The sequence below is a fragment of the Tamandua tetradactyla genome, chromosome 11, assembly GCF_023851605.1.
Source record: "Tamandua tetradactyla isolate mTamTet1 chromosome 11, mTamTet1.pri, whole genome shotgun sequence".
Classification (NCBI taxonomy): domain Eukaryota; kingdom Metazoa; phylum Chordata; class Mammalia; order Pilosa; family Myrmecophagidae; genus Tamandua; species Tamandua tetradactyla.
This window is the reverse complement of record NC_135337.1, coordinates 57,498,634-57,642,812: the sequence shown is the minus strand read 5'-3', so window position 1 is coordinate 57,642,812 and position 144,179 is coordinate 57,498,634. Positions and strand designations below refer to the sequence as shown.

Genomic DNA, 144,179 nt, shown 5'->3' with positions numbered 1-144,179 from the left:
GAGCAAATGTGGCACTCCTGGCTGATTATGAAAATAAAGTTTTATTGGAACTCAGCAATACCCATGCATCTGTATATTGTCTATGACTTCTTTTCTGCTACAACAGCAGGATGGCATAGTAAAAATAGAGGCATAGTAAAAAAACATATGCCCTACAAATCTTTACTGAATATTACTAAATACTAAGATATTTATTATGGGGCCTTTACAGAAAAAAAGTTGCCAACCCCACCCCAGAGATTGGGCCAAAGAAGTTTAAAAGGCCTTAAAAGATTCTGAATTTTAAAATCCCCTTCCCTGGATTGGAGGAAGGGGCTGCATTTGTCAGGCCATACAAGGGACCTCTGTGGAAGAGCTTGGAATTCATGAGATTCATCATGGACTAAGCCTTTTCTAGGCCTTAACGCACCTTGACAATCGAGTCCTCTACATCTGACCCCCATTTCTTGCTCCTAACCAGGGATGCCTTGAGTACTGAAGTGTCACACGTCACAAATCAGTTAAAGACAACAAAATAATTGAGACAGGAAGTAAGGTTTATACCTTTTAATTTGGTTCATCAAGAACATTTTTCATTTTATAAAGAAAGGACATTTGAATGCCAGTGACAATTCCCATATAGGGTAAACTGAGCATTAAGAAACACTTATGAGAGTTACCTTATTTTTCTCTTTTCACTGCAGATCAGTCCCCACTTTGCCCACTGAAGTTTGGGAATCACTTTTCCATGTGTTCCTTAAAGCTCCTGGTCCATTTCCTTCTGGAACTTCTGACCCTTTGGTTCAGAGTCTGACTCTAAACTTGCTGTGCTCCCTAGCTTAAATCCTCCTAATTCACCCTCCACAAGACCCTTTACAGCCACGTCAGTAATACTCATTAGACTATTGACAATTGTCTATATGAGTATAGACATATAGACATGAATATTTGTCTATATGTCTATACCCATATATGGTATGAGAGAGAGAACTCATATATGAGTTCTCATGAGGAGTATCTTGATCACTGTCACATGCAGAGGAGATGCCAGGTACCTTAAATATTTATTGAATTGATTTCATTTGAGTTTTGGGCTCACGTTTCTTTGGAAATTTTCTCATAATAAGTGCTCCCTAATCAGGAGGCTGTGGCCTTCTTGACCTACTGCATTCCTTTATCTTCTCTGGACTCAGGGACTAAAAGTTGGGAGTCCGTCTTTAAGAGTTGTTCATCCCAAGTCTTTTCAAACAAACTGTTCTCCAAAGCATCCCCATGATGGAGAAAAATGAATGAAGATTCCTGGGGGTCTGGGAGTATAGATCTAAGCTAACCTATCATGTGTAAAATTTCTTTGAAGTCCAATGGTTTAGCTTGGAATTTGTACAAATGTTCTATTTTATAACATCTACATCTATGTGGTAGAAAAATAATTTACAAGTTATTTACCATTGTGGTGGTTTGAAATTATATGTACCCAAGAAAAGCATGACATTAAAGTTAATCCATTCCTGTGGGTATAAACCCATTGTAAGTAGGACTTTTTGATAAGGCTACTTCAGTTAAGGTGTGACCCACCTCATTTAGGATGGGTCTCAATTCTATTACTGTAGTCCTTTACAAATGGAATAAATGCAGAGAATGAGAGACAGAGAGAGAAAGGAGTAAGAAGCTGAAAGCAATGAAATCTGGAATATATGGGAGAGATCTGCAGATGCCACCAAGCGCCTTGTCATGTGGCAGAAGAGCCAAGGACCAAGGATCTCCATCCAGTAGCCACTCTTCAGGAAGAAAGTAACACCTTGATGATGCCTTGATTTGGACATTTCCCTTGGCTCTAGCCATGACTGAATAAATTCCTATTGTTTAAGCTGAACTTTTCATAGCATTTACTTTAAGCAGCCCAGGAAACTAAAACAACCATAGAGCAAAATAAAGACCCTAAATGTATGGCTTATAGATGTTGCTTCTAATTCTCTTAGACACACTGCTCTATGATACACTTACTCTTGTTGAAGACGCATGACCTGCTGGGTCTCTGTCTTACACCCCCTTGAGGTGTGTGAAGTCTGAAGTGTATCAGTCCTGGCAAGTTTTTCTGTAGCAAGGGCTAAAGAGTAGCCAGGTGAGCACAGGGATGAAAGCTGGTGGCCTGGAGCCTTGCCAAGCAAAATGTGACCCCAGGAAAAGCATCATCCACATCACCCAGGAGCTTCTGAGACGTGGAGAATCTAGGCTGTACCCCAGACCTACTGAATGAGAATCTGTGTTTGAATAAGATCTGTAGGTAACTTCACATGCACGTTCAAGCTTGAGAAATGCTGGCCTAGAAAAATAATCGTTTAAGACATAGAATTTTAAAAAGAAACCACAGTAATAAGTGTTCAGTTTAGAAAATTTAGGTAGTCCAGAGTGGTATGAAGAAGAAAATATTAATCACTTGAATTCTCATCATCTAGGGATAAACACTATTGACAGTTCGATATATATATTTATCTTATATTTTTATGCATATACGCAAAGTTTTAATGACTATGGAATCAAGCTGTTTTGTATTTTTATAATCAGACAAAGGAATTAACATTACTGACCACTTCTATGTGCCACTTTCAACATATTCTGTTTAATTTCATTCGCAGGAAACACCTATGGAATTGCTTTTTTTTTTTGCTGATGAATAAACTTAGAAAAGAGAGTTTAAGTAACATTTGGGGGATCTTATAAGAGGCAAGAACAGGATTTAAAACATCTCTGTTGTGATCTCAGAGCCCATATTCTTTCCATGATTTCACACTTCCTGTCGCATTGGGAGGCTGCTCAAAGAGCCCAGACGCTCATTTTACAAAGGTGGAAACTGAGGATCAGAAAGATTACAATGACTCACCTAGAGCAGGGCAACAATGGGTCAGTGGCAGGATTTTTGTCTGCCATGCCAGGGACCTGGGCTTGATTCTCGGACCCTGCCCATGCCCCTCCACCCCCAACCCCAAATAAATAAAAAATGAAAAAGACCTCACCTGAACATTACAAGTCCAAACTCCATATTTTGTTGCCGGTGTCTTATGAGGCTTGAAGTGTAATTTCTAGCAGAGAGGCAGGGTCAGATCCTCCCTGGGACATAGTAGTGTTGGCCTGGGTCACCTGAAGCTCTTTGCTGGGGCACGGTAGATGGGCTGGAGTGGCATCAGTTGTCCCTTAGAATCCTAGTCCATCCTCCAGGTTTAAAGCAAATCAAAGCAACTTCTTTTCACAAAAGTGCTAGGGAGTCTTGCTTCTCCCTCTCCTACATCCTGAAAAGACCCTGCTCTGAAGTCCTGGTTGCTGAGAGGCTGGAATGTTCTATCTGTTTTGGTCCAGAGTCTGCAGGAAGGCACGTTGGCCTGGAGAGATGTTGAGTGGCCAAGTACACCATATGGCAATCCTGCCAGCTAGTGGCCATGCAAGGTACGGGCTCACATCGGCACAGGACACTGCAGCCAAGGGACCAACTACCCAGGCTGACTCAGTCAAGTGGGCACAACCATCTCACTGTACATTGACGGGAGGGAAGGAGGCCTGGAGAGGCAAAATGATGTGTGAAAGGCATTGAGAGAGTCAGGGTTAGAATGCAGTCTCTTGGATCCCAACTCATCTGAGACATTTATTGAACACTTGTTCAGCGACAATGACAAGCCCGGCCTACCAAGTGCAAGATTATTTCTATTTCTCACAGCAATTCTCCAAAGAAGATGCTTTTTAAGCCCCATTTTATTGATGATAAACTGAGGTCAGAGAGGTCACACAGCTGTGGCCAAGGTCACACAGCAATTCAGTAATGAAATTGGGATTGACCAATGAGTTGGGTTCCGAGGCCAAAGTATAAAGTCCCTGAACTACATTAGTAGATGTAAGTTATTTTGGCCCCTGTTGAGACTGTATTCCAAACATCAGTCAATAAATGTTTTTTATGTACACATATAGAAAGACCTTATTGTTTTTAACCATAACTCCAACCAGCTTAAGTTAACTAAAAAAGCCATCATGGAAGAGGTGGCATTGGAGATGGAACTTGAGGGATTGAAAGGGTTTCAAAAGGCAAGTGAGCTGATACAAAAGACATTCTTGGTAGAGCAGTCCACATGAGTAAAGGTGAGAGAGCAGTTTGGGGGAAAAAAAAGGAATAATTTGTTTTGGTCCGACTCAGAATACAAGTTACCAATTGGAGAATTGTGAGATGTGAGCTACTTTGAGACCTGTTGCAAAGGGCTTAAGAGAAATTTGTTCCTTTTCCTTGAGCAATTGGAAATGATCCATGGTGCCTGTAAAGCTACACTTTAGGAAGAGTATTCTATTAGCAGCATATGGGAGGGATTACAAAGGCACACAATCCAAAAGGAAAAATGGAGAAGGTTTGAACTAAGGAAATGGCAATGGGAGAGGAAGGGATGGGTGATATGTCATGGGAAGAGGAGATGCTGATAGATACGCATGGTGTTGGAGTGGGGGGCAGGACATGAGGACTATCTGTCACAAATAGTAAAAATAGAAAAGTTTTTAAAATTGCCTCTATTTACAATAAAATGCAATTGATGAAATATCAATAGTCTTTATCAAACAAGCTTATTTTTTAATTAAATTTAGATGTGGTAGGTGTACTGATGGAGATCACAGGGAAATTTAGAAGCCCTACCCTAAACTATTTTTCTGGTACTTCCAAAGACTGCATTTGACCACCTTCAAATGAGGTTAATTTTTTATCTTCACTCATTAGAACTATCATCCAGTGTAGTTTCCTATGATTTGTCCAATTCAATCCTAGTCATTAGAGACGGATTGAGAAAGAAAAGACTCTGGAGCTCCCTCGAGAAGCCAATTTATGGAAGAGTATTAGATTGGCCACCCAAATTGTGCGAAGTGGCTGAAATGGGGGATTAACTTTTACTGAGTTCCATGTGCTAAAGCTGAACACTTTGCAGAGCCTGATCATTTAATCTTCATGGCAGTCTTGTGACTATGTCCTTTTCCCCCATAGTTTACTGAGATTCAGAGAGTTTAAGTAATCTTTCTGAGCTCACAAATATGTAGAAGAGCCAAATTTGAATTCAAATTTGGCAAGCCCTGAACCCTGTGTCTTCCTTCTTTACTTGAGAGATAAGGACTGAAGAGGTGAGGGAAAAGAAGGGAGATGAAGATAAATCTAAATTTTTAAGATTGAGTAAGGGATTAAAAAAAAATGGGACTAAGGCTGAAGATGAACTGTCTTGTTGAAGAAAAATTCTGCTTTGGAAATGAGCTTGAGTTGATATTATGATACCCAAAAGGGAATATCAACTAGGTAGATGCTAATGTGAAAGTGGGATTTGGAGTGCTGAGAAGTGAGAAAGGTAGACTGGGGAGTTATCTAAGATACTGAGGGAAGGGGCATAGAACAATGTTTCTCAACCAACACTGAAGTTGTGCTTATGGTATAACTCATCCAGTGAAAAGTATGTCTCCTTCTTACACACAGCTGCAAGGCACACTGTGTATAAGCTGGTGGGGGATGGGGAAAAGAAGGGTGCACTGGCTCAGCAGAAAGGGATGAATTTTCTAATTCATTTGCCTAGGAGGAGTAAATTTTTATATGTGCTCCCATGAGCCGATATCTGCTGATAGAAGCCCTGTTTCTACATGGAAGCAATCCATTGCTACCAGTTTAATGTATATTTTCCCAGAGAGGTTCCCAGGCATTTAGAAACATATGCATATATCTCACTCCTCTCTACCCCATGCCATCAAACTATGCATAGTGTTCTGCCCTTTGCTTTTGTCTGATAGCTATTTCTTTTGGAGATTCTTTTCATGTTAGTACAGTTAAAACTTCCTCCTCTTCACACTTATCCACTGTTGGTGGGAATGTCAAAGGGTGCAACCACTGTGGAAGGCAGTTTGGCGGTTCCTCAAAAAGCTGAATATAGAATTGCCATACGACCCAGCAATACCATTGCTGGGTATCTACTCAAAGGACTTAAGGGCGAAGACACAAACGGACATTTGCACACCAATGTTTATAGCAGCATTATTTACAATTGCAAAGAGATGGAAACAGCCAAAATCTCCATCAACAGAAGAGTGGCTAAACAAACTGTGGTATATACATACGATGGAATATTATGCAGCTTTAAGACAAGATAAACTTATGAACCATGTAATAACATGGATGGACCTAGAGAATATTATGCTGAGTGAATCCAGCCAAAAACTAAAGGACAAATACTGTATGGTCCCACTGATGTGAACGGACATTCGAGAATAAACTTGAAATATGTCATTGGTAACAGAGTTCAGCAGGAGTTAGAAACAGGGTAAGACAATGGGTAATTGAAGCTGAAGGGATACAGACTGTGCAACAGAACTAGATACAAAAACTCAAAAATGGACAGCACAATACTACCTAATTGTAAAGTAATCATGTTAAAACACTGAATGAAGCTGCATCTGAGCTATAGGTTTTTGTTTTGTTTTGTGTTGTTTTGTTTTGATTTTACTATTATTACTTTTATTTTTTTCTCTATATTAACATTCTATATCTTTTTCGGTTATGTTGCTAGTTCTTCTAAACCAATGCAAATGTACTAAGAAATGATGATCATGCAGCTATGTGATGATCTTAAGAATTAATGATTGCATGTGTAGAATGGTATGATCTCTAAATGTTGGGTTAATTTCTTTTTTTCCGTTAATTAAAAAAAAAAAAAAAGAGAAGGGATAATTGGAGATGAAGGGATACAGACTGTGCAACGGGACTGGATGTGGAGACTCAGAAATGGACAGCACAATACTACCCAATTGTAATGCAATTATGTTGGAACAATGAATGAAGCTGCATGTGAGGTATAGGTTTTTTGTTTTTGTTTTTTTTGTTTTTTTTTTCTTTCTATTATTGTTTTAATTCTTATTCTGTTGTCTTTTTGTTTCTTTTTCTGAATCGATGCAAATGTACTAAGAAATGATGAATATACAACTATGTGATGTTATTAAGAATTACTGATTGTACATGTAGATTGGAATGATTTCTAATTGTTTTGTTAATTCTTTTTTTAATTAATAAAAAAAAAAAAAACTTCCTCCTCTTAAAAGACTGTCTAGAATTTCACTGTTCACAAGGTATACTGTAATTTAATGATATTTCTTGAAAAGTATTTAGCTCTTACAAACAATATTGAAGTGACTCTTCTTTTATCAGCAAGTTTAAATATGTACAAGTATGTATTGTGCAATAAATATTTAGAAGTTTATTTGCTGGGTCAAAGATTATGTGCCTTTTAATTTATAAAGAAGTTGCCCAATTGCCCTTGTTATACCAAAACTCTTCACTTATAAGATACAGAACTATATCTTATGCTAGGTACAGCAAAATATACAGGTGTTGAAATTTTTTATCTCTTTCATTTGGTAGATGCAAAATTATATTTTGTAGTTTCAATTTGATGTTGACTCTTTTTTTGGTTTGTGGGGTTGTAGCTCTGTTGTCTGTGAATCTCCTGTTCAATTACCTCTATCTGTCTTACCCCTTGACAAGGAGAGAAGTTATGTTAACTCCTTCATTTGTTTAAAAAAAATCTTAAAAATATCAGATGCCTACTAAGTCAGATTCCACGTTGGGGAAGTCAATGCTATGACACTTCCTGTGTATTACAATTCAGCATCTTTGTTCATTGTAGCAACCCAGTGGTTTGATAACGTAACCATATTATGCCCAGTGCCCATGTGAGCAAATTTATTCCACATCTGGTTGTATATGATGTAAGAATATTCTCATTATCTTCATATATCCTTTCTTCCTTCTGAAAAACTACACAGACTATGCATGAAAAGCCATAAAAATTATGGCGGTAGCACATTACACTATGTAGTGAACAGTTGCTTCTTTGGGCTGATGAGCATCAATTTTCCCTCTCTGACTTTTTAAAAATGTATATTTTATTAGAGAAGTTGTAGTTTCACAGAAAAATCATGCAAAAAATACAGTGTTACCATATTACCCCCAATTATTAACACCTAGTATTAGTGTTCTATCTTTGTTACAATTGATGAAAGAATATGATCATAATTGTCCTATTAGCTATAGTCTGTAATTTACAGTAGGGCTCATTGTTTTGAATAATCCTAAGGTTTTTTGAAAAATTTTATTCTATTAACATACATACAATCTAAAATTTTTGCGTTAAAACACATTCGAATATATAGTTCAGTGCTGTTAACTGTATTCATAGTGTTGTGCTACCATCACCATGATGGCGACTCTCTTAAAAAAAATCTAACGCCAGAGTTACACCTTTGCAGATTCTGACCAAATAGGTCTGGTGTGTGGTCTAGGCATCTGTACTAAAAAAAATAAATAATTCTACCAATATTGAGAATCTTTGGCACAGAGAGGTGACAAGAGGAAAGAGTTAATAACTTTAGGATACACCCAGATTTAGAAGTTGAGAGGAATAAAGTGAGCCACAAAAGAGAGAGAGAGAGAGAGAAGATGAGATTGGTGAAGTATAAATAAAGCCAAGACTGCCCTCCCCCTCCCCCCAGTTCTGTGCATGTGTACATGAGTATTTGGTGTCCCAGACCCATGCACGTGCATGTGTCCACTCATGTCACACTGCACTGCCCTATGCACCCAGACCACACCAGCCCCCAACCCAAACAGGCACAATCTTACCTTGCTGTCCCTGAGCTCTGTGCATGCACACTCTAGGGCCCCACCCCCCAGACACGGTCACAGCCACATTCTCCCTGCCAGATACCAACGTATCCGTGCACTGACCTCTTGACCTCTGCATCCCTCTCCTCCATAGATGGACCAACTAGACAGAGGATCAACAAGGAAATAGAAAATTTAAACAATTAGTAAATGAATTGGACCTAACAGACATATATAAGTTGTTGCCCCTAAAGCACCAAGATATATATTCTTCTCTAGTGCTCATGGAACATTCTCCAAGATAGATCATATTTTTGGGCACAAATCAAGTCTTTATAGATTTAAAAACATCGAAATTATTCAAAGCACCTCCTGTGATCACAGTGTAATGAAGCTGGATATCAATAACCACCAAAGAATGAGAACTTTCACAAATATATGGAGATAAATCAACACACTCTTAAACAACAAGTGGGTTAAAGAAGAAATTGCTAGAGAAATCATAGCTATCAAATATATGCATGAAAATGAAAACACAACATATCACAACTTATGAGATGAGGCAAAGGCTGTGCTGAGAGGAAAAATTATTGCCATAAATGCCTACATTAAAAAAGAAGAAAGAGCAAAAATCAAGGATTTAACTGTTCACCTGGAGGAAATTGAAAAAGAACAGCAATCTAACCCCAAAGTAAAAAGAAGAAGGGAAATAACAAAGAATAGAGCCGAGTTAAATGAAAGGGAGAACAATAGAATAATAGAAAGAATCAAAATAAAACCACAAGTTGGGTCTTTGAGCAAATTGATGGGCAATTAGCAAAAATGACAAAAAAAGAAAGAGAATGTAAATAAAGTCAGAAATAAGAAGGGTGTCATTATCACAGATTCTGAAGAAATAAAAGAAATCATAAAAGGATACTATGAACAACTATATGCCAACTAACTAAACAACTTAGATGAAATGGACAAATTCCTGGGAATACACAAACAAGCTACACTGACTCAGGAAGAAATAGAAGAGCTCAACAGACTTCCGGAGAAGATGGCGGCTTAGTAAGACGCGCGGGTCTTAGTTCCTCCTCCAGAAAAGCAACTAAAGAAACAGAAACAATACGAAACAGCTCCCGGAGTCACAACAGAGACCAAAAAGACAGCGTACCCCATTCTGGAACGGCTGAACGGGCAGGGAGAATCTGCTGCGGTGAGATACCCGAGGGGCGCGCGTTTTCCCGGCTGGGGCGGCTGGCGACTGGGGTCCCCTCCACGCACGTGGCTCCCCGGTCTGACTGGGAACGTTGGATAGCAGGGCCCTCCCGTCACACTTGGCGTTTCGGGCCAGCTGGGCAATTAGGACCGGCACTCTCCCAAGCCGCGGCGGCCAGCGACCCCCGCCTCCACGCGCGGTTTCCCGGGCCGACTGCCGTGTGCAGACAGACGAGCGCCACGAGCCCCACCTACTGGGCAGGAAAAGAAAAACAGAGCCCAGAGATTTCACAGAAAAACCTTTCAACCAGCTGGGTCCCACACCCAGGGAAATCTGATCAAATGCCCAGACACCAGCAGAAAATAATGGATGACGCTCGGAAAATTGAAGATATGGCCCAGTCAAAGGAACAAACCAATAGTTCAAATGAGATACAGGAGCTGAGACAACTAATGCTGAATATATGAACAGAAATGGAAAAACTCTTCAAAAACCAAATCAATAAATTGAGGGAGGACATGAAGAAGACATGGGCTGAACAAAAAGAAGAAATAGAATATCTGAAAAAACAAATCACAGAACTTATGGGAGTGAAGGACAAAGAAGAAAAAATGGAAAAAACAATGGATACCTACAATGGTAGATCTAAAGAGACAGAAGCTACAATTAGTGAACTGGAGGATGGAACATCTGAATTCCAAAAAGAAACAGAAACTATAGGGAAAAGAATGGAAAAACTTGAGCAGGGGATCAGGGAACTGAATGACAATATGAAGCGCACAAATATACGTGTTGTGGGTGTCCCAGAAGGAGAAGAGAAGGGAAAAGGAGGAGAAAAACTAATGGAAGAAATTATCACTGAAAATTTCCCAACTCTTATGAAAGACCTAAATTTGCAGATCCAAGAAGTGCAGCGCACCCCAAAGAGAATAGACCCAAATAGGCGTTCTCCAAGACACTTACTAGTTAGAATGTCAGAGGTCAAAGAGAAAGAGAGGATCTTGAAAGCAGCAAGAGAAAAACAATCTGTCACATACAAGGGAAACCCAATAAGACTATGTGTAGATTTCTCAGCAGAAACCATGGAAGCTAGAAGACAGTGGGATGATATATTTAAATTACTAAAAGAGAAAAACTGCCAACCAAGACTCCTATATCCAGCAAAACTGTCCTTCAAAAATGAAGGAGAAATTAAAACATTTATAGACAAAAAGTCACTGAGAGAATTTGTGACCAAGAGACCAGCTCTGCAAGAAATACTAAAGGGAGCACTAGAGTCAGAACCGAAAAGACAGAAGAGAGAGGTATGGAGTAAAGTGTAGAAAGAAGAAAAATCAGATATGATATATATAATACAAAAGCCAAAATGGTAGAGGAAAATATTATCCAAACAGTAATAATACTAAAAGTTAATGGACTGAATTTCCCAATCAAAAGATATAGAATGGCAGAATGGATTACGACCCAGCAATACCACTGCTAGGTATCTACTCAAAGGACTTAAGGGCAAAGACACAGATGGACATTTGCACACCAGTGTTTATAGCAGCATTATCTACAATTGCAAAGAGATGGAAACAGCCAAAATGTTCATCAACAGACGAGTGGCTAAACAAACTGTGGCGTATACCTACGATGGAATATTATGCAGCTTTAAGACAGACTAAACTTATGAAGCATGTAATAACATGGATGGACCTAGAGAACATTATGCTGAGTGAGTCTAGCCCAAAACTAAACGACAAATACTGTAAGGTCCCACTGATGTGAACCGACATTCAAGAATCAGCTTGGAATATACCATTGGTAACAGAGACCAGCAGGAGTTAGAAACAGGGTAAGATAATGGGTAATTGGAGCTGAAGGGATACAGACTGTGCAACAGGACTAGATACAAAAACTCAAAAATGGACACCACAATAATACCTAAGTGTAATGTAACTAGGTTGGAACACTGAATGAAGCTGCACCTGAAATATGTTTTTTTGTTTGTTTGTGTGTTTGTATCTTTTGTTTTTGTTTTTTTTCTTTTTCCTTTTTATATATATATATTATTAGTATTATTATTTTAATTCTCTTCTCTATATTAACATTCTATATCTTTTTCTGCTGTTTTGCTAGTTCTTTTCCTAAATCGATGCAAATGTACTAAGAAATGATGATCATACATCTATGTGATGATACTAATAATTACTGAGTGCATTTGTAGAATGGAATGATTTCTAAATGTTGTGTTAATTTCTTTTCTTTTTTTGATTAATAAAAAAAAATTGAAAAAAAAAAAAAAAAAAAAAGAAGAGCTCAACAAAGCAATCCCAAGTAAAGAGATTCAATCAGTTATGAAAAATCTTCCTACAAAGAAAAGCCTGGGCCCAGAAGGCTTCACAGGGGAGTTTTATCAAATATTCCCCAAAGAGTTAATACAAATCCTGTTCAAACTTTTCCAGAAAATTGAGGAAAAAGGAATACTACCTAACTCATTTTATGATGCTAATATTACTTTAATACCAAAACTGGGTAAAGATGCTACAAGAAAGGAAAACTACAGACTAATCTCCCTAATGAACATAGATGCAAAGATTCTCAACAAAATATTAGCGTATAGCAAATCCAACAGCACATTAAAAGAATTATACATTATAACCAAGTGGGGCTTAAACCAGGAATGCAAAAATGGTTCAACACAAGAAAATCAATTAATGTAATATAGCACATCAACAAATCAAATAGGAAAAAGCATATGATCATCTCAATTGATGCTGAAAAATCATTAGACAAAATTCAGCATCCTTTTCTGATGAAAACACTTCAAAAGGTAGGAATCAAAGGTAACATCCTCAATATGGTAAATAGCATATATGAAAAATGCATAGCCAGCATCATACACAATGGAGAGAAAGTGAAATCTTTCCCCCTAAGATCAGGAACAAGACAAGGATGCCCTCTGTCATTAGTGTTATTCAACATTGTACCAGAAGTTCTAGCTAGAGCAATCAGACAGGAAAAAGAAATAAAAGGCATCCAAAGATGAAAGAAAGAAGTAAAACTTTCGTTATTTGCAGATGACATGATTCTATACTTGGAAAATCCTGAGAAATCTACAACAAAGTTATTTGAGTTAATAGATTCAGCAAGATGGCGGGATATAAAATTAATGTACAAACATCAGTAATGTTTCTATACACAAGAAATGACCTAATCAAGGAGTCAATTAAGGAAAACATTCCATTCAAAATAGCAACTAAAAGAATCAAATATCTAGGAATGAACTTAACTTGGGATATAAAGGACTTGCACACAGAGAGCTACATAACATTGCTAAAAGAAATAAAAGTTCTAAATAGGTGGAAAGACAATCCATGCTCATGGATAGGAAGGTTAAATGTGAAGGTTAGATGTGAATTCTACCCAAATTGATCTACAGATTCAATGCAGTACCAATAAAAATTCCAGCAACCTACTTTGAAGACTTGGAAAACTAGTTACCAAATTCATCTGGAAGGGAAAGAGATGGGAAATAGATTGCAAATAGCTGAAAGTATCCTAAAAAAGAAGAACAAAGTGGGAAAATTAACACTCTCTGATTTTAAAACTTATTAGAAAGCCACATTGGTCAAAACAGCATGATACTGGCTTAAAGATAGAAGTATTGACCAATGGAATTGAATCGAGAGCACAGAAATAGAGCATCAAAGTTATGGTAAACTGATCTTCAGCAAAGCCCCCAAATCCCCTGAACCGGGACAAAATAGTCTTTTCAGTAAATGGGCATGGAAGAACTGGATATTAATAGCCAAAAGAATGAAAGTGGACCTTTACCTTATACCCTGTACAAAAATTAAGTCAAATTGGATCAAACACCAAAATATAAGAACCAGTACCATAAAGCTCCCGGAAAAAAATGTAGGGAAACAGCCTCAAGACCTGGTAATAGGCGGTAGCTTCTTAAACTTTAAACCTGAAGCCCAAGAAACAAAAGAAAAAATAGATAAATGAGAACTCCTCAAAATCAAATGCTTTTTTGCCTCAAAAAACTTTGCCAAAAAGGTGAAGAGGCAGCCAACTCAATGGAAGAAAATATTTGGAAATCACACCTTGGTAAAAGACTTGATATCCTGTATACATAAAGAAATTATACAATTCAACAACAAAAGAACAAACAACCCAATTATAAAATGAGCTAAATATATGAATAGACATTTTTTTTCTGAAGAACAACTACAGATGACTAAAAAACAAATGAAGAGATTCATTCTCATTAGCTATAAGGGAAATGAAGATGAAGACTACAATGAGATACCATCTCACACCTATAAGAATGGCTGATTAACAAACAAGAAGTTACAAATGTTGGAGAGGATGTGGAGAAATCGGGATATTTATGCATTGCTGGTGGGAATGTATAATGGTACAGCCACTGTGGAAGACAACCTGGTGGTTCCTCAGAAAACTAAATATCGATGTTGCCCTATGACCATCAATACCACTACTCGGTATATACCTAGAAGACCTGAAAGCTGTGACATGAACAGAGATTTGCAAACCGATATTCATTAAGGCATTATAAATTACAAACATTATAAATGTTCATTATAATGGCATTATAATGCTGCTGCAAACAATCCAAGTGCCCATCAACAGAAGAGTGGATTAATAAAATGTGGTACATATATAAGATGGAATATTATACAGCAGTAAGACTAAATGATGTCCTGGAGCACAAGACAAAATGGTTGAGTCTTGAGGACATAATGCTGAGTGAAATAAGCCAGGCATAAAAGGATAGATACTGTATGATTCCACTTTTCTGACCATGGTAAAGGTAAAATCAGAGGCTCATAATACAGAATATAGCGGATCTAGAGATACTTGGAAGCTTGAGATGGGTGAACACTAAGCTAATGAGGTTGAACTTAATTGTAAGGGAACAGATAGAGGTGAAGGTGGTTCACCAGTGGGGCCATAAGTAATGTTACCATATTGAAGGTGAACATGATTGAAAGGGGTTATACAGACTCATGTGTCCCATCAATCAATACTATAAATTTAAATAAGTTCTTACATGAACTACTTGCAAAGGTATGAATCTTGTACAGAGTGCATAATTTTGGTATGGGGGAATATTCCATTGCATGCTATGGGCTATGTTTAACAGGAAAACATCAACAGTGCTGTAGCAATTTTAAAGGCACATAATGGGGGAGGGACAAATATTAGGGGGTGATTTAAACAATGGGCATTTAATTAGCTCACAGTTTTGAGGCTGAGAGAAAGTCCAATTCAAGACATCTTCAAGGAAATGCATTCTTCTTGAAGACTGGAGTTCTGGGGCTGGCTGCCGACCGTCTCTGGTCCTTGGCTCCTCTGTCATATAGTTAGGCACATGACAGCCTCTTCAGTTCTCTTTTTTCATTCTGTTAAATTTCAGCTTCTTTCGTCCAATGACTTTCTCTCTCTGTCTGAATTCATTCCTCCTCTAAAGGACTCCAGAAATAGAATTAGAACCCAACCTAATAGAGGCGGATCATACCACAACTGAGGTAACCTAATCAAAAAGTTCTGACAATGGGTTTACTCCCACAGGTATGGGTGGCATTTAAGAACACTTGTTCTTCTGGGACACATACATGCCACCACAGGTAGTACATCAAAATCTGGGGCAAAGACAGTCTTTTTTATTAAATAGTGTTGGGAAAATTGGATAGCTTTGGAAAAAGATAAAATTAGAGCCATTCTTCACAGTATACAAGAATAAATCCCAAATCATTTGCAGGTCTAAGTGTCATGTGCCTTCAAATGCAACACTCTGAGAGGAACATAATGCTTGCCATGCGGTATTCTGGCTGTGAATGAATCTAATCTCATGAAAACATCAGGCTATCATAAAACGAGGAACTTCCTGTTTAAGAAAAGCAGGCACTGTGTTCTTCAAAAATGTTAATGTCATAAAAGTTGGGAAAAAAAACAATACATGGAGCTATTCCAAACTAAAGGAGGCTAAAGATATGGTACCATTAAATACAGTGCCTGACTCTGACTAGATCCCAGATTTGGGCAGAGGTGGGAGTGTGGGGAGTGCTATAAAGGACATTATGAGATCGACAACATTGGAATCCAGACAGCAGATTATATAAATTGTACTGATAGTTGCTGAGAAGTTGATGATTGTACTGTAATTATTGAAGAGACTATCTCTATTCTTAGGAAATGCACTCTGAGGTATTTAGGGGTAAAGAGCCATGATGTATGGCCACATATGAGGGAATAGAATGTTAGCAGTGGGTGAGTCTGTGTAAAGTGTATGGGGATATTAACTTGTAGTATTTTTATTTTTGAAATTTTTTGTAAATTTGAAATTATTTCCAAAGAAAAAGTTAATTTAAAAATGACATTTTAAAAGAGTATTAAAAATAATACAAGAGGTTCTTAAGTATAATATTATTTAGGAGATGGAAAAATGCATGCAAATTATCAGGAACTGTAGACAGTCTTATACAAAATATTTACTTCATTTGCTAAATAGACAAACCAACAGAAAGCCAACTTGTAACATAGTACAATAGACAGCTTAAATGTCTTCTCTTCCCAGTATATCTGTTTTTCTTTATTTTTTTTTACTGAGAAATCTTTACTCACATACTTTCCATACAAATTGCAACAATCAATGGCTCACAAATATCATCTCATCACAAGGTTGTGTATTCATTACCATGATCATTTTTTAGAACATTTACATCATTCCGGAGAGAGAAATAAAAAGAAAAAAGAAAAAACTCATACATACCATACACCTTACCCTTTCTTTTCGTTTACCACTAGTGTTTCCATCTACCCTATTTTACCCTTTGAACCCCCATTATTTATTTATTTAGCTTTACCCATATTTTTTACTCATCTGTCCATACGCTGGATATAAGAAGCATCAGACACAAGGTTCTCACAATCACATGGTCACATTGTAAATGTTATATCTTTATACGATCATCTTCAAGAATCTACTGGAACACAGTGCAACAGTTTCAGATACTTCCTTCTAGCCACTCCAAAACACCATAATCTAAAAAGGGATATCTATATATTGCATAAGAATAATCTCCAGGATAACCTCACAACTGTGTTTGAAAAATCTCAGCCACTGAAACTTTATTTTGTCTCATTTCTCTCTTCCCCCTTTTGGTCAAGAAGTCTTTCTCAATCTCTTGATACCAGGTCCTGGCTTAGCCCAGGCTTTCTGTTCCACACTGCCAGGGAGATTTACATCCCTGGGAGTCATACCCCATGTGGGAGGGAGGGCAGTGAGTTCACATGCTGAGTTGGCTTAGAGAGAGGCCACACCTGAGCAACAAAAGAGGTTCTCTGGGGGTAACTCTTAGGCCTAAGTTTAAGTAGGTTTAGCCTATCCTTTGTAGGAATAAGTTTCACAGGGGCAAACCCCAAGATTGAGGGCTCAAACTATTGCTTTGGTTGTCCCCACTTCTTGTGAGAGTACTGGAAAGTCTCCAAATGGGGAAGTTGAATATTTCCTCCTTTCTTCCCACTTCTCCTAGGGGACTTTGCACAACCCAAATCACTCTGAGATTTATTGGGGCATCACACTAACCTGGACAAACCAATAAAACCTCACTCCCTATTAAAGATTTCATGTACTTATGGTATTTCAACTAAACTGACCATAAAAGTTAAATTAGAAAATGTCCTATCCAAAACTTAAATTTTGCACCAAATAAACATTTCTCCCTTTAATCTCGACCAGAGTTGAGGTTTTAAAATATGGATGATATCATCTTTTACCCAGTCTTCTAAAATACCTTAGTCTTATCCAGATCTGCTTCACTGATATCTCTAGTTAAGTTTGATCCATTTTTCAACCTTTTTAACAGTTCCTGTATAGGGTACTACTCACTTTCATAGCTTCAGAACTCTAACTCTGAGTCTCAGGTATCACATAAGTACCCAAAGACCATGTTAGTATATCTGTTTTTAATGGCACAGGAAAAGTTATATTTCAAAATGAATCAGTTTGAAAAACAATGAAAAATGCCTCATTCTTAAAAACAACAAAATGATTTATTCAATTATAAAGCGACTTTCATTTGGCAAAAGTAAATAAGATTAATTTAGAGAGAAACAGAAAAGCTAATTTCTAAGATGATTAATGGAATATATTTTCTACTAAGAAATACAAAAGACACCCTGAAATAATCGTCTTATTAAATGGGAAGTGATAATAAATGGTCAGAGTCAAAACATAGCACAACTGCTGCCTTTATGGTCTTATATTTCTGATGGTTATTTTTCTCTCTTTCGGTTGTGTACCCTTGAGCATGGTTTTTTGTATCAGATACCTTTTGTGTGCTCCTCATCTGTCTTTGGGGTCATTGCCCACTTATTCCAGTCCCAGCCACTGAGCAGCCAGCTGTGGACAAAATGGACCAACCGCACAGGAGAATAAGCTCACAGTGTTTTGTCGAATGCAAAGCATGTCTCTCACCTTCTGTTCTGTAGACGCCGAGGCATGAGAACTCAAGAACGTGCTCAGTGCCTAATTATGTACAATTCAGGCATGTGGAGTCAATACCCCACTTGGTGAAACGGACCAGTTGAAGATTGAGCAATTCTGGATGGGCTGTTTTGTAAGGCAGTTCTTTATTTGGCCTCTCAGTGGAAGTTCTTGTAAAATCCAGAAATCCATTGTGTTTAATATCAAGAGGTGGCATGCACAGTAAGGCACCTTCTTATATTTCCTCTCATTTTTTCCCTGCCTCCGTTTTCCCTCTCTCTTGCTCCCTGGCATTTCACGCAATAATAAAGTAATAGCACAAAACCTTTGCCTCAGGCTATGCTTACCGGGAAATCTAGGCTAAGGCAGTTATTGCTCAATGAATATTGAAGAGAATGGGAAAGTCAAGAGTACTTAGTTTGTATTTTTATTTTGAAGCTTAGCACCCTCTAGTGGAAACTATTTTTCATGTTCAGTCACCAAACCGGACCCAAAAGATAATTTGAGTACCATGTAGAAATCGGTCCCAGGCAGAAATCAGTCTGGCTCATACAGTAAGAAACAAAGAGGGGTATATATCTGCTTTTGCCTACTCTAGGTACCAGAGTCTGTATTGATACTTGTAGGATTACTCATCAAAATGGAAAATCTAAGACTAACTGAGTCTATATCCTGTTACGTGAATTCAACATAAATAGAAAAAATCAATTCTAAATGTTTTACAGTGGGACATCTGAGACATCTTCCAGAGACTCATCAAATAATTGAGATTTTCTTGTATGTGTCTCATGCTGCATTTTGCCCAATGGAGCCCATATTCTTCTATCAAGTCAGTTTTTACTAATAGCCTGTAGTATTGACCTCTGAAAATGTTCAGAACTAATTTTAAGTACCCCATTTTAAACAATGAGGCTTTGCCTTCTTTAAATGTCCACCACATTACTTGTTAGTCTCAGAAATCAAGTTCAGCTACAAGAGATGGTTATGTTCTGTTTTTATTACCCCATATACTCTTATCCTTATTGTGGCAATGGTACCTGACTTTATTTGGGATATCTAACCTTCCTCCACTTTCAGCCATGACCTTCTTGAAGGTAACTTTACCCTCAGATTCTAGGGTCCTATTAAAATATTTCATTACCTTTGTCACAGGGATTAGTTCAGGGTTGGCATATGCCTACATCAAGACTATAAAGGCAAAGGAATTCCTATTTTGAACATTTATTCAAAGTTTTGGGAGAGAATTCCCTTTTCCACTGAATTAGGTTTTATGATAATGTGAACCTGAAGCTGTTAGGAGCCGGTTTGCCAAGCCTGAGGGTGCAACCAATCCAGAGGAAGCAGAACTGAGGGATGGATTCTGGTGACATCATCCGGCACTCGATTGAGGCCATTGGTGAAACCAGCTCTTCTTGGGGATTTCCAAATTATATGAGCCCCTCTCATCTTTGTTTAAGCTAAATTGAATTGGGCTTTTTAATCACTTGCAACTAAAAGCTTCTTAACTGGTGCACAATGAGTCTTGGCAATTTTATTATGTAAATATTTCTTGAATATCTCTATTTAACTTAATTTCCATACCTAGTTTTCTCATCCAAGATACCTCTGGTCTCACCTTGGTTACTAAGAAAAATAACTCCTAAATATGAGCATCCCCTCATGCATCCTCCAACTTGTTCTCCATTCTTCAGCAGGAATAATTATTTCAAAATAAAAATATGATCATATCACCCCACCCCAGCCACCCCAATCCCCTGATTAAACCTTACAAGTACCCTTAGAACAACTAAAACGCATATGCCCTAATGATCTGGCTCCCATCTACATACCCAGTTGTATCTTATGCCTCTACTCCAGTCATTCAGGGTCCCTGCCCGTGTTGTTTCTTCTGCCTGGAGTTTTCTTCCTTTCACTTTTTAGATCTCTACTCTGAGCCATGTCTTCAAATAAGCCTCTTCCAGCCCCCCAATCAGGTCCAATCATACTGTTATAGCTTATTATATCACCTTGTGCTTGGTTTGGATTTATCCCACATTAAGGATAATTCTTCATGATGGCATTTAAATTCTTTTAATAATAATGAATTAGCAAGGCAGAAACCAGTCAAAAGAACTCATCTTTTTCAACCATTAAAAAGAACTACCCTTGGATATTATCTCTACTGCCATTTTGTCTGAGCATGTATCCTATTATATAACCTGCTGAATGGAAAACATTATCAGAGATATCATTAACCCTGGCTTGGAGTAAAATCTCTATAATTTCATTCTACTCATGTTCAAATTTGAAGGCCATCCCACAATCCCAGACATTAACAGACATTGTGGCAGCTATGGGAGTGTGCTGCTCATATCTCCCTTGGAGAAAACATGGTGCAAAGAGTATAGTTAGGTGATGGCCTCAAGATGCTGCATCTTTGGGATCCATTGAGTTGTCCATGATGAATACACATCTCCCTGAGTTGCTCCTAGCTAATAACTTAGCAGGGGTATTATAGCTGGGCCATTCCTGCCCAACATGGGACTTCTCTAATGAGGTACTACTCTGGGTACCCTACTGGCCTTTTCAAAATTTTCTCCAAGCAGCATTGTAGTCTGGGGCTCTTCCTACCCAATTTTCTCTTTCACAGCTTTCAGACATGCATCATGATTTGAAAACCCTTGACATTTACTCCTGCTTCTTCCTCTTGATTCTTCATTGTTGTTTCCTCTAATAAATCTTTCGCACATCTAACTCTGTCTTGGCATCTGCTTCCTTGGAGGCTGCTTGTGGAAGAGAGCAGTGAGGAATGGTCTCCTCCATTCTCTTGCTATGCTTGGAGGAAAGGGAGTAGAAAATGGGTTGGGGGAATAGAGACTTTCTTGACTACCTGAATGTTGGTGATGACTAGTTGACTGCACACTCCTGAGTTCATCATTGCTGTTGATCAACTTCATTCCAAATCCCCTGATAGGGGAGATCTACAAGTCTGGATGGTATTGGATTTGTCTTAGAGCAGTTGTCTGTCTGTGGTTTCCACAAAGTATTTGTCTGCATTTTCCATATTACAGTTGTCTAACCTATAGATGCACATAACTCTGATACACATAGACCATTTGGTGAAAGCCTGCAGCCATCTATTCCCTTACATATTTTTGTTTGTTCATTTCTTGTTTTCACTTTTTTAAAATGCTTTTTATTGTGGTAACATAGGTACAACTAAAAATTCCCCATTTTCACCACTTTCAAGTGTACGATTCAGTAGTATTAATTACATTCACAATATTTTGCTATGATCACCAATATCCATTATCTCAATGTTTTCATCTTCTCAAACAAAAATTTTGTGCTCATTGAATAGTAATTCCTTTTTCTTCCTGCAACCCTTCGTAACTTAGAATCTACTATCTGTCTCTATGAAATTTGGTTCTTCTAAGTATCTCATATAAGTGAGCTCATACAATATTTGTTGTTTTGTTTCTGCTTTATTTTACTCCACATGATGTTTCCATTCATATTATAGCATGCCTCAGAACTTTGTTCCTTTTTACAGTTGAATAATATTCCATTATGTGTATATGTTACATGTTGTTTATCCACTTATCTGTTGATAGATACTTGGGTCGCTTCCACCTTTTGGCTGCTGTACATATGCTGCTATAAAGATTGGTGTGCAAATATCTGTTCAAGTCCCTGCTTCCAATTCTTTTGGTATATACCAAGAAGTGGGATTGCCAGGTCATAAGATAGTTTTATTTTCAACTTTTTGGGGAACCACCTGTGATGGGTTGAATTAGATACTCCAGAAAAAACATGTTCTTAATCTTAATCCCATTCCTGTGAGCATAACCAATTGTAAATAAGACCATTTGAAGATGTTATTTTAGGTAACTGAATCAGTAGTGGTTTTATTCCTGTTACTTTAGGCCTCTTAGTAGGGAAGGCATGGAGAGGAAATGAAACCAGAAGTCCATTGAACACAAGAAGAGAAGAAGAAGGAGAGGACATCACCATGAGATGGAAAAGCCAAGGAACCCAAGGATTGCCAGCCATCTAGAATGCTACTAACCCTGGAAGGAAGCAAGCCTTCTAACCTCTGAAACCATGAGCCAATAAATTCCTGTTGTTTAAGTCAGAGCAGTCTGGAAACTAAGACATTGCTAAACTGATTTCCACAATGGCTGCATCATTTTATAATGCCACTAGCAATGTACAAGGATTCCTATCTCTCTCCATCCTTGCTAATACTTATTATTTTCTGCCTTTTAAATAATAGTCATCCTAGTGGGTGTGAAGTAGTGTTTCATTATGGTTTTGATTTGAATTTCCTTGTTGACAATATTGAACATCTGTTCATGTGCTTATTGGGTATTTGTGTATCTTTTTTGGAGAAATATCTATTCAAGCCCTTGCCCATTTTAAGTTGGGTTATTTTCATTTTGCTGTTGGGATGATGAAGTTCTTTATATGTTCTCGATATTAAACTCTTACCAGATAAAAAGAATTATTTTCTCCCATTCTTTTTGTTGTGCATCCATCTTTTGATGTACCTGTCTTTTCTATCTTGAAATCACTGGGTGTGACTGTAATGCAATTGTTCATGTCTCTGGCTTTGCTTATCCATCCTTCCAAAAATTCCTTTCCCCAAGTTCTGGTAGCAAGCCCTGAATCTCAGAGGCCAGGAAATTGTCAAGCAAAGTGCCAGTCACCCCTTCCTATAGTAAGACTTTCTGTTGAATGGAGCTCTCCAACAAAGAATAAGGTTCATACATCAAATAATAACATCTAAGAACTTGACTCCGAACCCAGAAGAAAAGACCTCTTCCTATTTTTCATCTTATTTTTAGTTTTAATTTCTCTTTCCCTAATAAAGGGACAGAGATTGGAAAGACAAACTGTTTTAGTTTGCTCAGTTTTTTAAAAAAATGTTTTCTGTCTCACCCTGGTAAGTTCTTCATTGAGCTCAATCTAAGAAATTTTGGAGTAGGTGCAGTGGAAGCCAGGAAAAGAAAGCAAATTGGTGTCCCAAGTGGCTGCCACTGATTAAATATATACATTGCAAATCAATGACAATGCCAACCTATTGAGTTACAAGGATTAAATAGGATAAGTGTAGAACACTTAAAATAGTGTCTGGAAATAGTACACAATCAATAATATTAGCTGTTATTTAGCATTGATTAAAAGTTTACCTGAAAATAGCAAAATAATTTTTATGTCAGAATATTACACTATATTTCTTGATTCCCCCAGAAAAAGTCAGAATTTGTAAGGTAAACCCATTTTGGTACAAACAGCAAAAGAAATCACTATGTTATAGTTATAATTTGAAAATCATGAAATTCTGATCTACTGGCAAATCCTTGCTAATTTACAGCTAGGGTTGTGCTAACATCAGGCATATGACTTTTTGTTGTAGCAGCTTCAGAATCAAAATGAGAGGGCTTTATGGAAAACTTCCTTCTGTGTCAACTGTTTTCTCAGGCTATATTTCACCCTGGGATTGCTCCTCAGTCTGTGCATTCATACGTCTTGGGTTCAGGAGTAAGTAGTCTTCACGGTGTGAAATTAATAAAGTTCTGTTACACATGGTGCCTTCTGGGAGAGTCATTTTCACTCTGTCTGTCATGATCTGTGCCCTCATAAGAACCAGGCCACTGTGAGTCACTGGGTCAGATTTCCCAGGCCTTCTCACCATTTCAATGCTCAAGTACTGTTGTACCTTATTTCTCAATGATCACAAAGGTGTGAATTTAAAAAATAAGTTTTTAAAATATCATTTTAGAGCAGCTCCAATTCTTGAATGCTGCCAGGATTGGGGCCTTTGGATAAATCATCTCCTATATTAAGAGTCAGCAAACTGCAGCCTAGAGGTCAAATCCAGCTCTCTGCTGTTTTTGCAAGTAAAAACTTACCGGAACATAGCCATGTTCATTTGTTTATGACTTGTCTATTGCTACGTTAGTCATTGCAGTAGATATGACCCTCAAAGCCTAAAATATTTGCCATCTGGCCCTTTACAGAAAAAGTTTTCAGACTGCTACTCTAGAGTGTGACCATTTGTAAAGAAGAATGGCTATACCCAGGACAGACAGCGTGGGTTCTCAGGGCTTCTCTCAGAGGCAGATTTTAAAGAGGAAGATGGTGGCATATAATTGTTTTCCAGATTATTTTTATTGAATTATATGATCCAGAAAAATGAGCAACAATCCCTGTGCCTGTAAGAAGACCTATACACCCTGCCCCTAAGGCTACATTACAGCTCATTCTCAGACATGGCAGCCTTCAGGTCCCCCATTCCTTACTTCCTCCTTCCTTTGAGGTTGTATGAAAATGACACTCTCAATTTGAATGGGAAGGCAGGAAAAGGTGGTCAGATCTTCGCTTTTATCTGTATCTTGCCTGAAGTTGACAGCCTTTCCTTTCAGCTTTGGGACTGAGCAATTATCTGTGCTCTTTTAATATTAACAGTCTGCCACAGCAGGAGGCAGCTTTTGAAGTCCTACTTACCTGAATTTTGCAGTTGATATAGCTTTTATTTCCTCCAGAGGTTCTTTACCAATCAGTTGAGATTGGTGTACACTCTCACTGTCTCCTTCATATCTCCTAGCTTCTATTCTATATTTTACCTTTGTCTCTCTGCAGTGTTTTGTAAACAAATTTGTTTTGTCTTTATTTTCCAGTTCACTAAATCTCTCCACTGCTGAATCTAATCTGCTGCTTTTTAATTTTGATTTTTTTCTCTTATGATTTTAAAATCTCTATTTGGTTCTGTTTTATGTCTAGCTTAGTCAATTCTAATAGTCTTGTGTAACTTTGCCAAAATTTTCAGTACTCTGTTTTATTTTTTTAAATATGTTAAACATTCTTATTTTGAGTCTGATAATTCCAATATCTAATCTTTATGTCTGATTCTGCTATTTGTTCTGTCTGCCAACTCTCATTCATTGTGGTCTGTTTATGTTTGCATTTGATAATTTTTTTATTGTGAATTTATATATCTTAGAACTTTATCTGACAATTCTTTGAGCCCATGTTTAAAGTACATTCTGTAGAGTGAAATTGATTTTTCTGCCAGGTTTCTGTTAGCAATACCAATAAAGGATCATTTCTATTACTCTTTGCTTAGGGTTTACAAATAAATGGGCAAGTGGATATTTTCTTCTAAACATGAGAATGCAAATTTGTGTTAGGAATTCTTAGGGGAGACTTCTTTTTCCTTTTTCATACTTTTCCTTTTCTTTCAAATCTAAGGCTGAGAGAGGCAAGTATCTCTAAATAGGGAGAGGTTGTTTCTAAATCACCCATTGAGAGTACAGCTTTTTTTGTGGTCCTGACGTTATGGAAGGGGACTTTGATCCAACTTCTCGCTCTGCTTAGGCTTCTGGCTTTGTCTCTTGCCTCCAGTGAGTAGGCCATTAAAACCAGATTTCGCCATCAGGGATCAGCAAGTATCTCCAAGGAAAAGGCTGGCTCTGGCACTAACTTATTTTTATCCATTCTTGGACTCCTCTGAGTAATTTCCTTTTCTTTCCACCATCTCAGTTACATTTAAAAAATGTGTTGATTTAAAAAATTTTATTTTTTCTTAGCATATTCAGTTGTGCTATACCAGATGGGTTCCACTTAATATTTATATTGCCATTATGCCAGAAGTGCCCATTTATTTTAAAATTCTCTTTTTACCTACCCTTATATACCTAAATCTTTCCCTCTTTCTTCTTCCTCTACATTTCTTGCATGTTCCCATTCCCAATTTTCATTCAAGTCCTCTATACCTTGTATTTGAACTGTTGCAAAGACCTACCATATGGATCCCTACTTCACTTTCCAGTTCATCCTGAATGGCATAGCCAGATCCTGCTTCCTGAAGACCTACCTAGACAAGTGTAATGCAAACAGTCAGCAATGGCATATTGTTACCAGTCCCTTGGAAAAGAAACCAGAAAAGTCATTAGCAATCTAAGGGAGGGAAATTATACTGTTGGAGGAAGCAAGGAAGTATACATGCACACACACACAAGCATATACAATAAATTTGTGTAATACATAAAAATTTACATGAGGTTACAACTGGGATCACAGAGAAAAGAGAGATCAAAGGTAACAGGATATTGGAGTGAGATTCTGGTTAAGTTTACAGAGAAGGAGGAAATTCAGTCAAGTCTTGAAGTATTTGTTATCTAGGTAAAAAAAAGAAAGAAAATATTCTGGGAAAGGAACAGAATATGCAGATACTACTGCTTATGCTTTATTTGGAGACAAGAAAGTAGTTGAGTGAATTTATAGCACAGAATGTAGGTAATCTTAATGGTGGGAGATATAGTTGCAATTTGGATTTCTGCTCTGCAGAAATTTATGACAAGAATAACACCTTTTTAATTCTTTCCTGAATTTTATCATAGTTTGTTATCCCAACAGGTTGACAGACAAGTTGTGGCTTTATTAGTCAACTAGCCCAAGCCCTATCTCAGGTTTAAATCTTCTCCACTAGTGGTTTTTGAGTCTCTTCTTGAAGTCCTGTTTGGGTGAGAAGTGTGGGGCAATAGTTAAGACCAAGCTCTGGAGTCAGATCACCTAGGTTCAAATCCCAGCTCCACTATTATGGTAGATCATGGATCAACCTGTTGCACTGAAGCCACAAATAGATCCCAATGGCTAAGCACAAAATAAAATAAGGAAATAATTAGATTAGGTAACAGTGGCTCAACCAGAAGTTATGAATCTGGACCTCAATACTGTTATCCAAATGATGTGGCAAAACCTAAAAAGAAATAAAGGGCAAGTAGTATTGCAGATTCTTTCAACCTGGAGCATCCACACACCACATAAGCTGCTGAGATTACTCCACTTAAGGCATGCTTCCTTGAGGAAAAAAGTTCTCATTAGAGAGACTTATCTTCTTCCCATCTAGTGTATTTTTTGCATTGCTTACTAGTTGGAGCAAATAGTAAACCTAAACTGACTTAGAGTTATCACTTTGAACAATCTGAACCTGGGCCAACTTTTGCATAGTCTAACCATTTACAAACTGATTTCCTCATCTGTAAAATGGGATGGAATGAGATAATTATTGCAGTTCTTGACGGGAAGGAGTCATAGGAAGTATGAGCTAAAGTCGACACTATTGCCCTTATCAGCATGGTGGCCCATTCCTTTTGTGCCACTTCTTTCTTATCCAGAATCAGATTTCATACCCACATCCTCTACTTTTTGTTTTTGGTTCTAAAGTTTATAAAATGAGCCAAATCCCCCCTTCACAGCTATTCATTTCTTTTTGTGTGCTCTTTAGATCATTCAACTTGCCTGTCTACCCTAAATCTGCTCATTCAGTCTTCCCCATCTCAATTCATGGTTTAAAAATCTTTTTGTTTGCTTAGACCAAAAGTTTTACAGCCAATATGGACTCTTCTCTTCCTCTCAATCCCAAACCTGTTTAGCTCACTGCTGTATGTTCAGAAGCTAAAACAATATCTTAATCATAATGGACATTCAGTACATACTGCTTGAATGAACGAAGAGCTACCACAAGGTATACAAACTATTTTGATTGCTCTCCTCTGGAAGCCTCATGGTATAATAAGTGTCCCCCTTAAAGGGTTATGCCTCAAACTGGATACTGTACTCCTAATTTAGTTATCAATCCAGAGTATATAGGGAACATCACCTCATTTTATAGATGCAGTAATTCTTTTAAAACAAATTAGTCAATTAAGACTAAGGAACTTAATTGACTTATTAAGAGTCTGGAGATGCTTAGTCTTCTCCATGCAATGGCTTTTTGCCAAAGTCTCCCAGTCTGGTATTTGTGCTATGGTGTGAATTTCTGAGTCCCAGTGCATGACTCTACCTTTATTTATATGCAAAAATATGTTTAGATGTGGCTTTCAAGACCATTTTAAATTTTGGTGCTCTCATCCAACTAATGATCATGGTGTGTTTTAATTTGATTAATAATGTCAACTCTGTCCTCATTCATGTGATCATTAATAAAATGTTCAGTATATCAGGTGGGAGAACAAAGATCTTTGGTTCACCAGTAGAAACCTTCAGATAAGATCACTCATCCAGTTGCAAATACATATATAACTGATCATTCTACTTTCTCTAAAAACTTGTTCGTTGGTAATATGAAGAAACGCAGAAAGGTAAAAGAATTGCCCCAGGATACATGGCTAGTAAGCAGATGTGGGTCTAGAAAACTGGTCCAAGGCCATTACCAATATTGCACAATGCTTTTAGCAGTTTTATATGCTCCATTGTACCAAGCACAGTGCTTTACAAGTCATCAGTAAGCATATGCTTACTGTTGATTAATATGCCTTTCTTTGACCTTCCTGCAACTAAGTCCTTTTTTAAACCTATGGTTCTCAACTTGGGTGATTTGGTCTTCCAGGGGACATTAGCTTGTCAAGAATGGGTGATGCTACTGGCATCTAGTGGATTGAGACCAGGGATGCTACTAAATATCATACAAAGAATTATCTGGTTCAAAATGTGCTGAGACTGAAAAATTCCGATTTAGATATTAGATTATTGATTTATAAGCAGTTAAGAGAAAGTCTAAAATTATGCCAGAGCAAGCTAATTATTTTTCCACCCTGATTTCCCTTTTAATGGACCCAGTTTTAAGTAAAAAAAGAAAAAAGAAAAACCAATTGAGCTTAAAAAAATAAAAAAGAGAGAGAACAAACAGATGCACAAATAAAACCTTGCCAACCTGGCTTATTTTAGTACCTGAGGTCCTTGTGTTTGCGCTGAGAGGTGATAGCCAAACAGCCACACTCAGCTCAGATAAAGAAAGTTGTACTCATTACATATTCATGCTTTCAATGTCATTCTTCACATAGGAGATTCAGGGCACATCATTAATTAAAACACTGAATTCCCCAGAAACAACACTAATTAAACCTCAAAATCAAAACAGCATAAAAAGGAAGTCCTCATTTTTCCATCCCATCAGAGCAGCTGAGAAAGATCACACAGCTTCATCAGGCCAAGTGGGGAATGGTGAGATTTACCAAGAAGTCAAAACAGCCACTGCCTCCCACTCTTTGTTCCTCTCATTTCTTGCTGCTGGTTCCAAAAATGAGTTATAGACAAGGGTTTCCAAGGAGCGAAGAGCGGGTTGGTAGTGGCAGTGCCTATCATTGATTTGGTATATATTTCTAAATGGGACATAAAGAAGCAGTGGAATTCTGGAGCAGTGGGAACGTTAAAGGAGCCAGAGATCTGCTCCCTTGATCTAGAAATGATGAGGAGACAACCTGGGTCCTCTCCTCTTTTCACTCCATACTTGATGCTTATTTATACAATCTCGTATTTTAACTCCCATGTAACAGCTCTCATGCTGGACGCTATGGTGAACACTTTGAATGCCTGATCTTTTTGAATCCTTCCACAACCTTGTGTGCTACTGTTCACATTTGCTAGATTATGAAATTAAGGTTTAGATAAATTAAGTAACTTGTCCAAGGTCACATGCATAGAAACTGGAGAAGTTGGTATTCCACCCTAAATTTATCTCCCCCTTCTTTCCCACTTCCATTCTCTGGTTCAGGTTCTCATTTCTTACCCAGATTGTTGCTGCAGTTTTCTAACTGGACTCCCTTCTTCTCGTCTTGCTTCCTTTCCTTCTATCTGCTGCTCCGCAACTAGAATAATATCTCTATAATGCAAAGCCAATAGCTCCCCTTCTTGGTCTCACCAAGGAGGAATCACATTTTAGTTCCTTGGATTCCTTAGGTTCCATGTTCTCACAGATGCTAATTGACATTTATTTAGCCTTAAAAATTCAGCTGAAGGATCAGCCATATTGAGTAGAAAGTTAACCATATTTCTCTTAAAATAAGACTGTTATTTGCTTTATTAATGTCTGCCAAAGGAAAAAAAGTATAAACTTTTTGAATAATTTTAACATGTTTGTGAAACGATTTCCCACCCACAATATTGGAATGTTTCCTTTTCTTTTGCCAATGGTGCCACTTGAATGGATTTCATTAGGTCTGACCATCTTACCTTGGGGCCTTTGTTCAGTTCACCATTTCTTCTCTTATCAAAAAAATGTCTAAATTTTAAATTTTTGGTGTTCTGCAGATAAGTCAATTCATATCTCACTTATGTCCTTCATACCCTGAAATTAAACACATAGTCAGAGCGTACATATTTATGGGTATATCAGTATGTACCTTTCTCTGTCTTCCCATTAGTTGATATCATTCCACTGATGCTTTGACCCATTTGGACCCATTCTTCAAGAGGTGGGATTACGGGAAGCACAGTCTTTCTTAATTCCAATTTTTAGTCACCTGTTTTGAAGGTCATAATGAGGACTGAGCTTACAACCCACAGCAACTTATGAAAATCCTTAGCTATTTCCTACAATGCCCAATAACCTTTCACCAATGTATGCTGTTCCATTTTTATCCTCTCTTCAATCTCTCCTCTCAGTTATGCTCCTTACTCCCTCTCCCTTTCTCTCTACCCACTTTCCATGGCAGTTTGTAACTCTCTCTGCTCTTCTCTAGATAAATCAACCATTTATCTTGATTCTTTCTACACTTCCCACACTCTGGGGATTCCATTCTGCAAATTTAATAGTGTCATACTTGCAATATCACAAGGGCAGAGAAAGAGGAGGGACAAAGTATGCAAAGCCAGGGGAACTTATACATTAATGGTTTAGTCCCATCACTGTGACAATTTGGGAGTTTAGGGGCCATGCTTCTACTCATAATTATATTTTGGCGATGGAAAAAACATTAGAGATCACATCATCTACTCTCTAATTATGCAGATGAAGAAACAACAGATGCTCAAATAGTTTCACACTGCTGGTCAACAACTACAGAATGTGTGACTCTGAGGTCAGTGTACTTTCTACTACTCTCCGTTATTTAGATTCCCTACTTAGTGCTTAGTTCAATTCTTCATGCAACATATATACTAGATGAATGTGAGGACCAAAATAAACCTAATAAAAGTGATTTAATGATGAAATTAACTTAGGGGTTACTTCTTTCCACCATACAGTGATGGGGCAGGGGAGGATAGATGAAGTAGCAAAATAAAGTCTCTCTGCTTATGCTATTGGGTTATGATGTTTCATTACGGATTACCTAGGGGATTGGTGTTCTATTTTAATGATACAATGGGTCATTCAAATGAAGGTGAACACTTCTTCACTCCTCCTCAAATGGCCTTTGTAGTTTTTATTGTCTGCACTTTAATGGTAATAAAAAGAGAAACAATACTAATAGCTAGCATTACTGATTGCATACTACATGATAGCCTTCTGCTAGATACTTATATTCTCTCATTTAATTCAATCCTCACAATAACTCTGAAATTCCAGTTAGGAAATGGTGGCTTAGAACAATGAGATAACTTGGTTTCATTCAGTAAATAGGAGATCTGGAGTTCCAATCTTAGACCTCCAAGAGCCTATGCTTTTACTCACTGCCATATTATACAAGGCAGGCGTGATGGCACTTACCTTATTTTGTAAATAGCACATTCAAGGAATTTATACCATTACATGCAGGGACAGTGATAGGAATACAAAGTCAAGCAAAACCTTTCTCTGCTTTCAAGGAGACTCTGCTCTAGTGGGGGAAGCAAACAAACAAGTCAATCATTATAGTGCAGAGTGGGAAAATGTTTTCGTAGAGGTGTGAATGTGGTACTCAGTGTGATGGACGCGTCAGAAGCAGACTGAGTGGAGGATGGTCAGGGAACGATTCCAGGACGAGCTGGTCTTTGAGCTGAATGTTTAAGAAGGACTAGATGTCAATTAGGGAAACAGCATGTGTGAAGACATGGAACATGACGAACTCAAGGAACTGTGAGTAATTTAGTTAGACTGGAGGAAAGGGGGCCCTGTGGGGAAGCTGGCTCAGGGGAAGCTGGAGCGGCAGTTTGGGGCCATATCCTGCAGGGCTTTTGAATCGTGTTGAGTGATTTGGAATTTATCCTGAAGGTGATGAGAAGCCACTGCTGAGTTTTTATCAGAGAAATTACATAGCACTACAGAGCTGGTTTAGGGAGTGTATGTGTGTTGTGATGTGGAGTTGATGAGAGGATTGGAGGGATGAGAAATGACAGATAGGGACAGAGAGAAGCTGCTGTAATCCAGGTGTAGTAGTTAGGTTCAGGCATGAACCTGGCCAGTTGATGGTGCCCAGTTGTTCTGTTGCTGTGGACTTAAATCATCAGCATGTGAAATTCTTCTATGGCTGATTACATCTGTGGTAAGCTAAGGGAAGTGCCTTCTGCAATAAGTGACGTTTAATTTAATTAGCTGGAGGCTTAAAAGAGAGAGGTCAGAAGAGAGCTCAGCAGTTCAGACCCAGATGTTTGGAGATCCAGAAGGGAATTACCCTGGGGAAAGGTGTTGGAACCCAGAAGCCAGGAGAGAAGCCAGCGGACGTCACCATGTGCCTTTGCATGTGACAGAGAACCCCAGATGAAAGCAAGCTGCCTTTCCTCTGAGGAACTGTAAATTTGTAACTAAATAACTCCCCTTATTAAAAGCCAATCCATCTCTTGTGCGTTGCTATGCAGTAGTTTTAGCAAACTAAAACACTGCGTAAAAAGAGAAGTGAGACAAAATTGAGACCCCCAGAAGGGAAAATGGAAAGTTGGAAATGGGTTCAGAATATTTGAAGCATGTTCCTTTGACTGTTGTGGGAACATTTTAGATGTCAGATGTTCTTTGCTCCACTGACATTTGACTCTGTCTCTTGCTCAGGGAGAATTATCACATATACTGTCTATTAAAAACAACAACAAAACAACAACAAATGTGAAACAGAATGTACAAAAAAAAAAACAAAAACAAACCCATGGCCAAGAAAAAATCAATCAAGGGACCTGACGGAGACCAAGAAAGTAAAGACACATTCTTGTCATTTCCTTTTCACCTTAAGCTTTGCATCATCCCTTTCCCTCTCTAATCTTTCCCTCTGCCTTCTCACTGACTCATCCTTTCTCTGCTAATGTGACTTCAGCAAACATTACACTGTAGCTAAAGGTCTCAGGGAGTTAAATATTAAACAGTGCTGAAACTACGGTGCAGTTTAACTTTAGAATGTGGTCATTATTAAGCTGGGGCCTTTCATGAAAGAACCACTCCTTAACCGCAACAAACCGGGTGGGCCCAGGGGAAGCTCAGCTTTTGCTTCCACTATATGCCTTGAAAAAGTCTAAGAATTGCTTTAGAGCAGCATCTATGTTTTTCTATTGATATGTCACCATTAGTTTGAATCCGGGCCTGTTAAGTTGTTGTGATGCTAATGAATTTTTGTTTATAATAGATCTAAAAGAAGATTTTCAAATTATGCACTCCCCATTGTCAAAAGCTTTCAGGTTGCCTTTTGAGCAAAATGAAGAAAAGAGCATATACATTCATATCCATTTCCCAATGTAAATCACCATTTTATTAAAAGCAAGCTTATTTTAGGGTAATTATAATTTAAATTTATGAATCCTCAAATAATATTTGTTATTGCTAGTTATTTTTTAATATAATATAAAATCTCTGGATTCATAAATAATATTTCCTTGCTCAGGAAAAGCCATGCTCAGCAATGTGTTATTCATGGCTTAATTATTCTATAGATGCTTCATTCATATGCATGCAGATATATCTGGCAGCACTGCATTTTAATGAAGATGCTGAAAGGCAGCAGGCTGTAATTTCTAACAGAGAATTCTGTCAGGACTGAACAATGGCAGCTCGTGAAGAGGACTAGGAAATAGCCTAGCCCAGGAAGAAAATTAAAAACCCATTTAAATATTTTAATTATAATCTTCATTAGGGAAAAATTGAAATCCTTTTGTACATCCAAAGCATCTATAGTTTAAGAGCTATTTTCTCTGGAAGAGAATAATTTTAAGGCAGAGTATTTTCAAGATTTCATGGGTTGAAGTATAGTCTCTTCCTAGGGGAGCAGTACCCCATTCCCTGCCCTTTCTTAGCCAGAATAGTTTTTATTGAAAAAGTGGGGTTATAATATCCCATTAGATCAACCCCGCAAGGGACAATGAGAAGGGGTAGAGAGGAAGATTCAGATTTAGTTTTGTAGCACTGGCCACATGTCAATCTTCCATCCCTTGACTCTCTAGAAAGTTCAGTTTGACTAGATACACAGTAATTTACAATTGAGACCTATTTAGACCATAGGAATTGCCACAATTTTTTACTACTTTTTTTTCTCTTTCTCACCTTCCTAGAGAAGGAAAAATGTCAGACCTGTGATAGAATTGTCAAAAGCACATGAAATCTGTTAAGTAAATAGTGAAACAGGTCATAATTCTACTTGTTCTGTAACAGAATGAAATCAAAATAGAAACCTGCCACTGCTGTGCTCAACTATTTTAGTAGACCTATAATTATGAAATGACTATTCTCTTTTGAAATTTTTGGAAGATGTAGCATTTCATGAAAGAATGACAGGCAAGAGGAGCAGCTGTCCATGCACTATTCTGGATTTCCTTCCTTGCACCAACAATCTGCAAAGCCAGCTCTGTCATTTATCAAATATCTATCTAAGCATAGGTCTGAGTGTTAGTTTCTATTGCTGCCTAGCAAATTACCACAAATTTAGTGTCCTAAAATAACATCCATTTGTTATCTTCACATTCTGCAGATCAGAAGTCCAATAGACTGGCTGGATCCTCTCTGTTCAGTGTCTCACAAGAGTGAAATCAAGTCATTGCCTGGGCTTTCCTCTTATTTGTAGGTTCTAAGAAAGAATGCACTTGCCAGCTTGTTCAGGTTGTTAGCAAAATTCAGTGTCTTTAGGATTGAGATCTGTTTCCTTGCTGGCTGTGAGCTGAGGACCAGTCTCAGCAACTAAAAGCTATTTGAATTCCTAGGCACATGGCCCCTCCATTTCAAAGCCAGCACTGGTGCATCAAACTCCCCTCATGCCTCAAATCTCTGAGTTCCTCTTCTGTTAATCTTCTTTTTGCCAGATAATGTAACATAGCTGTAGGAGAGATATTTCATCATATTCCACCAAGACTCAAAGTGGAGGGCACTACGTAATGGGTGAGAATCATTCGGGGTCATTATTAGAATTCTGCCTACTGCAGTCTGTTTGTGGGACTGCTAACCTCCCCGATTAGCTTCTCCTAAAGAGGATGTACCAAGAATCCCACTGCTGTTTTAATTGGAATTGCACTGAATTTATAGTTATATTTTTAATAGTGAATACTTATATTAAATTATGGTGTCTGGGCAGTACAATGGTGGCTTAGTGGCAGAATTCTCACCTGCCATGCTGGAGACCTGGGTTCAATTTCCAGAGCCTGCCCCTGCCAAAAATAAATAAATAAATAAATAAAAATATGGTAGCTTTCCCTATCATTTATTTTCCACATCTTTTGCTTTTTCAGATTAAAAAAAAAATTGTTACAATGACTTCTGGCCGAAAACAAAAATTTTGACTTAGAAGCAGGACTTCTGGAATGCTCAGTAAGAAGGTAGGTGAATCCTCTCCCTCCAAAACAAATATAAAACTATACAAAACAATAAAAAACAAACACTTCAGGATTTCAGGAAATGACCAGAAGCATTTATTTAAGAACCACTACTGGTCCTCAGCAAGAGCAGTGGTAGTCTGTGGTGTTTTATCCTGAGACTTCCGCCATCCCCCATCCCTGCTCTGTCGTGCATTGTCTTTTCCAAGGCAGGTTAAGCTGTAGGGACCATCAGTCTTCTTAATGGAGGAGGCTGATTTTCTTTGAAGTGGAGCAGAATGCCCAGGGGCATTGCCAAAAATGATAGTGAGAAAATCCTAGGAATAACAGGAAACAATTTGAGAAGGTTCATGTTGCAGCTAGCCTGAACTCATGATACTGAGTGGGCAAGCAACAGACTGCAGACCAATCAAATTTGAAAGGGAAGTTCAGGGATCAAGATGGGTGATACTGAGTTTCAATAAGCATTCATATAGTCCCAGTGATTTGGAAGGCTGCATGCATGCTCAAGGATGTGCATATGTACAGAAAAGATCAGGTAAGTGCCCTGGCTCTCCACTTGTCCTGATAAATGTAAGGCCTTGAGTATGCAGAATGTATAAAGGAAGGCAGAGTTGTAGAATGCCTGAACTTAAAAAAAAAAATTTGTCATTTTTATTGACAAATCTTCACATACATATACTCCATGTATGGTGTACAATCAGTGGCTCACAGTATCATCACACAGTTGTGTATTCATCACCATGATAATTTCTTAGAATCTTTTCATCACTCCAGAAAAAGAAACATGATAAAAAATCTCATATACCACATACCCTACCCCTCCCTCTCATTGGCCACCAGCATTTTCATCTACCCAATTAATTCTACTCCCTAACCCCCCCCTACTATTTATTTACTTTTTCCCCATATTTTTGACTCATCTGTGCATACCCTGGATAAAAGGAGCATTAGACACAAGGTTTTCACAATCACAAAATCACATTGTAAAAGTTATATCTTTATACAATCACTTTAAAGAATCAAGGCTACTGAACACATCTCAACAGTTTCAGGTACTTCCCTGCAGTCACTCCAATACACCATAAAGTAAGAAGGGATATCTATACAGTGCATAAGAATAACCTCCAGAGTAACCTCTCAACTCTGTTTGAAATCTCTCAGCCACCAAAATTTTGTTTTGTCTCAATTTTCTCTTTTCCCTTTTGGTCAAGGAGACTTTCTCAATCCCATGATGCTAAGTCCTAGCTCATCCTGGGAGTCCTGTCCCATGTTGCCTGGGAGATTTAAGCCCCTGGGATTTAAGTCATGCCCCACATAGCAGGGAGGGCGGTGAGTTCACCTGCTGAATTGGCTTAGAGATAGGCCACATCTGAGCAACAAAGAGGTTCTCTGTGGGTGAATCTTAGGTCTAATTGTAAGTAGGCGCAGCCTATCCTTTCTAGGAATAAGTTTCACAGGGACAATGTCCAAGATTAAGGGCTCATCCCATTGATTTGGTTGCCCCTACTACTTGTGAAAATATCAGAAATTTTTCAAATGGGGAAGTTGATTATTTACTCCTTTCTCCCCAGTCCACCAAAGGGGACTTTGCAAATACTTCTCTATTCACTGCCTAAATTACTCTGGGATATGTTGGAGTATCACACTATCCTGGACAAACTAACAAAATCTCATGCCCTATTCAAGTCTCCATTTATTTATGGTGTGTTCAATTAAACTGACCAAACAAATTAAATGACATAATGTGCTACCCAAAATACAAGTTTTTCACCAAATAAACATTTCTCCCTTTGGTTTCACACAGAAGTTGAATTTTTAGAATACGGACCATATCATCCTTCATCTTGTAGTCTGCTCTATATTAGTCCTATTCAGATCAGCTTCATTTATATCTCTACTTGAAGTCCGATCCCTTTTCCAACTTTTTGAACAGTTCCTGTATGGGATAGTGCTGCCTTTCGTAGCTTCAGAGCTCTAACTCTGAGTCTCAGGTGTTGTATAAATACTCAAAGTTTCTGGGAATGACCGGGTTATATACAAACAGCTAAGTATCTCTGAATTAGGAATAACAGTTACAACTCCTGAATGTACATGAGTACTGTAAGAGCTTACAATATAGGACCCTTTACAATAGGCCCCCATTTCATTCAACATACAATTCTTAAGGTTCATTTACCTAGCTGCATACCTAACAACTTTATTTCTTCTTGCAGCTCAGTAGTCTATTGTGTGTATACACTATAGTTCCCCCTTCCATTCCTCTGTCATTGTACCCTTAGGCCACCTCCATTGTGGCTCTGGAACACTGCTGTCATAAACCTCAGTGAGCAAATGTCCATTCATGTCTCCATACTCAGTTTGTCCAGCTCTATACTGAGCAACAGGGTTTCAGGGTCATGTGGCAACCCCACCCTGAGCCTCCAGTGGAACCACCACCACACTGCGCGCCAAGGGGTTGCACCTCTCAATTTCCCTACCGACAGTGAATAGGTACATCTCTGTTTCAGCATTTCCTCCGGAACTTATTTTTCTGTGTTCATTTTCAAACAGTTGTATTTGTACAACATACAACCCAACCTAAGTATATAGACATGCCTTTGCCTTTTATTTTTTTCTTGTGAGAATATCAAGAATTCTCCACTTGGGGAGGTTGAATTTTTACCCCTTCTCATATTCCCCTAAGGGGACTTTGCAAATACTTTTTTATTCACTGTTCAAATCACTCTGGGGTTTATTAGGGCATCGCTCTGGACAAGCTTACAAAATTTCATGCCCTATTCAAGGTTCCAAGTACTATTAAGCTGCCCACATAAATTGTATTAGGAAATGCACTAGTCGAAATATAAATTTGTACCAAATAAACATTTTTTGCTTTAACTCATGCATAAGTTAAAGTTTTAAAATATTAATTACCATCTATTTTCAACACCCTGCAGTATTGACATTCTTTTGTTCTTCCTCATGCAAAAACATTTTTAAATTTGTACATTTAGTCACTATCATTATACACTCTAAGCATTCCTAGACTGTAACATCTCAGTCTTTATCATCTATCTTTCCTTCTGATTTCATTTGTGCCCCCAAGGCCTCCTCCCTCTATCATTCTCACATTCAGCTTCATTCAGTGTTCTAACATTGTTGTATTATGGTTAGGTAGTATTGTGCTATTTCTGAATTTTTACAATCAGTCCCATTGCATAATCTGTATCCCTTCAGCTCCAATTACCCAATATCTACCCTATTTCTACCTCCTGATGGTCTCTGTTACCAACATGCCTTTGCCACCATAATCTATATGAAGACATTTCATTTTCTTCCACAAAGAATCCATACCACTTTCCCAATTTCCCCTGCCTGCTGACATTTAGTTTTGGCATAATGCCTTTGTTACCTTCAGTGGAAGCATGTTACAATGTTACTGTTGACTATGGACCCTAGCTTGCATTGATTGCATTGTACTTTATCCCATATACCATCCATTTTCAACACCTTGTATTGTTGACATTCATTTTTTCTCCCTCTTGCAAAAATGCTTTATTATTTGTACATTTAATCACCAATATTTCCACTCTAGGGAGTGCCTGAACTTTGACTACCTTTCTTAAATGCACACAGATTCATTGGCAAAGGGTATGGCATGTTTATGCAAAACTACTATTCGATCATTGGATACCCACGAAGCATGCTGATCCACTGGCAACCCTTAAGGAAACAGGCCTAAAAATAAAAACAAGAATAAATTAACAAACAAAAAGCCAATGACATAATGGCCACACACCACTGGGGAGACAGACTGTACAGGATTAGTTCAAGACAATCATTAAGCAAACAAATAAAAGTAGCAGAAACTACCTTAGAAGGGACAGAAATCCAGAGTCACTGCAAAATATTACCTAAAATGTCCAATTAAAAATTATATGCAAAGCCCCAGGAGCTTGTGACAACATTCAGAAAGAAAAGCAATCAATAAAACCTGTCTCTGAGGTGGGACAGATATTGGACTTGGCAGAGGAAGACTTCAAAGCAGCTATTATAAATATGTTTAGAGAAAGAAAGCAAATCCCATTTAAATAATTATTATTAAGTGGTCATTCTGGAGTTTGAACAGAGGACGGAGCAATGCGGAGAAGAGCAAGTGCTGCAGCAGGCGGGGGCTGGCACGTGCAGCCACACCTCGGGCCTGGGCGAGAAGATGGGGGCTCTCTAGCCGCACAGGGCTCTCGGGGCTCTTTCTCTCATAAGCCGGATGCTCTGGGGATTACTGGTGGGCACCGGGCAGGTGCTGTGATCCCAGGCCCTCCCCCCGGGGGGTGGGGACAGACAGGCATAGAGTGCAGGAGGACACAGTCAGAGTTGGGAGCCGTTAGTGAGGTTGCACACGGGCTTGCGCCACGGAGACTGGCAGCGGGGAGGTGGGCGTGGCCCCGAAGGGTAGTGGGGCTGAAGGCTGAGAAAGTATGCATTTAATGAAGGCAATAAAGGAGGAAAAGAGAAAGGAAAAAAATGCACGAGACAGGATACCAATTTCCCGGTGAGGATGCTGAGCTATAGAAACTCTCATTTACCTATTACCCATGGGAATACAAAATGGTTCAAACACTTCATAAGATACTTTGGCCGTTTCTTACAGATCTAAACATAGTCTTATCATATGATCCGGCAATTGCGCTCTTAGATATTTACTCAGCTGATTTGAAAGCTTAGTCCCCACTAAAAGCTGCACATGAATGGTTTATGGAAGTTTTATTTGAAATCACCAAAACCTGGAAGCGACAAAGGTTTCCATCTATAGGTGACTGGATTAAAAAATCTGGAGCACATTCATAAAATGGAATACTATTCAGTGATAAAAGGAATTGAGCTATCAAGCCATTCAAAAACATGTATGAATGCTAAATGCATATTGCTAAGTGCAAGAAGTCAGTCTGAAGAAGCTACACACTCTATAATTACAATTATATGACATTTTTGGGAAAGGTAAAACTATAGAGGAAGCAAAAAGGTTGTTGGGGTTTAGCAGTTAGTTCACCTATAGTTGAAAAGGTGAAGTGCAGGGGATTTGGGGGGTGGTGAAATGATTCTATATGATATTGTATTGTAGACACATGAATTGTGCACTTATCAAAACAAAAACAAAAAGTGAAACAATTATGAAAATGTAAAAAACAAAAGTCGTTTAGGAAGTTAAGGGAATCTCGGGGTTGAATGCAAAATGTGACAAAGCAATCTAACTGTATTACAAATGTATGTAAACAACCTTATTGAAGGTGGGGGAGTAAAAGGTGCTGATTTAAATAACTTTGGAAATGAGTAGTCTGTAAAACTAAAGGCAAAAGAACCTATGCATAAGCACTGTTGATAAAGTTGTGTCCATTGAGGCTACCGGTTAACAATTCTGCTGCTACTATATGTGTATTCTGGAATTGAACAATCAATATAAATATATATCAGAAAGTGGGCGCCGGATTTCCCACTGTTGGATTTCTCAGTATAGCTTACACATAAGCAAGGTGAGTTAGCTGCAGTGATCCACGTAGTAATGGATTAGAGTTGGAGACAACAGTATGAACTCATGGTTAGCTTAATATAGATACAGAATTTTACATATAGAAATATTTATACAAATGCGTATTTACATAAATTAGTATCCACACATATTCTCTTTCTCTGTCAAGGAGTCAGGAACCAGGAATCTTTGGGGAAATGACTGATTCTAGATCTTTGGCAGGAAATATTCAAGATGATCCTGGAGCACCTAGTAGTGCCAGAAAGTAAGGGGGTATTCAAAACAAAACAAAATAAAACCCCACAATGTTGAGTGTATGTCAAAGGACACACGAGACAAATGAAAGAGCTCCCAATGGCCAAAACCGGGGCAATTTGAGAAGCAAAATATGTAAAGTAATAGGATTATAACCTAAATTAAAAAATAAATATCCATGAGTCCATACTGATAGAAATGATTGAATAAATAATAAATGAGGGAGAACAGACAAATCTCTCATGCAGAATCATCCCAAATGATTTATCTAGGTTTTCCACCCTCAAAAAGAAGGCCCATGACTCCCTCTTCCTTAAGTGTGAGCTGTGCGGTGACTTCCTTCCTAATAGTACAGTGTGGAAAGGGGAAAATTGATTAACTTTACAGTGGAGAAACTCAACAAACTCTACCTCAGTCAAGTTATCCAAGTCAACCTCAACAGTGGTACGTCACGTGCTAGTATGTACCCTTGATATGCTATAATGAAAATGATATTTATCTCTGTGATTTTCCTTCACAAGATTTATAACTCCAGAACAATTATGAGAAAAACATAAGACAAATCCCAGTAGAGACTACAAACTCCAAATGGGTCCGTGATCCATATATAGTTCTGAATCTTCGCCCAGCCTCTCCAGAACATCAGATAGTTCCATCTCCCTACCCCATATTGGTGACATACCCTTCCAATATGAAAAATTTAGAATTACCACAGCACAAATACCTTTAAAGAGAGGGATGGAAAGATCAAAGGTGATGGTGGAGTTATACAGAGAAGATAGGATTTAATAAAAGAATGTGAATGCTGAATCATTAAATTGATATCTCTTTTAGTTTCCAGTAGTTTAGAGCAGCAGAAGTAAAAACCTAAAATGTGGAATTGTAAACCATGTCAAACTCTGAAATATGTTCTACAACTAATTGTAGCGCTGTGCTTTGAAATTTATAGCTTCTTTGTATATATGTTATTTTTCCCAAAAAAGGAAAAAAAGTCAATTGTGATGGTAAAAAAAATATTTAAGCCCTCTAGCCTTCTATATTATGGAGTGGCTGGAAGGAAAAATATGAGAGGATCGTATGGTAGCCCGTGATAAACTCTGGGATCTGTCCTGTAGCTACTTGTTGAAGAGTGTCTTGAAAACTATTGGTTTTTTATATCTTTGCTTGTATATATTTTATACTATACAATAAAAAAAAAGTTAAAAAAAAATCCCAGTAGAGGGACATTCTACAAAGTACCTGGCCAGTACTCAAATCTTCAAGGTGACTGAATGAAACAGCCAGGAACAAAAGAAAAAACATGAGCTAACATTAATGAGCAAATCTGAGAGTTAAAGTTGAGAGCACAGGTTATCAGAAGATAGAAAGAGGATAGAGATTGGGCATTTTGTGCTAAATGAATACAGACTGTGCAACAGGACTGATTTTAAAAATTCAAAAATGGATAGCACAATACTACCTGATTGTAGCACAATAATATAAGTACACTGAATGAAGGTGAATGTGAGTATGATAGAGGAAGAAGGGCTGGGGTGTGTATGAAACCAGAAGGAAAGATAGAGGATAAAGACTGAGATAGTATAACTTAGGAATGCCTAAAGTAGACAATGATGGTGATTAAATGTACAAATAAAAAACCACACTTTTCCATGAGGAAGAACAAATGAATGTCAACACTACAAGATGTTGAAAATGGATGGTATACAAGCAAAAGTACAATCAATGCAAGTTAGGGTCTATAATCAACAGTAACATTGTAGTATGCTTCCACTGAATGTATCAAAGGTGTTATGCTAAAACTAAATGTAACAGGCAGTGGTGGAGGGGGCCTGGGGGAAAGGTATGGATTCTTAGTGAAAGAAAAGGAAATGTCTTCATACGGTTTATGGTGGTGAAGACATGTCTGTGTACTTAGGCTGGATTGTATGATGTGTGAATAAAACTGTTTAAAAATGAGCAGAGAGAAACAAGTGCTAGAGAAAATGTGAAGAAAGAGATGAACCTATTTACTGTTGATGCGAAACTGAGAGGTACAACTCTTTGGAGGACAGCATGGTGGTTCTACTGGACACTCGGGGTGCGGTTGCCATATGATCCTGGAATCCTGTTGCTCAGTATATACCTGGAAGAACTGAGTGTGGGGACATGAATGGACATTTGCACACTGGTGCTTATAGCAGCAGTGTTCGATATTCACAAAGGATGGAGGTAGCCTAAGGGTACAACGACAGAGGAATGGAAGAGAGAAACATGGTGTATACACTCAAGGGACTACTGAGCAGCTGCAAGAAGGAATGAAGTTGTGAGGCATGCAACTAGGTGAATGAACCTGTTCTAGTTTGCTAGCTGCTGGAATGCAACACACCAGAGATGGATTGGCTTTTAATAAAAGGGGATTTATTTTGTTCTTCAGAGGAAAGGCAATTAACTTTCAAGTGAGGTTCTTTCTTACGTGGAAGGCACAGGGTGATCTCTGCTGGCCTTCTCTCCAGGACTCTGGGTTCCAGCAACTTTCCCCAGGGTGATTTCTTTCTGCATCTCCAAAGACGTGGGCTGAGCTGCGAGTGCTGAGATGAGGTATGCTGAGCTGCTTGGGCTGTGCTATGTTGAGCTCTCTCATTTAAGCACCAGCCAATTAAGTCAAACATCATTCGTTGCAGCAGGCATGCCTCCTAGCCAACTGCAGAGTAATCAGTGACAGATGAGGTTCACATACCATTGGCTCATGTCCGCAACAACAGAACTAGATGCCTTCACCTGGCCAAGTTGACAACTGAATCTAACTACCACAGAACCTTAAGGACTGTATGTTGAATGAAATGTCAGGAACAAAAAGACAAATATTATCATGCCCCACTCATATGGTCTAACTATAATATAGAAACTCAGTGAACTGAAGTCGAGAGCAGGGGTTATCAGGTTTGGGCCTATTGTAAAGGGTCCTAGACTGTAAGCTCTTACAGCAGTCACATATGTGCAGGAGTTGTAACTGTTATTTTTAAATTCTGAGATACTGAGCTGTTTGTATATAACCTGGTCATTCCCAGAAACGTCGGGTATTTATGTGATACCTGAAACTCAAGGTTAGAGCTATGAAAGTGAGTACTACCTCATACAGGAACTGTTTAAAAAGTTGAAAGGATCAGATTTTGACTAGAGATATGAATGAAACTGATTTGGAGTGGACTGGAGTAGATCAGAATTCAGGATAAAGGATAATATGATCCATATTTTAAAACTTCAACTCCTGTGTGAGACCAAAGGAAGAGATGTTTATTTGGTGCAAAATTTATATTTTGGGTAGCACATTACCTAATTTAACTTGCATCGTCAGTTTACTTGAACACCATAAGTACATGGAATCTTGAATAAGGTGTGAGATCTTATTGGTTTGTCATGGTTAGTGTGATGCCATTTATTTGAACAATGGATAAAGAAGCATTTTCAAAGTCCCTTGGGGGACAGGGGAGAAAGGAGGAAATATTCAACTTCTTGCAAGCAGTGGGGACAATCAAATCAATAGGCTGAGCCCAGGATCTTGGGGTTCACCCCTAGGAAACTTATTCCTGCAAAGGATAGGCTAAGCCTACTTAAAATTATGCCTAAGAGTCACCTCCAGAGAACCTCTTTTGTTGCTCACATGTGGCCTCTCTCTCTAAGCCAACTCAGCAGGTGAACTCACTGCCCTCCCCTCTACATGGGACATGACTCCCAAGGGTATAAATCTCCCTGCAACATGGGACAGGACTCCCAAAAGTCACAAGCACCCAGCATCATGGGATTGAGAAAGTCTTCTTGACCAAAAGGGGGAAGAGAGAAATGAGACAAAATAGTTTCTGTGGCTGAGAAATTTCAAACAGAGTTGAGATGTTATCCTGGAAGTTATTCTTATGTATTATATAGATATCCCTTTTTAGTTTATGCTGTGTTGGAGTAGCTGGAAACAAGTACCTGAAACTGTCGAGCTATGTCCCAGTAGCCTTGATTCCTGAAGATGATTATGTAATGACAGCTTTTACAATATAATTGTATGATTGTGAAAACCTTGTGTTTGATGCTCCTTTTATCCAAGGTATGGATGAATGAGTAAAAAAAAATGGATAAAAAATAAATAAATAATAGGAATAATAAGGGGTAAAATAAATTGGGTAGATTGATATAGTAGTGGTCAATGTGAGGGAGGGGGTAAGGGGTGTGAGATGTATGAATTTTTCTATTTATTTCTTTTTCTGTAGTGATGCTAATGTTCTAAAAATGATCATGGTGATGAGCACACAGCTATGTGATGATGTTTTGAGCCATTGTTTGTATACCATGTATGGACTATATGTGTGTGAAGACTTGTCAACAAAACATTTAAAAGAAATCTTTAAGGTGATCACAAGAAGGAAAGTGAGAAACTGTCACAGTCAAGAGGAGCCTAAGAATATATGACAATTAAATGTAATTGGGCATCTTAGATAGGATTGTGGAACAGAAAAAGGACATTAGAGAAAAACAGGAAATGTTATGAAATTATGGGCTCTGAGGACCCTGGTCTTGGGCCCTGCCCCCTCCTCCATTATGAGAAAAGTCACTGCATGCAGCTATCTACATGCTTGGGGCAGACATTAAAGGTCAACAGACACCCTCAGTGGGGAAAGCTGTCATTAAAATCCCTCTCCCCTTATCAAATCTCATTAGACCCGGATGAAACTCCATTGTCACACCCTATGGACCTAAATCTCTGTAAGCTGCTCTCATGATACTCCTCTCTCCTTCTTTCACATAGAACACTGAATTCATTTTCCTGACTGGCCACCATCGGGAAGACTCCTCCAGTTTGTAAGCTCCTAAATAAACTCATTGGTAACTCTGTGCCAGTGTGTTCTTTGGTCTTGGGGCTAAGGTGTGTTGGAACACAGACTTTAGTTAATACTATGTGTTCTGGTTTGCAAGCTGCTGGAATGCAATATACCAGAAACAGAATGGCTTTTAAAAAGGGGAGTTTGTTAAGGTGCAAGTTACAATTCTAAGGCCATGGACATGTCCAAATTAAGGCAAGACTATGAAAATGTCCAAATTAAGGCACCAACAAGAGGTTACCTTCACTGAAGAAAGGCTGATGATGTTCACGTTTTCTCTTTCCTAACTGGAAAGGCACGTGGTACACATGGCAATATCTGCTAGCTTTCTTTCCAGGCTTCTTGTTTCATGAAGCTCCCTGAGGGATGTTTTCATCCTTCATCTCCAAAGCTCTCTGGCTGTGTGGGCTCTCATGGCTCTAAAGCTTTTTCCAAAATGGTTTCCTCTCAAAGGGCTCCAGTATGCAACCCCACCTTGAATGGGTGGAGATACATCTCCATGGAAACCATCTAATAAAAAGTTACCAGCCACAGTTAGATGGATCACATCTCCATATAAATAATCAAAAAGCTCCCACCCAGCAATCCTGAATGAAGATTAAAGAATTTGGCTTTTTTGGGGTTCACAACAAATTCAAACTGGCACACTATGTATCGATATTGGTTTATGAATTGAAACAAATATACCATACTAATTAAGATGTGAATAATAGCAGAAACTGGGTGTAGTGTACATGGGAACTTTATTATTGTCAATGTTTTCCCATAATTCTAAAAGTCAGTTTATTTTAAAAACATATGTGTGTGTGTGTGTGTGTGTGTGTGTACGTGTGTGTACATGTGCAGGTGCATGATGCAAGCTGTAACCATAAGAAAGCTGGACAAGCTATGTAATATGAAGCAAAACAGAATAGAATTTAAGACAACAGTTATAATAGAAAAACAAATGTGACATATTCATATAACTACTTACGGAACACTATTCAGCCATAAAAAAATAAAAAACTACTGCTACATATTACAACATAGATGAATCTCAAAAACATGTTATGTGAAGGAAGTCAGATGTAAATGATTTCATATTATATGATCCCATTTATATGGAAAGTACAGAAAATGCAAATTTATAGAGACAATAAAAATAGATTAGTTTTTGACTACAGCTAGGAGAGGAAAATATTGGCTACAAATATGCATGAGGGATTTCCTTGGCATGAAGAAAATTTTCTAAAATGGGATTGTAGTTGATGACTGTGCAACTCTGCAAATATATAAAAATGAATTTTACATTTAAAATTGGCATTATTTTAGTTTCCTAGCTGCTAAGTCAAATAAGATGCAATGGCTTGGCTTAAACAATGTCAGTTTATTGATTCACAGTTTTGAGGCTAGGAGAATTCCAAAATTAAGGTGTCATCAAGTCAGTCTTTTCTCTCAGAAGAATGTAGTGTTTTGTGGTTGACTGCCAGGAATTCTTAGTCCTTGACTTTTCTGTCATGTAGCAATGCACATGGCACCTCTCCTGGCTTCTCCCTTTTCTTCTGGATTCCATTAACATTCAGCTTCTGGCTGCTTCATCTGGCTTTCTTTCACTCTGCAGTCTTCCCTATAAGACCTGCAGTAATAGGATTAAGACTGTCTGGGTTCAGTTGGTCCATACCTTAACTGAAGTAACCTCATCAGAAGGTCCTATTTACAATGGGCTCACACCCACAGCAATGGATTAAGTTTCAGAACATGTTTTTCTGGGGTCTATGGTTTCAAACTACCACAGGCACTTTTTGGGGGGTGAATTTTAAAAATCTGTACATTATACTTGAAAAAGCTACTCAAAACATTTTTATTTATTTATTTATTACTCTCTCAATAAGCTAATGATTAAAAAATTGCCAGTAACCAAATATTCTAGTTAGTGATTTAAAAAAATATATTATCTCTAATGAATAGCCTCATGTGAATATTTCAAGGTGAAGGCAACAACTTACAGAAAACAGGTGAAAAAGGGTATTCAACTTAAATAAATGAAATAAGGCTACTTCTTGACTTTACCTCTTTATTGTTTGCTCTTCAATGACAGGATTATCCATTTTAAATGAATAAATAAAATAAAATTATGCATATGATAGCCCCCCAATGAACTAATGTTTTTTTAATGTCAAAGAATTATCCAACACTTGATCAAGGACCAAATGCTAGAGTTTTGGAGGTTAAATCAGGGTAGCCCAGGGTGAAATTGCACTGTTTCAGATGCCCTCTAAAAGGAAGTGTTACAGGTTATACTATCGCTCAAAAATATTTATTTCCTACTCACAACCTCATAGGAAATCCTTCTCACTCAGTTGATGTTGGGCTTGACCTTCTATGACTTGCCTTGACTTCAGCTGAGCAGTGTATATCCCATGCACTTTGACTTTGGGTCCAGCTTTGTGATTTGCTGTGGCTAATGGGAGTTAACAGACACGATAAAAGCAGAAACTTAAAATATGCCTACAAGTTTGAACTTGCCATCTTGTGCTTCTGCTTTTGCCATGAAAACTTCCCTGGGGAGCTATTTCTCCTTTAGCTGGGTCCCCAAATGCTCATGGAGAGAACCTCCCAGCTCAGCTCAGCCAAGAACGGTAGAACTCCCAGCCAACCTGCAGACTATGTAATGTGCCACTGAGACTTGGTGGTTGGTGCTGTTCATCAAGTGCTGGCTGATACAGAAAACATCTTTACTGTAATTCATCTATATACAATTTTATTTCAGTGCCTTAACAACATGAAACACCTGTATACATTCGATGCCTATCATGCTACAATTTTCTAATAATTTTTGAATAAAATGCTCAAAGAGATGAGAGTAATGTTTTGTATATTACTAAAGGAATATCCAAATAAGAATGTCATGCTATTTAAACAGGCTTTAGAAGACCTAGCTGTGGTGCTCCCTCAGTAACAGGATATCCATCTCCTTGATTTGTCCACATAGAGGAAAACTAGAGGGGTGAGAAAAGGACCAAAGGATTTTATGTTCTTCAAGAAAGTTGTTTTATACTGGCTAATATCTCTATAAGAACTCTCTGGATGTGGGGTTCCTATGCCCCTATGGTGGTTTGGAGATTTGTACCCCAGAAAAACATGTCCTGAAACTTAATCCATTCCTGTGGGTGTTAGCCCGTTATAGATAGGATCCTTTGGATGAGGTTACTTTAGTTAAGGTGTGGACCAACTGAACCCAGATAGGTCTTAAACCTATTACTAATGGTCTTATAGGGAAGAACAAAGAGGAAAGAAAGCCAGAGGAAGTGGCCAGAAGCTGAATGTCAATGGAACCTGGAAGAGAAGGGGAAAGCCAGAACAGGCTACCATGTGCACTGCCATGAGTTGGAAAAGCCAAGGACCAAGGATAACCTGCAGCCAGCCCCAGAAAGCCACTGGGGAGAAAGCACTGACTTGATGAAAACTTGATTTTGGAGTTCTCCTAGCCTTAAAACAGTGAGTCAATAAATTCCCATTGTTTAAGCCAACCCATTGTTCTCATCCAGTCTTCTTAATGTCTGGTGAGGTAGAACATAACATCTGCCATGGCAAAGTCTTAACTGGCCCTTCCAATGTGCCAGTCACAGATATATAGGGGTAACCTGGCATTCTAAGTTATCCCTGACCTTCTGGGCATTTCCTTTACCAGAATGAGCAACTAAATTCAGTCCTTTTTAGGACAGTGCCTGGTGCAAAACAGACTTTCAATGAATCTTTGTTGAGTGATTGAAATTTTATAATTATTATAAAAAATAGTAATAGTATCAGCCCTAGTAGTATTGGGCATGATATGTCCATGCTTATTCAAAACCAATTCAGCATTATCTACACTTATAAAGGGACTTTTCAAAGTTCCTTATCATCTGGTCTAAGATGGCTGAAAGCAACAGGCAGGAGGGCCATGGTGGCTCAGCAGGCAAGAATGCTTGCCTGCCATGCCAGAGGACCCAGGTTCGGTTCCTGGTGCCCGCCCATGTAAAAAAAATGAATAAATAAATAAATAAAAAAGAAATAAAAACTCAAATGGTCCTGTAACCATTAAAGAAAAAAAAACAGGCAGGAGAAAATGGAAAAGTAGGGGTGAAGGTGAAGGTGGTGGAAAGCCAAGAGAGGAGAAGCTTGGGGAATGGGGATTCTGGACCAGCAAGCTTCCTGCCAAGGAGCTACTAGGATAGAGGAGGGTGCAATGAGTGGGTGTCCCCTGCTGCATCTTTGCGCTGGGCTCTTGGCAAGGGGGCACAGTGCTAGAACTGGGGCAAACACAGGGCACACAGCCCCCAAGAGCTGTGTGTGTGTGTGAGACAGAGAGAGACCAAGAGGAGGGGAGAGAACTGGGGTGGGGGAAATGAGAGAGTAGGAGGGGGCACAGCATGAGTGACACTGACTGAGTGAGACTGACTGGTTGAGGCTTTAGTGAGTTATTAACTTCTGAGAACCTCATTGCTCCATTAGTATAAAGGGAGTTATAAAAGTACTGCAGGAGATGATGTAAGGATAATGTAACACATTTTTTCAATTTAATATGAAAGTGCCGATTTTGGGGGTCAGTAAAAAAGTTACCATAATGCATGTGAAAGCCCCTAGCACAAGAGCAGGCTGAAGAATCTGTTTGCTCATAAGCCACACAGCATTGAGTTTGTGCAAGATTATTTATTTAATAATAATGCTGTAGTGAATGGCATAGTTCTAAGTAATGACAGAAGTACAGTGATAAAGGAGAGATGTGGGAGTATGGATAATGCGAGATGGGTGATGAAGGTCATTGGCACTAAGGAGATCGTAGAAGTCTCTGGAGAATTGCACAGGTCATCCACATGGCTGGAGCACTGCACAGGTCATCCACATGACGAGGCAGCTCTCCCGGGATGGCAGCAGGATTTGGATTAAAGGAGGCAATTCTTAGTAGGTGCTAACCCCTCAATAAAAGAATAGAAGGGAGTACCAGAAGCTCTGTTGGTAGGATTCCCATGCCACAGAGCATGTCTGTACTCTGTGGTTTTAGCAGAGCTATTATGTGCGCTATTAACCCATGGCAGATTTCTTCCTACACTCCAGCTTCAGGAAATGACTCTATTGGGCCAATTTCCAGAGAGCTGCTGGGTTAGTGCATTTAGGCCTGAATTGGCTGTTTGGGGTACATATGATGTACTGTACCCATTCTTCTAGCCCAGGCAAGCTGCCCTGTTCCAGGAAGAAAGACCCCTTAAGAGCTACTTGATGAAACATCATGAAATCTGTTGTCATTGTAATTTAGAATGCAGAGACTTGTGTGGTGAGTCATACATCTGAAAAGCTCAAATTAAGTAGTGGTGATCTCAACCGTGATTCACGGATGAAAACTGCAAAGTGATTCATCTTTATGTGCTCGTCCTTGGGAGCACTGAGGTCTTTCTTCCGAAGAACATGCCGCACTTAAGGAAAGATGCCGGGCCCTCCTGTGCTGGTATTTTAGTAATTATAAGGAGTCATTCAGTACTTTGTTTTTACAAGGTCATTTCTTTAGTTTATTTTATGCCCATTTAAAACCCTGTAAAATGCTCTTTGTGCTGTAATGACTCACTGCTAATAAATTAGAGAACATGATGATGCTTTTAGGCCAAAGGCTGGGATACCTTTAGTAAACCTTTGATGCAGAGTCACAACTCTGTGATTTATAGGGACTATTGAATCTTTCTTAGTACACATCTGTTATTTCGGTATAGTTCTTGTCGTGAAGAATAACTGGATTTAAATAAGTTTATAAAATGCTAAGATTAAATACTGATAAACACTACGTAAAAGTGAAGTGGCTTCTGTAACAAAGAAACCCACAGATTAAGGACTCTTTCTATTCTACTAAGAAAAAGCCCAAAGTTCTATGAGGCCCTACACAGTCTTGTCATTGCGTTTGCAACAACCTCTTCTCTACTCTAGCCTGCCTTGCCGTTCCATTTCAGCTGTATCATCCTTCCTGCTGCTCTTAGAATAATTCCTACTGGCCTAGGGGCTGGGAAATTGCTGTTCCCTTTCCACTGAGATCCTTTACTTGGCATTTCTTTCACTTCATTGATGTTTCTTTGCAAATGTCATCTTTTCAAAGGGGGCTTTTCTGACTACTCCATGTACTATTTCATCCTTACCTCACTTCATAGCACTTACCACTATCTGAAATTACACTGCAATGTAATCTGTATGATGAAAGACAGTTTGCTGTCTGGTTCACTCATATCTTTAGTACTGAGAACAAATGTTTAACAGGCATTCAATAAATATTTGTCGAATTAATGAATGATTGATTGATTGAATGCCTGTCTAATAATAGATACACCATATTTTTGAACGAGTGAGTAAATGCATGCATGCTTGTGAGTGGAACACAGAAAATTTTAATAAAATGTAAAAAAGCTCAAGGGTACACAGAAGAGTGGTGCTGAGCTGAGTCTTGACAAATCAGTAAGAGATACTTAGACTGAGAATGGTGGAAAGGGCCTTCCAAGGAACAAGATGAGCAAAGATTTGGACCGTGTGAAACAAATATTACAGACAGGGAATTAAAAGTAGTTAGGTATTTCTGGAGCTTTAAAATGCAAATTATAAATTGACAGAAAACAAATGTGGAAATATAAGTAGGGGCCACTCCATGTCTTTTCAGCATTTAAATAAAAATGTAGAAAACCACAATCAATCAAACAAAATCATAACACACTTACAAGTTAACGGGATGTATTAATTTTAAAAACTTTTATCACTTGTTCTCAATCATCCTTTAAAACAAGATATGCAGAATTACAGATAACATCCAAAGAAAGGTGGGAAAAACATTTTGAGACGCAAGGGCAAGAATTGCCAGCTGTTAGTGCAAAAGTGACTCAGGTTGCTCCTGGATGATGAAGAATTTCTGGAGCTTTCACCCTTACCAGACCTTACCTTACCCTAAGGCACTGTCCAGATTGCAGTCTTCACTGTGAGAAGTGCGGTCATCTCCTATCCCAATTTTTATTCCACTGAGAAAGGAGAAGTGATAATTTTCTTATTCGTTGTTGATTTGCCTACTAGAATAGAAGCTTCTTGAGGGTAGGGACTTTGTGTATTTTGTTTATCACTCTGTCCTTTTTCTTTCTTTCTTTTTTTTTGGGAAATTCAGGGGCCAGAAATCGAAATCTCCCACATGGCAGGTAAGAATTCTACCTCTGAACTACCCTTGCACCCCCATCATTATGTTCTTAACACCTAGATTTCAATGGATATTTGTTGAATGAACAGCAGATATCCAAGTGGAGATGTCTGTTAGGCCTTTGCAAGTGTGGGTTCAGAGATGGTTCACTGGACTAGATGCAAAGTTGCAGGTTGCTTTGTGGATAAATTGTACATGCAGATATTGAAATCATCCATAACAGAAGCAGAAGTTAAATGAAAAAGAAGACCTGAACCAAATGTCATAGTGCTCAGTTAATGAGTAAGAGTAGTTAGGGTGTCTGCAGGGTATAGCAATAATTTTAGATAGACAATAGTATAGACAGATATGAAAGTGGTAAGTGATTTAGCCTGTATATGGAATAGTAACAATATACAAAAAGATATAAAAGAACCATCTTTCTCTCTATCTGGACCCTATGGTATATGGAGTTCAGGAAAATGGGCGGCCTTCACTTGAGAGGATTTAGAAGAAGACAGGTTCTTTTGGGGGGGGGTGTCAAGGTTTCTGAGTAGGAAGATAAAGGAATATTCTATGACTGTGTTGTAGTTACAGAGGGGATTGTTGCAATGAAATCAGGAGTTATGAAGAACACTGAAAAGGAGTACAATAATGGAAATAAGAATCAGAGGTGAGGGTAGATCACAGGGTAGCATGGAAAGGATAGCATATGAAGGAATGGGGGATTAGAGATTCTTGCATTTGGCCAATTACCAAAGAAAGCAGAGATGAGGAGCACAGATACTTTGACTTTCCTTGAAGGAGCAACCATACTTAATCTGCACCTACTCCCCACAGATTCATTTGGAAGGTATTTACTGGCATTTGCCAACCATGTTCAAGTCAATGTGAATGCAGAGGAGAATAAAATGGTTCTGACCTCTCTTCTGGTGGAGCTTATAGTCTAGCAGAAGAGGCAGATTTAAATAGAGATATTTATGTAATTGCAAACATAATATGTCCAATGAAGGAGATAAGTTGAATGCAATGAAATTGTATAATCTACCTTGATCTAGCTATCTAAGGAAACTGATTCCTAAAAGATGAGTAGTGATGGATCAGATTACAAGAGTTAAAAAAGAGCAAAGTTTCTGAAACAAGAAGGAGAAATTACTTGCTACAGTAATCCACAGCTGGTGTTCAGTAAAATTTGGTACTCAGTAAAACTTCAGAACTCTGGCATGTTTCATAACATGTAAAGTGTTCTATGTCAAATGTAGGCATTAAGTTAAATCTTTAGCACAAGCATTTAAATAAATGCATGTTCAAACTTCAATTAAGTTGAGATATATAAAATACAGTATTGCTGCAGGTGCTGTTATTGTATATACTTTCTCAATAGGTTGCTTTGACATTTTACTTCAACAATGTAGATCTGTCTGTCAATTGATATAAAAAAGTGAAACAATTGTTTACCTTTTAATTTAATTCATTTAGCAATTTACTCATGGCAAAATGTTGAAGACACAAGATGGTCATTGAGCTCACTGGGATTATAATGTAGTTGAGAACGTAACACACAAAAATGAAACAATAGTAATGTTGCAATATAGTAATTACAAAGCAATATACAACAAACAACAGGTATAAAGAAGAGGTGCTCTGGAGATGTCACAGTCTTCTGGAGCTAAGAGTTTTATGAGGGCATTGGGGCTTGAGATAATTCTTGAAATATCTCAGAAGAGAGGCTGTAGCCTGCTATTTTGATTTTGAAGTAATTATCTTAGGGTTTATATTAGTTCCTATGCTCTTAGTTGTAAGTAACAGGAAATGTAAGTGAAAACTGGCTTAAATGATAAAGGAACTGGATTGGCTCACATTCAACAGTAATGTAGCTATCAACCACTGCGTGATTAAGAACCTGGTTATATTTCTCTTCAATTATATTGGCTCTGACCTTTAATCTTTCTATCCTACTCTTTAGGGTTATTTGGGCTATGGCCCTTCTAACTTTTTCATGTTGGAAGGGGCTATCAATAATATGAGATAGGGGGATGGAACTAGCTGATGTTCTAGAGAGGCTGGGCCCTCTGCATTTCAGGACTTATGGGGTCCAGGGATCCATCTGGAGATTGAGGTTTCTGGAAAGTTACCCTAGTGCATGGAACCTTTGTAGAATCTTACATATTGCCATAGGTGTTCTTTACAATTGGCTGTAATGATTTTGGTTGGGGGTTGGCAAGTTATGGTAGGTAGCAATGTCTAACTGAAGCCTGTGTAAGAGTGACCTCCAGAGTAGCCTCTCAACTTTATTTGACCTATCTCAGCTACTGATACTAACAAAGTTACACTTCTTTTCCCCCTTTTGGTCAGGATGGAATTGTTGATCCCACAGGATCACATGGGATGAGCTGGGGGTGAGGTGTACGGTTGGGGAATCAAAACTGGGACTCCTGCCTGGCAGGCAAGAATTCTACAGCTGAACTATCTGGCCATTTTTATGATCTACCACATACCTTCCAAATGTGTCTCTGATCCTTTTTTAAGAGCCTAGTGTAAAATTGTGCTTACTTTAATTAAAGTAAAAACCACCAATGCCAGCTTTTGTGCAACAGGGTTTAACGACTGAGCCAATTTTATAATATTTTGAGGTATATGAGATGAACACAGAGGGAGAGGCTAGATGGGAGCACTTGTGTCTAAACCACACATATTTTTCTTATTTTATGTTCCAATTAACTATCCTATAGGAATTGGAAAGATGTGTAGAGCCTGGTTTTTAAAAGCAAATGATGGAGCAGTGAAGGGTTGGCCACTGCACCCAATTACAGTAAGGAGACGACTGTTGCGCACAAGACACTGCAATCAAGAACCACCTTGATAGTGGAGGAGCATTCTTGAAACTACAGGTAATAATAAAAATGATGAATTCATAATCACTCCATTCCTTATAGATTCGTATTCTTATAATTGGACAACATTGATAACCTTCATTCTTGGCACAAGGCTTCTTTGGTCTCTGGAACGTTGATGACATTCTCTATCAGTTATGCTAATTCCTACTATGGAACTAATTAAAGGGATTGATTTCTCTAATTCTAGGATTTTTTTTTCCTTCAAGAATGTCTCTGAGCTCGTGTGTGGTAATGAATGCTAATATAGTAACATTTCACCTATTTGGAATTCTGCAATCAGTTAAATTTAGTTCAACAAATGTTGAGCACTTGATTGACAGGCATTGTGCTGGGGGTTGGAGATATATTGTGAATAAGGTAAGCATGGTTAGGGCCCCCATGGAGCCTATATTCTGTCAGAGAAGATGGAGATTAAATAAGTAATTGTAAATATGCTAAGTTTTCTGTCTAAGTTAGTTATGGGACCATGTGCTATGGTAGCTTTTTATAAAGATTTTTAAAATGTTTTTAATTAGAGATCTTGTAGTTCTGCAGAAAAATCACCCATAAAATACAGAGTTCCCACATACTACCCTATTATTAGCACCTTGCATTGGTGGGGTATATTTGTTACAATTCATGAAAGGACATTTTTATAATTGTACTATTAACTATAATCCATCATTTACAATAGGGTTCATGGTTTTTGTTGTACCATTCTATGCCTTTTTACAATTTTTATTCTATAACATATATACAACCTAAAATTTCCCCTTTTAACCACTTTCATATATATATAATTTAGTGCTGTTAATTGCATTCACAGTGTTATACTACCATCACCACCATCATTACCAAAACTTTATGACCAACCCAAATAGAAAGGCTGTACAATTTGAGTTTTAACTCCTCATTCCCTACCTGCACCCCATCCCCTCTAGATTCTGCAGGGTATATCTTTGTCTAGAAGTCAGGGTGTACTTCCTGCAGAAGTGATGTTTTAGCTAAACTTGAAGGATGGATCGGAATTAGCTAGGTGGAGAGGAGGACAAGGTATGGGGTACGGAGATGAGCTGCACAGGTAGATGGAAATGTATGTGGACAGGCCAGAAGGTACAAGAGAGCATATATGTTTGATATATGTGAGTAGTATGGATTAAGGAGCATAAAGGGAGATGATGGGAGATGAATCCGGAGGGTTAGGCAGCAACCAGTCTGTGAGCCTTATTAAAGATTTTGGACATTTTCCTATGTCTGACCATAAACAACTGAAGAGTTTTAAGAAAGAAATGATGATCAGATGTCTTTTTAAAATATTGTTCTACAACAGCCTCTTTTGAAACACCACGTTCGAAAACCAGGAGATAAGCAACGAGTGCTTCTAGGCAGTCTAAATCTATGAAGTTTCATTCTAAAATTTATGGATTTAATTTATGAAAGAACCCCTGGGTTCCTAATTTAGCTTACCTTTTGTTTCAAGACTTTCAACAGTTTTCTTGTTTCTCTCATTTTTTTTTTTTTTTGGTTGTTATCTCTTGTTCCTTTTTTGGTTTTGTTTTGGCAAAGGTAAAAAATAGAAAATATGTAACAGATGGGCATGTTTTACTTGAAACTTGGAAGACAGTAGGAATTAGTCAAATGAATAATATTTAATTGTTTGAATGAGTTAATGAATCTATACAAAAGGTAAAGGGTAAAGAAAAAGCTGATTGATGGTCATAATTACCTACTTAAGAAAATGATATGGGCGGTGTGATCGGGGCTCAGCAGCAGAGTTCTCGCCTGCCATGACGGACATCCCGGTTCGTTTCCTGGTGCCTGTCCATGCAAAAAAAAAAAAAAAAAAAAAAAGATATATGCAGTATATTTTAAAGAGATTTTCATAAAATATTTAAAGATTGCAATAGAGAGTGGTAGACCTCTAAGTAGAATTTCTCCTGTCTGCTAGAAGATTTTCTGGTTCTGCTTTATATTTCGGTAAGGACATCAAAAGTGTTCAAATTGTGTTTTTTTTTTTTTTTCATGGATTTGTATTAGTATACAGACAGCTGCCTAATTCCTTATAATATTTCCCTTAACAAGAACATGTGAATTGTTTCCAATGTTTTGGTATTATAAACCATGCTCCAATGTACTTTTTTTTAATTGTGTGACCACTTTTGTAGAATAGATTTCTACAAGTGGAAGTGCTGGGTTAAGGTGTATTTCAAGTTAAATACGCATTTCATTTTATTAGAAACAGGTTTTTCACGAAGAGGGCTATTCAGATGTCTGCTACACAGATGAAAAGATACTCAATATGAATTACCTGGGAAATGTAAATTAAAACCATAAGAATGGTTTTCTTTGTCGCTGTGGGAAGGTGGCTCAGTGGCAGAGTTCTTGCCTGCCATGCCGGAGACACGGATTTGGTTCTCAGTGCCTGCCCATGCAACAACAAACAAACACACAAAAACCATGAGAATGGCTTAAATGAACTCCACCAGAATGGTTAAATTAAAATGGTTAGCTATATCAAATGGTGGGAAAGTTGTGGAGCAACTGGAACTCTCATACATTGTTCGTGGGAGTGCAAATTGATTCAGCTAATTCGGAAAAATTTGGAAGTTGTCTATTAAAGCTAATGAGTCCCAATCCCAAAAGCGTTGGATGTATGTGCCCAACAAAAGACACGTGGAAGAATGTTCAAAAAATAACTTCATTCCTAATAACCCCCAATTAGAAAATACCCAAATGTCTACCAATAGGAAATGGGTAAAGAATGTGGTGTACGTGCATACATTGGAATGCTCCACAGCAAAAAAAATGAACTTCTGATAAACTCAACTATACGGGCAAAGCTCACAGACTTGGTGGTGAAAGAAACTGGATACAAAGGAATACTGATGGACTGATTTCTTCTGCGTGATGTTCAAGAACAGGAAAAACTAAACTGTGTGGCCAGGATCAACACATCTTGATCTTGTAACCACATAAATATTTAACTTGGGCAAAAATTACACAATTTAACATGTGTAATTCAGATTTGTGCATTTTCTATGCTTTAGAATATTTATGTATATAAAACATTTCAATAAAAAATAAAATTTAATGAAAAATAAATTTAAAAAGAAAGCAAATTTTACTAGATAAGGTAAAGCTGTTTTCCAAAACATTGTACAAATAAACAGCCCTATCGAAAATAAATAAGTGTCAACTTCCTCGCATCTCATCAATACTAAACATTTTTAGTCCTTTTATTTTCCCAACTTTTAAGTGAAAAAGGAATCCTGCTGGTAATTAATTAGTGTTTTTAAAAATTATTACTGTTGTTTTTTCCCACATACATACTAGACATCTAAATATCTTATCCTGTGAAGTATTTTTATTTTTTTGCCTATTTTATGTATTAGGTTGTTTTCTATATATTGATTCATGGGAGCTTTTTATGTATTAGAGATATTAACCCCTGGTTTGCTATATTCTAAAAATATTTTCTACATTTCTGTCATTTTTGTATTTTAACTTTTTTATAGTGTCTTTATATGGAGTGTTATTTTTTAATGTAGGCAATTCTTCGTTTTTTCTTGATTTTGGGGGTTTGTCATGTGTAGGAAGACCCACATTCCAATATTGTAAAAATAAATTTTCCTTTCCTTTGGAATCTGTAGTCTACCTGGAATTAATTTTCAGGTATTGTTGGAGGTAGGAATTCAATTTAAACCTTTTTCCCAAAAGATAGGCAATTTCCCACTGATTTGAAGTACCGCTTTTTATATCAGCCCTTTTCCCTCTCCTCTCCCCTTATTTTTCTTCTCCTCTGCCTCCTCCTTTCTTCTTTCTGTTTTGGATATTCTTTGACATTTCTTCATCCAGATGAACTCTAGAATCATTTTTTCAAGTGAGTCTTCCTATCTAGAGTGCTGTATGCCTCTCTAATTACTTAGGTTTTATTTTATGTCTTCCATAAAATTCTAGAGTTGACTTGAGAGGTGTTGGACTTTTTCTTTTTTACTTTATACTGAGATATAAAGTTCCCTTTAAATGGGCTCTTTTATCATTACATTCTCTAAATAATTTTTGGTGGTTTACAGAAAAAAAATCTCTCTCACTTCCTTTCTCTCCTTACTAATCTTGTGCCCACAATTTTTCTTATTCGTTCTAAAATTTTCAATTCATTCTCTTGGGCATGCAAAATAGACTATCATGTGCCCTGTATTTAGAAATAAAACTTTCTTTTCTCTTGCAACATTTTGTGCTATTTATTTCTTTTATCTACTTGATTGCATTGCATAGCCAAACAATATTGACCTCTAAAAATAACAGTATTCCTTTCTTAGATTCTATTAGAAGGCTTCCACTCTTTAAGAGCTAAATCAAATACATGCTGGTAATTTGTAATAGATGCCTTTTATTAATTTAAGGATGTTCCCATCTATTCTTTATTTACTAGATTTCATCACAGTTGTTTAAAAATGCATATATGTATATTTTAATTCTAAAATTATTTTTAAGCAAAGAAAAAGATGTAAATACTTAGCTTTCCTTATATTTATTACTGTTCCAATTTTAGAGCCCTGTTTTAGTAATTGTGACATATTTTTTAAAGAACAACCCAGTAATAGTTTTAGAATGCTTAGTAGCAATTGTGTGATGAATAACATATGACTAATATTATGTGTTTCAATTTGTGAATTATTTATAGAACTAACTATTACTTTAATAGTCATAACTGAAGATTTCTGTGAAACTTGTTAGTTTATGTCTATTTGATTTTTTTTCCCAGGCAGACACTTTTTCAGGTGAAAAACACAGTGGTAGAATATTATGCAACATATCATTAATGTCATTTAAAAAACTGCAAAATCTTTGACTTCAGGTTCTTTAAAATTATATATTTAATAAGTAATTAATTTTAATAACATGTTGGTTTTTATTTATAGAACTGTTAATTAAAATCATTTAAAATTTACATTTTTCTTTCCTTTTAAAACTTAGGCATTTTTTCATTATAAAATTATCACAGTAACTGAAAAAAGCTGGAATTTGAAAGAAAGAAAAATCACTCATAATCCTGAAAAACATTATACTGACACATTTCTTTCCAACCTTTTCTTCATATGGATATGTTTGCACAATTGTAATCAGGATATGTATGTGATCTCTGTAAGTTGCCTTTTAAATCTTATATCAATATTAATTTTATTTTCCTAATTTGCTACATTATCTTAATAGTCATCATTAATGGCTATAGAATATTAAATTCTATGGATGCATAATAATTTGGTCAGTCATTTATCTTACATTGGAGATTTAGGTCATTTCTAATATTTCGCTATGATAAAGTCATCTGATAAATTTTTTAAAGGCTAGATTACTTAGCAGTGAAATCATTGAATAAAAGCGTTATCAATTTTATTTCTATTGATACAATTTACAAATTATTTCAAGAGGATTTATACCAATTTACATTCTCACTTGAAATAAATGATTTCATTTATTTCATTACATTGTATACCTTTGCCAGCATTACTTATCTTCTTCTAAAAAATTATTCAAGGAGAGGATAAATGGAGATGACAATTCACTAATTCATTTATTTAGCAAAAATGTACTGAGGTTTACTCTATATATGAGGCATCATGTAAGGTGTTGTGGATTAAAGCACCAGTTCCTGTCCTAGAGGAGTTTACAGACCAGGTAATGGAGTCTAGGTCAGGAGTCAGCACACTTTTTCTGTAAAAGAAAAGTTAGTAAATATTTTAGACTTTGCAAGCAATATTGTCTCTTGCAAATCCTCTGTTCTATAGTGGTAGCCTGAAAGCAACCATAGATAATAAGTAAACAAATGAGCATGGCTGTGTTCCAATAAAACCTTATGACATCATGACATTGAAATTTGCATGTGCCACAAAATATCCTTTTCAGATTTTGCATCAACCCTTTGAAAATATAAAGCATTCTTAGCTTGTGTCCTGAATGAAAACAGGTGACAGGTTGGATTTGGCCTATTGGCTTAATTTGCTGACCCCTGGTGTGCTTTGTTCTCTAGTTTATAACCTAGGCCAGAATTTGTCAATCTCAGTGCTATTATTTTGAGCTGGATACTTTTTGTTGGTGGTGGGCTACTCTGTGCATTGCAGAATATTTAGAAGGCATTCCTGATCTATACCACTAGATGTCAGTCACCCTGCTCCCCTGCTTGTGACAATCAAAAATGTCTCCTGACATTGCAAAACTGCTCTATGACCCACTGTTGGTATATCCAGGAGACTCTTCTAATCTAGTCCTGGAAAGTCCTGGAAAAATTTTGAGAGACTTTCTTTTTTTTAATTATTTTATTTTATTTTTTTAAATACCAAAAAACATGAAACACATGCAAATATTCCTATTTTGATTATTCCATTCTATATATATAATCAGTAATTCACAATATCATCACATAGTTGCATACTCATCATCATGATCATTTCTTGGAATATTTGCATCTATTCAGAAAATGAAATAAAAAGAAAACAGAAAAAAAATTTATACATACCATACCCCTTACCCCTCCCTTTCATTGATCACTAGCATTTCAAACTAAATTTATTTTAACATTTGTTCCCCCTATTATTTATTTTTATTCCATGTGTTATACTCGTCTGTTGACAAGGTAGATAAAAGGAGCATCAGACACAAGGTTTTCACAATCACACAGTCACATTGTGAAAGCTATATCATTATACAATCATCTTCAAGAAACATGGCTACTGAAACACAGCCTGAGAGACTTTCTTGATGAACGATTTTTAACCAAACAAATTGTGTGTGTGTCTGTGTATCTGCATGCACGTATATTTGACTTTGTTTGGGGGGTGAGATAGCAAGTTCTCAGGCAGAGGAAACAATTACCAAAAGCTTGCTGTAAGATAGAACATGTTCAAGCATTTGGAAGAGAGTCAGTCGACTGGTATGTTGACTACGAGGGTAATATGATAAGAAACGGGCTGGATAGGTAATGGGTGTCAGTTCACAGAGAATCTTATAACCCATGTTAAAGAGTTTGGACTTTATCTTGAATGCAGTGTAGAGTCAAAGCATCTTTTTTTCTATGTATTATTTTTTATTAGAGTCATTGTAGGTTTATAGAAAAATTATGTAGAAACTACACAGATTCCATATATCCTATCTCACACATGCAGTTTTCCCTATCATTAACTGTTTCGGTGTGCCAAAGCTGCTGGAATACAATATAGCAGAAATGGGTTGGCTTTTACAATGGGGATTTATTAAGCTTACACATTTACAATTCTAATGCCATGAAAATATTCCAATTAAAGCATCAAGAGGCAAATACCTTCTCTGAAGAAAGGCTGCTGGCATGTGGGGTTCTTCTATCAGATAGCAAGGCACATGACTGGTATCTGCTGGTCCTTCATTCCCGGGTTTTGTTGCTTTCAGGTGGCTCTGAGCTTCTGTGTGTCCTCTGTAGCATCTCTGGGGCTTTTCGCTCTCTGCTATCTCTGGGTATTGCACTCTTTGAGCTCTATAAACTTTTCCTGCGGCCTTTATCCTCTCATAAAGAACTCCAGTAAAAGACCCATCTTAAATTGGGTGGTCACATCTCCATTGAAACAACCTAATCAAAAGATCTGCACCCACAGGAATGGAAGAAAAGAATAGAGCATTTTCTGGTGTACATAACAGCTTCAAACCAGCACATTACCATTTTGCATTGATGTAATACCTTAGTTACAACTGATGTAACAATATTATTATATTATACTATGACCTATAGCTCATGGTTTACATTGGGGTTTCACTCTTCGTGTTGCACAGCTGCTTTTTTTTTGTCTTGGTAACTTATATACAACACAAAATTTCCCATTTATCCACTTGCAGAAAACACCACAATTCAATGGCATTAAATATACTCCAAATTTGTACTTCTGTCATCACCGTCCATTGCCAAAACTTTTCCATCAACCCAAACAGAAATTTTGTACCAATTCAACATTAATTCCCCATTCCCCACCTCCACCCAGCCCCTGGTAAACTCTAGTCTAGAGTCTGGCTTTATGAATTTGCATGTTCTGCCTATTTCATATAAGTGAGGTATAAAGTATTTGTCCTTTTGTGTCTGGCTTATTTCATTCTACTTGATGACTCTAAGTTTTATCCCTGTTTTTGCATGCATCCAAACTTCATTCCCTTTTATGGCTATTTTGTTTATCATTCACCTGCTGATGGATACTTAGTGTTCTTCCACCTTTTTGCAATTGTGGATAATGCCAATATGAACATCAAGGTGCAAATATCTGTTTGAAACATTTTGGGGGGTATACACCAAGAATTAAGATTGCTGGGTTATATAATGTTTTAGTTTGCTAAAGTTGCCAGAATACAGCACACCAGATGCGGTTTGGCGTTTATAAAGGGGATTTATTTAGTTACAAATTTAGTTCCTTGGAGGAAAGATAGCTAGCTTTCCTCTGGGTTTCTCTGTTACATGAGAAGGCACACCTAGGTCTCAGCTCCTTCTCTCCCTTCTGACTTTTCTTTTTAAGCCTCCAGCTGATTAAATTAAAACTTTGCTGATTGCCGTAGGCACTCTCCTTAGCTGACTGCAGATGTCATCAGCTATAGATGAATTTTGCATGCTGATGTAAGACCACAGCAACAGTACAAGAGGGCACCATCATTTGGCCAAGTTGACACCTGAACCTAACTACTACATATGGTAATTCTGTACTTAACTTTCTAAAAAGTCACCAAACTGTTTTCCACCCCAGCTGCACCATTTCACATTCTCAATAACAATGTATGAGGGTTCCTATTTTTCTCCAATATTTATTTTCTGTTTCTTTAAAATAGTAGCCATTCTAGTTGGTGCGAAATGATATCTCGTGGTAGTTTTATTTGTATTTCCATAATGGCTAATGATGTTGAGCATTTTCTTATGTGTTTATCGATCATTTGTATATGTCCTTTAAAGAAATGTCTATTCAAGTCTTTTGCCCTTTTTTAAATTGGATTCTTTGTTTTTGTTGTTATTGTAGTTGAATTGTAGGAGTTATTTATTCTGTGCATTAAACCTTATCAGATATATGATTTCCAAATATTTTCTCTGATAGGTTTTTCAACCAGGAGGGAGGAGAAGAGATCAAAACTCGATCAAAGGAGTTTTATTGCAAGGTTGTGAACTGGCGGGCTAATGCCTAAGATGGTGACAGCCCCCAGCAGGGGAAGAGGTACAGCTTATATAAGATGATTGGTGGGGGTAGGGAAAAGGAGGTGGTGGATATTCATTGTTTAGCTTGGGAGTGAAAAAATTGGCAGGCTAAGCAGGGAGTTTCAGCAAGTTTGTACCTGCCTGGCTGTAACAGCCGGAGGGTAGAGGTTAGATAAGGGGAGTTATAGCAGGAACACAAGTGCCGGCAGGCAGATGCAAGGACAGTCATGGGATTGCCTTGTGAGCTGGCGCAAGTTTGGTTTTGCAAGGGACCTCATGGAAGTTATGGGTTGGGGGAGTTTCTTGGAATGTTTGCTAAGGGTCGGTTACATCAATGGGATTTAGCCCAACATTCTCACATTCTATAGGTTGTGATTTTACTTTCTTGATAAAGTGTGATGTAAAGCAGTTTTAAATTTTGATGAAGTCCCATTGATCTATGTTTTTGGTTGTTGTTGCTTGTGCTTTTGGTATAAAGTCTAAGAAGCCATTGCCTAACACAAGGTACTAAAGGTGTTTCCCGATTTCTTACTTTAGGAATTTTATAGTTTCTATTCTTATGTTTGGAAATTTGAGTCATTTTGGGTTAATTTTTGTATATGGTGTGAGGTATGGGTCCATCTTCATTCTTTTGCATAGGATTATCCAGTTCTCCCAGCCCAACTTTTTAGAGACACTATTTTTTCTCCACTAAGTGGACTGTACATCCTTGTCAAAAATCAATTGATGCATAGGTGTGAGGGTTTATTTCTGAATTCTCATTTCAATTCCATTGGCCTATGTGTTTGCTCTTGTGCCAGTACCATGCTATTTTGATAACAGTAGCTTTGTAAGGATTTTAAATCAAGGACTAACAAGATAAAAATTTTATTTTAGGATGGCTACCCTAGAGAGAGAGAGAGAGAGAGAGAGATGAATGGATTGGAGGGATAAGATTGAAGTCAGAGAAACCAGTTAGGGTGCTCTTGTAGTTATCTATTTGAATAATTCTGACTGTATGGAATTATTGTGCATGGAATGTCAGTGGATATGGAAGGAAATAGAGCTATTTAGGAGGGCAAATTGATAAGGTTTCATGATTCATATAATCTCAAGTGACATAGAAGAAGTTTAAAATGTAGTTCTTGGATTTACTTCAATATAGCTAGAATATCTGCTGTCTTAGAACTATAACTTTAACTTTTGATACATGGTGCTAAATTATTTTATAGTAGGGTATGTATATTTATAACTCTATCAAAAATATGTGAAAGAAGCAGTTCTACCACATCTTCACTGGTACAGGCTATTATCATGTTTTGTTGTTTCTTTTATTGTTTATGAGGCCCATTTTTTTAGACCCTATGATGGAAGATAACTATAATGATACAATCTTAAGCCTGAAAATAATAATTTTGATTTCTCACATTAATTTTAGTCAGCAGTGATGTGTGTGGTTCTTGTATAAAAGGAGTTACCTACATTTCTAGCCTACCTGAAAAATATATAATTGGAAACAAAATTGGCTCCATGTTTCTAGTTGGACCAACTTCAGTAAAAGTTACTACAACAGAAAATATCACTACTGAAGACCTGGGAGGAGCTATTCTGCATTCTCAGTAGGAAAAGGGATGAAGAAAATCAGTTGTTCTCAAAGGGTTGCGTACAGAACATAGATATACTGTGGGCTAGCCTCATGGAGACTGAATTGTTATAGTTTAAACATTGGAAAGAAGGATAAATTCTGGTGACCAATTCATGCTGAGTGTTCTGCAATGATCACAACTTGGGGCCTCATCCTGACTTAAGCATGGGACTCTAGGTTACCAAACAAATCCAAAGACTGAAATCATACAAAGGTCAATGATCTAAGTAGTCATCTCAAGATGTTAGAAAAGAACAGCAAGTATGAAATGCATAAAGTGTAAAGAAGAAAATATTAAATAGCAAAATGACAAATTATCAAAATGAAAAACAAATGTATAACAGAAAAACTCAACAGAACAAAAGATGGGTTCTTTGTAAAGCCCAATAAATTTGATAAATCTCTGGTGAAAATGATCCAGACAAAAAGAGAGAATTTATAAAAGATGATAAAAAATGAAAAAAAGGGGAAAAAACCACATGAAAAGAGGCTCAACATAATTAGTCATTAGGGAAATATAAACCAAAACTACAATGTGAATCTTTTCGCACCTACAAGAATGGCTATTTTTTTAAGTGGAAAATAGCAAGTATTGGAGAGGTTGCAGAGAAATTGGAACCTTCATGTGTTGTTGATAGGAATAGGGCAGCTACTGTGGAAAGCAGTATGGTAGTTCCTCAAAAAGTTAAATATAATATTACCATGTAATCTGGCAATTCCACTCCTAGATATATACCCAAAGCAATAGGAAAAGGGATTCAAACAGACACTTACACACCAATGTTCATAGAGGATTATTCACATTAGCCAAAAGGTGGAAACAACCCAAGTGTCCATCAACGGATGAATGGATAAGCAAAATGTGGTACATGTACACAATGGAATATTCAGCCATAGGAAGGAGTGAATTTATGAGATATGCTGCAACATGGATGACCCTTGAAAATATTATGCTGAGTGAAAGAAGCCAAAAGCATAAGGGCACATACTGTCTCTGTAAGAAATGTCTAGAAATAGCAAATCTGTAGACCCAGAAAGTAGATTGGAGGTTGCCAGGTTATGAAAGTAGGGGGGAAGAGAGAGTTCTTGCTTAGTTGATACAGAGTATCTGTAAATTTTGGAAATTTTAAATTAAGAACGTAAAAATATATTATGAACAATTTATGTCAGTAAACTTGAAAATATAAATGAAATAGAAAATTTCTGGGCAAAATAAACTTACAAAAGTGACAGGAGAAATACTAGATCTGTGTAATTCTAGAACTGTAGAAGAAATTTTCTCTGTAATTAAACATAATTGTACCGAGAAAATTTCAAGTCCAGATAGCATTATCAGTGAGTTTTTCAAAACACATAAAGGAAGAAATAATGCATCTTACACAAATTTTATTAGAAAATCTGGGAAAAAAGAGAACACCTCACAGTGTTTTTTATGAGACCTGACAAGATTAAAAAAAAAAAAAAGTAGAGAGGGGCCTTTCAGCCAATATTTCTTAATGAACCTACATGTAAATATCCTAAATAATTTATTGACACAACAAATCCAGGAATTTATAATTCTAATTTCTAATTATTGATTTATTTCTAATAATGCGAATTTGGTTTGTCATTTGAAAAATCAATAGAATTCATCATAGCAATAGAATATAGAAATTTTATCTCTTTGACACAAAAGATCATTTGATAATAGTCAACTTCCACTCTTTATAAAAACTATTAGAAACATAAAACAGAAAAGAAAAACCCTTAACATGGTAAAGAGTATTAACAACAACAAAAACACCTGTTGAAAGCCAACTCTCTAATATTGTGTATAAGACAAGAATGCTATTATCACTTCAGCCTTATATGGTGAGTCCTAGCCAATGTAATATGACAAGAAAAATATAAGGATTGGTATGGAAGAAATAGTTGTCATTATTTGCAGAGGACATGTACATATAAACTATAGAAAAGAATCTACAGGTGACTTATTAGGACTAATAAGTGAATTTAGTAAGGTTACTGGATTCTAGATCAATATACAAAAATTAATCATATTTTTATATACCACTATAGGCAGAATATGAAAATGAAAAAATGATGCCATTTAAAACAAAAATTCAAATATTTCAGGAATAAATCTAATTTAAAAATATGTGTGATATCTAAACAAAAACTATAAAAGGGAAATGAGAGAAATGAAAGAAAAAAAACCTAAGTAAATGGAGGGGAACACCGTGCTTATGGATTAGAAGTCTTCATAGTTTAATGATATCAATTCTTTCAAAGTTGATCTATAGATTTAATGTAATACCAATTATAATCACAGATGGTTTATCTTTTAGAATTGAAAAGACAGAATCTAGAAGACAAAGTTATCTATAACCAAGACAAACTTAAAAATGAATAAGGTGAGAAGGCTTTGCATGCTCAATATCATTATTATAAAGCTAAAGTGATTGCGCCAGTCTGATCTTTATTAGTTTAATGATAGATGAACAGGGCAAGGAAGAGAGAAGCAAATCTATGAACATACAGACACAAATTCACATATGAGAAAGAGTATGCTGAACAATGGGGAAGATTAAAATTTTCAATAATGGGTGCTGGGTTGATATACATGGGGGAAAAAATCAGAACTGATGGAAGGAAGCTATCAGATGATAGATTTCTAGCCTCAGATAAAAGTCAAATAATAGGAGCTATCCAAAAACTGAATGCCCAGGTAGCCTTGTCAGGTAGTGGGCTACGTGTTAATGAATGTAACCATAGGTCAGAGGAGCTGTAGAGGTATTTCCTGCCTCTCTACATTAACATCCTGTGCTTCTTTATGAGAGATTCTTCGTTTATCTGTGCTGAAAACTGTCTATAAATCTCACTACTGGTGTCAACCAATTGATCGGTAGTGGCTTTCTGATGGTCTGTGTTACAGAAGGCATCTGGAACTTCTTCCCAGTTCACTGGAAAGAATTCCATTATCAACTATTGATATCTTCCGTGGGTGCTGGAGAGGTGAGTAGGGAAATGACTGCCATTTATTTGACCCACTTTATGATACATCACATTAGAGCATATTTCTAATTAAGTAGCATAATTTTTAATATTTCACGTGTTGTATCTCTACTGGAATCTGAAGAAATTTTAGAAGAATCTGAAAAAATATGCACTGTTTAAGTAATTAATCTACCTCCTCTTGGTGTATTTTAAGGCAGTTGAATAAGTTATATGAAGTATAAAAAGGAAACTATAATTAAAATAAGTGAAAAAGAATATTGAAGAATTAGGGTAAGGGTATAAAATAGAACCATGGATGAGGTTAACATAAAAAGATGTGTTTTGCAGAGTTTACATACTTTCAATCAATGGCCTTATGAAACTTTTTCTAACTTTTTAACAATCAGCAGGAAGGGTAATCTCAATCAATTTTACAGGGCACAAAGAATAAAAATGGTCCATTTGTTCAAGAAAATTACAATTCTTACTGATACCAAGACTGGGTAGGAGATTTTTTTCTTGATGGAATATGTGCAAAATATGTACTGGGTATGTGTGGGTTTAACATTTCATCTGTAATTAGATATTTTTTTTTTCTTTCTACTTTCTTGTTGAAGTTCTTTGATGCACAAAAGTGTTTAATTTTGAGGAGCTCCCATTTATTTATTTCTTTCTTCAGTGCTCTTGCTTTAGGTTTAAGGTCCATAAAACCGCCTCCAATTGTAAGTTTCATAAGATATCTCCCTACATTTTCCTCTAACTGTTTTATGGTCTTAGACCTAATGTTTAGATCTTTGATCCATTTTGAGTTAACTTTTGTATAGGGTGTGAGATACGGGTCTTCTTTCATTCTTTTGCATATGGATATCCAGTTCTCTAGGCACCATTTATTGAAGAGACTGTTCTGTCCCAGGTGAGTTGGCTTGACTGCCTTATCAAAGATCAAATGTCCATTGATGAGAGGGTCTATATCTGAGCACTCTATTCGATTCCATTGGTCGATATATCTATCTTTATGCCAATACCATGCTGTTTTGACCACTGTGGCTTCATAATATGCCTTAAAGTCCGGCAGCGTGAGACCTCAAGCTTCGTTTTTTTTTCCTCAAGATACTTTTAGCAATTCGGGGCACCCTGCCCTTCCAGATAAATTTGCTTATTGGTTTTTCTATTTCTGAAAAATAAGTTGTTGGGATTTTGATTAGTATTGCATTGAATCTGTAAATCAATTTAGGTAGGATTGACATCTTAACTATATTTAGTCTTCCAATCCATGAACACGGTATGCCCTTCCATCTATTTAGGTCTTCTGTGATTTCTTTTAACAGTTTTTTGTAGTTTTCTTTGTATAGGTTTTTTGTCTCTTTAGTTAAATTTATTCCTAGGTATTTTATTCTTTTAGTTGCAATTGTAAATGGGATTCGTTTCTTGATTTCCCCCTCAGCTTGTTCATTACTAGTGTATAGAAATGTTACAGATTTTTTTTTTTTTTTTATACATGGGCAGGCACTGGGAATCGAACCCGGGTCCTTGGGCATGGCAGGCAAGCACTCTTACCTACTGAGCCACCATGGCCCACCCATGTTACAGATTTTTGAATGTTGATCTTGTAATCTGCTACTTTGCTGTTCTCATTTATTAGCTCTAGTAGTTTTGTTGTGGATTTTTCCGGGTTTTCGACGTATAGTATCATATCGTCTGCAAACAGTGATAGTTTTACTTCTTCCTTTCCAATTTTGATGCCTTGTATTTCTTTTTCTTGTCTAATTGCTCTGGCTAGAACCTCCAACATGATGTTGAATAATAGTGGTGATAATGGACATCTTTGTCTTGTTCCTGATCTTAGGGGAAAATTTTTCAATTTTTCCCCATTGAGGATGATATTAGGTGTGGGTTTTTCATATATTCCCTCTATCATTTTAAGGAAGTTCCCTTGTATTCCTATCTTTTGAAGTGTTTTCGACAGGAAAGGATGTTGAATCTTGTCAAATGCCTTCTCTGCATCAATTGAGATGATCATGTGATTTTTCTGCTTTGATTTGTTGATATGGTGTATTACATTAACTGATTTTCTTATGTTGAACCATCCTTGCATACCTGGGATGAATCCTACTTGGTCATGATGTATAATTCTTTTAATGTGTTGTTGGATTCGATTTGCTAGAATTTTGTTGAGGATTTTTGCATCTATATTCATTAGAGAGATTGGCCTTTAGTTTTCTTTTTTTGTAATATCTTTGCCTGGTTTTGGTATGAGGGTGATGTTGGCTTCATAGAATGAATTAGGTAGCTTTCCCTCCACTTTGATTTTTTTGAAGAATTTGAGGAGAGTTGGTACTAATTCTTTCTGGAATGTTTGATAAAATTCGCATGTGAAGCCATCTGGTCCTGGACTTTTCTTTTTAGGAAGCTTTTGAATGACTGATTCAATTTCTTTACTTGTGATTGGTTTGTTGAGGTCATCTATTTCTTCTTGAGTCAAAGTTGGTTGTTCATGTCTTTCCAGGAACCCTTCCATTTAATCTAAATTGTTGTATTTATTAGCGTAAAGTTGTTCATAGTATCCTGTTATTACCTCCTTTATTTCTGTGAGGTCAGTGGTTATGTCTCCTCTTCCATTTCTGATCTTATTTATTTGCATCCTCTCTCTTCTTCTTTTTGTCAATCTTGCTAAGGGCCCATCAATCTTATTGATTTTCTCATAGAACCAACTTCTGGTCTTATTGATTTTCTCTATTGTTTTCATGTTTTCAATTTCATTTATTTCTGCTCTAATCTTTGTTATTTCTTTCCTTTTGCTTGCTTTGGGGTTAGTTTGCTGTTCTTTCTCCAGTTCTTCCAAGTGGACAGTTAATTCCTGAATTTTTGTCTTTTCTTCTTTTCTGATATAGGCATTTAGGGCAATAAATTTCCCTCTTAGCACTGCCTTTGCTGCGTCCCATAGGTTTTGATATGTTGTGTTTTCATTTTCATTCGCCTCAAGAAATTTACTAATTTCTCTTGCAATTTCTTCTTTGACCCACTCATTGTTTAAGAGTGTGTTGTTGAGCCTCCACGTATTTGTGAATTTTCTGGCACTCTGCCTACTATTGATTTCCAACTTCATTCCTTTATGATCTGAGAAAGTGTTGTGCATGATTTCAATCTTTTTAAATTTGTTAAGACTTGCTTTGTGACCCAGCCTATGGTCTATCTTTGAGAATGATCCATGAGCACTTGAAAAAAAGGTGTATCCTGCTGTTGTGGGATGTAATGTCCTATAAATGTCTGTTAAGTCTAGCTTATTTATAGTAATATTCAGATTCTCTATTTCTTTATTGATCCTCTGTCTAGATGTTCTGTCCATTGATGAGAGTGGTGAATTGAAGTCTCCAACTATTATGGTATATGTGTCTATTTCCCTTTTCAGTGTTTGCAGTGTATTCCTCACGTATTTTGGGGCATTCTGGTTCAGTGCATAAATATTTATGATTGTTATGTCTTCTTGTTTAATTGTTCCTTTTATTAGTATATAGTGTCCTTCTTTGTCTCTTTTAACTGTTTTACATTTGAAGTCTAATTTGTTGGATATTAGTATGGCTACTCCTGCTCTTTTTTGGTTGTTATTTGCATGAAATCTCTTTTCCCAACCTTTCACTTTCAACCTATGTTTATCTTTGGGTCTAAGATGTGTTTCCTGTAGACAGCATATAGAAGGATCCTGTTTTTTAATCCATTCTGCCAGTCTATGTCTTTTGATTGGGGAATTCAGTCCATTAACATTTAGTGTTATTACTGTTTGGATAATATTTTCCTCTACCATTTTGCCTTTTGTATTATATATATCACATCTGACTTTCCTTCTTTCTACACTCTTCTCCAGTCCTCTCTCTTCTGTCTTTTCATATCTGACTCTAGTGCTCCCTTTAGTATTTCTTGCAGAGCTGGTCTCTTGGTCACAAATTCTCTCAGTGACTTTTTGTCTGAGAATGTTTTAAGTTCTCCCTCATTTTTTTTTTTTTTTTTTTTTTTTTTTTTTATTAATTAAAAAAAGAATTAACAAAACAATTAGAAATCATTCCAATCTACATGTACAATCAGTAATTCTTAATAACATCACATAGTTGCATATTCATCATTTCTTAGTACATTTGCATCGATTTAGAAAAAGAAATAAAAAGACAACAGAATAAGAATTAAAACAATAATAGAAAGAAAAAAACAAAAAAAACAAAAACAAAAAACCTATACCTCACATGCAGCTTCATTCAGTGTTTTAACATAATTGCATTACAATTGGGTAGTATTGTGCTGTCCATTTCTGAGTTTTTATATCCAGTCCCGTTGTACAGTCTGTATCCCTTCATCTCCAATTATCCCTTCTCTTTTTTTTTTTTTTTTAATTAACGGAAAAAAAGAAATTAACCCAACATTTAGAGATCATACCATTCTACACATGCAATCATTAATTCTTAACATCATCACATAGATGCATGATCATCATTTCTTAGTACATTTGCATTGGTTTAGAAGAACTAGCAACATAACCGAAAAAGATATAGAATGTTAATATAGAGAAAAAAATAAAAGTAATAATAGTAAAATCAAAACAAAACAACACAAAACAAAACAAAAACCTATAGCTCAGATGCAGCTTCATTCAGTGTTTTAACATGATTACTTTACAATTAGGTATTATTGTGCTGTCCATTTTTGAGTTTTTGTATCTAGTCCTGTTGCACAGTCTGTATCCCTTCAGCTTCAATTACCCATTGTCTTACCCTGTTTCTAACTCCTGCTGAACTCTGTTACCAATGACATATTTCAAGTTTATTCTCGAATGTCCGTTCACATCAGTGGGACCATACAGTATTTGTCCTTTAGTTTTTGGCTGGATTCACTCAGCATAATATTCTCTAGGTCCATCCATGTTATTACATGGTTCATAAGTTTATCTTGTCTTAAAGCTGCATAATATTCCATCGTATGTATATACCACAGTTTGTTTAGCCACTCTTCTGTTGATGGAGATTTTGGCTGTTTCCATCTCTTTGCAATTGTAAATAATGCTGCTATAAACATTGGTGTGCAAATGTCCGTTTGTGTCTTTGCCCTTAAGTCCTTTGAGTAGATACCTAGCAATGGTATTGCTGGGTCGTATGGCAATTCTATATTCAGCTTTTTGAGGAACCGCCAAACTGCCTTCCACAGTGGTTGCACCCTTTGACATTCCCACCAACAGTGGATAAGTGTGCCTCTTTCTCCGCATCCTCTCCAGCACTTGTCATTTTCTGTTTTGTTGATAATGGCCATTCTGGTGGGTGTGAGATGATATCTCATTGTGGTTTTGATTTGCATTTCTCTAATGGCCAGGGACATTGAGCATCTCTTCATGTGCCTCTTGGCCATCCGTATTTCCTCTTCTGAGAGGTGTCTGTTCAAGTCTTTTTCCCATTTTGTAATTGGGTTGGCTGTCTTTTTGTTGTTGAGTTGGACAATCTCTTTATAAATTCTGGATACTAGACCTTTATCTGATATATCATTTCCAAATATTGTCTCCCATTGTGAAGGCTGTCTTTCTACTTTCTTGATGAAGTTCTTTGATGCACAAAAGTGTTTAATTTTGAGCAGCTCCCATTTATTTATTTCCTTCTTCAGTGCTCTTGCTCTAGGTTTAAGGTCCATAAAACCGCCTCCAGTTGTAAGATCCATAAGATATCTCCCAACATTTTCCTCTAACTGTTTTATGGTCTTAGACCTAATGTTTAGATCTTTGATCCATTTTGAGTTAACTTTTGTATAGGGTGTGAGAGATGGGTCTTCTTTCATTCTTTTGCATATGGATATCCAGTTCTCTAGGCACCATTTATTGAAGAGACTGCTCTGTCCCAGGTGAGTTGGCTTGACTGCCTTATCAAAGATCAAATGTCCATAGATGAGAGGGTCTATATCTGAGCACTCTATTCGATTCCATTGGTCGATATATCTATCTTTATGCCAATACCATGCTGTTTTGACCACTGTGGCTTCATAATATGCCTTAAAGTCAGGCAGCGCGAGACCTCCAGCTTCGTTTTTTTTCCTCAAGATGTTTTTAGCAATTCGGGGCACCCTGCCCTTCCAGATAAATTTGCTTATTGGTTTTTCTATTTCTGAAAAATAAGTTGTTGGGATTTTGATTGGTATTGCATTGAATCTGTAAATCAATTTAGGTAGGATTGACATCTTAACTATATTTAGTCTTCCAATCCATGAACACGGTATGCCCTTCCATCTATTTAGGTCTTCTGTGATTTCTTTTAGCAGTTTTTTGTAGTTTTCTTTATATAGGTTTTTTGTCTCTTTAGTTAAATTTATTCCTAGGTATTTTATTCTTTTAGTTGCAATTGTAAATGGGATTCGTTTCTTGATTTCCCCCTCCACTTGTTCATTGCTAGTGTATAGAAATGCTACAGATTTTTGAATGTTGATCTTGTAACCTGCTACTTTGCTGTACTCATTTATTAGCTCTAGTAGTTTTGTTGTGGATTTTTCCGGGTTTTCGACGTATAGTATCATATCGTCTGCAAACAGTGATAGTTTTACTTCTTCCTTTCCAATTTTGATGCCTTGTATTTCTTTTTCTTGTCTAATTGCTCTGGCTAGAACCTCCAACACAATGTTGAATAATAGTGGTGATAGTGGACATCCTTGTCTTGTTCCTGATCTTAGGGGGAAAGTTTTCAATTTTTCCCCATTGAGGATGATATTAGCTGTGGGTTTTTCATATATTCCCTCTATCATTTTAAGGAAGTTCCCTTGTATTCCTATCTTTTGAAGTGTTTTCAACAGGAAAGGATGTTGGATCTTGTCGAATGCCTTCTCTGCATCAATTGAGATGATCATGTGATTTTTCTGCTTTGATTTGTTGATATGGTGTATTACATTAATTGATTTTCTTATGTTGAACCATCCTTGCATACCTGGGATGAATCCTACTTGGTCATGATGTATAATTCTTTTAATGTGCTGTTGGATACGATTTGCTAGAATTTTATTGAGGATTTTTGCATCTGTATTCATTAGAGAGATTGGTCTGTAGTTTTCTTTTTTTGTAATATCTTTGCCTGGTTTTGGTATGAGGGTGATGTTGGCTTCATAGAATGAATTAGGTAGTTTTCCCTCCACTTCGATTTTTTTGAAGAGTTTGAAGAGAATTGGTACTAATTCTTTCTGGAACGTTTGGTAGAATTCACATGTGAAGCCATCTGGTCCTGGACTTTTCTTTTTAGGAAGCTTTTGAATGACTAATTCAATTTCTTTACTTGTGATTGGTTTGTTGAGGTCATCTATGTCTTCTTGAGTCAAAGTTGGTTGTTCATGTCTTTCCAGGAACCTGTCCATTTCTTCTAAATTGTTGTATTTATTAGCGTAAAGTTGTTCATAGTATCCTGTTATTACCTCCTTTATTTCTGTGAGGTCAGTAGTTATGTCTCCTCTTCCATTTCTGATCTTATTTATTTGCATCCTCTCTCTTCTTCTTTTTGTCAATCTTGCTAAGGGCCCATCAATCTTATTGATTTTCTCATAGAACCAACTTCTGGCCTTATTGATATTCTCTATTGTTTTCATGTTTTCAATTTCATTTATTTGTGCTCTAATCTTTGTTATTTCTTTCCTTTTGCTTGCTTTGGGGTTAGCTTGCTGTTCTTTCTCCAGTTCTTCCAAATGGATAGTTAATTCCTGAATTTTTGCCTTTTCTTCTTTTCTGATATAGGCATTTAGAGCAATAAATTTCCCTCTTAGCACTGCCTTTGCTGCGTCCCATAAGTTTTGATATGTTGTGTTTTCATTTTCATTCGCCTCGAGGTATTTGCTAATTTCCCTTGCAATTTCTTCTTTGACCCAGTCGTTGTTTAGGAGTGTGTTGTTGAGCCTCCACGTATTTGTGAATTTTCTGGCACTCTGCCTATTATTGATTTCCAACATCATTCCTTTATGGTCCGAGAAAGTGTTGTGTAAGATTTCAATCTTTTTAAATTTGTTAAGACTTGCTTTGTGACCCAGCATATGGTCTATCTTTGAGAATGATCCATGAGCACTTGAGAAAAAGGTGAATCCTGCTGTTGTGGGATGTAATGTCCTATAAATGTCTATTAAGTCTAGTTCATTTATAGTAATATTCAGATTCTCTATTTCTTTGTTGATCCTCTGTCTAGATGTTCTGTCCCTTGATGAGAGTGGTGAGTTGAAGTCTCCAACTATTATGGTATATGATTCTATTTCCCTTTTCAGTGTTTGCAGTATATTCCTCACGTATTTTGGGGCATTCTGATTCGGTGCGTAAATATTTATGATTGTTATGTCTTCTTGTTTAATTGTTCCTTTTATTAGTATATAGTGTCCTTCTTTGTCTCTTTTAACTGTTTTACATTTGAAGTCTAATTTGTTGGATATTAGTATGGCCACTCCTGCTCTTTTCTGGTTGTTATTTGCATGAAATATCTTTTCCCAACCTTTCACTTTCAACCTATGTTTATCTTTGGGTCTAAGATGTGTTTCCTGTAGACAGCATATAGAAGGATCCTGTTTTTTAATCCATTCTGCCAATCTATGTCTTTTGATTGGGGAATTCAGTCCATTGACATTTAGTGTTATTACTGTTTGGATAATATTTTCCTCTACCATTTTGCCTTTTGTATTATATATATTATATCTGATTTTCCTTCTTTCTACACTCTTTTCCATATGTCTCTCTTCTGTCTTTTTGTATCTGACTCTAGTGCTCCCTTTAGTATTTCTTGCAGAGCTGGTCTCTTCGTCACAAATTCTTTCAGTGACTTTTTGTCTGAGAATGTTTTAATTTCTCCCTCATTTTTGAAGGATAATTTTGCTGGATATAGGAGTCTTGGTTGGCAGTTTTTCTCTTTTAGTATTTTAAATATATCATCCCACTGTCTTCTAGCTTCCATGGTTTCTGCTGAGAAATCTACACAAAGTCTTATTGGGTTTCCCTTGTATGTAATGGATTGTTTTTCTCTTGCTGCTTTCAAGATCTTCTCTTTCTCTTTGACCTCTGACATTCTAACTAGTAAGTGTCTTGGAGAACGCCTATTTGGGTCTAATCTCTTTGGGGTGCGCTGCACTTCTTGGATCTGTAATTTTAGGTCTTTCATAAGAGTTGGGAAATTTTCAGTGAAAATTTCTTCCATTAGTTTTTCTCCTCCTTTTCCCTTCTCTTCTCCTTCTGGGACACCCACAACACGTATATTTGTGCGGTTCATGTTGTCCTTGAGTTCCCTGATACCCTGTTCAAATTTTTCCATTCGTTTCCCGATAGTTTCTGTTTCTTTTTGGGATTCAGATGTTCCATCCTCCAAATCACTAATTCTATCTTCTGTCTCTTTAAATCTATCATTGTAGCTATCCATTATTTTTTCTATGTTTGCTACTTTATCCTTCACTTCCATAAGTTCTGCGATTTGTTTTTTCAGTTTTTCTATTTCTTCTTTATGTTCAGCCCATGTCCTCTTCATGTCCTCCCTCAATTTATCGATTTCATTTTTGAAGAGGTTTTCCATTTCTGTTCGTATATTCAGGATTAGTTGTCTCAGCTCTTGTGTCTCATTTGAACTATTGGTTTGTTCCTTTGACTGGGCCATATTCTCAATCTTTTGAGCGTGGACAGTTATCTTCTGCTGCTGGCGTCTGGGCATTTATTCAGATTTCTCTTGGTGTTGGACCCAGCAAGGTTGTAATATTTTTTCTGTGAAATCTCTGGGTTCTGTTTTTCTTATCCTGCCCAGTAGGTGGCGCTCGTGGCACACGTTTGTCTGCGGGTCCCACCAGTAAAAGGTGCTGTGGGACCTTAAACTTTGGAAAACTCTCGCCGTCCTGGGGGTTCGCTAGCCGAAACGGCTTGAGCCGGCCCGGGGTCCGAACGCAGGGAGGGTTGCTGGTTGCCGCAGCCAGGGAAAGAGCCCGTTCGAATTTCCTAGTCGGCCCTGGGCAACAAGCGTGGCGGGAGGGCGCCAGCGGCAGCGGCCCGCCCGAGAGAGTGCACGTTCCCCGGGAGTCACGGGTTTGGAAGGGGCCTCCCCCACCCGTCACCGTTCTCCGCGGCCTGGGGGTTTCCGATCCAATTCTCTCAGTTGGTCCGGGGGCTGCGCGTGGTGTGGGCGCCAGTCGCCTTGGTTTCAGGGGACCACCTCTCCAATTCTCCCAGCCGGCCCGGGAAGGGGGAAGGGAGTAACTCCGGCCGCTTGCCACCCCGCCCGGTAAGGCCCGCGCGCCTCGGCGATCTCACCCGAGCTGCTTCTCTCAGCCAGCCAGCCGTTCCAGGATGGGGTACGCTGTCTTTTTTATCTCTGTTGTGGCTTTGGGCGCTTTCTGTATCGTTTCTACTCCCCTAGTAGGTGTCCTGGAGAAGAAACTAAGATCCGCGCGTCTTACTAAGCCGCCATCTTCCAGGAAGTCCCTCTCCCTCATTTTTTGAAGGACAATTTTGCTGGATATAGGAGTCTTGGTTGGCAGTTTTTCTGTTTTAGTAATTTAAATATATTATCCCACTGTCTTCTAGTTTCCATGGTTTCTGCTGAGAAATCTACACATAGTCTTATTGGGTTTCCCTTGTATGTGATGGATTGTTTTTCTCTTGCTGCTTTCAAGATCCTGTCTTTCTTTTGACCTCTGACATTCTAACTAGTAAGTGTCTTGGAGAATGCCTATTTGGGTCTATTCTCTTTGGGGTGTGCTGCACTTCTTGGATCTGTAATTTTAGGTCTTTCATAAGAGTTGGGAAATTTTCAGTGATAATTTCTTCCATTAGTTTTTCTCCTCCTTTTCCCTTCTCTTCTCCTTCTGGGACACCCACGACACATATATTTGTGCCCTTCATATTGTCATTCAGTTCCCTGATCCTCTGTTCAAAATTTTCCATTCTTTTCCCTATAGTTTCTGTTTCTTTTTGGAATTCAGATGTTCCATCCTCCAATTCACTAATTCTAGCTTCTGTCTCTTTAAATCTACCATTGTAGGTATCCATTGTTTTTTCCAGCTTTTCTACTTTGTCCTTCACTCCCATAAGTTCTGTGATTTGTTTTTTCAGTTTTTCTATTTCTTCTTTTTGTTCAGCCCATGTCTTCTTCATGTCCTCCCTCAATTTATCGATTTGGTTTTTGAAGAGGTTTTCCATTTCTGTTCATATATTCAGCATTAGTTGTCTCAGCTCCTGTATCTCATTTGACCTATTGGTTTGTTCCTTTGACTGGGCCATATTTTCAATTTTCTGAGCGTGATCCGTTATCTTCTTCTGGCGTCTGGGCATTTAATCAGATTTCCCTGGGTGTGCGACCCCACAGGTTGAAAGATTTTTCTGTGAAATCTCTGGGCTCTGTTTTTCTTATCCTGCCCAGTAGGTGGCACTCATGGCGCTCATCTGTCTGTGGGTCCCACCAGTAAAAGATGCTGTGGCTCCTTTAACTTTGGAAAACTCTCGCTGTAGGAGGGGGTCACCAGCCGAAGCGGCTTGGGCGAGTGCCAATCCGAATCTCCCAGCCGGCCCGGGGATCTGCGTGCGGGGAGGGTCACTGGCCTCCGCGGCTTGGGGGATCGCCTGTCCAAATTTCCCAGCTGGCCCGGGGCGCCAAGCATGGCATGGGGGGGGGCACCAGCTGCCGCGGCTTGGGGAAATGTCTATCCACCATTCCCAGCCGGACCGGGAAGCCACGTGTTTGGAAGGGATCCCAGTCGCCGTTCTCCGCAGCTTGGGGATCTCCGATCCAATTCTCCCAGCTGGTCAGGGGGGCTGTGCATGGGGGGGGGGGTGCCAGCCGCCATGGCTTGAGGGGACCGCCTGTCCAGTTCTCCTAGCCGGCCCGGGAAGGAGGGAGGGAGGGACTCTGGCCACCTGCCGCCCCGGCCCGGGGAAACCCGCACCCCTCAGCGATCTCACCAGAGCAGGTTTTCCCAGCCAGTCAGCTGTTCCAGAATGGGGTACGCTTTCTTCTTGGTCCCTGTCGTGGCTCTGGGAGCTGTTCTGAATCATTTCTACTTCTCTAGTAGCTGTTCTGGAGGAGGAACTAAGACCCACGTGTCTTACTAAGCCGCCATCTTCTCCGGAAGTGTGTAATTAGATATTTTGAATTGTGATTTTTCATGTTTACACCCTAATTTGTTTACATTTGGAGTCAGTGGCAGTGTAGACTATTTTATATCTACTGAAGAGGAAGCCTTCAATCAGGCTAACTATGTTTCTCTCACCTTAACTTGTGGACTTCTGTTTGAGGAGCCTGTAGAATATGATGATTCTTTTTTTAGTCAAGAAGAGCTGAATGAACTGGTCCCTCAAGATACTGAGAGTCATCTAGATGTTAGACTGATAGGAAAAAAAGTGATCTTGTTTCTAAATGACTTGGTTGAACACATGACTAATAATTTTCACTAGAAATTATAACGGACTTGTAAGTATTTACATGAGTTATAAAATGTGGCCACAGAAGCTAAGCTTAATGATAAGGAATAATCATTCCTTTTATCAATAAATAGGATAAAAATAATATTTTGAATTTTCTTAATTGGATAAACACTAATTAGATTCATATTATAAATTTGATACATTCTCAAGCTGATGCCAATTTCATATGATTTGATGATGTCTCTTGAAATGTGATTTGTGGCCTCAAGCTGTTAGTATATTTCATATGCCTAAACAAAAGACAATGTTGAATAAAAAAGTTTGAGAAACCATAACTGCCTAGCCCCAGGATCCTGTGCTATTAGAGAAGTAATTAATGGAAGGAAAGATATCTTTGAATTATAGAAGCTCTGAAAGGATGGTCACGTAAGGGTGAGTTCTTATGAAACAGAAAAATCATGGTAGCCATGAAACTATGGGATTTGGTTATCCTGATTTTGAATCTCCATTCAGTCACTTATAGTCTTTTACCTTAAACAAGTTATTTGCTCTTTAGTACTCTGTTTCTTTAACTATAAAATGAGGACAGTAATAATATCTATTTCATAGTATTCTAAGAATTTAACCAAAAATTGTCTGGCATGTGAAGAAAATTGATGGCTATTAATATTAGCTATTACATAGGTACCAAAACTTCTAGCAGGCAGAGAATTGTTATTATTTGACAAAGCAAGAAATCATAGTCTGTCCAGTATCTTAGTGCATTCTTTACCAAGAGTTGCATCCTTTGGAGTGACTGACATACATTTGTTCAGTGAATAAATAAATGAACATCTGGATACAATCAATTTTCAAGCTCTTCATTCATTTACTAATTTATTCAGCAAATAATCGTTGAGTGCATAGTATATGTCAGATAAATTTATGAGGCAGTGAAAGAGAAACAAACATTAACTAAATGAATGAATGCATGCATCTAAAATTATAACATAAGTATCTGCTAAACATATCATAAGAACATTTGAATTAGTTGAGGTCATTTTTTTTTTTTTTGTAGATTTTGAACCAGTTGGCAGATGGAAGTTGATTTCATGAATTCAAAGCTGGATATGGAACAACAGTTGTGACAGCTTTTGTTCATATGGGAGGGGAAGGTTTATTTTGCAGGAAGACTTATCTTTCTTGTCAAGCTGAGCTATGGGAGGATAAAGCATTCTTCCTTCAGGCCGAGGCTAATCCTTTTACTTGTAACTTAGATCTAATCCTTCTAGCCCCTATTTCTATCAAGAACATGAAAAACCAAGATTTTCCTTGTGAAGCAGAACTTGAAGTTAAGTTGCATTAGAAAGAATAATTCACTGTGAATATTAATCCCATTCCCAGTGGCTGAGATAGATCTGCAGTGGGTAACTTGTTTTAGCATCCAATTCTTCAATAGCTTAAAGCAAAAATTAGGCTGCACAGAGTGCTATGCCAGTTGCTTTAAAATTACTTTTACTTTGCTGATGTCAGGCAAATTCATTTTCTCCAGAGAAAGCTCATTGTTTAGTGCTTGAGTTAAAATTTTTCATGGTAATTAAGAGGCAAATTATACTGTAGCATTCATCATCACAGATATTTAATGAATATCTACTGGGTATGTTTAAATGTGCTGGGCACAGTCATGAATTTTGAGTTTCTAGAGAGTTGTGAGAGCAGCTGGCTTAATAAGTCCAGTGTTATTATCTAAATGTTTCATTGTTTTTATTGTTTTGGAAAGATACTCACAGCCTGTCAGATGAAGAGTTAATGGTTTGCCCTGAATGGGTATTCTAGGGAATAGTTGAAACAGATGTCAGAAAAATAAACTACAAACAAACCTTCAGAATACTATATGAACTTCCCTGACTAAGCTCAGATGGAAACAATATGCCATATATTGAGCTCTTAGTATATGTCAGGACCTGTTCTAAATGCTATTACTTTGTTTAATAATCAGAATAATCCAGTGAAGTAGGTAACATAGTCACCTTAATTTTATGGTTGAGTTTAAGGCACAGAGTAGTTAAATAACTTGCCTAATCACCATTAGTGTCAACATTTTAAACCTGGACAATCTGACTTCAGAAATTGTGCTCTAAATCAGTGTGATATGGTAGAGGTAGTAGTAGAAGGGAAAGGAAGAGAAAGAGAAAGGGAAAAAGAAGTGGAAGAATTAGTAGTAGAATTACCAGTAGCAATAGAAGCAGCAGCTTTTTGTTGCGGAGCAGCAGAACTAGTGGTTAAGAGGGAACACTCTGGAGCCAGACTGCCTTGGTCCAAATCCTAGCCCTGATCCTAACAAGAATTGTGACCTTGGGCAAGTTACATAACCTCTTTGTTCCTCAGCTTTCTCATCCGCCAGTTAGGGGTTGGGGAAGGGTTAAAAGAGGTGACGCATATGAAATGGTTAGAATAGAACATGACACATGGCAAGTGTTCAGTAAGCATTAGCTATTAGTCCTTATATCATTACTATCTGTGCCATACCCTTAAAATATTAGGAAAGATGTGAATAAGAATCTTTTTTGTTTTCTCTGCTCATCTATGAATCCTCATCCCCATACTTAGCTTGGCATCTTCTCCTTCATCTCATGGATGTCTTTTTGAAGGATGTAGACTTTTTTGGCTCCTGCAGATTTATGCCTCACCTGCCCAGTGTATAAACTTCTCTAGAAGAGGGCTAGCAACACAGTACAAACATTGATCTTGGTAGGTGATGAAACAAGCCAGACTTTGTGGAACCAGAATATGGAAACTGGACATTTAACCCAGGGATGGCGTCAGACCCACCTGGGGAATAAGGTAGTTATGGTAGTTAAAGCAAGCTGCCCACCTAAAGGGATGCTCAAGAAAACTGGGGCAAGGATAAGGCACAGATTGGCTTAGGGGCAGTGTTTGGATCCCTGAGGAAGGGTGGGGATGGGGAGAGGAGATATTGGTGAACGCAGGTAATACTCATGTAGAAACTTTGTTCCCTTGCTTACAAAAATGCCAATTAAAAATTAAGCCAATGATTGCAGCATTGGGCAGCACAGATAAAGACCATTTCCATCATCACAGAAAGGACTGGTTTAGATAGCACCTGGAAATAGTGATTGTAAATATACTTTGAATGAAAGGACTGGATGGACAGAGAATACTTGCCTTGCCTACCCCACAGAGTTTTCTGAAAATCAAAAGCTCTTTGCCAATGGTAGGTTGTAGAGCTTTTGTTTCAATCGTGGCTTCCAACCAAACTTCAGTGGAAGACCTTTTTTTTACTATATAATACATTTTTGCTTTCAGTCCTGTTTTAGGACCAGTTTTCCTCATGGTCACTGCTTCTGCAGATAAATCTTCCACATTGACCCAGGAAACAGAAATAAATGTTTGATCCTGTGTGTTGTTTCTCCTTTTCCCAGGAGGCCCCTCAACCTTCTGATTCTCTGTGTCAAAGCTCTTTGGGCCTGCTCCTAGGAACATTTTGTGAAGTGAGTCTGTGTTAAGGAAACAGTGCGAACTGTGTGTGTGTGGATGGGGTGAGGGAGGTGTGGACAGAGCTGGTAGTCAAGGGATTTGTACTCCACTAGCAATCATTTCCTAAGCAACCTGGGTTCATGACAAGAAGCTGCTTTCAATAACAGGAGTTAAAAGTGAGCTTACTTCTTCTTTGGTATATGCCTCTAATTTGTTTCTTAAGTTTGTTTTTTAAATTTTGTCCCTAATTCATCCATTTGTTATTGTTGTGACTAACATTCATATTATCTGAATCAGTACCTTGCATTTGGAGACTTCTCTTCAATATACCAAGGATATGTTGGTATCCTCACATCTCTTACAACAATTTTGGGAGGCTGATAGGGCAGATGTAATTATTCTGACTTTGAAGATAACTTGTGGATAACAGCAATTTATAAAAGTGGCTCACTTTATATTACAGAGCTTAAAAGAAGCAAAATGGGGCTAGAAACTAGGATTTCTGACTCCTACTTCTTTATAATCTGCTGCCTAATTTACTTTGAAGGGAGATAAAATGCTTGGCAGATAGAAACAAATATGGACATTAATGTGAAATTTGAGACTATTTTATCTTCTTCTTATACCTTTTTAACTGGATCATGCTTTTACCTTTCCTTTATCTTTGCTTAATTTACATGCAGTGAAGATTAGTAAAATTGGCTGGACTTTGAAGTCAGACATGCTTGAGTTCTGAACTCTCCTCCACTATTACTATTTACTAGATGATATATTTGGGCAAGTTTTTCATAGCTTCTGGACTTTGGTTTATGTATCAGAAAAACAAACAAAGAAGTAAACTATCAAAACAGAATATTATCTACCTCACCAGTATACTGTGAAAATTAGTTATATCTTGAAAGACAGAAAGCTATCAACAATATAGTAGGTGCTTTCTCCCTTTAGAACCAAATAATGAATGAGAGAAATAATTCAGGTAAAGATTAGGCCATCCACATGCTCTCCTCGGTCTCTAAAGTTCTTACAACATGAACATTTATATGAATAAAATTCCATTGAAATCAAGAAGTATTTATTAAGCATCTTACCATGTGCCCTGAGCTTTGCTATGCAAGGCTCTTTAGAACCCTGCTCTCCTGTCCTTTGAGGCGCCAAGTATAATCTATCAATTAGTTACTAGGTCTTATTTATTGAGCCTCTAACTATCCGGCAGCATGTCCAGAGGATATAAAGGATAAGATGTGTCCCTTATCTTTCAGGTACTTACCTTCTAGAGGCAGAAAGAAGGTATTCACCATTGCTTTTCCCATTTTACAGATGAAGAAATTACATAAACCATCAAAGTACACAGAGTTGATAAGTAGATGGTGGATTCTGTTCCATTTGCCTCCAAAGCCCTTTCTGCTACTTGAGTGAAAATTCTATGTGACCCCAAAACAACCATCACCACCATGCCCACTGTCACCGCCACAACCAGCAGTTTAATCAGCACTCATCTAGTTTCAGATACCATGCTGTGCACGTCAGGCTTCCTCTCATAGCATCCCCACGGTAACCGTGACTGCAGGTGCTCTCACTGGCCTGCTTCTAGCAAGGAAGACTCTGGAGCTAGCTCAGAAATTGCAGAGCCAAGATTCAAATGCTGGTCTATCTCCAAATGAGTCTCCACTATTCACTATAGGGGAAACCATCCAGTCTTCCCACCACCATCCACATGTGGTGAGATAGCTTCCTCACACTCCAGTTTATTACAACTTTGTAAGGAACAAATCATCTCATTCATATATCAAAGTATCATTCCTTGGGAAAACCAATCAAAGCTACTTGGATTTACTATGCAGGGGATTTAAATTATGTAGCTGAGCAAAGCATTAAATGCAAAGCCAATATGTTTTTTTATAGATGATCAAAATCCTAATCACCAGCAAGTGAGGTAAGTTTTATTTCTTACACATTTCAATTTATGTGTGTATATTCTACTTTGGTCAGTGGAAACAGAAATTTTTAATGATGATTCATGGTTATGGGATGGATTCCATTATAAAATTTCATCTATTATTTTGCTGCTAAAAAATCAACTATCTGGGGCAGTGCAACAGTGGTTCAGTGACAGAATTCTTGCCTGCCATGCTGGAGACCAGGGTTCGACTCCCAGAACCTGCCCATGCCAAAAACAAAAACAAATATACAGGGCGGGCCATGATGGCTCAGCAGGCAGAATTCTCGCCTGCCATGCCGGAGACCCGGGTTTGATTCCTGATGCCTGTGCATGCAAAAACAAACATACAAACAAAAATCAGCTCTTTGGTGACAGTTCTGACCAAGATGGATAGGAGAATAGTCTGAACTCGGTTTGATATTATTTAACTAACTTAATTCCTCTGTGGAAGAAGCTGCCATAGTCCCCACATCCTTGCAGATCAAACCCCAAATCTTCACCCAGGACCCTGTGAATTGGTTCAAACATATCTGCTACGACTTTTCTACATCATGAATACCATGTATCTTTCTCAGTATCAAAAGCCTTCTACCACACGTCAGTTTTTATTCATTCTCCTGGCATACTCTTCCCTTTTCCTCAGAAATTCTATGCTTGGCTTCTTCAAAGCCAGTGCAAAATTATCGACCTCTAACATGCATTTCCCCAAAGCTTCAGCCCCTACTAACCTTTCCTTTCTCTGAACAATTACACCATTTACTGCCACCAGATAGACATGGATTTGAATTCCTATTCTGCAACTGATTAACTTGATGGGCTTTATAGATATCATCTTCTGTGAAATGGGAATGCTATTACCTACCTTGAATTGTTTATCAAGACTTAAAGAAGAAACTATATTTAAATACTGAGTGAAGTGCTATCAGGAAACCGATAGCAATGGCCACAGTGAGAAGTTTATCTTACAGTGATATCTTACTGACAGTTAATTTGCCTCCGAGGACTTTTAGCCCCTAATGTTTTATTTTCTTAGATGCTGCAGCTTAGCAATCTAATGCCGCTTTCTTAGAACCTGGGATTTCTTCAGACATTAAAAATGCATCGAAATATTGATTATTAGCAACTCTCAACTCTCATGACAAGAGAATATCAGATGGTGACTAGATTTATGTTTAGAAACTGATGTGGACAATTTAGCACATCTTAAACATTTGGTCTTTGTAGTTAGCCAAATGGATATTTAAAGTCCAGGAACTTACATATAAAATTTCATGTGCACTACAAATATAAATAAGTTCTTGCATGAACTACTTCAAAAGTATGACACATGTGCTAAGAGTTAATAATAGAAGGATATATGGGGAAAAAACTACTTATTACATGCTATGGTCTATATTTAACTGTAATATAGCACTAGTACCATATTGATACTAGGGATAAATAATTGGGGGAGGGCAAGAGTTAAGGGGAATTTTGGATTTTCTCTATTGTGTCTACTGCTATTTTTCTCTTTGGGGCAATGAAAATTGTCTAAAATTAAGAGTTTTCTTTAAAATCTAAAAGTAACAAACTTCATGTGAAATTTGACTTCATAGATACAAAAAGAAATTTGTTATTCACTTATTCATCCTCTCATTCAATTAATTAAATCCTTGTTAAATACTAGGCACTGTGCTAGCTATTGTGAAACAAAAATGAATAAAACATGGATCCTACCTGCATATTATAGTCTGGTGGAAAAGACAGACAGAGAAACAATTAATTATGAAACAGTGGGTAAGTGCATTAGCAGAAAGATGCAAGGGTCAAATGGGAACAAAGAGCTATCTAAAGAAAGAATTTGTGTATTTTTGTGTGTATATATATATATATTATGGATGGCTTGTTAGGAAATTCACAAATGACTTGTTGGAGAAGGCAATGCTTATGCTGAGTTTTAACGGGAATGTATAGGGATGTGTAGGATTGGGAAGGCTTCTTAGGCAGAGGAGTTAGTGATGTAAAAACAAAGGGGCATGAAACAGTGTGGTCAATAAGGGGAACTGTGTGAATTACAGTGTCAATGAAAAATCAATTTTGAGAAATGAGACTACAGAGTCTGTGGGCGAGCTTCTGAATGTATGGTATTCTTAGACCTGATCCTGAGTGCCGTGAGGAAACAAAGCATTTAAGTGTGGAATGACATGACTAGACTCAACATTTCATTGTGGAGACAGAGAAAAAGACTAACCTCCATCTGCCAGTTCCTATTTAATGATAGTGATTTCTAGTCTAGCTTTCCAGAGTTTAATTGTAAACATGCAAATATCAATGCATTTCACTCTCTTTTCTAAACCAAAAAATCATACTAATTGTTATGGTATGAATATTTCCTCCTTGTTTTGTTATAAGTATGTTTGTATTTGTACATAAAGCAAATATCTTGTTTTCTTCTTGTCATATGATAGGTTGTATTATTCATGTTTTAGTATTTAAGTCATAGGATATGAAGTTTAAGAATGAATGTCACCTAAGGACTTGTGCCCTATTCAGGAGAGATTCAATGCATTTCTGGTTGTACAAAGGACAGTTGAGTTAGATTAGAGATATGCCTGTTATTCTGTTTAGAGATTAAGTATGATTTAAGGTGATGTGTATAGCTGCCAAATTGCTGAGGGGTGGACTGTGATGGTTAGGTTCAGATGTCGACTTGCTAGGTGATGGTGACCAGTTGTCTGGTCAGCCAAGCACTGTCCTGTTACTGCCAGGATATTTCATGGCTAGTTGATAAACCAGAAGGCTGGTTTATTACATCATCATTGGGATGATTGCATCTGTGACTGATTACGTCTGCGATCAACAAAGGGTGTGACTTCCACAAGTGGGAGAATCCAATTCATTGGATTTGATCCAATCAATTGAAGACTTTTAAGGGAGAAGAGGGAATTTTCACTTCTTCAGTCAGCCAGCCAATCCTGTGGAATTTGTTGAGACTGTTCATTGGAGCTGCCAGCCTCACAGCCTGCCCTATGGATTTTGGACTCTTGGATCCCCATGGTTGTGTGAGATACTTTTATAAATCTCATATTTACAGATCTCTCCTCTAGGTTCTGTTTCTCTACAGAACCCTGACTAATACAGTAGTATATATATGAATATATATATATATATATATATATATATATATATATATATTCTTATGTACCTTCCTTTTTTCATTTAATATATTTTGGAGAACTTTCTATATATTTTAATTGCTATATAGTATTCCGAGGTATGGATCTACCCCAATTTATTTAACCAGTTCCATATTTATGTATATTTAAATAATTTCCAATTGGTATATTTAGTTATTTCCAATTTGTATATATGGTTATGTCCATATTATGTGTATTTAAGTTATTTCCAATTTGTTATTACAAATAATATTACAATGATTAATCTGTATGTGTGTCATGTTGCAGATATACAAATATATCTATGAGATAAATTCCCAGCAGTGGAATGACTAAGTTAAAGGGAATATGCATTTATAATTTTGATTCTGTATTAAATCTAAGATACCATTTATTGCAAGAAGCAACACTGTTTTATGTTCCATTAAAAATTCTGCTAATTATAATTTTATGAGATTATTGATTGTAAGATGCATCCTGATGACAAGATTGTAAAAAGTCCAAAAATAACACACCTCTTTGAGAGAAATACAGTAGTTATTGCCTAATTTACCCTCTCCGAGATTTCTACCAATTTTATTCCCACTAGCATATATATTTCTGATACTTGTTTCCTCATGTCATTGCCAATAGGATGTGTCTATCACATTTGAAATTTTCCCGATCTGATAGATGAGAAATGATGTGTTAGTATACTTTTAATTTGCATTCTGCTTATAATGGGCAAGATTGAGCATTTAAAAATATGTTTGAGAACCATTTGTACAGTCTTAACTGTGAATGGTTTGTTTAGGCTTTACCCATTATTCTATTGATTGTTGTGTATTTACTAATCCACTTTCAGGACAATTTATAATTTATCTCTTTGTCTCTGAAATGAGTTACAAATAGTTTTCTATGACTATATCTTTGGTAATTTTTAGACATGCTGAAGTGTTTTTTAATACTTCAATTGATGATATATAAATATGAATTATTTATATATATATGTATGGAGAGAGACAGTTGTAATTACAAAGGCCTTCCACAATACAAGCTTTTAAAAGGAATACCCACTTTTTTTCTTAGTACGTTTCTGTTTTTTTGCTACATGTAAATATTTGGTTCATTTAGAATTTATTCTGATAAATATTGTGTGGTAGGAATCCAGTTTTTGTTTTTCACAGATGACTGCCTATTTATTACAATATTGTTTTTAAATAGCTCAAGTTTTCTCTATTGACAAGATTTTAAAATATATATATTTAGGCTAATTCTGGGATTTCTGTTCTTCCACATTGGACTGTCTACTGATTCATTTGCCAGCACCACATTGTCTTGAAGATTGACATGTATTTTAATACCTGGTAGAGCAAGTTCTCTATAATTGCTCTGATTTTTTCGAAGTTTTCCTGTTATTCTAATTTATTTTTCATACGAACTTTAGAATCAGTTTGTCTCCTTTTAGAAAATAGCACTTGGCATTTTAATTTGAAGGGGGCCAAATGTTTAGAATAGTTTGGGGAGATTGAACTCAGTGATGGGTCTTCCTATCCAAGAAAATGGTTTATCTGTCCATTGGCTCAAGTCCTCTTCTTAGCCTTCAGGAGTTTATTTTATTAAATTGAAATTTGTATTAATACAACAGTAGATTCCTACTCAGTTGGAAGAAATGATATAAAGAGATCCTTGTATATTTTACCCAGTTTCCTCCAATGGTAACATTTTTCAAAAATATAGCATATTAGCACAAGCAGGATATTGTATTGGTACCTTCACAGATTTTATTCAGATTTCTCCAATTTTACTTGTTTTCATTTGTGTGTATTTAATTCTATACAGTTTTATCATATATATATATACATATATATATATAGGTTTGTGTATCTATTGCTACAATCAAGAAACTGACTTCATATAAATCACACACATTTCTACCATTCCTCTTTGTTGTTTTTTATATTAAAAAGGGATTGTCTTTTACATGATATATTCTGCTTATTGTTTATAATGAGTGATGATTATTAATTTTTACTTTAAAATTCTGTAACTGCTGTATTACTAATTTCTCAAATTGCTTTTAGTAGCTGCTTTAGTTTCTTAGACCACTTAAAGCAGATACCATAAAATGGGTTGATCGCAACAATGGAAATTTATTAACTTACAGTTTGAGGCTGAGAAAATGTTGAAGTCAAGGCATCATCACAGTGATGCTTTCTTCCTGAAGACCACCTGCCAGTGAGTCTTGGCTCCACTGCCACATGTTAAGGCACAAGGTGGTGTTTGCTGTTCTCTCCCTTCTCTTCCAGGTTTTGTTGATTTCAGCTTCTTGTTTCTGTGGCTTTCTCTCTCTCTCTATCTATATATTCCTTCTATTCATAAAGGACTCCAGTAAGAGGTTTAAGCCCCATCCTGAATGAGGTGGTCACACCTTAATTGAAGCAACCTCATCAAAAAGTCCTATTTACAATGGGTCCACACCACATGAATGGATTAAATTTAAGAACATTTCTTTCTTTCAGGGGTACATACAGCTTCAAACCACAACAGTGGGTTTTCAGTTGGTTCTTCAGAGTATTCAGTCACATCAACTGCAAACAGATGTACTCCTTCTTTTCCAAGTTTTTACTCTGTAAGTTTTCTATAATAATTACATTGGCTGGCATGACCACAAGTATGCTAATAATGGAGAGCCTGAGCATCCTGTGTTTTTCTGACAGTAGAGTGAATTCATAGTGTTTACTCTATTATGTGGAGCTATGGTAAGAACAGAAGTGGAAAATGCATAAGATAAAGGGTCAATTTTGTGTTTTCTTTTCCTAGAGAGCTGATTAGAATAGCGGCAAATAACGGTGAATGAACATATCAGAAACATTTTTAAAAGGAGTCATTTTGTGAATCTGTTTAGTCACAGAAACATCCTAATTATTTTCCTCCTGAATGCCCACCCCTCAAATTCAACAGGTAGCAAGTCTCACAGGTATGCCATCTTGGAGGGTGGCTCTAAAATGCTATCACCAAAGTCTTGGGTTTTATAGAGACTTGGGCTTTCTGTAGTCTTTATTTAAAAGTTCAGCCAAATAAGTGCTTTCTAGTACTTTTTTACTTAGCATTTATGGAATCTTTAGCCCTTATTCCTTCAACAGATATTTTATTTATTGAGCAGTTGCAATGTACCCAGCTTTTTTTCTAAAATAGGCAGATAAACAATGACCAAAACAGAGTTTCCATGCCCTCTTGAAACTGAGGTTAATTTTCTTTGAAATGATCTTACAGAAATTTCACTGCTGAATTTTTAATCACCAGCAAAGCTAATGTTTATATTTTATGTCTCTTATTATTAGTTTTACCAAGAATATAGTGTCTAGGCCACCTTGTTACTTTGTCTCTCAAAGAATTAGATATACCCCTAATGTAAAAAATAATATTAGTATAGAACTCTCATTGAAAATTTAATTTTTTTCCTTCTGAAGAATGTTCCTCATACTTCTATGGAGGTTAAAGTCACTGGATTTAGAGCTGGGTTCTGGATTTAAGTCCTGGGCTTATCACCTTATCACTGGTGAAGTTACTCAGTCTACTTGAGCTTCAATTTCCTTTGTCATAAGATGAAAATAATAATATCCAGTTTATTAGGAGGATTGAACAGTGAATGCATGTAAAGCATTTAGCATGGCACATGGAAAGGGCTCAGTCAATGGTGGCTATTTCCAATTTTATTATTATAATAAATGTGTATTATATTTTCAAGTCGTGGTTCCTAAAAGACCACCTTTCTACGATCTTCTGTTGTAGAGATTTCTTTTTATCATCTTCTATGAATAATTCCCATATTTACTCTGCTCTTTATTTTTGTTGTTGTTGAATATGATGCTTTGCATTTTTATTTAATGAACTTTTTTCTGCTTTTCTGTACTTATTTTGCCTTTGGCTTGTGGTGATTTCTCAGAAGAGTGAGCCTTGTGGTATTCATTTTTCTTCAATGTATCTTCTTGCAGACAGACGATCTTGCAAGAAGACTGAGACCCTAGACTTCCATAGTGGCCAAAGTTGCCTGCACAGCTGCACCTAGGAAAACTCTAATCATTGATGACTGTTGCGGCAGTGAAAGCTGCTCCATGGTAATGCATGGGAAGTATTTTGAATACGAGGTCAGGTAAGATTGATTTCTCATTGTTTCCCCAAGACCTAAACAGTATAGAAGCAACTCCAAATGGTGTATTAATCCCTGAAATAGTCCAAGAAAGGGAAAGGAATATAATCTCAGCTTCTGCCTTGGTAGTAAGCTGTGACCTAGCACACAGAACCACTCTGGCACTCAAAGGGAAATGTAGATACAGTTGTAATAAAATTGTTATCAGAAAATGCATGGAGATGTCAAAGAAAACAAAGGAACATTGGCAATCCTGGGTTCTTACGCAGTCATGATGGCTCTTTAAGTAAATAAATGGATTTGGGGAAGTCATTACATTTTTCAGTGATAGTTTTATCAGCTGGGATGTCAACTATAGTGTGGTTAAATTCACAGACTCTTGAGTTAGATGCCCTTGATACAAATTCTATCTTTGCTGTTGAAGTTCCTTACCCTCTCTGTTTCCCAGTTTTCTTATTTGTAAAATGAAGATAAGAATATATAATTCATAGGCTTGTTATGAGAATTAAATGCATGGAAAACGTTTTAGAAGTACTTAATACTCCCTTTAGGGTGCCATTTAGTAGGGCTCAAGAGTGTCTAGCTTTGAAATAAGAAAGACCACCCTCTGCAACCCCCATTATCAAGGCGCAAGAAAGCACCCACATCCTCAGAGTAGGGCGGCCCTTCTCAGGGCTCCTATCTCCATCAGTAGGAGTCAAAATCCTTTGAACTCTTCCTGTTTCTGTCAGGACACCCTTGCATCTCCCTTCTCTCAACATTTACAGCCTCTCAACTACTTTTTGCTTTTGGTATATCAGAAATGATGTCATGATGCCCTTCATCATTGGTCATATGCTTCTTGGTATCTCTTACTCTGGCCTCTAATTTCATAAGACTTTCTTTCTTCACATCACTTAGCCCTGTCCCCCTCTGCTGAAAAGCAAGACTTCTATGCAAATCATTAATACAATCCTCTTTATCTTCAATTGCATCTATGAATTTACTCTCCTTTTTTTCCTCTAACAAAGCATGGCTCTATCCTGATAATACTTGGATTTCTGCAGACTTTTCAAATAAACCTATTTTGTTTCTCAAACACTTCATACCCTTGGCCCCGACATTTTAAGGCCATTGTTCTCCATATAATCCATTATCTCTCCTTCTGTCATTTGAGCACTTCTCAGGTTGCTATCCTTCATTCCAGTTAACAATTAGATTATTCTTTTCTTCCAACCCGACTCCCATTATAATTCTTGATAATTTCAACTTTCATTTTGATAATTGTTCATATGCTCAGCTGTCATGAGTTCCTTGACCTTCGGTCCTCCATTGAGTTTGTCCTTCATCTTTGCTTATCCACTCATTCCCATATTTTATCCTTGATCTTGTCATTACCCCTACTATAAATTTACTAAAATCTCAATTTCGTGTATCCCATTTTGCAACCACCACTTCTTCTTTTCCCCTATTCCAAAAATCATTTGACCTGGCAGACCACAATCCACTGACTAATTCCTGTAATCTTCTCTTCCTGTTTTACTCTGCTTAAATTCCATGGACATTCTTTATAATAACCTTGTTCCATAGACCCTATGAAACAAGGTTATTATAGGTCCTCATCCTTTGCAGTGTATCTGTGTTCTAGATTCCATTCCTTCTTGCCTACTCAAGAACACTTCCCCAGATATTTTCCTTTATTTCTACCAAATTATCGTTCTCCCTCTCTACTAGACCATTTTTATCAATGCATAAATGTGCTTTAATTTCTCCAATTTAAAAAAATACAAACTTTTTAGATCCCAGTCATTCCCTAGCTTCTCCCCAATTACCAACTCAATTCTCTCCTTCCCATTACAGAAAAACTTGTTTAAGGGGTTTTCTATACTTCATAGCTCCAATTTTCCCTGTCGTTCTTTCTTAAACCCAGTCCCATCAAATATCTTTTCCCAACACTTTGCAGAAACAGCTCTTAAAGAGGCCAAGAAATGACTTCCACATTGCTGAGTTAAATGAGAAGATGGCATCAATTCTCAATCCCCTTCTGACTTGACATTTTGCAGTATTTGATACAGTTGGCTCTCTGGTTTAAAACACTTTGCTTCCTTAACAACCAACTTGTCTGTTTTTTCTTCTACATTTCTAGCAGCTCTTTCTTCACCTCTCTTTCAAATTCCTTGTTTCTTTTCCTGGACTTCTAAATACTGTAGTACCTCTAAGCTCAGTCCTTGAATTTCTTTTTCCCTGCCCCTACTTCTTTCTTAGGTGATGTCATTCAGTTTCATGGCTTTGAATACTGTTCATGTGGCAATGACTCCTAAATGTATATTGCACCTCCAACCTCTTCTCAACTCTAGGTTTTTTTTTTAAGATACGCAGATAGAAAATTTATTAGATACACATGTAAGAGGATACGTGGGCACTCTTGCAAAGACAGAGGTCAGAGAGATGAGAAGCAATAGACAATGTGGGGCTTGTTTTAGTTTGATAATGCTGTTGGAATGCAATATGCCAGATATGGTTGTTTTTGGTTTTTTTTTTTTTTTTTTGGCATGGGCAGGCTCCGGGAATTTGACCTATGTCTCTGGCATGGCAGACAAGAATTCTGCCACTGAGCCACCATTTCACCACCCCTTTTTTTTTCATTAATATATATCACTTTTTTTTTTTTTTTGCATGAGCATACACCAGTGGTTGGCTTTTATAAGGGGAATTAATTGTTATAAGTCTACAGTTCTAAGGTCATAAAAATGTCCAAATTAAGGCATCCAGAGAAAAATACCTTGACTCAAGAAAGGCTGGTCTGGGAAGACATGGCTGGTGTCCACTGGTCCTTTGGTTGCTGTTTTCAAATATCTTCCCCAGGGACATTTTCTTTATGCATCTACAAACATTTTTGTCTGTGTCAGCTCTAAAGCTTTGTCCAAAATGGTTCCCTCCTAAAGGGAACTTGAATGGGCAGATACATCTCCATAGAAATCACTTAAATAAAAGGTCCCACCCACAACTGGATGGGCCACATTTCCATGGAAACAACTTACTAAAAAGGATTCTGCTCACTTTTAGGTGGGTCACATCTCCATGGAAACAACCTAATCAAAAGATCCCACCCTAAATAATAGATCTGCCTCCACAAAACCTGATTAGGAAAAAGAACATGGCTTTTCTGGAGTTCACAATAGCCTCAAACCAGCACAGGTCTATTTTCTTTAAAGATTATCTCTCTTTTCCCTGTTCAGGGCTTTTGCTTCTGCCCCACCCCCCTCCTTTCTCCAGGGCAGTGCCTGGTAGATAGTACATTTGGTTGGGATGTTTCCACCCATCTCAGCAGATGATTCACTCAGGTGGGGGCCATTTGGCTCCGGATGGATTGACTGTCACTGGGTGTTTTCTGTAAGTGGTTAGCCCCTGGGCAGGGTGTCTGTGCTGGACACAGGCCCTACTGATGTTGATTAACCATCCTTGTTCAAGGGCTCATTCATGGTTTCTTTTTCTCTCTCCACTCTCTCCCTATTCTTGCCTTCCTCAAATTTCCCCTCAGAGGCTTCTTGTTCCTTAATCTTAAGAGGTACTTAGGGATGATGGTCTGTTTTCTGTAGCTGCTTATGGCTTGTTAGGGGGTATAGGCCCTTCCTCATGGGGTATAGAACTTTCTGGCTATCTCGTTTGAGAGAGGAAGAGTCCAGAAGAGTGGTCTGAATGCTAAAAATCTTTGCATCAATATTAGTTTGGTAAGAAAGACTTCTAATCTGGAAGAAACAAGTTTGGTGAGAAGTTTAAAAATGTAAGGGCTGATCAATAGTAAGGGGAGGATAAATGTGAGTGAGTTTAGGAGAAGTATGAGCTAAAAGAGACTGGGGAAGAAGGTACGTGTGCTAAGTTAACGGGTGCAGGAATGAGGCTTAGGAGGGGCTTGACTGATTGGACTTCACGTTTGACTGCCATGTTGGTCCAGTTATTCCCTCAAGAGATGTTAGTATTATTTTTTGGTGGCTAGGGCAATGAATTACTGCTTTTTTTTGGTAAAAGCATGGCACTTAAGAAATTGCGTGTTTCTTGGTGGCGGTTAATTGGGAGAAAGTTTTGCTCTTTCATACAGTTGCATGAGCATGCAGGACTAAGAAGGCATAGCCTTTTCCTTTTTCCTAGTTCTAGAGCTCAGTTGAGGGTAATTAGTTTTGCTTTCTGAGCTAAATTTCCTGGGGGGAGGGTTTTGACTTATTAAACTGGGAGTCCTTACTGCTTAAGAGAATAAAAGGAATTTCCCAGATGGGGAAGTTTAATAGTTTTAGAATATAGACAATATTAAATTTATGTTTAGCCCTAACTAGACTAGCATTATTTATGTGTTGCCGTATGGAGTAATCTTGACTTTCATAGCTGGAGAACATTTACTTTGAGTTTTAGGTATCATACAGATACTTAAAATTTTAGGGGACTACCGGGTTATACAAAGAACAAAACATTTTAGAATTTAGAAATAACGTTAAAGCGTAGGAGTAAATGTGATTGCTATAAGAGCTTATACTCTAAACTTATTTTTTTAATAAGCATTTTAAAATGAATTTACTTTTAGAAATAAAAAAATAACAGTTTTATATTGAAGTCATTAACTACAAACTATGGTTAGTTTAGACATGTTTTAGTTTTACATGTTTGCCAGGATTATGTTAATTGACAGGTAAAATGTAATTTTTATACTTGTTTTGTTTCTCTTAAAATTATTTTTGTTGAAGATAAAGTTCTGACATACAGCTGACAAACTTTAGAGAGCTTTAGAGTAAAGTAGTATAACTGACAAGCAAATTTGGTTATTTTTATGATTGTAACTTTTGACATTAAACAGATTAGTATTAGGAGAGTAACAATTTTTAAATATATGAATAAAATGTCACCCATGCAAATTTAGCTAACAGAAGAATAAAAATTTTCTTTTATCATTTTTTCATTATTTCATAATTATTTTATTATTGCATAAATGATTGTATTTTGTAACTGTTTTAATACTTTTTAAACACCTTTTAAAGGTAATATATAAAACTATTTTAGCACTTTATTTTTATAAGGTGAGAGAACAAATCTTTTGTAACAGTAATCCTTTAAGGGTGAAAAGACATCTTCTGAAATAAAGGATGATAAGGTTAACATAAATATTAACAAGGATATTATTCTGATATAAAGTTTTAATCTTTTATACAGAGTACTCAGATGGTTAAGTAAAAAACCCTCTACAACTTTTCATTAAGAGCAGTTTCACAGAGAGCAACATTGATAAGACAGACAGAATTTATTTATTTTTAGTATTTTTGTATTTATTATTTACATAGTAAAAGGTATTATATATTTTTCATAATATCATGATATAGCTGTGCATTTATCATCACACTTGACTGTTTTTCCTCTTTGAAAAGTAAAATACATACAAAAAAGCAATACATTTCAAAGCACATTGCAACAATTAGTTGCAAAACAGATTTCAGAGTTTGGTGTGGGTTACAATTCCACAATTTCAGGCTTTTACTTCTAGCTGCTCTAAGATACTGGAGATGAAAAGAAATATCAATATAATGTTTCAGCAATCATACTCAGTTGTTAAACCCTACCTTCTCTGTATAATTCCACCATCATCTTTGATCTTTCTCCCACTCTTTAGGGATATTTGGGGTATGCCCATTCTAACTTTTTCATGTTAGAAGGGGCTGTTGATAATATGTGATTGGGGATGAAACTAGCTGATGTTCTGGAGATTCTTCTGCATTTCAGGACTTGTCTGACCAGAGAACCATCTGGAGAGTGTAGGTATCTCGAAAGTTACCCTAGTGCATATAGAACCTTTGTAGGATTTCATATAATGCCCTAGCTATTCTTTAGGATTGGTATAAATGGTTTTGGTTGGGGTTTGACAAGTTACAATACGTAACAATGTCTAACTGAGGCTTGCATAAGAGTGACTTCTAGAGTAGCCTCTTGACTCTATCTAAACTCTCTCAGCCACTGATACCTTATTTGTTACACTTTTTTCCCCTTTTTGGTCAGAATGACACTGTTGAGCCTATGGTGCAAGGCACAGGCTCATCCCTGGGAGTCATCTCACATGCTACCAGAGAAAATTTCACCCCTGGATATCATGTCCTATGTAGGGGAGAAGGCAATGGTTTTACTTGCAGAATTGGGCTTAGAGAGAGAGAGAGAGAGGACACATTTGAGCAAAAGGCGGTCCTCCAGAAGTAACTCTTAGATAGGCTAAGCTTCTCCACTACATGCATAAGCTTCACAAACAAAACCTCAAGATCAAGGGCTTGGCCTATTTATTTGGGCGTCCATAATGTTTGACACAGTATCAGGTGTTTCTCTGGTAGTAAAGTTTAAGAGTTCCATGTTTTTTATCCCATCCCTCAAGGGACTTTGCCAATACTTTTTGATTATCTGCTTAATATACTCTGGGATGTATCCAGGTATTACATTAAGCTATGCAGGATTAAAGGTCCTCTTTCTTATTCTGGGCTCCCTGTATTTGGATTGTTTAACTGATCTATCCAAACAGGTTGAATTAGATTATTTGCTACAGAAAATTTAGGTTCAGGATGAAAAAAAACTTTCTTCCATTGGTCTCAGATGCCGCGTCCTCTTTTTCCTCCCCGGTTTGACACGGTTCCCTGGAAGGAAGGGCGGTGGCAAGGCGTTCAACGCCCCAAAAGAGGACGAGGCATAAAATGGTGTAATAGAAAAATACTGGGATTAACGACACTAATTGTGTGTTTCTTGTTGCTGCTTGTGCTCCAAGCATTATATCAAAACGAATCAGAAAGCAAAAGAATTGGAAAAAACGATACAAATTGTACAAATTGCAAAACCTTGTTAATGACTGTTTGGAAAAAATTAGGTTGGGACGCCCCCATTAAGCAAGTCATGCTGCAGATACAGCAGGCAGAAGTGCTTTTAGAACAAGTCACAGAAAAGTACCCCATAGAAAGTAAACACTTACAATTAAAAAACCCTGCATTGAGCCATCCTGGAAATTTACTCCCCCACCACGGCACCGGTCCATTGCTATAAAACAATAAAAAATCTAAGTAAACAATGTAACCTTTTAATCAAAACAAGCTAACCTTTAACCAGATTAAAATAGGTCTTGACATGTAGCCTCACCTGTAAAATAATAGAAACAGAAAGTCTAAACTCAGAAAACTGCAAACACAATGTCTGTGGTTTAAGCCAATATCTTGCTGCTATTAAAATCTTGTGTAAATTTTCCTAAGAAAATCAGAACGTGTACTTTCGCTTTGCTTCCCTGAACCTGTAACTTTACCTAAAACGTAAGCCATGACACAACCATGATTCTGTGATACCTGTTTCCTTGCCAAGAATAAGGGTATAAAATCAGTTAAGCAAAAATAAATCTAAGCAACTCTTCTCAGAGGAAAATTCTCTAAGCTGCCTCTTGGTGTTCTTCTCGCGCCGACGACCCTCCACACCTTCAAGCCCGTTCCCTCTGCTGCAGCTGGACCGCGGCACTCAGAGAATACATGAGGTTCTAAAATATAGACAGTGTCTTCCTTACCCATATATCCTGAATATCTTTAATCCCAACCTGATTGGCTTCATTCTTATCTGTAAATAGCAGGTTTTACATATATAACACAGTCTCAAAATCCAGAAAGAACAGTTATCACTTGGGACTAAATGTGACTGCAATAAGAGTCACATTAAAATCTAGGCCTCTGTTTTCTTATAAGTATTTTCTAAATGAGACTATACAATACTTGTTCTTTTGTTTATGAATTATTTTGCCTCACCAAAGATCCCACAAGTTCATTCACAATGTTGCATGCCTGACAACTTGGTACCTTTTTGTAGCAGCACAATATTCAATCACATATATATACCATTGTTTGCCAATTTACTTTCTCAATTAGTGCATCCTTCAGCCACCTCCATTCACTGGGTATCATGTGTAATGTCCAAACTCAACAGTCCATTAACACTCTCAATTTTAGATGCTTTCATTGTTCCCAAGAGAAAGATAACCAATAAACACACCCTCATCAAATAGAAAATCTAAACCTCCCTTTAACTCTTGTCCCTCCCGCTGTTATTTACCACTGGTGTTGCTGTGCTAATGTTGATATTTTCCTTTTAAACTTAGCCCATAGCATGCGATAGCTTTATCTATACCCCAAATTTTAAACATTCTTTGTACAAGATTCATACCTTTGCGGTAGTTCATGCAAGAACTTATTTATATTTCTAGTGTTAATCAGTGGGACACATGGGTCTCTACAGCCCCTTTCAATCATGTTCCCCTTCAATATGGGAATATTACTTATAGACCTACTAGTGAACCGCTTCACTTCTATCTGTTCCCTTACATTTAAGTTCAACCTCATTAGCATAGACCTACTAGTGAACTGCTTTCACTTCTATCTGTTCCCTTACATTTAAGTTCAACCTCATTAGCTAACCATTTACCCATCTCTAGCTTCTGTGTATCTCTAGGTCCCCTATATTCTGTGTTATAAGCCTCTGGTTTTACCTTTACCATGGTCATAAAAGTGGAATCATACAGTATCTATTCTTTGTGTCTGGCTTATTTCACTCAACATTATGTCCTCAAGGCTCCTCCATCTTGTCATGTGCTTTATGACATCACTTCATTTTACTGTTGCATAACATTCCATCATATATATATATATGTGTGTGTGTGTGTGTGTGTGTATATATACACACACACACACACCACATTTTGTTAATCCACTAGTCTGTTGATGGGCATTTGGATTGTTTCCATCTTTTGGCAATTTTGAATAATGTTGCTATGAACATCGGTTTGCAAATCTCTGTTTGTGTCACTGCTTTCACCTCTTCTAGGTATATACCGAGTATTGCCAGTCATAGGGCAACTCAATATTTAGTTTTCTGAGGAACCACCAGACTGTCTTCCATAATTTTCTAAGGAACTGTAAAACCATCTTCCATAGCAGCTGGACTATTATATATTCCCACCAGCAGTGCATAAATGTCCCAATTTCTCCACATCTTCTCCAACATTTGTAGCTTCTTGTTTGTTTAATAGCAGCCATTCTTTAAGGTGTGAGGTGGTATCTCATTGTAGTCTTGATCTTCATTTCTCTTAAAACTAATGAAAATGAGCATCTTTTCACGTGCTTTTTTTTTTTAATTCAACAATCTGTATTTTATTGTGTTGTTGTTTTATAAAGGCTGCACAGAAATCTGACAGAATGGGCTGGACTTAGTGACTTTGCTTCTAACAAATATGGCGGAAGTAACTTCTGAGCTTAGGTCATAAAAGACAGTGTGGCATACTTCTTTCTTCCTCTTGGATCATTTGTTCTGGAGAAGTCAGCTGTCTGGAGAAATCAACTGCCAAGTCCTGAAGACATTTGAGCAGCCTTATAAAAAGGACCATGTGGTGATGAAATGAGTCCTCCAGCCAATAGCCACCTGTGAGTGAGCTTAAAAGCAGATTTGACGGTTCCAGGTTCCCTGGCAGACAGCTTGATTGTGATCTCACAAGAGACCTCATGTGCTTTTTGACCATCTGTATTTGCTCTTCAGAAAAATGCCTATTCATATCTTTAGCCCATTTTATAATTGAGTTATAATTGTTTGTTGTTTTGCTGTTGAGTTGTATGATTTCTACAAGTATACAGGATGTCAAACATTTATTCAATGTGTGTTTCCAAATATTTTCTTCCATTGAGTTGACTGCCTCTTCATCTTTTTGACAAACTCCTTTGAGGCACAGAAGTTTTTGATTTGGAGGAGTTTCATTTACCTGTTTTTTTCTTTCATAGTTTGTGTTTTGGGTGTAAAGTTCAAGAGACTACCTCTGATCACTATGTCTTGAAGATGTTTCCCTATATTTTCCTCTAGAAGTTTTATGGTACTGATTCTTATATTTAGGTTGTTGATACATTTTGAGTTAACTTTTTGTATAAGGTGTAAGATAGTGGTCCTCTTTCATTCTTTTAGTTATCAATATCCAGTTCTCCAAAGTAATTTCTTGAAAAGACTATTCTGTCCCAGTTCAGTAGGTTTGGGGAAGTTGCCACAGGTTAATTAACCACAGATTTGATGTTTAGTCTCTGTGCTTTTGATTCAGTTTCATTGGTCAATACTTCCAATCTCTTTGCTAGTATCATGCTGTTTTGACCAATGTGGCTTTATAATAAGTTTTAAAATCAGGAAGTGTTAATCCTCCCACTTTATTCTTTTTAAAGATGCTTTTAGCTATTTGGGGTCTCTTTCCCTTCCAGATGAATTTGGTTACTAGCTTTTCCAAGTCTTCAAAGTAGGTTGTTGGAATTTTGATTGGTACTGCATTGAATCTGTAGATCCATTTGGGTAGAATTGACATCTTAAGTACATTTAACCTTCTTATCCTTGAGCAGGTGTTTTAGTCTGCAACCTGCAGAAATGCAATATACCAGAAACAGAGTGGCTTTTAAAAAGGGGAATTTATTAAGTTGTAAGTTTATGGTTCTAAGGCCATGAAAATGTCCATATTAAGGAAAGGTTATAAAAATGTCCACGTTAAGGAATCCAGGGAAAGATACCTAGGTTCAAGAAGGCTGATGATGTTCAGGGTTTTTCTCTCTCTTCTGGGAAGGCACATGCTGAAGTCTGCTAGCTTTCTCTCCAGGCTTCTTCAATGACTTCCCTGGGCTTTGTCCATTTTGTTCCAAAGGTCTCTGATTGAATGGACTCTGTTGGTCCTTTTGGCTCTGTGCATTGTAAAGCTTTTTACAAAATGGTTCTCTCTTGAAGGGCTCCAGTAAGCAATTCCATCTTGATTGGGTAGATACACATCTCCATGGAAACCATCTAATCAATTGTTACCACTCGCAATTAGGCGGGTCACCTCTCTATGGAAACAATAAAAAAGAATCCATCCAGAAATATTTAATGAGGATTAAAGACCATAGCTTTTCGGGGGTACATAAATAGCTTCAAATTGGCACAGCAGGAAATGTCTTTCCACCTACTTAGATCTTTGTTCTTTTTTTTAGTGATATTATGTAGTTTTCTGTGTACAATTCCTTTATGTCCTTGGTTAAGTTCATTCCTAGATTCTTGATTTATATTTAATTGCTATTTTGAATGGAATTTTTTTCTTAATTGACTCCTCACTTAGGTCATGGCTTGTATATAGAAACATTATTGATTCTTACACATTAATCTTATATTCTGCACCTTGCTGAATTTTTTTATTAGCTCAGGTAACTTTGTTGTAGATTTCTCAGGATTTTCCAAGTATAGTATCATGTCATCTGCAAATAATGAAAGTTTTCCTTCTTCCTTTCCTATTTGGATATTTCTTTCTTTTTTTTTTTTTTCTGCCAGATTGCTCTAGCTAGAACTTTTAGTACAATGTTGAATAATACTGGTGACAGAGAACATTCTTGTTTCATTCCTGATCATAGTGGGAGAAAGCTTTCAGTCTCTCTCCATTGAGTATGATGCTGGTTATGGGTTTGTCATATATGCCCTTTATCATATTTACCTTTGATTCTTACTCTTTGAAGTGTTTTATCAGAAAAGCATGTCGAATTCTGTTCAATAGTTTTTCAGTGTCCATCAAGATGATCATGTGATTTTTCCCTTTCAATGTGTTAATGTACTGTATTACATTTATTGATTTTCTTGTGTTGAACCATCCTTGCATTCCTGGTATAAACCCCACTTGGTTGTGGTGTATTATTCTTTTAATATGTTGTTGCATTTGATTTGCTAAATTTTTTTGAGAATTTTTGCATCTATGTTCAATAGGAAGATTGGCCAATAGTTTTCCTTTCTTATGGTATTTTTACCCAGTTTTGGTATTAAAGTGAAGTTAGCTTCATAAAATTAGTTAAGTAGTGTTCCTTTTTTTCTCAAAATTTTTGAAAAGTTTGAGCAGATTGTTATAGTTCTTTTTGAAATGTTTGATGAAATTCCCCGGTAAGCAGTCTGGCCCTGGGCTTTTCTTTGTAGGGAGGTTTTTGATAACTAAATCTCTTTACTTGTAATTGATTTATTAAGATCATCTATTTCTTCTTGAGTCAATGTAACTTGTTTATATGTTTATGGGAATTTGTCCATTTCATCTAAGTTGCCTAGTTGGTTGGCATATAATTGTTCATAGTATTCTTTTATGATTTATTTTATTTCTTCAGGTTTTGTGATAATGACTCCCCTCTCATTTCTGTTTTGTTTATTTGCATCCTCTCTCTTTTTTTCTTTGTCAGCCTTGCTAGTGTTACATCAATTTTATTGATTTTCTTAAAGAGCCAACATTTGGTTTTATTGATTCTTTCTATTGTGCTCCCATTCATTTAACTCTGCTTTAATCTTTGTTATTTCTCTTCTCTTTGCTTTGGGGTTAGTTTGATGTTTTTTCTCAAGTTCTGCCACATGAGTAGTTAAGTTCTTGATTTTTCCTCTTTCTTCTTTTTAATAGGCATGGTTTTTGCCACACTCCATAAATTCTGATATGTTGTATTCTCATTTTCATCACCTCTGGATAGCCACCGATTTCTCTAGGAATCTCTTCTTTAACTCCTGGTTGTTTAGGAGTATATTATTTAATTTTCAAATATTTGTAAAAGTTCTCATTCTTTGATGGTTATCAATTTCTAGCTTCATTCTACTGTGATCAGAGAAAGTGCTGTGAATAATTTCAATGTTTTTAAGTTTTTGAAGACCTATTCTGTGTCCCAGCATATGATCTATCCTAGAGAATGTTCCATGAGCACTAGAGAAGAATGTATCTCCTGGTATTTTGGGGGTGTAATGACCTGTATGTATGTCTGTTATATCTAATTCATTTATCAAATTGTTTAAATTCTCTATTTCCTCCTGCAGCCTCTGTCTGATTTTTCTATCTATAGAGGAGAGTGGTATATTGAAGTCTCCTACTATTATTGTTGAAACATCTGTTGCTCCTTTTAGTTTTGTCAATATTTGTCTCATGTACTTTGGAGTTCTTGATTGGGAGCATAAAAGTTTATGATTGTTATTTCTTCTTGGTGAATTGTCCCTTTCCTTGATATAATCTTCTTGGTCTTTTATGATGTATATACATTTAGTCTATTTTGTCCAATATTAGTATAGCTAATCCTGTTTTCTTTTGGTTACAGCTTGCATGGAACATCTTTTTCCATCCTTTCACTTTCAATCTATCTGTCTCCTTGTGTTTAAGATGAGTCCCTTGTAAGCACCATGTAGCTGGATTATATTTCTTAATCCATTCTTCCAATCTGTATCCTTTAATTAGTAAATTTAGTCTGTTAACATTCAAAGCTATTTCCATAAAGGTGTTTCTTGAATCAACTATCTTACCCTCTGGATTTTATTTGTCAGATCTATACATACTTTTCCCTTTTTCTTTCTTTCCTTTAAATTACCCTTACTGGTATGCTTCAATTCTGTTCCATCCTCCAGACCTCCCTCTTCAATCTTTTTTTTTTTTTTTCAGCTGGCAGAACTCCCTTTAGTGTTTCTTATAGGGCTGGTGTTTTGTTGACAAATTCTCTCAGCTTTTGTTTGTCTATGAAAATTGTAATCTCTCCCTCAGTTTTGAAGGACAGTTTGGCTGGGTTCAGAAATCTTGGCTGCAAGTCTTCTCTTTCAGGATCTTAAATATATCATACCATTGCCTTCTCACTCCCATGATGCCAACTGAGTAGTCCAAACTCAGTCTTATATGGTTTCTGTTGTATGTGGTAGATTGTTTTTCTGTTGCCACTTTCAGGATTTTCTGCTTCTCTTCAACATTTGTCAGATTGATTGGTATATGTCTTGGGGAAGGCCTATTTGGATTTATTCTATTTGGAGTTTGGTGTGCTTCTTTGATTTGCATATTTATGTCCTTTATAAGAGTTGGGAAGTTTCCCCCTTTATATTCTCAAATAATCTTCCTAGCCCTTTCCTCATTTCTTCTCCTTCTGGGACACCAGTGATTTTTATATTTGTGCATTTTTTACCCATCATTTCCCTAAGATCCAATTCAAATTTTTCTATCTTTTTTGTCATTTGCTCTTTTATGTATTCAAAATCAGTTGTCCTGTCCTCTAATCTGCTTAATCTTTCTTCTGCCTCTTCACATCTGTTGCTGGGTGTCTCTAGTATATGTTTAATTTGGGCTACACCATCTTTAATTTCTGTGATATCTGCTATTTTTCTATTCTTTCAGATTCATCTTTATGCTATTCTAGTGTCTTCTTGATCTCCTTTATGTTATTAACCATCCCATTGATTTTATTTAGTAGAGTTATAGGAACACCTTTGATTAATTGTTCCAAAGTCTGTGTCTCCCCTGGTGTTTTAATTTGGTCATTAGACTGGGCTATGTCTGTCCACATCTTGATATGCTTAGTGATCTTCTGTTGCCTTCAAATCATGTAAATATCTTGATAGGGTTTCTTTGGAAGTTGATTTCCTTCAATAGTCTAAAGCTTTATGTTTGTGGGATGTACTTGGAGCAGGATGTGAGGCGTGGGGCGGGGCACAACAGTGTGGTGACAGGTTGTTGTGAAGGTGTAGTCATGGGTCAAGGATGCTATGCTGGTGCCTCTAAGCATGGGGTACGGGGCGCAGGTTTGTGAATGTGCAATTCAGGGGATCTTGGAGGCAGGGTGCAGTTCATGCAGGCCTTGGAGCACAGGAGCAGGGTGCAGAGTGGGAAACACAGAAGTAGGGCACAACGGGAGGTGGATGTGGGTGTAGACACAGGGGGCCTTGTGAGCAGGCAGGATGTGGGTAGGTGCATGGAACATGGGGGTTGTGGGTATCAGGGTGTAGCATATGGGGCACAGAGGTCAGGGTACAGGGAGATCAGGGTGTGTGTGTGTCCTCACACAGGGGGATGGGTGCAGGGAGATCTAGATGTAGATGCACGAGTGTGTAGGGGCAGTACACTGGTCATGGGGGTTGTGGAATATGGACCAGGAGTGGGTGATGTAGGGTAGGTAGGGCCCTGGTGCAGGTTTGCAGGTCAGGGGCTGTAGGGCAGGGTTGCATGACTGTATGGGCTAGGGGAAGGTGTGGCCCGGGCCTGAAGGTGGGTGCCTGCAGCCAGGATGTGCAGGTGACTACCTGCAGGGGGACGTTGGGGTTGAGGGGTTGGGTGCTGGTGTATGGGTGTCAGGAGAAATGGGGCAAGACTTTTCTTGCATTGGAGAAGTGGATGGGGCTGGGCTAGGTGTGCGCACATGCACAGGTGGTGACATGCAGGGATGGGGGTTTGGGAGGAGTCCGGGTGGGGGCAGTTGAAGTGCAGTAAGGAGGCAGGTGATAGTGTTCAGGTCCCTGGGGTGTGGGAGTTGCGGGTTGTGGGGTCAAGGTGAAGTGTCTGAGGGGGTAGTGCATTGAAGGAGCCCAGCTTGGCTTACTTCCTTGTCTCCTCACCCCATCCCTGCTGTCTCCCTGTCCATGCACACCTTAGAGCTCTGTGCTTCTGTTTGGAAAGGGGCACATTAGGCTGTTTGCACTAGCTGGATTGTCTGCATTTTCTGTGTCTCAATTCTTCAGCTTTTGCAACCAGGGCTTCCCTATGTGGTGTAGAAGACCCTCCCAGGTCACTTACACCCTGGAACTGCTATCTCAGTCACCTTCCTGATCCTTCTCTGGCTGTTCTTTGGAGCAGGGGTGAATTCAACCTATTCTATTCAGCCATCTCCCTAGAACCTCGATAATTTATTTTTAAAAGCTCTATAACTTCTTGTAATCAGCAGTGGCTACAAAAAAAACCTACTTTTTAAAAACTTTCCACATCCATGTAGGGTTTAAACTTTTTGCAATTTTCTAGATTCACTTAGGGCTTGTGGTCAGTAATGATTCTAAAATTTACTTCTTTAAAACTTCCTGCGACTTTCCTTATCCATATATTCACTTTCATATTAGGAATATGTTAGTTTACAAAGTTAACATATTGCAAGACATTACTTTTAGGCAGTTGGAGGCTAGTAAAGTCTACTGCTAAGGTATTTTTTAAGACATGGTGATTATTTTGAAATCTTTGGGGCAGCACTGTTTAAGTGAGTAGAGTGGGAATTTTATTATGACGTTTTTGCCATTTAAAAGCAATAGAGATTAAGAGTTAGGGTGAAGAGGGATATAAAAATGAGTTTTAAGATTTAGGACTGAAAACTTGAATGCAGTTAGGGTTTTTTCCTGGGCTAGCTTTGGGATGCCTTTATTTTATGTAGACAGGTTTATTTGCTTAAGGATTTCCTTTGGGATGCTGAGAGAACGACTCAGTAGGAGCCTCAGGGCAAACAAGGGGTAACTGCCAGCTGGGTTTACTAGTTTTAAAGTGGCCTCCAAGGAGTGCAGATCTTTCTAGTAGGCAGTGGGGCATTTTGGTACTACTAAGAACTGATGATTTAAAAGTATACGGCTAATTAGATAAAGGAGAGGCTGAGAAGGTCCTGGCTTTAGGCTATTTATTCCTACCACGGGACAGGGTTTGGGGTATAATGGGCTTGAGTGACAGATGAAAACAGAATAAGTGGCTCCAGTATTAATTAAAAAAATCCACTGCTTACCTGTCACCTTGAAAGTCACCTGGGGCTTGATAAAAATCAATTTTCTTTGTCAATGTCCAGGAGCCAATAGCAGCCCAGGTCTCTTCAGGTCTGCTTGGGAGCGGTCACTAGGGCCTTTGGGAGAGCCTTGGGGACTGTAAGCCCTGGCCCAGTGTTCAGCTTTCCCAACCTAGGGCAAGGCCCCTGAGGACACGTGAACTTCCAGTGCCCCAGCTTTCTGCAGGTACAGCAGGATCTGGCTGGCTTCTGCCCCCAGGGCCCCCGAGGCAGCTGGCTGCCGTTCATTGCAAGGCCTGGACTGTGTGAGTTCTGTCCAGTCTCTCCTTAGTTTTGTTTCCCTCCGCAGCCCCACTCTGGTTATTAAAAGCATAAAAAGCAGACTTCATGAAATCATTCATAATGGGTGGTGGCCCAGAGGCTAGTTTCTGGAGTTCTCCTTTTATCAGGAACTGATGGACTAATAAAATATGTTTTAACATGAATGCAGATGGTTTCCATGTGCTGCTCCCTGAGTGGAAATATGCCATTCTCTTTACCTTGCTTTCCTGGGGGATGGTTTAGGGCCCCACTGTGAGATTGGTTTGCTGGGCTAGAGCAGGATGGAGGAGAAGAGGGCATGGAGGGGGCTGCTGCATTGGCAGTAGGGGAGGTCTAGGAGTGTTTCAGGTTTGGGAACAGGCTCACAGTGGGGAGGACTATGTGAGGGGATTATCCAAAATACTTGCCTCTTCCTCTGAGGAAGAGTCATGAGGAAGAAGCTCTGGAGAGTTCTTCTGGACATAATGTAATTTGTAAGAGCCCTTCATGGATTTGTCCTGATATAAGGTCATAAAAAGCTGTATGTAAGGAACTTCTTGCTGCTTTCCCTCCTTTTTACAGAAGAGATTTCACTATAGGATAGGGTTGCAACTGATTGTCCCATTTATGGGCCAACTCTGCCCATCCTACAGGCAATAATGTACTCAGACATTATCGCAGTAGCTTTTTTTTAGCTCTGTGGTGGGAAGATCCCACTTTTGTAGCAGGATGCTGAATGGAATACTGGAAGCATCACTCATTTCTAAGGAAGAGAAAGAAAAGAAAAAGGCAGATTTCCCTACTGGTGTTTGGCATCCCAGGTCACCAGCCTGCTGTTCTGAGCGCCGATCCCTCGACTGCCATGGGATTTGGTCCCTTATCCACAGGCGTCCCTGGGGCCCTCGAAGTCTCAGGAGACAGATGACTCAGGACTATCCCGACACTGCCCAGCTGATGCACTTGTCTTCCCAGAGGTGGTTGTGCTCTTCACGTACTACCTGCCTAAGAGAATGGCCACACAGGAAGAATCTCTAGGGAGGGAGTTTCCTGGGTGCCAGCCCTGGGTGTTGCCATGATTAAGCTCCAGGGAAAGAACATGCAGCAAAGAAATCGAGCTTCCCCTAAGGGGAAATGTCCTTGGAAAGGCTAGACACAATAAAATGTGGTTTGGTACGCTTTTCCGGCAATGCACAGGGTTTGGGAAAGGTCATACTATAAGACAGGGCCAGGAGTGAGGCCCCTCTGTCTTCTACAGCACAGAGTCGAGAAAGTGAGAGCAAACTTAACCCTAGTAGCTTCCCATGAGAAAGGCCAGGCTAGGTTTTAACTGTGGGGAGGAGAATTCATCATCCAGGCCGGCCCCAGGAAGGTGAGGACTAGAGAACCAAGCAGAGTGAGAAGGCCTGCATGCTCGTTTGAAGAAAAATCAGGGGCTTACTGTCTCTCACAAGCTCAGTTTATTTTAATTAGAAAAGCCAGGGCTTTCACTTACTCTGCGGATTTGAATTCTGGCCTCCAGGGGGAGACACTCTCAATGGAATGTACCCAATTCCCTGGGGCCTAAACCGGAAGACTCCCTAATGTTAAAGAAAACACCTTCTTGAGTACAAGAATATTAAGCTCAGAATCCTGTGTTACAAAAGATGGAATGTCTTAGATGGCATTAAAAGCCAGACAAAGGAGAAAGAGGGAGATTCTCACGGAGGCAGAGAAGAGGACCTCTGTCGAAGAGGTGACAAGAGGAGCAAATGCAGCAGGAAGGTTCTGGATTCTCACAGGGGAGGACAAGAGAGAGGATGGGGAAGTCTCAGAGGGCTGAGGCGAGACAGAGAGGCAGGGACTTGATTTGGCTTCCATCGGACTCCTGCTCGGCACAGTGAGATGCACCCAGTCAGTTCCCAAAGGGCAGTATCGCCCACTGCCCTGAACCCCCTTGGAGCTACACGGTGTGGAGCTGGGACTCCTGCCACCTCTGAGGAGGGAGCCAAAGACTCAGGTGAACGGAAGGTATGTCCTTGGGGAGGTACATCAGAGCCCCTAGACTCCTACAGAGAGCAGTGAAAATGAGGATAAAGGAGAGGATACCAATGAGCTAAGCACGAAGAAAACGTGAAAGCATGAGACCAAGCTTCCTGGTACTCATCAGTCCAGATGGTCAGCGTAAAGAAGCTTCACTCCTGACTGGATAACCAAAATATGTTGGCAGATTTTGGCTTGTATATTCTTGACCATGCTGAGAGAAAGAATTCAAGAGCCCAGCACAATGTAGATTAAGCAGGCCAAAAATTTATTAGATAAACGTGTAAGAGAACATGTGGGCACTCTTGAAAAGACAAAGGTGAGGGAGGTGAGAGGCCAACTCCAGGGTGTTTTGTGTGTGTTTCTTTCTTTCTTCTTTTTTTGGGGGGGCAGGGGTGCATGGTCTGGGAAGTCTAAGGTTTTTGATATGTCATTTGGATATTTATAGACATCTCAAATTTAGCATATACAGAACAGTTCCTGATATTTGCCTGTAAACCAGTTCTCATTGCTGTAGTCACCATAAACTGTAATTATGTTCTTTTAGTGCTCAGGACAAAGATTTTGATATCATTTTTGATTCCCCACTTTTCTTCCCACCCCATCATCCAATCTATAAGCAAATTCTGTTGGCCCTATCCTCAAAATATATCCAGAGTTCAACCACTTCTTATCACCTTCATCACCACTTTTAGTTCAAATCCTCTCCCTTTCTTGTTTGGATTACTACAATAGCTTCTTAATAGGCCCCTTACCTCTCCTTTTGCTCCCCTGCAAATCTAGTCTCAGCTAGCAACCCAAAGAATCATATTTAATTGCAAAGCAGGTCACATCATACTTATCTAAAAGTCAGTGTGATCTTATCACACCTTCTCCCAATTCCCAAGACCTCTCTACTTCATCTCTACTGCACCTCCTAGTTGACTTCACTGCACAGTCTTCCCTAAGATATGACTAAAATGTCACCTTCTCAGTGAGAGTTTCCCAAACTCATCCTATCTAAAATTTCAACCCTCTCCCAATATTCTATATACCCTGTTCTGGTTTGCTAATGTGGCCAGAATGCAACATGCGAGAAGTGGATTGGTTTTTATAAGGGGATTAATTAAATCACAAGTTTATAGTTCTAAGGGCTTAAAATGTCCAAATAAGGCATCCAGAGAAAGATATCTTGACTCTGAAAACCAATGTCTGTCGCATGGGAAAGCACATGGTTGGTGTCTGCTGGTTGTTTACTCTCAGGTTTCATTGCTTTCAACTCCTGGTTCCAGTGTCCTCCTCTCTGAACCTCTTTCTGTCTCCAGGCATCTCCATACATCTGTGTCTGAGCTTTCTCCAAAATGTTTTCCCCTTTAAAGGACTCCAGTAAACTAAGTAAGACCTATCCTGAATGGGCAAGAACACACCTCTGTGGAAATAATGTAATCAAAAGGTCACGTCACATTTGGGTGTCTCACATCTCTATGGAAAGAACCCAATCAAAATATTCCACTGTAAACAATAGGTCTGCCCCCAGAAGATTGGATTAGGATGAAAAGAGCATGGCTTTTCTGGGGTACACAACAGTTTCAAACCAGCATATAGCCCTTCCCTACTTTAATTTTTCTCCTTAGTATCAACAATTATCTAGCACATATTTTTTTACTTTCTGTCTCAATGGATTTGCCTTTTCTGGGAATTTCTTATAAATGAAATGATTTCTATGGTCTTTTGTAACTGACTTTTTTTTACTTAGCATAACATTTCCAGCATTCATGCATTTTGTAGACATATCAATACTTCATTCTTTTGTATTACCTACTAGTATTCCATTGTTTGCAGATACCACATTTTGTTTATCTATTTTTTACATGATGGGTATTTGGGTTGTTTTCACCTTTTAGCTAATTAAGAACAATGCTGCCATAAACGTGTATACCATTTAGATGTGAACACATATCTTCATTTCTATATATTTAGGTATAGTACTTAGTAGAGAAATTTCTAGGTCCTATGGTATTACCCTATGCTTAACATTCCAAGGAAACATTTCCCAAAGTGGTAGCAGGATTTTAGAAAACAACTGTCACTATGTCTGTTCAACGTTATATTGTAGGCTCTAGCCTGAGCAATTAAGCAAGACAAAGAAATAAAAGGCATCCAGACAGGTGAGAAAGAAGTAAAACTGTCTCTATTTACAGATGAAATGTTCCTGTATATAGACAATTCTAAGGAATCCATAAAAAACACATTAGAACCAATAACAAGAGTGGCAATGTTGCAGGATATAAGATACAAAATCAATTTTACTCCTCTACAAAACCAATGAACAATTCAAAAATTAAATTAAGAAAACAATTCCATTTAAATAGCATTAAAAAGAACTAAAAATTTAAGAATAAACTTAACAACAGAAGTATAAAGAGTTGTGCATTGAAAAATACAAAATATTGTTGAAATTTAAAAATGCCTAAATAAATGAAGAAATCACATGTTCATGGATTGGAAGACTTAATATTGTTAAGATTACAGTTCAATTCAAATTTATTTACAAATCAATAAAATCTCCAGCAAAACTTGAGCTGCTTTTTGTATTTGGCAGAAATTGGCAGGCAGATCCTAAAATTCATATAGAAATTCAAGGGGCTAATGTTTGTCCTTCTCAGGTACAGCTTTAATGGACTGCTTTTTTACTTGTGTATGAGCATATATTCTTGTTTCTTTGTATCCATCTTAAATGTTTTGTCAAAAGCTAGACTTATTCAATAATATAATAAAGCAACTCCAGAAATGAGATTCTTCCACCCCTACCCCAATGTGTGTGGTTTTTGCTATTTGTAATTCTGAGGTTTGCTTATTAGTGATGTTCCTGGACTTTCTGTAAAGTCTGAATTCTTTGTCATGTGTGACCATTCAAGTCTTGTCAGCTAACGATTGCACAAAAGTTTACTTAAATGATGTCTTAGTTTGCCAGAGCTGCTATGACAGCTGCTGACTCCTAATTTAGACTCCTGTTTCTGAAAACTAGCCACTAAGAATCTGCCTAACTCTTGCCTCCTACTCCCTAATCCCATGCTATAAATAAGATGCGATCTGCTTTGCAATTAAATAGGATTCTTTGGATTGACTGAAACAACAAGAATTTATTGTCTCATGGTTTTGGAAGCTAGAAGTCAAAAATCAAAGTCTTGACAGGGCATCTCTCTCCCAGAGTCTGTGGCATTCTGGTTCTAGCTTGCCAGTTCCTTGGCTTATGTTTCTGCCTCCATGTCATGGTGATCTGCCTCATTCTCTGGCTTATGTATAAGAACTTCAGCATTACTGCCCTCATTCATGTGGCTACAATTTAATTAATAATAACATGTTCAAAAGCCCTATTAAAAATGGGTTTGCACCTACAGAACCAGGGTTTAGGCCTTGGACATGCCTTTTGTGGGAGACATGATTCGATCATGCATGCCCAGAATGAGTAAGTCTCCAGTTATAATCCAGAAGTTAGGATTTAACAAATGATTATGATTAGAGAATCATATAGATATCTCTTTTCTACCTTCTAGTTTATTAGGTGAGTCAGAAGGAAATATTTGAAATTACTGGAACTGTAATCCAGCTGCCTTGATCTTTGCTAATGATTGTATAATCATAAAGGTTTATCTCATGATTGTAAAAACCTTGTGAGTGATCCCCACTTGTACTCCCTTATCTTGTTTTTCAACTTCTAGAGTCTTATGATCACTAAAACCATAGCCCCTAATGCTTATTAATGGAAGGCCTTCAGTCAGCCCAGAACTAACCTGTTGGGCCTGGAGGACAGGACCCCTTCATCTATGATGTGACCTACCCTTGGCAAATATTTCAGAAAGCCTCTTCCACCCCAATCCACACCAGCCCATATCTCCTTCACCCTCCAGCAGTTGCCCTCTTGCATAACCTCCAGTTACTCAACCTCTACTCTCTGGCAGATGCATTCTTGTAGTAAACTCCCCTTATTCACAATCTGCCCTCTGGCATTTACAACCTTGCATGTCTAAGGCAATGCTTAAATTTTAAACTTTAGCAATGGAAAGCTGCGGACTCCTAATTTAGCCCCCTGTTTCTGAAAACTAGCTAGCCACTAAGAATCTGCCTAACCCTTGCCTCCAACTCCCTAATCCCATACTATAAAAACCTTATCCCCTGCCACCTCGGGGTGGCTTTTTCTCTCTGTCTTGAATTACTGCTCAGGCAGCTCTGTTTCTTACTGAAATAAATCCTTTGCCTGAATTCCTTTGTTCCTGCCTCATTCCTGGTGAGTTTGCTGAGTTTTCCCTTCATAACCCAATCCAATTCCAAAGCTATCTTGCTAAATGGAACTGGATCGAACCAAAATTGGCCTGCTTGATATATGCAGTAGCTTAAACTACCTATAAGTGATCTATACCTATTATAATATTAAAAATCAGCCCATTATCATATTAAGGCTGTCATTTTCTTTATGTAACCAGTCTGTGCATGCTCAATGATTAGATCATCTCTAACTGTGTCACCTTGAGCCATTGTATTCATTATCCCAAAACCTGCCCATCTTTTGGTACTATAAAATTATCAGAATTACTGCAGTTCAGGGCACAGATTTTTAGGCCAATAAGCCATCTGATCTCCTGTCTTGTACTTAGCAATAGACTCTTTCTTTGAAATTCTGGTTTCTCAGGAATTAATCCTTTGAGCTCATGGGGCAGAGAAGCAGAGAACCCACTGCTTTGATCTGTATTACAATCTTTTAATGAGAGGCTCTGTTTGTGGGGTAAGGCATTGCTTTAATGCCCTGGCAGTTTACGACTCTGCTTAGACTTCACTTCCTGTTTCTACAGGGCCTCAAGGTCAACCAGGGTTGATATTTTGGGCCTTCTGGGGTCTTTTCTGGGCATGGTGTGCCCTTCTAAATCCCCCCCAAAATAATGGAGCTTTCAAAGCCCCCTATGGGTATTTCCTTCCCCAGACTTCCGTTTGTAGTTTGTAGTGTTTTGGCCAGCCTCTTGTTTGCCCCAACTGGTACCACAGCCACAAGCACTTACAACATTAAGCAATTGTCACTGTTTCTTTTCAATAAATGCCCTAGAGATTAAGATTTCCATCTTGAGCAAGATCTGAGTCAGGTCAAATAAAGCCAGGCCTTGAGAATGAGGTTTTCCCAGGGGGATACCAGGCAGGCCAAGTATTCACAATTCTCTGCAAATGGGGCTTTTGGGGGGAATCTCAAAGCCACTCTATTTCTCCCCCCCCCCCCCCCACACAAATGGTTGCTAGGCTGCTGTTTCTCACAGCTATTGTGGTTCAGGAGTTGATAGTTTTCAAGGCCACTGCAGATTTGGGGAGAAAGGAGTGGGAATTCAGCAAGCTAAAAAGCACAAAGCTCACTATTCTGATGAATGTCAGCCATTTTTCTTGAATAAATGCTTCTTAGAATGATGCAATCCTTTGGTTAATTTCAAGAGTTTTAATATTTTTTTTCAGTGTTCTTATTGCTTAAATGCAACAGTAGATTTTCAGAAGTCCTTAACCCCACCATTTTGAAGAGCTTCTAGCTGATATTCTTATGTAAAATTACAAACAACAGTAATGATAAATATGTCATTTTGCAGATTTGGAAAATGCAGATTTGAATGCATGTTTATGAAAAGTATATATGAGTGAAACATTTTGAAAATGTGATTATTTCCTGATAGCCTCTTGATTAAAGTTGGCATGACACCAAGAGCAGGGTGACATTTGATTACTGGGGCACAGGCTAACTGGGATTTTTCTCATTTTTGAACAAAGAGGGAGGAAAATCAGTAAAGAACTAGTTGCCCTAATCATTTGCTTAATGTTCTGACTTTAGAACATTTTGTTTGGCATATTTTGTATACAGTGAACGACCTGGATGCTATCAGCTTTGCAGTGTGTCCTCAGAACATTAGTTTCAGGATATGCTCCATTGAAAGGGGTTCTGTTCTCAAATTACATTCAACATTAACTCTAACAAATCATATAGTGAAGAAAGCTTTTAAACTTTGTTGAAACCTAAGTTTCTCAAACTTAAAAATACCAACTGCCATTTGTTGAGTAGCTATTATGTGCCAGGTACAGTGTTAGGTGCTGTATATCTCTTCCAAACTTTTAAGGTTGGGCCTAGTACTACTTCCTATTATGAAACTGAAATAAAACTCATAACCAGTCATAGTCAGGACTCTTCAGTCTTTTCTACATTTCATGCAAGCTCAGCCATCACTTCTAAGCTACTAAGTATTTATTCAACTCTCTGCTTTTATAATAGTTTCAGTCATAATACATATTCTTTGCTTCTTGGAAGAGTTGCTCACTTATAATTCCAATCATAAGGGTGTTTTACATACATAATTCCCTTACATTTAGCCATACTTTTTCCTCTAGTGTGGGAGAATCTTTGATTTTGAATTCTTAACCATATGGTCCAATGCAAGGGTTGCGGTTATGGATGGGAGGTACCCATTGGCTTACCTTCTGAAAGGAGATGAAAATATCTATGTGGATGAATCCAAATCAGATGTCTTTGATTTAAAGTAAGTTATTTTCTTAAAAATACTTCAACATCTATCTAATATAATTTACGAACATATTAAAATGAGAAATTTTCATAAACAGACTCATCAAAGAAATATTGGATATAATCCTTTTGTCTTACCTTTGTCTTTTTTTTTAATTTTTAGGTAAAGTCCTTTAAAATAACTTTAATGTAAGAATTTATATAAAATGACTTTTAATTTTGTCATTTAATTTGCTCTGAAAATGAATGTATTTAAGTCAAAGCCCTCTAGATCAGGTACTACCAGGTTGGAGCTCTACCAATGAGGTCTTGAGCAGATGTTTTCAAACTTTCTCAGTTTACAAAGACCTTAGTGCCTCAGTAATTTTGCCATGGCACAAAAGAAATACTTAACAGTTCCATTTATTAGGTAGTTAATTCTAATAACTTAACCCCTATTGGGCATAGCATACCTTCTCACACCTTGGAATCAAATTAAACACTGTTGCTATCATATCCTACTCAATATTGATTTTTGCATGGTATGTACTTTTTATCACAGCTACCATTGGAAATCCAGCCTTATAGGGATAAGATGATATCGAAAAGAATGTAGTCATCTAATGTTGAAACTGTGAAGTATCTCAGGCTCATAATTAATAGTGTTCAACAGATGCCACTGTGTTTTCTTTTGAAAATTTAAAATAACCCATGGTTACCCTGTAGTTTGCTGCGGAGCCCTAGGGCATACTGGTATACAGTTTGGGAAGTGCCAGTCTCAAGGATGGATGATGGTAAAATGAGTAACAATGATGATCTATATAGTTGATATTGAAAATGCTTCACATTTTATAAAATACCATCATAGATTTTAGAAAGCACATTAACTGTTTCAGATGATATACTGGATATTTACTGATGCACATTTTAGAGACGTAGTATCACATTGTGGCTAACAGTATGGTATTTGGAGTCAGACCCCAGTTATGTACAAAAGCTCGACTTAGTTATTTAACTTTATTGAGTTTCACTTTCTTCTCTTGCAAAATAGGATAATCAAATCTACACACAGAGTTTTAGCTGGACAAAATAGCAGAACGTTTATTATGCTGAATACTTGGTATATGGTAGGAATTATTCAAAGATCATTTTGGTCCACTAATCAGGAGTTAGAGCCACTGAACCATCAAAGATTTTATTTGCCTCCAGAGTTGGTGATTAAGTAGTATGATAGTGATGATATTTGAAATAAAATTTTTAATTAATAAGAATATTTTAGAAGGTATCAGAAATCACATTTTCAAGGAAAAATGTTACAGTTAGGTTTCAGTTTAAGGTTCACTACTCATTGGGAAAGTAACTTGGCCTCCCTTTCCTCATCTTTAAAAAGGTTAAGGTGGGGAGCCTTGGTGAGTGCAGTATTAGGAATGAAAGTGCTTAGCCTGTAGTAGGTACTCAATAACTGAGTTTCCTTTCTTCCTGTGCTTCAGATACTGTTTTCCCATTGACGCTTGGGATTTTAGTAGATTTGATGAACTCTAGGGTTTGTGTCTATACTCCCTACTCACTGATAATACTCCTATCATACTGATGGAGGAAAGCACTGCATTTTATTCCTCGCTGAGACTGTGGGATGATGGAATAACACTGCCAAAGAATTCTCAGGAGGTAGCCTGCCTGAGCTGTCTGTTGGCCTTATCTGGTTAAGAATAAAGAACAGGAGCTCTACATTGTCTTTCATGAAGAAGTTTCCAGTTATTAATGGCCTTTTGGTGATGGTGCCCAAAATGGAAAAGAAAAATTACTCCAAATAACTTGTTATTTTAAAAATAGCTACTTATTAGCAGGTCTACTTGTCTTACTTCAACTGAATTTTTTTTCTTGAAAACAGAGTTGTTTGTTTATAAATGGGACATGGTTCTCTAGGCCCCAGAAATGGTTAGCTGTATATTTTAGAAAGCAGTTTCCTTCATTCATTCAATCTGAATTTCCAAGTTATCCCTCTTGCCTGACCTAAAACTCCCATATTCTAATTAAAGTTATAATTAAAGTTTAATTGTAGACTCATGTGCTATTTTTGGACTTGGAAAGCAGCTCTTAAGCCTTCTTGCTATAATATTGCAATGCTTAAATTACAACCGAGACTTCCAAATTTGGTGCAATCTGTATTGGCGAAACTTTATTTTAGCCAGATTTTCCTCTTTACCTTTCTAACAGTGTGGTGCTCTCCCTCAGGGCACAGCTCTCAGAGTGGGCTCCTCTGCCAGCAGGAGATAGGGCAATTCTAAGTGTGACACTTGGCCATGGAAAATGAATGTGAAAATGGCAGGGAGTGATTGGCAAATTTTGAAGTGATAATTGTAGGAATTCCCTTAAATTTTGAGACTTTGTTAAGTTGAAAGCTTAGTAATTGTTCAGTTATTTATTTTCTGTATGTTTAAAGTAATAGATAGCAGATTTCTTTGTGGAATCATGTCCCTGTCTAGGGACAAAAACAATGGTCTGATATTTATCTTCGGTCATATTCCATGTAATTTCCTGACATTTTTTCCCCCTTATAGTTCTTGATATTTTCATTTCTCTCTAGGCACCACCTATAAAGAAATCATGATTATATTAAAAAATTCATAGGAGAAAAACAGTCAGAAAGGGCCACTATCCACATTTTATCAGTAATTGAACTTAGATAAGCTCAGTATAATTTTACTGTATAATTTCTACTTTTCGATATTGACTGTATTTTTAAATGTTCTATATTGACTATAAAAGACATGATTTGGTTGAAAGCCCTTGGTTGATTAGACCTTATCTAATAAGGATTAGTCCTTATAAATCCAGGACTAGTAGAAATTGCCTATATTGAAAGGAAAGGCTAAAAGTACAGGAAGCTTGAGACTCTTTGAGAAGCTACATATGCAATATAGTCACTATAATTACTCTCAGAAGATAATCTCTGGTTTGGGAAAAAATTTGATTTGCCATTTAGTAACTAAGTCTTTTTTGCATAATATCAGCCTGACTCAGCAAATCACATACAAATTGGTTGTCATGGAGAACTTTCATTTTTAAATGTTAAAAAAAAAAAGAATTAGAGCAGATAGGCATATAAAATGCATTTTTATAATGGAATAAAAAAGTTTAATGACTCCACATTCATTTCCTATTTGATTGTCAAACATGAGTTTTCCATTATGGTCTGTTTGTTAAAGAGAAAGTATTATTATCTAAATATGCATGTTATAAAAAGATTGTAAATTTGTGTGCATCTATAAGTTACAGCAGACTAAAGTTGAACAGAGTTTAACTGCAGACCTGAAGTTTTATTTTTACTTGGTTTTGTTACCAGAGCTTTAGAAAGTAAAACAGGAACTCCATTATCTTGCTGGAGAATGCTTAGGATTTTTTGAACAGTCCATGAAAGGTGACAGGGATGTTAGTTTCCACTTCAGCCCTTGCAACTTCACTCAAGTCCTTGGCATTCAGAATCAGAAGATAGGCAGGCTTTTGTCCTGCCCCGGGGCTCACCACCACACTCAGAACCACACCTGTTGACCAGAAGTAGATAAGGTAGCTTGTATAAAAGTCAGGGCCATAGGTTAAGTGTCATTGAAAAATATAGGAGGCATTACATGAATGAATAAAGAAAACTCAATGGGAAATTATATGACTTGACATCTCATTCTAAGTCTTCCACAACCTGACTATATGTGCATACTGAAGGGGTCTTTTTAATTTTTCATGTCCACCAGACTATAAGTGCCAAGAAATGAGTGACCATGTTTGTCTCGCTCACTGTTGTATCCCAATAGTCGGATACAATGAATTGAACATAGTAGGTGTTATTGACTATCCATTGAATGACCTGTGCTTGTCTATAATACAAGGATATAAGACCCACTTTGTCTACTTCAAAAAGGTACAGTGACAATCAATGAAAAATATATATTAAAGGACTTTCAAAATAATGATATATTATTTCTATAATTTCCAAGACCTAGCTAGAGGCTTACATCTTTCAAATAGAATGAGGGCAAGTATTTTTGGAATCCTTTCTAGACCCAGCTTACTGAAAGAACAAGCCAAAACCAGAGTCACAAAACCATGTTCTCATTCTCTTTGATTTTTTTATAATACTCAATTTCCCTCCTTAAAACTCCATCCTTTCCCAGAAATATATACAGGTCAGGAAAGGCAGAAACCTAGAATTCATGCTGTCTTTCATCCTTCTCCTCACCCTCATTTAAAGCAGACATTGATATTACATCTTGACACCAAATGATACTTTAGCATTTTTTTTCAACTCTTCAAGTCTTCATCTAGCTAATGCTAATCAATGAGACCTGGTGACAAGATGAAACTTATTTGCCATTCATCTCTGGTTTTAGTACTGTCCCATTAGTGGTGTTAATGAGCATTTCTGAACATTAGAGAATAATCAACCAAACTTCTCTCCTAGGCACACCCAAAGCTTTGGTAATACTTTCATTACCGTCATCTTCTTCCATTGCGTCTGGGTGAGAAACAAAGATGGGTTCTGACGGATATGAATCTGCCTCTTGCCATACCCAGGTCTCTTTAGTTTTGACATTCAGCTTACAGAGCTACTTGTGAGAAGAAAAATAAATAAATTAGTCAACACACTGTATCTAACCAGAATATGACTCAAAGTACTGTGCCAATCTTAGTAAGATGGATTAATTTACCCTGTCTGGAACGAAGTGATTCAAGCCAAGTCCGTATGCATATGTATAAGGTTTCCCACCATACTTCCGGTAATTGATTTGTGGAAACTCAAATGCTACAAAACAGAGCACAAGCTTAGGATAACTCAATTCATATCTGTGAATGGAGCATTTTGGTCCTTTCTGGGTGAGGGTTTCTCTGGATCATCTCACCTTGGCGAGGCCCTGCAAAGAGAACCTCAGGTTCCAGCCAGATAGTCTTGTCACTGCACAGAAAGGCAGTGGCAGTTGTGTTGGGGAGTGTGACTAAATTCTTGCCTGTGTCAGCCTGGAAAAGAACATGACAGAAATCTCAGTGAATTGGAAAAAAATTAAGAAACGTTCTATGCAGTCTTCTAGCATTTTGTCTCCTGATTTCTTTATTTCTTATTCAACATGCAGTGAGAAGCAACGCAGAAAACTGTAGAAAAGAGTGCCCTGGAATGGGACTAGGAAAGCTGTCAGTGTCTGTGTCAGTCACTGGCTCTCTATTACTAGGAAAGTCACATAACTTATTGGCCCTGCATTTTCTTATCTGTGAAATGGAACTCTGCAAGAAAACAATGAAGTGTTTTTCTATAGAACAACAGAGACTTCAACTGTCTGAGATATCCATTTACAGCATTTATTTTTCTTATTGTTAGGGTATATTTTGATTTTGTTTTGGAAAGCTACAGTTATATTGTCAACAGGAAAAAAATAGAAAAACCTTTGGAACACATGTTTTCTAAGGTCTCTTGCCACACTCATACACATACACACACAAATACACATGACTTCACAGATTATTTTATGAAACAAATGGATATTATGAGCTCTTGCTAAGAAAACATTCATGTAATAATACCTTAAACAAATATTTGATTATTTATTTTGTGCTAGACTCTTCCAGACATTTAGCATATTTCATTTAATAAAATGCCTGCCCTTATGGAGCTTGCATTCTCATTGGGAAGATAAATAATAAGCAATAAGTGTTATTAATAAATAAGTTACACAGTACACCAGGAATGGGGGTCATGTAGAGCACAGTAAAGGGGATTAGAAGTGTTGAAGGGTGGGTGGGTTGCAATTTTGATAGGTTATCAAGGTGTCCTCATTGAAATGGTGACATCTGAGGCAAAACGTGTCTCACAAGGAAGTTTAGCGATGCAGATTCAAGCAGAGAGAATAAACAGTACAAAGGCCTGAGGCAGGAAGAGGCTGAATGTGCTTGAGGAGTTTCAAAGAGACCAGTGTGCCTGGGAATGATTGCGCAAGCGGGGGAGCGAGAGAGGAGGGTAGAGATGTAACAGGGGCCAGATCATGTAAAGCCTTATAGATCATTGTGAGACTTAGTCTTTTTCTCTGATTGTGGGACAGGAAGGCTTTGGCAGGTTTAAAGCAAAGAAGTCACTAATATGACTTATTTTTAAAAGAACCACTCTGGCTGCCCTATTGAGACTGCCATTTGGTATAGGGAGAGACTCAAGAGTGGAATGGGGGAAATCAGTTACATTGCTTTTATAGTAATCCAGTCAAAAGAAAACAGTACTTCAGATTAGGCTAGTAATATCTGAGTCCATGAGAAGTGGAAGGCAGAACCAATAAGATTTTTTAATGGATCAAGAAATTAGGAGAGGGGGTCAAGGTGACTACAAAGTATTTGGCCTGAAAATCTAAGATTGGCATTGACACAACTAAAATGGAGACTACTACAGGTAGGGTAAAATTTTTACATGAGGGAGGATTTCAGTTTTGTCATTTTTGTTAGCAATCCAAATGGAGTTGTAGAGTTTGCAGTAGGGTATTAGAATCTTGGATTCAGGGGAAAGTTGGAAATGTGAATGTAGGTGGCTTTAAAGCAGGAGTCTTTTCAAAGGCAGTGGGTGTAAAAATAGAAGAGAGGAGAACTAAGGACTGAGTTCTGGTGCTTTCAAAATTAAGAGGTCTGCAAGAAGAGGAATCAGCAAATGAGCCAGTGAAGGAGAAGCCATTAATGTACAGGAAAACCAAAAGGCTAGGATATTTTAGAAGCCAATGAAGAAAGCAAGGTAAAGAGAAGGGAATGAGTAACTATGACAAATGCTGCAGGTAGATCAAGCAGGATGTGCTATGGGAATTGACCATTACAGTACATTTTCCTCACAGAGACAGTTTCTATGGAGTGGTAAGTTAAAAAAAAAAAACAAACCTGGATGTAGTGGATTTTAAAGAGAATGGGAGAGAGGAATTAGAGATAGCAAGAATAAACAATGTTTTAAGGAATATTGCTGTGAAGTACAGCAGAAATATGAGGTGGAGTATGTGGGGCAAGAGAAGTCAAGAAATGGGTTTTGTAAAAGGAAAAAATAATAGCACCATGAGAGTGGACCCATGAAAAGAAGTAAGGAGCAACAGTACAAGAGAGAGAGGGAGAATTGCAAAGGTGATGTCCTTGAATGGGCTTGAGCAGATGGGATTTAGTGCACAAGAAGAAGGATTCGCTTTGGATAGGAAGATAGATAATTCAGAAAGTGAGTACAGATGCTGGTGAGGAGGTGTATGTGATGGTGGATTCTACATTTCTTCTCTGATTCTTTCATTTGTTTCAGTGAAAAAGAAAGCATGGCCATGAGTTGAGGGTGAGGTGAGAGGTGTAGGAAGTTTGAAGAAAGAAAGGTGTGAAATATTTAACTAGGAAAGTAAATGGAGTTGGCCAAGCATTAAAAATTGTACCAATCAACATGATTATATATTTTTAGCACTTACATTCCACTCCAGTGACATAAGCAAGGTGTGGATGGAGAGTTGGATTTAACTAGGGCTATAGTTTTGACATGCCAATTTGATAAAGCAAGAAATTGGCAAGAGTAATGAGGCTCTATGCAAGAAGGTGATTATAATTATTGACCATGGGATTTGAGTGAGAAGGGAAGCTTGGTCCTGAAATGATTGGCAGATAGAGAGACGTTTGTAGGTTCAACGAATCAGAGGTTCTTGATGGAAATCACAGTAGGGCAAGCAATCTTGAAAGATAAGAGGTGGTAGCTAGGATGTGTCATGCTTGTTGTGCATGACATTGAGATTATAGAAGAAACACAGTCATTGGTAATTATTACAAGATCAAGGATATGGTCACCAGTGGCTGAGGTAGAATGGAAGATAAGATCACTGGAAGAGATCAAGGAACTAAGACACCAGGTTATTGGAAGATTCACCTACAAGGTGTATATTGAAATCACCAAGAATTAATAAGAGATAGGAGTAAAGCTGGGGAGAATGACCCTAAGCCAGGAAGGAGAGTTGGCGTTAGTAGATGACAACAATGAGGGATGTTTTATACACACACACACACGCACACACAAACATGTACCACTCAAGTATATAATCAACTGAAGTGAGATTAAAAGTTGGGGGATTTTAAGTGTACTGAAAACAGTACAGCAAATAGGAGGACTCCAGGCCCAGTGGTACAAGGGCTGTAGGAGAAACTGCCACCCTAGAGAGAGCTGCCAAGAAGACCAGCATCCTCAAGAGAAAGCCAGGTTTTGGTTAGAGAAGGAAGGTGAAGGGAACGTTCACAGAAGAAGATAGAGGGATTTTCTGGTGATGGATCATGAATTCAGAGGAAATAGTGGAAAATTTTTAGGGCTAAGGAAGGGGCGAGAGGTAACAGTATAGTAGGACATTACATTTTATGTGATGAGGACACAAAGCATTTAGTGGTGATATTGGGGAGAAGAGAGTGGTATAGGTGCATATACATATTTATATACATGCATTATTTTTGTTTTCCACAACAAATTAGCTTCTTCTTTTGACTTTCTGAGTTTTTAACAGATGCATTCACTTTTGCACCCAGCTATCTCACTTCTGAAAATCTACCCTAGAAATATATATATATATATATACATGGAACAACGTATATACAAAGTTATTCCTTAGGGCATTATTTGTAATCATCAAAGATTGGAAACCATAGCCCAGCAGTGAGGGACTGGCTGAATAAACTTGAGTACATTCATCCAAAGAAAAGAAGTTTCTGCAGCTATTAAAAACAAGATCTTTAGCATACATTGTTAAATGAAAAAAACCAAGGTACAAAAGAAAGGATATAGAATGCCTCTTTTAGTATAAGAGCATGGGAAATCATAATTATATATACATATGTATTTTTATATTTGCATAAACAAAGGAAACAGTAAAAAAATAATAATAAATATTAGACGTAGGAAGTGAGGGAGAATGGAATGGAATGAATGGGGTCAGGGATCGGAGTAAGATTTCCCAGTGTATAACTTTTTTTAATTACTTCAACCATTTTTAATGATTTAAATGTACCATCTTTTCAAAAATAATAAAATTATAGTTTAAATATACTATCACTATCTTAATCAATAAACTTGAAACCTCTTACACCCTTCTTCTCCTTAGCTTTTCTCATCCTTCCTCAATCTATTTATTTCCTCACAGTCCCCTAATTTATGATCTCTCTATTTTTACCTTTACCACCAAACTATAGTTTGCAAACTATTGTAACTTCTCCCACCTGCTCAAAATATGCTCAGATTTACTGCCTTGAACCTTGATTTCTACTCTCATTTTGCCCTACTCTTTTGGAAATAGATCACCAGTGGGCTCCTAGCCTACAACTCTAGTGCTTAGTTCTCAGGCTTTAACTTTTTTTTAACTTCTCCTAGCATCAGGCGTCACACAAATCTGCTCCTTCCCTCTCATCTGTGCAGCATTACCCTCACTCTGCTTTTACTAGGGCTGGCTGTTGGCTCTTTCTCTGTCCTTTTTTCTGACTCCTCTTTTCCTACCATTTCACAAAGGTATTTCCTGCATCTCTTGTGATTGGTTCTCTTTTTTTGTCTCTCTCAGTATTCTTTGGCTATCAAAACCCTCATTTTAAAAATAAACAAACCTGTATGTTTCCTTTAGAAAATCTTTTCTAAAGCATGATTATTTCCCTGCTAGCAGTCTTATCTATTTTCATACATTTGCTCATCATGTCAACAATAATAACTATCAGATCTTTTACCCTAACCCTGATTTGTCTCTTGGGCTCCTGTAAATGCAAACACCAGCCTACCTGAGATCTCCATGAAGATGCTGTTGATTTGCTTGTTGTTGAGTTGCTGCTGCTGAAAGTGAATATTATTTAACACTCTGTGCTAGGGACTCTGTTTAGTGGTTGACATACCTTACTTTATTTATTGATCACAATAACCTTATGAGCTTGATATGGACAAAGAAAAGGAATAATGTGAGCAGGTTAAATGTTTTGCCCAAAACCACAAATGGCAAAACTAACATTCAAATCTGATTCTGTCTGACTCAATATGTGTCCACTTACCCATTATCCTCCTCCTTCATAGCCCCACAATTTAATTAAGCATGCTTGTCTCCAGACCTGCTCTACACATCACATTCCCTATTTCCCCATACTTTTCCCACTTCTAATACTACTAGCACCCAGTCTTATTTTGGAAAATCAAAGTATTAGAGCTGTAGCAGACCTCCATTACTGTTTAGTCCAATCCCCTTATGTATCAGAGTAGGCAGATGAACTTTGGAATAACTGAGTGACTTGTTCAGGGAAACCAGACAGTTAGCAGTAACACTAACCATAAAAATCAGCACACCTGATTGCCAGTTCATAAGCTATGACATGTGCTAACCATTGGACCACAACCAGCTCCCTCCGCATGTCTGCCTCTCCTCACTTCTGCCTTTCTTCATGCTATTCCCCCTCTCTTCAGTTGTCTTGTTTCAGTTGCATCTCTGCTTGCCAAAATATGGCCATCTCAGATGACTGCGTTCCATGTAACCTGTTGAGAATTTCTCCAAACAAGTACAACTGCTCCATCCTCTGAACAGCCAAAGAAATTTAAATCCTCTTCACTGAACCCATCTTGTGCTACAGACATTATCATTACTGAACCACCTCCCTCTTTCTGCCACACTAGGTACTGAATTCCGTAAGAACAAGAAGTCTGTTTTATTGATAGATCCACTGAAGCCATTAGTATGATATTTTGTAGTGGTTTCTCAATAATTACTGTAAGAAGGAGGAGTGGGACTTGGGAGTATCACTTGACATTTTTCATCATCCCTGAAGTTTCCTATTCCAATTGGCATAGTTTTTCTTAAAGCAATGATGACCATGCATTTCAAAAAATCTTTCCTTTTTTTTTGCATTTGGAATACAGAGAGAGTGGGGTGAGTGCCATTGAAGTTAAATTATCCTATTCCATTTCCTTAAAGATATCTGTGATACCAACCCATTCATTAGGTAAGTATTTTATGAGCACCCACCCAACTATGCGGCAGAGATATGCTTCTTAATAGGAAAACAAGTTTTTCAGGCCTATCTTTCACTATAATCTCTCTTCCGAGCTCCAGACCTAGATATCCAGCTACTTACTGAACATTTCTGCTGGAATGTGCAATGGGCACCTTAAAATCAGTATGTCTAAAAAATAAATCTTACTCCTTTTCCTCAAATCCAGCTACTCCTACTCCTGCGTTTCAAATGCAGGTAATTGTACCATTATCTACTCAACTGCTCAAGACAGAAATCTGGAAGTCATCCTGGGCTCCTTCCTCTCTTTTACCCTTCACATGCAACAAGACATCAACTCTTGTTGATTGTATTACTTAAATATTTGAAAACTTTGTACCTTCTTTATCTCCCTGTTGCCACTGTCTGAATTCAAACCTTATCCTCTTTCCCCTGCCTTGTTGTGCCAGTGGTCTCCAGGCAGGAGCTCTGACCTTTAGACTCCCCACCTTTCAATGTGTCCTGCATGATGCTACCGAATGATCTTTATAAAACACATGTCACACACAACCTCCCCCCACACACTTAAAAACTCCGGTGCCTCCCATAATTTACATAATAACTCTTAAAAGCTTATAGAACCACATACGATATCACCCTTGCCTACCACCCATCTCCCCTAGTGAGCCAGCCCCAGCAACTTCACATTTGCCTATTAAGTCTAGCTTTTTTTTTTTAACTCCCCCTTGCTTTTGTAGCTCTTTCACCCATCTTTAATGCCTGCCCTCAATCTGTTCCCCCTTCCTTATTCTTCATAGAGTTTATAAGACTTGTTTTAAGATCAATATTATCTAATCCAAAATTTGGCTTATTTTCTACAACATGTGATCCAAGCCTTTGCTATAATGTTTTACAGACTATGTAATTGTATCAACCTCCTTTGTGCAACTTGGGAGCAAGAATCCATCAAAGATGTGTCTATACATGAAGACATATTTTTCTTGATTTTGGCATTTCCATGAAGCTAAAATTTCTTTATATTACTCATATCCTAAAAAGATCATCAGTGAATATGGAGATGAAAAAATGGAAATATAAAGATGATTTTCTAATACCATTAACGATTTTTATCCTTTAGTGATATTTCCAGAAATTCTGTAGGCAATCAAATTAATGGACTGATTTTCCTAAGGGGTACTTTAAAAATTCTCTCCAGAATTTCAAATAATTTAAATTAAATGATTTGTTTTATTGACACAAGATCCTAAGATCTCTCAGTGTATCTTCATTGTTCACTAAGAAAGTACATACTTAAAGAATTTTGTAAATGAAAAGAACAGCAGATTTGAAATTAAAAATCTGATTTTCATGCCGAACCTACTGCAGTTTGGCTTTTGCTAAATCACACCACTCTTCTGAGCTTCACCTTCCTCTTTTGTAAAATAAGATGGTTGAATTAATATATTTTTAAGGTTCCTTCCAACTCTGAAATTTAGACTTTATGTATAAACGTGAAACAGGAGAACAATTCCTGAGAGAAATGAAGCATCCTGGTTATATCTGAAATCGATGTAGAGGGAATTTACCTTGTCGATATTCAAAGGAAGTACATATCTCCTAACTTCAGGTTGGGGAGCCTTTCTGGCATTTTTTTTCACTTCTTCCCAGTTCTCTCGTAAATTGGCTAAATATAAGTAATTATAAACAAATTCAAATCTGCAAAAAATAAGAAGTCAAACATGAGTAGGGATAATTGCAAATAATTTTAGAGAGATGATTCATACCTTTTAAAAGCACAGTGCCTGTCTCTCCTTTATTTTGCAACCCAGGGACTGCTAATGACCCAAGTATGTTAGAGCCAATTCCTACAGCCCACACTGTATTTAAATAACAGCGGTGTTAAGTTACTGTCTCTCTGCTTCTCCATCACCATTCTGTCAGTGTCTTTAGGGGCTCCTGTCTTTTTAGGGGCTTGGCTATGCTGATAAAAGAATGACCCTCTTTCTCAACCCCAAAGTGGGGTTCAAGGTCCCAGTGATCTTGTCAGAATTTTTAAGTCAAATTAAATTTGTTAATTTATCAGGTCATAGAACCTTTCTTTTCAGGCCTGGTTCATGGATCCAATAACTTTTCAATCATTAGCCATGGTTTTGATGTTCAGTGTGTGTCTCTGATTACCTAAACTCCCTACTGCTTTTTCAATTATGTTCTGTGAGTTTAGAATCCCTCTTGCTTCTGTTTATGTGATTCAGATTACATAATGATGCAGCATCTCTGTAAAAAGCTCCTAATTTGCAGAAGCAACTGGCAATGTGTCATTTATCCCATGTCCTTTCTTACCCTTTCCAGCAACAGAGATCCACAATCAGAAACCCATTGTCTTCATAGGTATTGATGTGATGGAAGAGGTTAAAAGAAGAAGTCCTGTATTTATTATTGAGGTACTTTCTTCTTTTCTTGTCAGCGATATGAACCCAAACCTTGAAAGGGGAGGAAAATATTTTTATGTATTTAAAAAGAAAAAATGTGTTTTATGAAACACACTTTGAAAATCACAGACCTGATAAATGAAAGACTTACCCCCATGGTTTCATTGGACTCAAAACAATCCAAATAGTTGGCTCCCCAAAGACTCCATGAAGAAAGGAACTTGAACAGGTTAATTTTGACTGGTGTCTCCACAAAAACAATATAGTTGGGGGTCAAACCAAAACTGTTCAGAAACACAAATGACCTTATGAATGGGAAGGACTGATTCTCAATCCCCAAAGAAGTATAACCATCTGAGATATGCTCAGTTACATCAATCAATACTGCCCAGATGAAATTAATTACATTTAAATTCAATTTTCTGCAAGGAAATGTCATTATAAGGATTGGTATCAAAAATAGGCAAAACAGATTTTTAAGCTTCAGTTTTCCTATAGATTCATAGCAGACCTTCAAGTTACCTATGGACGTAAGATGGCTTGAATCGATCACTGCAGGGGAATTGTACAACGACCTCTGACTTGCTTATTGGATCTTCCTTGTCTGAAATAAAGTGGTTTTTAAAAGGCTTTGGAACAGCCTTTATTTAAAAAAATTCTTTTTTTTTTTTATACAGAGCACTTAGAACAGCTTATGTAATCAAAGAAATACATTTTCAGATCTTGATTTTTTTTTAAACTTATTTTCATCTGTTCAGTCACTGGCATTTCTTGGCAAAACTTCATGTGAAGAAATCACCCAGGAAAATCCAAATAGCAGCAGATTTAGAAAAGTGCCCTCAAACTAGGTTGTGTTGGGCAGAGTGCAGTGGAGTCATGTAACAACTGGAGGTGGGCTCTAATTCAGGGGAGTAAGGCAAAAGTTTAGTATGGTCAAAAGCCTCTTATAACCCCTTACATTGTGTATAAAATATAGTCAGTATGATTTTGTGCCAATAGTCCTGTGCGGTAATTCCTATGCACATTAAACTTCATTTACTACTAAATCAGTGGTCCTCAAGCTTTAGTGTGCATCAGATCATAGGAAAGGCTTGTTAAAATACAGATTGCAGGTTCTCACTCCCAGAATTTCTTGTTCAGTTGGTCTGGGCCAAGATTTGTATTTCAAACAAGTTCCCAGGCAGTGTCTATGCTGCTGGTCCAGGAGTGCATCTTGAGAATCCCAGGATGAAGCAATACTTAACAAAAATTCACATTTTCAAATCTCTGTTATCAAGTGAATGAGGCGTGAATGGAAAATACTAAATGGTATCCTCCCTTTTCTCATATTCCATCTCTATACTCTTAATATGAGTTCATAGATTTGTTTGTAGTTGTGGTAATTAAACATTCACAAATAAATACTTGGTATACTCTCATATATGTGTGTGGTGTGTATGTTATTATGCCCAGACATACATTGTTTAATTAATTTAATTTTGTGTGGCTCATGAATAAGTGCTCCACAAAGGTTTGCTGGATTTGATCTAAATCTTTACATGATCAAACACTCATACATACAAAATCTTAGAAATGCTTTTGAGTAGAACCTGGCCACTTGTTTACTGTCTTTTCAAGTTATTAGTTCTTGCTGTGATGCACTTGAACATTGGTCTTCCAGTCGCGTGGGGGTGAGGGCAATTGGTTAATGTCCGAGAGAGATTTAACCATGCATGTAACGCTATCCTGATATTCTGACTAGGCCTCCTCCATTTCCGGTAGCTTTCTCACCCTATGAATACGTGTTTAAGAAGAGGCAATGCTGTTAAACTGACCTGCTTGCAGTGGAGGAATTTTCACAATATTGTAGGCAATTGAAAAATTCTTCCCAAAGCAATTACCAATGTTGTAAACAGTCCCATCGCTTTCAATGTGGGGATGCGCAGTGGCTCCATTGACTGAGACATAGTTGCAAAGATCAACCTGTGGAAGGACAGAGAGCATCATCCATATTAAGAGAAAGGAGTTTGTATTACAACTGTCATTCTTAAATTTGCCCCCCCCACTACCTTCTGTACCCTCACCCTAAGTTCACTTTCTCTCTTTCCATCTCTCTGAGTCCTACGCTATTTCAAACCTCATCTCTAGAGCAGAGCTTTCCTCTGACTCCTACATTGATCCCTCATGGCTCTGAAATCTCGAGACTCTCAGACTGTGTTCTTCTTTTGACGCTTACCATACACTACTCTGGTTGGGGCTTTTCTATCTGCACATGGCAGGTTGTCGTCAAACAATTATAAATTCGAGGAACGGGACTTCTTTATACTCCTTTTATTATTTTAGATTGAATTGTGTGAAACTGCTGGTATTCAATAATTTTTAATTTACAAAAACAGAAACTTGGATGGTATGACTTCAACACCAAACCTAATGTCTTAGCATGAATTTGGAACTGAAAGGGACCTCAGGATTCAGCTAGTACAGAAAGTCTTAACCTAAATGGGTTTCAGGAGAACCATAACTCTGTTGGAATTAAATGTAAATGTTTTTGGAGAGAGGATTCAGGGCTTCAGTTCAATTTGGAGTCTCATAGAAAGTTCAGAACCGCAAATATAACAAAAACCTCTCAGTTTACAGAATAAGAAATGGAGGTTCCAGAAAGTTCAGGTGACCTGTTCAAAGATGCAGAGCCTCATGTTGGCAAAATCAGCATTACAGTTTCTAATCAGGCCTGCTCAATAAAGATTTATTAAAATAATAATTAATAAATTATATATTTTTCTAGCCAAAAATTCTTACTAATTTATTAGAATATTTTAAAATCTCAGGGTATTTTTAGCCTCCTTTTTAAAATAATAGGCAAGACTTTCATTCATTCAATCATTGATCAAGTTCAATCATTTGAACTTCCAGTCTGTGCCAGACACTGCTCTGCCAAAAGCTAGGAAAACAGAGGTAGTCCTTGCTTTCAGAGACTTCAGTTTAGACCTGTGCTATCCAATATTGTAGCCACCAGCAAAATGGAGCATTTTAAATGTAAATGAATTATAATTAGATAAAACTTCAATTTCAGTTCCTCAGTCACATTACCTACATTTCAAGTGCTCAACAGTGTAGAACATTTCCTTCACTGCAGAAGGTTCTATTGGACAGCGTTGCTTTAGACCAACCAATAAGGCAGTGCACTGTGCAGTGAATGAAAAAATGGTATTTGTAAAGAAATGCCATTTAATCCAGACTTGGGGATTAGGCAAGTCTTCCCAAGGGTGATGACTTCAACTAATGCTTGAAAGACAAGTAGAAGTGGGAACCCTAATGTAAAGGTATAGATTGTGAAATAGCATATTCTGTTTGGGGATTATTAGGAGTTCAACATGGTTGGGAGAAGGGCATGCACGCAAGAAGGTGAGTAGGAAGAGGCCAGCTGTGAAAACTCTTGTTTGGACTTTATCTTTGAAACTATGGTGGTTTGAAGTTGTATGGACCTCAGGAAAACATGTTCTTAAATTTAATCCTTTCCTGTGCATATGAACTCATTGTAAGTAGGACCTTTTGATTAAGTTCCTTCAATTAAGGTGTAGCCCACCTCTTCAGTCAGGATAGGCTTTAATTCTATTAACTGAAGTCCTTTAAAAGTAGAATGAAATTCAGAAGAAAGAGAGAAAGCCACAGAGGAAGCATCCGGAAGCTGAACATCAACAGAACCCAGAAGAGAAGAGAGAGAACAGGAGATGCCACCATATGCTTTGCCATGTAACAAGCTAAGAACTGAGGATTGCCAGCAGCCAGTCTCAGAATGCCATTGCCTTTGGGGAGAAAGCGTCACCTTGATGATGCCTTGATTTAGATCTTTTTTTTCTAACCTCAAAACCATGAGCAAATAAATTTCCATCATATTTCCTTCAGCAGCCAAGAAAATGAAAGCAGAAACTATGGATACCCTAGATAGAGTAATACATTTGTATTTCAATTTCAGAAAAATTGCTCTTGATGCATTAAAGAGTTGTATTTAAAAGACTCAGAAAGGAGGTAGAGGCACTGGCTACTTCAGTAATAGTTTCTTAAAAATTCCAATTTTTCAAACCACATTTGTATGTGTAGTCATGCTGCTCACAGTGGAAACTGGCCCATAATAAAATGTATTATGGAGTCACGCCATGTATTTTAGATTTCCAATTAAAATACCATAGGATTTGGAGCAAAGATACACTGTCACAGCCAGATGAATGGTTTAGAAACTCAGGTTCAGTTCTTCTCTAAATGATCTACACACACAGTCACATACATTTATATATACACATAAAAAACAAGAACGAGCCATTGAGAGTCTATGTAAAGCTTAGTAAATAGTCTATTGAGAGTCACAAATCAGCCCGTGATATTGAGGCCAATGCTTGCACTACTCTTTCTTTCTATTCTTATTACCACTGACTGTGGCTCTGGTTTTCAATTTCACCTAACTGGGCTCCCCGCTGTCCCTTATCATCTTTCCTTTCCATGTAGCCCATGCATGACTTCCACATTCTAAAGTATAGCTCTAGTTATACCACTTCCCTGAGCAAAAACCTTTAATAGCTTCCTTTTAGCGAAACAACTCATTTCAAAACTTTAGTCTATTATTCAAGCTTTTAGTTTCACCTTACTCTGTGTTTCACTTTTCCCCTTGGTGTTGTATGCTCTAAATCACTCACTCTCAAACAGGGGCAATACTGCCTCTTAGAAGGGAGATTTGGAAATGTGGGGAGCATTTTGGATTTGTACAATGATTGCAGCCATGACTGGTATTTAATGGATGGAAGCAGTGATGCCAAACCTCTGCAATATGTGGAAGAATCCCCATGGTGATGAATTACCTTCCACCCAATGTCACCAGCATCCCTATTGAGAAATATTGCAAGTCCAGTCACAAGAGATCGTTCTTTGATTTCCATGATCATATCTTCTATTTCCCCACCTCTAAGCTGACTCTCTCCACCAGAAAAGTTCTTTTCCAAAAATTCACTCAAGTTGTACCTTCTTTAACTTTCAGTTCAAATGCAAGCAAGCCTCTTGAATGGTCCTTGATCTGTTTCACCTCCCATCCCCCCGACTACTACCAAAGTAATCTTTTCTCTGTGCTTTCATGGAAGCTTTTTCTTCTGTAGGTTTGCCATGTTCTGTCTCCTATAATGGTTAAGTTGTGTATTTGTTTGATTTTTCCATTTAGATATTAAGCGCCCTGAATACAAGGACATCACTTTGCAAATAGTTTCATCTTAATAAATATTGGTTGCTAGTGTGGATACATTTTAAGAAATGCTGCATGAGATTGTCTAAAATTTTGGTAAAATTTGTTGCTTTCTAATATTGTTGATGTTTTGCTCTATGCTATTTCATTTGACAGTAGCTTGATTTCTGTAAAGAAGTATCTATAAGAAAAGGCAAAATGCTTAGAATCAAAAATAACAGGATTCTTAATAATAATAGCTACATTTTTTTGAGCACACACTATATGCCAGGTTCCATGCTCGCCTATAGAAGTCATGAAGGTCAAGGACAATGTTGTCTTGCTTTTTCTTTCTTTTTTTTTTTTTATTTGCATGGGCAGGCACCGGGAATCGAACCCAGGTCTCCGGCATGTGTCTTATTCATTTTTCTATCCCTTGCAACTCACACAAGTTCTGGTAAATAGAAAGCAAACAATATCTGTGGTGTGAAAGGATGAATGAATATATTAAGCATTTATATAATTTTCCTTCAATCAATATAATACATATTTTAAATAGTTTACATCATTATTTAATAGATGAAAAAATAAAGATTGCCCTATGTCATACAGCTAGTAGTTGGTGGCAAAGCAAGGATTTGAACTTCAATCGATCTGGTTTTTTGTGTTTTCGCCCCACTAGATGGCAAAGTCAATCTCATATCCAAGTTGCAAATGCTAAATTCCTAAAGTGAAGTCACCTGAACTCTATGCCCTACCTGCTTAATTGTCTCCAAGGTCTCTGGATTAATCTTGGTAATGAAGTTGGTCTCTGTGCAGGCATAGTAATCTTCACCCACTGGGTAGACGTTAACAAGGGCATTGTCAGTAACCTCCACTCCTCGAAAGTAAGAAAAAAACCTGCAGAAGCAAAGGAAGACTTCAGTCCAATAATGTTCAAGTCATGAGAAAAAAAAAGCTTAATGTAAAATGGTCCAAAATGTAGCTTGGTTTTAGTAACCTGGAAAATATATTCTTGCAGGGATCTGGGAAAGCGCAGGTGCCAAATTCCGTGACGACGATCCTTTTCTCGGTCATGGCCCGAACGTAAGCGTCAGTGCGGATGAACCTGAAGGGCGATGAGACATGGCAAAGGATCACAGACAGGGGCAGGCAGAGTGGTCCATGCGGAACAAAAATGCACATTCCCTATGTCCTTATCGACTCGGAATAAAAAATCCCCAACATAAATAATGAAGAATATCATCAGGTCATTTTCTTGAGGTGATCAAAGGAGAAAGAGAAAATATGCCACATGAGCTTGAATTTATATCATGTCTCATATAGCTCACAACAATGAATGAGGAAATTGGGCTCAGTGAAGTTAAGTGATTGGCATATGTGACTGAACTAAGTTAGAACCCAAGTCACCCAGAACTGGAAAAGATGCACATTCCGCATTGTACCCAGGGGTGGTCCAAAGGGACCTTGGACTCCTCGTGGCACCTGATTAATCAACCCTCGCTCAGTCGGGAAATAAAGGACATAGTCACTGAATTATTCTCCTTTTAGTGTATCTTCTGACCCTCTTACATTTTTCTTCCATCTAAAACTTTATTTTGCTTCTTACAAAAGAAGATGTTCTTGAAGTCAATCTCTTGCCCAAAAAGGACTCCTGAAGTATATCCTAAACTATGTGGTGTTCACAGCCTAGGATTTCTCACGCAGAGAGCCAACTGAAATCGGACATTGCTCTTTTGTGGAAAAGTATCAATGTTATTAGGAGGGCTATGAAATCTTTCTCTGAACTCCACAATACACCTTCACAGCTAAATTTTTACTTGATAAAAGTATGATATGACCTGTTTTTCTTCTAATAAATCCAGGGTTATTCTGGTTACTTCCAGTCTCTACCCTTTCTTTTGTTGTCTCTTCAAAATGCCTGAAATCTGTGGAAACCTTAAAGCCATTAGCAGGCCTGAATATTAAAACATAAAACAAACCACTCATTGTGGCATTAATGGGGGCTTCCTGAAGTGATGGCTAAATCCTCCAAACCTTTTAGCAATAGCTCTCCTCTTTTTTTAGAAAACCTCCATTCCTTGCATCAGTTTGCCATACTTGGTCTTTCCCTCCTTCGTGGCACCCCTTCCTCCTTCCTAGTGGCCTCTCTGATTAGAAAAGAAAGGAAAGGAGTCAAGACAGCTAATGGGCTAATAATAATGATAACAATAATAACAACAGCACTATTATTATTACTGAATGCTTCCTATGTGCTAGGCTCTGTTTTCTCATTTAATCATTGCAATGAACTTATGAAGTAAATTATATTATTTCTCTCATTTTTCAGATGGCAAAGTGAAAAATTGAAGTTTAACATTTTGCCAAAGTTCACTCACCTTGACAAGTGGTATCTGGCAGATATAGGGTTGAAATCAGGCATGTTGGACCCCAAAGCCCTAGTTCTTATCCTATATTATATCTCCCAGGTGGCCACACAGATGCCCTGGCTCAGATGGATGCTGAGAGGGAAGAGGTACGTAGGCCCTCTCTTGGGTTCAGAAAGTTGAAAGGCTCATTGGAAGAAGAGCTGGACTAGAACCCATGCCCAGGAGGAGAAACTGAACTAGATTCCACTTCCCCCAGGAGCTAGACTTAGGGCTCTTTTACCTTCTATGGTAGGTGACATGTCCTTCTTTGAAGTCGAACTTATGGAGGAGGGCTTGTCCATCAAACAGGTGGTAAAATGGCTCAGATCCAACTTCAAAGAGCCCTGGTCCACATCGAAGGAGACTGCCGGTGAGCCAGAGGGGCATCCTGCCTGTGATGAGGGCGAGAAACAGAACTTTGCTTCTTACTCCCGCCCTGGAGCTGGGCTGGCTGCTGGTAAGGCAGAGTGAATGTATTAGCAGCCTGATCGGGCAGCCTCTTATTTACAAAGCTGGCAGAGTGATTTTCCTTCCTAGTTCTCATACCGGACGTCCCTTACCAAATGCCTGGTCATAAGGCTCTCCTTTTTCTAAGACACAAGTGATGGGAAACACGGCAAAGGGTTGGGTAAAGGGTTGGAAAGAGAGAGGGAAAGCATCTTGAGTGGAATGGGATTTTTTTCCTATCTAACAGATGCCTAGATACTACTATATTTGCCTTTTTTTTGCCATCTCACTTTTAAGAAGAATTTCACATTTTTTGAAATATTTTGATGGGATGAAGAGTAGAAGGGATGGATGGGGAACAGAGATCAAGATATTAAAAAATATAAAAAAGAAGGGTCTACAGAAGAAGCCATTTAACTGAAATGACAGGAATCCTGGCTTTTGAAAATGTAGTTACATCCCACTGAGGATATCGGCTGTCCAGAGGAAAGTCAATCTGTTACAGCAGAAAACAACAGAGCTGGGTATTAGGAATCATATTCTGGTTCAGGATCTGCCATTTGCTTTCTCTGAGCCCCAGGTTTCTCATCTGCAAAATGAAGGGCACTTGGCATATTCCCTCAGGCTTTTGAGATTTAGTGGTTAGGTTTATGGTCTTTGATCCTTTGAGACATGCAGTGTTTGCTACCCCTTCTCAATTTTTTTTTTAAACAGATGGACCATTTCTTCCAGATTAACTTCATCAGCTCTTCTGATACGGGTTTATATTTCTGATAAAAACTTGAAAAGAAGGCAAGGTTTAACTCATAGGCACACACTAAAACAGCTTCTGGTTTTGAGAATCCAGATTGTTGTGTCAGAATCAGGTTGAGAAAGAGCCTTTGGCTCATCCTTTCTACTTGTCAGAAGAAGAGATGGAGAATAAAGAGACCTGCCCAGATTTTGAGCATTCCAAGACACTACGTCCAAGCAAGGATGCTGGCACTGGTCTCCTGGTGACTTCAGGTAATGATGACGATAGTACTAATGACTATCACCTATTGATCACTTTGTGTTGGCAACTGAGGGCATCATCCCATTTATTATTTCATTTAATTCTCACAACAATACCCATGAGGTGAAATTTGTTTTGTTTTGTTTTGCCTTTGTAGGTGAGGGAATTGAGGCTCAGAAAATTCAAGTAACTTTTCATTGGATTCACAGCTAGTAAAGCAATAAAGCTGCTAGTAGCATCTACATTGGCCTGACTCCAGAACCAAGACCCTTTAAATATAATAGGAATGAAGTCACCACCCTTTAGTATAATATTCTCAGATACCTGTCACCAGACCCTCATTTATTCATGCACTGATAGGACAGACATATATAGGATGTGCCAAGCATTGAGCTAGGCACTGACAGTCTAAAGATAATAAGGATGGAGTTCTGGTCCTCAAGCAATTACAGTCAGGTAGCATTTTCTACATTAAAGAAGAATGGGTAAAGGAGGTAAAATGGGTTCTTGTTATGAAATCCCAAGTCCCCAGATTCTTCCCTGTATTTCACACACTGAGCCAATACCGAGAGATGCCAATAAGTGAGAAGCCAGAAAGAAGGACCTCAACAGAAAAGAGAGGGTGAGACCAACCTGTAACATGAGCTGTGAGGGGCGAGGAAAGTTCCTCCACAGTTTCAAATAGTTTCTTGTAACCACCAGCAGGATGTTCGACTCTGAAATGGTGGAATAGTCAGGAGGCAGCCCACGGTGGTGCTCAAAGAATTCCATGGAGACCAAGGCAGAGCTCTAAGGGCAAGGATGCTCTCTGGCTCAGTGCCCATGTCCCATAGCCAGACTAGTTCAGCTAGAGAGCACATGGGACTGGGAGGGGGGTGGGGATAGAGACGTTCTCTGGAATCCAAGAGGGACCCCCATTCAGGGCTCCTCCTTTGATGTCATGGGAAATGACTTCTCTTTTAATCTCAGTGGTCACAGTGGACTGTATCCTATCCTCTGTAGTTTTCCCATATTTCAGAGAGTAAACCAATTAATCCTGCTGCTGTCACTTCTCTTCTGGAATCTTGAAACTAGACAGGGTACTTTCTGTGGGATT

The 144,179-nt window shown here is 37.7% G+C and overlaps 1 protein-coding gene and 1 long non-coding RNA gene across 4 annotated transcripts in view; both read right to left on the bottom strand.

Moving 5' to 3' along the window:
* Window positions 1-58,154: 58,154 nt before the first annotated feature.
* On the bottom strand, window positions 58,155-103,917 carry LOC143649532 (uncharacterized). Of its 2 annotated transcripts, none has more exons than XR_013159089.1 (4): window positions 103,821-103,917; window positions 63,758-64,052; window positions 58,748-58,861; window positions 58,155-58,257 (listed from the first exon to the last, which is right to left on the bottom strand). It is a non-coding gene; the product is annotated as an uncharacterized LOC143649532 (long non-coding RNA). The 2 variants fall into 2 exon arrangements; XR_013159088.1 differs by lacking the exon at window positions 103,821-103,917 and adding an exon at window positions 98,070-98,304.
* Window positions 103,918-124,001: 20,084 nt separating this feature from the next.
* The window catches only part of RPE65 (retinoid isomerohydrolase RPE65), a 20,961-nt gene continuing 783 nt past the window's right edge, over window positions 124,002-144,179 (bottom strand). Inside the window, exons 2-14 of one of the 2 annotated variants that reach the window (XM_077119502.1) lie at window positions 143,717-143,799; window positions 141,884-142,034; window positions 140,235-140,342; window positions 139,993-140,134; window positions 135,864-136,011; window positions 134,572-134,653; window positions 134,201-134,333; window positions 133,961-134,100; window positions 133,207-133,336; window positions 125,548-125,662; window positions 125,356-125,450; window positions 125,142-125,253; window positions 124,002-124,197 (exon numbers count right to left, since the gene is read on the bottom strand). In XM_077119502.1, coding sequence (XP_076975617.1) covers window positions 124,046-124,197; window positions 125,142-125,253; window positions 125,356-125,450; window positions 125,548-125,662; window positions 133,207-133,336; window positions 133,961-134,100; window positions 134,201-134,333; window positions 134,572-134,653; window positions 135,864-136,011; window positions 139,993-140,134; window positions 140,235-140,342; window positions 141,884-142,034; window positions 143,717-143,799 — 1,591 coding nt within the window. In that variant the 3' untranslated portion in view covers window positions 124,002-124,045. The remainder of the gene's footprint in view (window positions 124,198-125,141; window positions 125,254-125,355; window positions 125,451-125,547; window positions 125,663-133,206; window positions 133,337-133,960; window positions 134,101-134,200; window positions 134,334-134,571; window positions 134,654-135,863; window positions 136,012-139,992; window positions 140,135-140,234; window positions 140,343-141,883; window positions 142,035-143,716; window positions 143,800-144,179) is intronic. The other variant, XM_077119503.1, reaches the window with a different exon arrangement.